Source organism: Eublepharis macularius, chromosome 4 (assembly GCF_028583425.1).
Source record: "Eublepharis macularius isolate TG4126 chromosome 4, MPM_Emac_v1.0, whole genome shotgun sequence".
Classification (NCBI taxonomy): Eukaryota; Metazoa; Chordata; class Lepidosauria; order Squamata; family Eublepharidae; genus Eublepharis; species Eublepharis macularius.
In genome coordinates this window covers 69,425,324-69,569,502 of record NC_072793.1, presented here as the reverse complement: position 1 = coordinate 69,569,502, position 144,179 = coordinate 69,425,324, and the positions used below count along the sequence as shown (strand labels likewise).

Genomic DNA, 144,179 nt, shown 5'->3' with positions numbered 1-144,179 from the left:
TTGTATTTGTCCTAACTTGATGGTTACCTTTTAAAATGCCAGTTAAGTACAGGCTGTTAAATATCTTTCAGTCAATCATAAGTCAAGAATGAAACATTTTGATGAAGGAGTTAATGTGTATGGAACATTTATTTTTAATAGTTAGTTTCTAATTCGAGTTTTGATCACCTTTGAATCCAGCTTTGAGCACACATTCATTTAACTGCCCAAGGGCAAAGAAATGTGAAGTTTCCTTTTAATGACTCAAAGCTTTGGTTTCTCTAGTCTGAGATTATCAACTGTGTCTACTGTCAGCTCTCCAGAGTTCTGACCCAGCCCTGATATGACTAACTAAACACTATGCTTTGCCTGGTGCATACATGTATAGCTCCCAATGGGACAAATGTTGGCTCCTCAAGGCTTTTTCAGTTTGGGGAAATGACACAGGGGAGAATTAAACTTCCTTTCCCCACTCACTGTGGTCCCAGTCCAAGCTGGGCTGCTTATGCCTGGGAATCATGAAGATCCCATTTATCAAACCAAACCAAAGATGAACCCAGGAGAAACTGGTCCCTGAGGCTGAACTAGAGACCTTTTACACACAAAGAATACATTCCATTATTGAGCTACCCCCTCACAAAGTGAATCTTTTTAAAAATGTACTTTTTTTTATTCTCAGGAAGAGATCTTGCAGTTGCTTGTTTTTATTTCTTTGCATATTTTGAGTGCCATCCTATTATATGGGAACTTTATTTATATAGAGAGAATTAATGTGCATAATTTGTGTACTGCTTTGCAACCCTTCTGCAAATGGAACCCTGAAGGAGGCTGGGAGCATGACCAGCAGGTGTAATGGGGTCTGGAGATCTCCTGGAATCACAGCTGATTTCCAGATGGACTCTGCAGCATTATAGGCTGAGACTCCTCCACCTAAATGCCACTCTCCCCAGTCTCCACTCCCAAATCTCCAGGAATTTCCAAACCCAGAGTTGGCACCCTATGTGATCCTGATGCTCTCCTCCCCCCTCTCCTCCCCCACATACACACAGAGACTCATATCTGCATTGAATGACTGATTGCCCGAGGCTATTATGAATAACTCTGTATGTGAATATTCATCTTTCTAGGAACATATTCATGTCTGTGACTATAAAAAACAAGTAAGTAATTAGGCATAATATGACAAGTCAAATGATTGATTGTAAGACCATAAGTATGTAATTAATTTTGCAAATGAAAGCAAAGCCAGCTTTTCTTTTCAGCCAAAGTATTTGCATTTAATTTTTATAGGCTTTCATTTGCAAAATTAAGATGACTGAACATAGGCGGTATCCTCAGCTAACATTCTAGCCTTATGATTTTAAAATTACTCAGTCAAGGAGTAATATCTATTTGTTTATTTGTGCGGCAGTTGTAACTGCCTACAGTCTGTTTTAAAAGATTGTCATAATTATGTGTTGTTGTATTGTGTAAACTTTTGAGGAGCGTAAAATGTTTCATCAGACTGAAACGTTCCTAAGACAACTCTTAATTATTCATTGTTTTGTGTAACAATTCTGTGTAGCTGGAAAGGTTAAAAGACTAGATCAAGAATAATTTATTGTTTAAGCTGCAGTCATAGCAACTAAAACTGGCTGCATATTAAAAGGAAATACATGACAGAAAAATGTGCCTGTGATCATAAACTAAGTACATCTGTACTCATACGCTTCCTATCCAAGTTTCTGCTATTACACAGTAATACACAGTATTAGTATAACTTTTATTGTCTAGTCACAGCTGTAACAATGCAAATTATTAAAATTGTCTACTCATTGAAGTAGAAACTAACTGTAAAACAAAAAGAAAAATCTTGCGTTCACGAACATAAGATAATAGTTTAAGGGGGGGAAATCCATTTTGCCTTACTGAGGCATGACTCATGTCTCCTGTATCGTTCCTGAGTAAGCCAGAGAAAAGAAAACCCTTTTAAAATCCAGCTCATCAGGGAAGCTGCAGAGTGGCAGCAGAGGGGGCACCCATGCAGATGCTCTGCCTCCAGCCAACCTGAGAAAGAGGTAGCGCTAAACGCTACCTTCAAAAGAGCAGGGCTCAGCTCTGCATTTCTTCTGCCAACCGCGTTCAGTCCTTTAGCAGGCTTTTCTTCTTTTACAGCAAAGCCAGTATGCAGAGTTACACCATGGTTCCACTAGGAAGGGAGAAAGGGGGGGGGGTGGCCTGGCACAGCTGTTGTTTCTGTGTTGCTTTGCCAGTGTAATAAAGAGAAAGGGCGAGGGGCATCAAGGAAACAATTACGCATGCAAGATTTTATTTGAATTAAATATTTACTCTCATAAATCTACCCAAGAAAATTTGACAAATTTGGTAGAATAGTTTAATCACAATAGGGAAAACTGCCTCCTGGCTGTATAGTCATTTTGAAACTGGCGAAATGATTTTGGAGTAGTATTTAAATGGTATTAATTGCAATGACATTTTGGCATGTACTTCTGACGCCACAGAATTATAAAAAGATGGCTGCAAAGACCAAAGGAAGTAAGGACTTCGGTTTTAAAAATAAAGACACTCAGCTCTTCCTAAATCTTTATATTCATACACAATATTTTTTAAAAAATGAAATAATTTTCATGTATGCATGATTTAAATGTTAGAGGAAGAAAGCTCATATTTAAAAGTTCTCCGTACTACACTTCTGTTCCATAACTTCATGACTATAGTATTTCCTGTTTCTCTGTTATCTGTGTAATAGGTTATACAAAATGTGAAAAAAAAACACCAGCCCTAGCTTGGGAAGACAATTCTAAGCAAAGCTGTATCCTTCTAAGCCCTTTGAATTCAATAGACTTAGAAGGATGTCATTTAGGGTTTGGGGTTCCTGTGACAGATCAATGTGGACATTTCCACATGGTGCCTGTTCATGATACACTCTGTCCACATATAGAGATGTGGTATTCAAACACAAGTTCCTCAGAAAATTAATAGAGATTCTTCATTGTGAAGATCAGCAGTGGCAGGCAAGCTTGTCTGAAAAATAGCTTGTTCCATACTAGGGACGTGTATACATTTATTAACTGATTTGAAAAATCAAACAAAAGGCCCTATTTGAGCCTGGCATTATTATAATTAAAATGAATGGGAAAACTTACTGTATTTAATAACTCTTCAGAGCCACTGCAGTGTAGTGTCTGGAATGCCAGTGTAGGTTCCAGGAGAGCCTGGTTGAAATCCCCACTCAGCCATGGAAGTTTGCTGTGTGGAGCAAAGCCTCCACTGGGGGCCAGGTGATCCCCTGCCCTGAACACCCGTTGCCTGCTGCAGCAAATCCAAGCAGCAGCAGGGAAATCTTTTTTAAAATCAGAATCTGTGATAACATCACTTCCATGGAGAACCTGAAAATGATTATGATAGCTCTGGAAATCTCCAGTTTGGCTGGACAACTCTGGCTGAATGTCCCTGGGCCAATCTCTCCCACACTTTAGAGTTACCATCCTCGTGGTGGGGCCTGAGCTCCCTCATCACCCCAGCTTCTGCCCTCCACAGGCACTACTCCCAAATCTCTAAGAATTCCTGTATCTGGAGCTCGCATCACTATTCCTTTACACTGTTGTCTGGCTGGGTAGCAGCCTGTACAGGCAAGAGCCAAGGTGCTGCTGGTAGAAAGAATCTCTCCCTCTCTCACCTCCTCTGATGCCTTGAGTGGTCTTTCTGATGTGTCCAAGGCTCACAGACTACAGTAATCTTGAAAATGTTATCCCCAGGTTCCTCATATAATTAATGTTGGGCATTTCTCACAATTAGAGATGGGCACGAACCAAAATACAAACCAAAATTAAACATGAACCAGGCTGGTTCGTGGTTTGCGAACCACAGTTTGTCAGATCCCATTTCTGACGAACCTCCATGAACTTTAGGCTGGTTCGTTTGGGTTCATTTTTGGTTCATCACTGCAGACAGCCTGGTGCCAATCAATCAGTTTCCTAGACAACAGGGGATGGACTTCCTGCAGACCTTCTGCTGACCTGGAAGTGAACTTCTGCTGGCTCGGAAGTGAGCTCCTGCTGACTCAGAAGTAATGATTTTCTGACCTGGATGTGACGTTTTCATGAACCAAATGATCTGGTTCATGAACCGGGGGGGGCAGGTTTGTGAAAGTTCGTGGTTTGTGAAATTTGATGAACCACATGGTTCGGGTTTTTTCCGGTTCATGCCTATCTCTATTCACAATACCATGATGTGTACCTTTCCTTTCATTGGCTTATCAATCAATTTCCAGTATGGGCCAGGCCTGCAACCCCCTTAGGCTTGCCAGCCTCCAGGTGGTAGCTGGAGATCTCATGGAATTACAACTGATCTCCAGGCAACAGAGATCATTTCCCCTGGAGAAAATGGCTACTTTGAAGGTGAACTCTATGGAATTATACCCTACTGAGTCCCCTCCCCTCCCTAAACCCCACCCTCTTCAGGATCCACCCCCCAAAATCTCCAGGAATTTCCCAACCTGGACCTGGCAACCCTAAACCTCCTAGCCTTGATCATACCATACAGCATTGTAAATGGGAAGGGGAAAATGAAACTGAAAACAAAGCGGTGCAATAACTAACATGAATGATTTTTTTGAAAAAAAAAATGCAAGCTCTTCCTTTGAGCTAGCTATCAAGTGATTGCAAGATAGTTTTGAATTGTTCTACGGCATGCGTTCAGTTTATGTGGAGAATTGGTATGACCAAGCCGCCTGGTCAGTGCTATAAGTGAACTAGATAGAACATGGTCCAGGCTTCTCTGCAATCTTCTAGAGTTTCATGGCAAATGCAAATGTGTCTTCAGTAAAGAAATATATGACAACAAGAGTTCCCAGAAACATGATAAAGGACCAAACTAGATGTGATAGGAGGATTCACAAGAGTGGGAAAGTGAAGCAAACCCCGTCTTTGACTTTTTTTTAACAGTCCATTGCTTTTGAGTGTACTCTTGCAGCTTGGTTCACTTCTTTGGAGGAAAAAAATTCTCAAAGGGACATAACTTAGTGAGATAAGAGGAGAGGGGAGGAATTCTCTCTCCTTGCCTACACACACTGTTTTTGTTTAAAAAGTAAACCCTATCTATCCCATGTTTTATGAGTGTGGCAGGGAATTGACTTTTTTTTTTTAAAGGGTTACACTAGTATTTGTGAAATTCTCACCCCCACCCTGTCACTCACAATTACTGGGAGAAGATGTAAGATTAAGATAGGAGGAGTGGATGCCAATGTAAGATCCGCAGTCAGTATTCAAAAGCAAATTATCATTTTGATTTAAATGCACTCTTCAAAAATGAAGTTTAAAGAATACAGGTTAAAAGTTGCCACTTCAGCTGTAATTGACTCTTCTTGTTCAAACTGATTGGTCATCTTTTTTTGGTCTCTAAGGTTTCTCTGGACTCAAGTCCTGCTGTTTCAAGATAAGAGTTTTCCTTGACCTTATTCTTGCATATCAGATTTGACTTGCTGTGTTTAAACAGTCGGTAGGGTATCAAATTCCTGCTGTGATAGCCCTGAAGCATGATTTTAGAGAGACTCATTTTCTGAGTGGGAACTCACTAATAAAGCGATCATTTGGCATGTCACTTTTGCTTATTTTTTTAAAAGCTTTTACATTAAAGTTCTAGATTTTTTACACAAACTTAAAGTCAGTGTGGTGTAGAATATTGGACTAAGATTTGGGAGGCCCACTTTGCAATAGAAGCTTCCTGGGAGATCTTGGACCAGTCACATATTCTCAGCCAAGCCTACCTCACAGGGTTGTTGTAAGGATAAATGGAGGAGAGGAGAATGAAGTAAGCCACTCTGGGTCTACCTTGGAGAGAATGGCGAGATATAAATGAAGTAAATAAATCAACAAATAATTTGTGTGAAAACAGTAAACCATGTATTCACCTAGTGTAAGTGACAGCAGAATACATGTCAACTCATATGTTGGCACAAAGACCATTATTTATTTTTGTGTTGGTAGATTTACTAATAATGGACTTGGTAGATGCAGCCCACTGAGTTCCTTGAAATTTTGTTCCTGAGAAAACATGAAAGATCACTCCTCCCTGTCACAAATGAAAATATTTAGCTGTTGGAGGAATTATATAACTGGATGCATCTACAACTTTTTTAGGTGGGGGCTAACGTTATAGTGGGCTTTGTGTTATACAGAGAACTGCAGAATATTGGGGCTGTTCTAATACTGTTGGTATTTTAAATAAAACAACTACCTAGATCATTAAAGGGAGAGCAATTACATGAGTCCAAGAAAGTAGCTTACCAAAAGAGAAGGTTACAAGCAAGGAACCTCTTCTATTCAGCTTGTCATATTTATAAGGTTTTAGAATCCTTACAATTGCTATCTGTCCTCCTTCAAAGGGGACTCACATTCTTGGCTAACTTATTATCTTATTACTTAAAACACCAGATAAATTTATCCATATTTGAAACATTTTCTTAAAATATATAAAAATAGTTAATTCTTGCTATCTCTTATCTTAAACAAGGCTATGTAAAATTAGTGACTACAGGTTTCTCATACATATGAATATCTTTTGACCCTCAACCAATATATCTATCCCTGGGTAATATCTTGAATTTCTATGAAGTTAGATACTCCTGCCATTCTCAGACACTCTCTGCACCTGGGTCTTAATACATTGAATATATTGATACAAGTCATATAGCTCTTCTAATCTACACAAGGCCATACAACCGTGTTACTCAATTGTTTCATGCTCCTCTCCAAGGTTATTCTATTCTAGGCCTCTAGACTCCTTAGAGGAAGACCTAAAACGAGATGGCTTGACTCAGTAAAAGAAGCCAGGTGCTCCGGTTTGCAGGATCTGAGTGAACGGACAGTACTTTATTTGGACTATTGGATCCCCCTCATTTGTATGAATTGAGATGGTGCTGACTTTTGATATGGAATGTTGTTGAATCAATATATTGTCTGAGTTTATATGAAATATTGTTGATATGTGTAGTTGAGATTCTTGTACCTTTTCTCTATGAATATTTATATTATAGCATGGTAGCACTTTAAGATATTTGATATTCATTGCTTCATTTTGTGTTTGAGAGAGCTTTTTTCTACCCCTTAGCTACATCCATAACAAGCTTCTGGGAGCAGATTCCCTTGATGGCAAGTCTTCCTTCCAACCATGGAGCTGCAAAGTGGTTACAACTTGGGAGAAGACACCCGGGGGAGGGGGGTGTTCTGTAGCCATGGGCACTCCAATCTCATCCCTGCAAACCCTGATAGGCAGCTCTGACGGCCAACCACAGACCTCCTGTGTTGGTCTATGGGACCTGTGCTTATAAATAGCAGTGGGCTCCCAGGCTGGGTTTCACTTTCAGCGAGCAGTGGAGTGTGACAGAGCTGTTGCTTGCTACTTGCTAGCCTTTGGGGAGAGAGAGAGAGTATAATTGAGCTTGGATTTTTGGGATAGGGATCTATCTCCTCTGGTTCCAGTGCTGCTGCCAGGCGCTGGGGCCAAGCTCAGTGGGCATCTTGTCTGAGGGCTCACATTATTATCACAGCCTGATCTGGTCAGTGGTGGCTCTAATTGTATCGAGAGTTGCCTGGAGGCCTCGGATTGGAGAGGGTATAACTCCCAAGATCCATATTGCGATCTTGACCAAACTTGGGTGCTGGCTGGAGGAGAGCCTGCTAAACACTCCCTGTGAATATGGGCTCTCTAAGTCCAACAGGGGCCATTTGGAGCCCCAACGAACCACAAACAGGTTCGTCAACAGGAAAAGTTCATCACGGTTCGTTAGTTTGGGTTCGTTGGCGGCACCAAACCACGAGTTCGTTATTTTTTTTTGGCTTGTGCCCATGTCTAGGTAAGAATGCCAATCCTGAACCAGTTTCAGGCTATGCAGCCATTATTGCAGACAACTACACTGGTATCAGATTTTGCATGAGGGAAAAGTAGATTCATCAGTATATATCCTACCTTTTAGCTGATGAAAGTTCCCCCAACCAAAGAGCTTTCCTCCAACTTAAGTGACTCTTCTGTAAGAGGAAGAGCCTTCTAATTCAAAGCAAGTTTCCTTGGGCTAGAGGAAGACTGTAATATTTGCTTAGCAGAGTGGCAAGTTGTCATATTATCAGTTTGATGTTGCAATATGTACTGTGGTATCTCAGATGTTTTATTGGGCCAGAATAGAGGGCCGCTTTCCTGGCAGGTAGAGGAACTGCACATACATTGGCAGTAGGGGTTTCAGTAGATACCATCTCTCTTCAGTTTAAAAGAGAATGTCAAAACAAAGTCTGCAGAAATTACATTCCCCGAGTCATCAAAAACAGATTTATTAAGGCCTTCCTGAGCCACCATAAATGGCTAGTGAGCTGCATTTCATTTGATGGACACAAGTTGTGCAGGCTCAAAATATTTCTTATCTGTTTTGAGCATCACTAACACAAAATGTAACATGAAACAAAATATATAAAATCTTTATTAAAATAATTGCACGAACTTTTATATACAAACACATATGTACAAGGAAAACTAGGGTTGCAGCTCTGTGAATTGATAGTTTGTTAAAGCCAACACCTTGCATTTCACTATTGTAACTGGGTCAGTAACTATTATTTGCAACTAAATGAATACATACTGCTAGGAATTCTATGGACTTGCAACACAATCCAGGAAGATGGCTCTTGTTAGTGGTGTGACATAAATAAAGTGTAAATCACACCATTCAGCATGGAAAGAACTCCAAACCTATTACTTACCTGAAAAAATGGTATGACAATTACATGGAAAAGGTTACTTATAATGAAACCAGAAGCCTGTCCTATGAGTAAATGTCCTGACTATCTAACATATGAAAGCAAAGTTGGTATCTGATTTTTCACATTCAAATGAGCTAAACCTATGTACAAGACTGGGGTCCTGAGAGGTGGCTGAGATGTGCTACTGAAATTAAAAGGTGGGAAACATTTGGTTGAATGGAAAAACACATAACTGAACTGCCATTAACTTAACAAGTACTTTCACAACCTGGCAATAATGGCAACTGTATGCTGTGATTAGGATGAAAATGTATGTCCATTTGTTTCAGGCACAAAACACCTTTTCACTTTGTGGTAATGTGTGAACAATTTGAGGAGGGAAGCAGCAAAGATGACTGAATTTGCTCCTGATGTAGTCAAGTAAGCTGAAGTGCGCACAGTTCTACCAGAGTAGTTTGTTTTGAAACTCGAATGACATTTTGTTGGCTAGGACTTCTCAGTTCCAAACATCCAGAGAAGCACTTCCAACTTGCTTCTGTTTCATAGAAGGTATCATGGAGAAAAATAGAGCAACTGTCATGGTGAAGAAAGGGAATTTAATTGCTGCAAGTTATTGGGTGCAAAGTTGTCACTCGTAGGGACTCCAACAAAGAGAAGTCCAGACTGGTTCTTGCATCAATTTGAATAGTTTCTGCAGAAACAAGGGGAAATTGCATACATTTTAATGATGGTATGATTACTCTAGAATACTCCCATGTTTTTGAATATATCACAGGATTTTAAAAACAACAATAACCCCATGTATCTGTCCTCTAGCAAAACCAGAGTCATGTATAAAGGATTAGGCATACATAATGAGATATCTGAAGTATGTTTTTGGGCAAAAGCATCATTAAACCAACACACCAGTCCAAAATTGCCCCCTCTTGCTCTTCTACCAGTGAAGATGCCACTGTTGTAAAATATATCGCTATGCACGAGCAAGGAAGGGGTGATTTTCTCAAGACCCCCTCCTTACTGAAGTACCCTGGCCCACGTGGCTTCTTGCCCATATTGGTCCTGCAATCCTTATCACCAGCATTTTGGCTAAATCATAAGTTGCTGTGGAAATAGGAAGGTGGGAAAGAGCTGCAACCATTTCTGCTTGGTCTTGGCTGGATCCAATTCAATGGTATGTGTGTACCATACAATTGTATGTGTGTACCCTCCAAAATCATTCTGCTAGAAGTCTGGTGGTTTCAAAAATGAATTTACAGGCATTTCTCATTGAAAATCTGCAGACTCTGTGGTATGCTGTACACTGCAAGTCCATTCTATATAAAGTACCACCTGAGTGCACTCAGATATCATGGGCCCTCCTCCATCCAGATTCCATCACAGAGATGGCTGGAAGCAGCCAGACATCGTTCCTGGATCCAGCTCCCACCGAGCCATCTTCTTGCAAACTTCTAACTGCCTCTGATGGATGCAACATTCAGGCATTCTCCCACCATGCCTGAATCTGGCAAAGCTGATAATCTCCTTCCTGAGGAACATTTCTCTTGAACAGTAATTGCTATTTATATTGGCTGCATCCAAACATTCTACTCCGCTAATGGCAGAGCCTTCTTCTAACATAAGGACTGTATGGTGCAAGGATCCTTCTTCTGGCAAAAGAGGAGCATTCCATCAGTGGAAGGCCCCTTGCCCTGGAGGAAAGGTTCACCCTTAGAAGAGTGGAACCTTCCGGTCCAGCCCACTGCATTCTCATTCCAGTAGCAGCCAAATTTTGGTTGAATACTGGAATAAAAATAAAAGTAGATAAATAAACATCTGAAACATTCTGTCACTGAACGCAACAAGAGCTATTATTAAGTTGTTTGGAAAATAAAATGGAATGAGGAAATCCTTTTCCACCCCTGCTGTATGGTGCCAGTTAGCTGCAACTTGTCCTAAGCCTTTTAAATAAGATAGGCAAGAAATGCAAACAAATAAAAGGTATGGGTTGTGATCCTTTGCACTCAGGGATTGCACAGACATTTTTGAACTCTTAACTGTATTCTGAATACAGAAGTGTAAAGGCTTTCATACCTGAGCTTGTTGTATCAATGGCTGCATCCTGCTCCTGGAAGCCAATATCAAAGCTACTTTGTGTGCCAGCCTCATTGCTGAGATAGCCTTTTCCACCCACACAGGTCTGTTGCCAGTCAGAGTTGCTTAACAGCTGTCAGAAACAAAGAGGAGAAAAGGCATTCAACCAGCTGTGTTGTTTATATAGTTGCATTTAACAGCCGCTCACTCATTCACCTTTCAAATGTACAAGATACAAAATGGGCAAGGTGTAATTTGTGATTGAACAAATGTTTGTTGGTGTAAGAAGATGTAAACTTCAGAGACAGAGCTCTTCATCAGGAACTACAGAGAAATTTGAAGAAATTTAGGGGAAAATGTGGACATCTATAGACTCTAAGTCATCTGTTCTTTTAATGCTGTTATCCGCCCTGAGCCTGCTTGTGGGGAGGGCAAAATATAAATACGATAAAATAAAAATAAAAATAAATAATAATAAAATTTCAAACTTTTAAGATCCTTACTCGATGGTATTATACCCCTAAAATGCTTTCAAACCTAGATAACAATGTAAGTCCATATTGTTGGAAACAATGTGGACACATCGGATCGTACATGCATTGCTGGTTAAATTGCCCTAAAATAAAACAATTTTGGGAAATGATTATACAAAGAATATCTTCTATCACAGGGTACACTCTTGAAATAACTCCTGAATCTCTTTTTTTTAAACTATAAATTAGATAGAATCCAACCATATTCACATAGGGTAACAATTGTTACTTTATTAACTATAGCAAAAACTACTATTGCTCACTATGGAAAAATCCAGCAGCCTGCCCCCGCTCCCCATTGTCTCTATGGCATAAAAAAATCTGGGAATATTATGCGATTGTTGTGTATTGCGTTGAGTTAGGCCAAGCAAGGCCTCTAAAGTATTTACTGTATTGAATGTTATGCACTGTGCTTAGCTTCAGGTTATGTCAATGTTCCTAATGCCTGCATTCTCACTGGTTACATTTGCCTGCACTTCATGGGTTACATTCCATAGGCAGCAGCCAATGTATATAGTTCATGCAAATGATGGCATTCAAAAGTACATGTTCCTATTGGTTAATGCCTATTCTTGGGGCGGGGTTTAAGTGTATACATTGAGGGCTTCTGTTCTGCTTAACAGAGAGGGTCTGTAGTGTGTTAGTGTCTGCTGTTGGCTGTCTGTTCTGGTTGGCAATAAAGGACCCTGTTTTGGCTGAAATTACTCTGGGCTACAATCATTCTGAGCTCCAGGCTCAGTACCTATTACTGGCGACGAGGATGGGATGTTAGGTAGGTAAGCAGCCCCGCAGCCAAGAGCTGAGTCACGCCCGGCAGGTAGGTAGCCCCATGGCACTTAGCGGAATCACTTAACGGGGAGGAATTGTTGCCTCTGCTGCCATAAAGCTGAATCACATCCCGGCGAGGAACTGTCGCCTCCGCCACCCTCAAGCACCAGAACAACAGACAGTATGGCCGCCAAGGGCCGCTTCAAGCCATTCGATGCCGCCATGGAGGACTGGGACTCCTACGTCTCACACTTTCAATTTTACCTCACGGCCAATGAAATCACCAGTGCAGCATGGGAAAAGGCAGCCTTCCTCAGCACCTGCAGCTGCCCCGCATTTGAAGTTGCCCAAGCTCTCATCGCACCAGAGACGCTACAAGCCGCGTCCCTCAGCAGCATACAAGAGAAGCTAAGAGCACTTCTCACCGCAACCTTCCAGGATTGCCAGCCGCCACGCCTTCTACAAGCGGGACCAGGCGCTGGGTGAAACCATCGCTACTTTTATTGTGGCCTTACGGAAGCTGGCCCGGCTGTGCAAGTTAACTGACCTGGAAGACACCCTATATGATAGCCTGGTGTGAGGCCTTTGTGATGAGAAGCTACAGCGCCAGCTCTTCACAAGGAAGAGCCTCGACTTCCAAACAACATTCAAAGAAGCACTAGCGGCAGAAGCAGCAGACCAGTCCACCAGGGAGGTGCGACAACTGCAGAGTCCAGACCCACCTATGGACGAGGAGCCGGCCCACCATGAGGACTTCGAGAGTTGCTCCATGAATGACATCATGGTGCACCGATCCCAAGTGGCACGGGCCAAACACTTTGAGCAGCAGTCATTTGGCGGAGCCCCATGCGCCAGCTGTGGGGGAGACCATGAATGCAGACAGTGCAGATTCCGCAACACCAACTGTCAGGCGTATGGAAAGAAGGGCTACATCACTTGGGCCAACAAAGGAGACTCTCCACAGCAGTCTCCGCGCCTCGCACTGCGCTACCGTAGGCCAGCGGTGAGAGACCAGTACCAGCCTGATGAATGCCATGCCATGACCGTCATCATGCACATTCAAGCAGGCAACAAAGACAAGATCCACGTCACAGTGTGTGTGGAGGGAACACCGTGCGAGATGGAGGTTGACTCCAGGTCAGTGGTCTCTATAGTCTCTAGAGACACCTACGACCGCCTGTGCTACTAGTGCAAGAACTGGCAGCTAGAGCCCTGCGACATCGTCCTGACTGACTTCCAGGGTTGTCGGGTTCTGGTGGCAGGAGTTGGCCGAGTCGCAGTCACCTATAAGGACTTTCACAGCCCCCTTCGCCTCATCATTGTTGAAGGGCCCCACACGTCCTTATTGGGGCTTGATTGGTTTGAGGCATTGGGCATCTATGTTGCTGGGCTCCAGCGGGTCAGCCCATCCTCAAAGAAAGCCATGCACGTCAAGTTCCCCACTGAGCGCTAGGATTTGTCAGGGTGCCACATAGGGCCACCTATCTACAACCCAGCAGCAAAGTCAAGCCGCTGGAAGATGCGTCATGTCCACTCCATGTCTCAGACCAGTCGACCAGGAGCAACAGCAGTCTACTCATGGCCTCAGTGGCTCCGAAGCTCCCACAAGAGACTCTGTAAAGCAGAGCCAGCAATGGACACTGGGCCATCAGCCTCAAAGGACTCTGGCGCAACAACATCGTGCAGGTTACAGAAGGCTCACCTTTCCCCAGCCTACCTACAGGACAATGTTGGCAACAGGTTGATCCAAGCTAAGGGGGGAGGGGTGTTGTGTATTGGGTTGAGTTAGGCTGAGCAAGTCCTCTAAAGTATTTACTGTATTGAACGTTATGCACTGTGCTTAGCTTCAGGTTATGTCAAGGTTCCTAATGCCTGTATTCTCATTGGTTACATTTGCCTGCACTTCACGGGTTACATTCCATAGGCAGCAGCCAATTGGTCCTGAGTAATAAAGACCAATCACTGGCCTGCCTAGTTTTCAGAGGAAAAATGCTGGTCTAGTATACTATATTTTCTAGTGTTGTAATTTTATATTTTTAATGTATATACACTTTCAGATTTCTTAGAATTGTATTATGGATATGGGTAGTTGTTTTTGTATATTTGAATACATTTTTTAAAAAAGGAACTACAGAGAGGGTGATTAAATGTGAAGTGTTTTCTTATATGTATCTGTAATGTTATGGACCCTGCCTGGATGGCCCAGGCTCACTCAATCTCAGATATTATGGGAGCTAAGCAGGATCAGCCGTAGTGAGACTGCCAAGGATGGGAGTCTACCATGGACATCCAAGGCTGCTATGCAGAGGCAGCCCATGGCAAACCTCCTCTGTTCATGTCTTGCCTTGAAACCCTCTGGGGTCACCATGAGTCAGCTACAACTTGATAGCACCTTACACACACCATTCTAACAGTGCCTGTGCCAAGTTAAAGCTTAAATTACAAAACTATAGATGCATATGAAGCTGCCTTGTACTGAGTCAGACCCTTGGGTCCACTATGGTCAATACTGTCTAGTCAAACTGGCAGCAGCTTTCCAGGGGCTCACGTCATCTGCTACCTGATCTTTTTTAAATGGAGATACCAGGGAATGAACCTGAACTTTCTGCATACAAAGCAGATGCTGTACCGTTGAAGTGTGGACCCACCCTACCACAGTTCCTCCCTGTGACAACTATGATGACAGTTAATGGGATCTCTTGTTACTTATTTGTATCCCCAGCTCTTTCCTCACAGAAGACAATTGCAGCAGAGCCACTGCTGCTATTTCAGGTCCCCAACCACTGTGACCTCATTCATTCTAGGAAGGCCCCTCTCTTTCTAGGGCTATCCCCTGGCCTGAGAAAGCAGGAATCAGATGCTTATTTATTATTGCTGAACGCTCCAATATGCATGCTTAGCCAAGATTCACAGATCAGGTGGTCCGGAGCCAGTTTTTTTTATTTCACAGTTTTTGGATTATTTAACTCAAATTGGAGTAAGGCATTTTTCTCAGCTGGTTGCTTGAGGCCTGCATAGCAGTCTGTGAAACAGTGTTGCATGGAGTGTAACTCAGCATTATCCACTCTGACTGGCAGCAACTCTCCAAGGGCTAAAGTTTTCCCCATACTGTTGCCTGAGATCAGTTAATTGGACAGTCTGGTTGTTGAACCTGGAACCTCGTACATGCAAGCCATGCATGCTGCTGCTGAATTGTGGGGTTGTCCCTGTCTTGACAACATGGACTAGCGGAGTTAGCACTGTAGCCCTTGGGTGGAACACCATTCAAGAGACTCGGCGTAGTTTGAATATGCCGCCAAACTGCATTTTAAACCAAGAGGGGAAGAGGTGATAAAACAGAAACCCTCCAATTTAACCGTGCTTTGATCATGCTCTTAAGTTATTCTGAATGGAGAAATAGTCTTACCTGGCAAAAGATGGTCAAATTTTCATCATCTTCATCTGTTGCTGTGATATTAAATGAAGGGCAGTGGGGAGAGAAACACAGTTTAGTTTATAGTTCCAGCCGATCAGTCATTATTTAATTTTCCACAGCCAACGATACAATGGGATTGGCTTCACTATGGCTGAATGAGGCCCAACGTTTTCAGAATTCAGCCTGGGTTTTGCTACTGTGGACAGCAGATGCCAGTTAACTGGACAGCTAGCCTAGCTGAGACCACAGTGCCTGACATCTGCCTCCTGCATACTACAAGAGAGGTGAGGGTAACTGAACACAATTAAACAGCATCTCAATCATATACTAGAATATGAAGATTTGTGGTGGCAGTTGTGAGCTGGATGCCTTTATACCTTTCCGTTGTGAAGCAATTAGAACAACAGTTCCCTTGCCAGTTGATTTAAATACACAGTGGAACAGTAAATATAGACACAATGCCTTTCCAGTATGAAAAATGCATTGCTAACCATCATCTTTATCTTGTCTTTACCCATGCTAGACCCAGCTTAACTAAAAAAAAAAAAAAAGTAATTACGCAAAAAAAAAAAGGCAGCTCTGTTTTTATAAGAGGCAAACAGGACTCTGCTGTGTTGGAAGGAATCTTGTGTGCAAATGCTTTATTCACAAGTAGACTGGACCAAGCCCCATGCTTCTAGTCCTTGTGGCTATACACATGTGCTTCAAAGTACATGGGCAACACCTATTGGCACCCTAGAGGGGTGGCAGAAAACCATTTCCAGTGATTAGGAGCATAGCTTCCATATCCCCTTGCCTGTTCCCATAGCTTAATTATATAACTAAAACCAGTGCGCTTTTTTCTAAAAAAATAAAAAAACCTCATGATGTTCACTGACTTGGGGTCCCAAACCTGCTGGCCAAAAGAGCTTCCAGTACTGTGGCAAGTGGGGCTAGTCCTGTACACCGCCACTGGAGGGAAAAGCCCCGACTAAAATAAGCTGAAAAATAAATTATGTGAAATAAGAAAATCAAGCACTTCCGCTGGATTTGAATGATTTCATTTTCCTTGATGGGAATTTTGATTGCTTTCATTTTAGTCCTCTCAAACATCACAATACTTTTTAAAAGAGAGAAAAAAGTGCTAGAAAAACTGGTCCATTCTATTTGCTATCCTAACTCTAAGGTTGGCTAAATATGGGTCTGTTTCCTTACTCAGATGGCGAACCTCCATATTCCCACATAGGTGGATGATGATGAGCTGATGAACACTCCACGTCTTCACAGCTCTTGTACTTCAAAAAGTAGTTAGGGCATGGAGTAGTTGTTTAGTATTAAGCTGCAATTCTATGCAGAATTACTTGGACTGAAGTCCCATTCAACAAAATGGAACCAAGTAAACATACACAGGGTCCAGCAATACGCTTAGATAAGATTTATATTTTTATAGGAGATTCCTGGCAGCCTAATTTACCTAAGCCCTGCTGCCCTTTAGTCCTAGTAATGATATGTCACCCAAACGGTACAAGGAATGAAATACCAACCATTAGAAGAGGAAGCGAGAGGTGACACTTGAAATGAGTAAGAGTCATTTGTGCTGTCAGGCAGGTGCATTTCAATTGTTGGTCTCCAATCAGACAGGGAATTGCCTAAGTCACACGTGGAGAGTTCATCAGAATCTACAAGAGGGGGGAAGTCAGAATTGTTATTTAAAAATTATTCTCTTGGATAGCGAGAGATCAGTTTCATTACAAACAAACCTTCAATTAAGTTTTGTTCCGCTGCCCAAACAGGTAATTGATTTTCAAACTGTACTTCAAACAAACCAAGAATTTCCCAAAAGCTTATCTGAAGTGAGCTGTGGCTCATAAAAGCTCACACCCTACCACAAATTTTGTTAGTCTTATAGGTGCTGCTTGATTCTTGCTCTTTTCTACTCCAAAAGCATATGACAGTTTCTCCATAAGGAAATCAACAACAGCCAGGTTCTTTTTAAAAAAAAACAAAACAAAACAAGCTCCTCCTGATCTCCCCTTGCAATGCACAGCCTTAAGGGAATGTTGGGTGTGATCCAAGGTTCCCTTTTTTCCTTCCAGGGTGACAGGAAGACCTAAAAGTCTGATCAGCAAACACCACGTGAACTGAATACCCCACTCTGAATGTACAATGTGCAGAGCTGCTGTTCCTTAGCAAACAAGTTGATATGGGCAGGATTCTCTGTCTGAAGGTCAAAAGTCTGAAAACACCACTGAAAGAGATGGCTAATATTGTTTCTCACCTAATGTGATGGACGTGCTCTCTGGCTCCATTTCCTCTGGTAGGTAACTGTGACGAGAGTAACCTCTGTGGTCATCTGGTAGCTGAATGCTCTTTGTTGCTTCGACTGTCTCCTCTACCTTGATATCTTCCACTGACTGCAAAGAACAAAAGACTTTGTATCAAAATGTTTACTTATATAATACATCGAGCTATATCAGGGTTGAAACTGAGTAATCAGTTCATTAACCACACATGGATATTCCATTGCATTTTAACTGGTTTGTGTCCTCAGCGATGGACTTTCAGTACAGAGAGCTTTGCTGTAAACAAACTCTTGATGCCTCTAGTTCAATAAACAGACCATTCTCAGTTTAATTAATTATCTGTTTTGTTTTGTAGAAGCTTAGCCCGCAACCCTAGACAACAATTGATATGAGTGCATAGTTGTGCTCAGCCAGAGGTTTTTTAGAAGTGTTTACCAGCAGTCTCTCACCTTGCCAAACGGGCATGCTATTTTCTGTTTCAAAACCAGCATTCTTATTTAGCCAGAGAGCTGCAAAAATACTTCTAAGTGTTCCTGCACTCCTTTCTCACCACATTATAGATGTCTAGGCCTGCAGCCATGAATTTAACTAGAGATTTTTAAATTACAACATGCATCAGGGTACTACACTAGTTTAATAAGAAAATGAATTGGTTAATAGGTGAAGAGCAAGACAAGCTGCTAAAAATGTTGAATCATTTGAAAGCTCTAATGTATATCCACAAGACTGCTTGTGTCAAATGCTCCATGTGATAGTTTTATTTCCTTGACCACCAAGGGTGAATACATACCTTTCTCCCAGTCTTGATTTTTGAGGACTTTGGCTTCTTTTCTGTTTTAAAAAAAACCCAAAGCATAGTCTTAATGAAAACAAATGTAGTTATGCAAAGAAAAAAATGATTACAGATAATAGGTACAACACTGGATAATTTGGACATCACCAATCTTACATTTGTGCAGTTGGTCTCTCAGTCCAATGCAATACTGACAGCACTCTTACATGACTTTCTTGGCTAGCCTTACTAATTTCAATAGAAATCAGCAGCTTATAAAAGTAGGCACCCCAAACAAACCACTATGGACTGACTGTGTTAAATTGTTCTTCCTTGGGACCATCAATATAAGGCAAACTATTCACATCTTGAAAAGACTGTCAATGTTTTGACAGGCTGCCAAATGGCAGAGTAATTTTGGGTGCTACACTGAAAAGTAACTTTTTGCCTCAGTCAATGGCTTACCACATGTAAGTAGCTTACATTGGGAGCTATTTAAAACAGCCACCGCATGGACTTCTGATTTTGGGTAGCCACCCTAAGTCACCTGAACAATGGCAGGGACCGCTGATTTTTCAGGGGACACTGGGACAATGTTTTAAAATCTATTTTTTGAAAAATCTTCACACCAATGACCAAGAAGTAAATCCTCCTCCTTTCCATACCTTTCCTCTGTAACTTTGCTGAAGGAGGCAGCATCCTGTAGACCCGGACTGCACTAGAACCTTTGCTAATGCTTTTGTCTTTCACTTCTTCAATATCGGGTAATGAATTCATAGCACAGCGGAAATTCGCCTTCCAAGTTTTAGGATCAGGCTGTATTTCACCCTTTTTATATCTTCCTGTAAAACAAAAAGAGTAAATATAGGTTAAACAAGTAATTTAAGGGCTGGTTATAGGTATCAATCCACTACTCAAAACCTGACCATGAACTGTTCCACCCAGGGCCTCCAAACAAACAAAGAGCATAGCCACCTGCTTTAGAGATCTTTTATTCTAGGCATTAAGAACTCGCACATGCAGGCACAGTATTGTGTGCGCTTCCTTTGGTTCATAGTCAGTTGATGATTCTGACTCATGTGTGGCTATGCCTGTACTTTGACCCTATTGTGTCAACACAGGGGAGGTGGATACATTGTCAAGGCCTTCATTGCACCAGCGCAATTCTTCTGGACCAGAAATAAAAGAAGTGGCATTGTCTGTTGGTCTCATATGAACAGGGGCAATAACATAAATCACAGTATTTATTCCAGAATGATCTTTTGTAAGTCAGAGCTCTCCTCTACAGATGTCATGAAAAGGAAATAATTTTCCATATTTTTATAAGGAAAATTGCAGAATGGGAGGGAGGAAAAAGAGGAAAGCTGGGGGCATAGAAAGGCTTGGTATGGATCTCGACATAAATCTTTCTGGTGTGATTCTCTGCATAAGGGACTGGAAGGATTAGGTTGGTGATGAGAAGTCAAAGGTGCATTCCACCACTCTTATCTTTTTAATTTTGTAGCATCCAACCTGATGAAGAATTCTGATGAACTCAAAAGCTTGCACAATTTTTTGTGTCAATTTGGTTGTTCCTAATGAAGGGCATTACATGAATTTTATTCCAGTTTTCAGGGGGTCCACACTCTGTTTCAACTAAATGAAGAAGCAGCAGTTTGATATTAGTAGCACAGATGTACTGGAGAGAGAGCACTGTACAGTTTCAAGTGTGACTGGATTTGGGAAATAAAAGTTTGGATCTATAAAGCTAACTATGGGCTGCTCACACACTATGATATCTTTAATGCAAAATCACTAAAAATGTATTGTTTAACTTAAAATGTAATGTATGAATGAGAAAAACACACGAATCATAACTGGCTCCAGCTCCTTGCCAGTTTTATATTTGGCAGCACAGTGCAGTGTGCCAGAGCTGGAGTGATGTATCTAAGACTGGGAGACTTGGGAACAAGTTTCTATCAGTTTTGGGCCAGTCACTCTCTCTAAGCCTAGCCTGTCCCACAGAGTTGCTGGAGAAGTGGGGAGCGAGGTATACAGAAAGAATGGGATGAAAATATAATAGACCGAGCAGCTTTGGGCAAGGCGGTCTCTCATAGTTGGTTCTGATGGTATGACCGGCAGCTGATATTTGATTTCTCTCATCACAAAAGAAAAGTGGCAATCTTGTGATAATTCATGGATCTGTCATTCAAGCAAGCTGCTCTGACAAGCCACAGGGCAGATAGTCAGAACTGATAATCAGAACTTAACCTGGCATAAACTCCTTGGAGGAAGGCTGCTTTATAAACATCATAAATGGATAAGCCCGTTAGCCAAGTAGCTTGCTGTCTATTCAACACAAGAGTATTTGTTCATGTGATCTGGGCAGAAAGAGGTGAGATGCAAACAAGTTATTCCCCACCCACCTTCCCAGTGTAAGTATGCTGATGGCACTCGGAATAATCATGTGATGGTACAAAAGGCAGCCATAGAAAAACTGTGCCCTAAGTTGTCAGTGAAACCACCACGTACCAGTGTGGACAGCCCAGTTTCTGAAAAGGCATGCATCTTTTTCAAGCTCCCAGCCATGCTTGGCTGCATGTTTCCACGGGATCTGGAACAACTGTTCTTCCTGCAATTCAATAATATCATTGCACATCATTTAGCTGTGTATGACAAACAGCTCAAGAAACCAAAGCTGTTTTGCATGAAGTACTGCAACGTGCAGAGAATTTCTATGTTTTTTTCTATGCAGTTTCTACTACACATTTGTTCTACCACACTATGGCAGCAATATAGAGTATAGCGTAGTATTGTATAGTACTGTACAGGTTAAATATATTTTTCCAGGTATAGAATTCTCAGAAAAATTAAGACTGCTATATTTGTCACAAATTACTGGGTCTTTACTATTTTTACAACCACACACAACCTCCCATAATGCAGATAAATGTGTGTGTGCGTTTACACACATACAAATATATTTATACTTATATTTATAATTTGTGTTTCTAATGTTAAATAGAAGAATAAAAAGTAGGATAGTGTTTTAAAATTAAAGGCAACAGAATCCATACCTTGTTGAGCCATACAAGTCCTGGAATCTTATTAGAATTAATCTGCAGCTCCAGCCAGGGCCTCATGCGCATTCTTGCTTGTGGCATTTTGGCTCTGAAAAAAGAATAATTTGAGTTTGTAAATAGAAATATTCTGTGTTTTGAGACTATCATAGGGCTAAATGCACAGTGGTTACTAGGAGTTCTCTTATAATGGTAAGGTGAAGGTAAAGGTAGTCCCCTGTGCAAGCACTGAGTCATTACTGACCCATGGGGGACGTCACATATATATAATGGTGTTTTCATAAATGCCAATTTATTATTTGATTGTCACATATATGTCATACACAGTTTGCCCCAGGAAATCAGGCCCTTACGTGGACAGAAACAGCTAGTGGTTGTCTATTAAGAATTAATCCAAGATTTGAAAACACCTATCAGGTGTTGCCTTGAGGTTCTAAAGCAATGAATTCCATACTTCCTGTCTTCAGGAAACCTGTTCCCCATTGACCTGCCTGCTACGGAAATCATGCCACAAAATTCCAGTGTGTTGCAGAGTGTTGTGAGGTATTTCTGCTGCTTCTGGGGGGGAGCCCCATCAAGCCCTATAGCATGTTCCTACTCAAGGACCAAATGGACTACTACTTCTAAAATGACCTCTACCAGTTAGAGAAAGGAATTTTACACTCTGCCAGCCCAGGCTCTGTTTATGTTTCTCAAAACATGGGGGGAAAGGACCTGAAATCCATTTATCTGACTGACTCACTATAATTTAGAGGCAAGGCTAAAGACCTTGCATACCCCTTGATGCCCATTGGCGCCAATTAACTTAGTGTCCTCCTCCCTCTTCCCAGAAAGTGAAACTCCCGCTAGCCTTGAGAGGGGGGGGAGGTGCAGAAACAAAAGTTAGAGGCCTCCACTGCGGCTTTTGGGAGCTTCTTCACAGAGAGAATTCATGTTACTAATGGCCTTGTCTCAGAACCAAACTTCAAAATTCCTACCACACACAGAATTCTGGGATATGCTCTAGAGACACAATACTGGATATGTTCAGGTTCACTTTTGCTTTTTTGAAATAAGAGTGTGACCACATGCAGCTCCATACCAAAGGGGGAGATTGGTAGTAGCAAGCAAACTGTCTTTCAACTAAGGTTTTCTGCCATTACTAAAGTTCCTGTTGAGGAACCCTGATTACCTTACAAGGAACCTCAGGATTCCCTGAAGCACAATATGAAAATAAATTCTCTAGCAACTGGATTTAACCCTATTAAAACACATCTTAAGGCCATAAGCCTGACATCTGAGGTCACATTCACATCAAATATTAATTCTAGTGGGATAGTCATGTTAATTTATTGTAGCAAAGCAGTAGTTGGTTTTCCACAAACCGTTCTCTTACATAAATGGACCATCAAACAAGCAGTGTTATGTATTATACTCTAAAGCACAATCTAAAATCTTCCCCCCTGTACTTGTTTTAATTCTTTTGATTGTTGCTGGTAACAGTAATTAGCACAAAAAGTATCTCAAAGAACAAGGAAGAATTTCAATTTAGGAGTATGTGCCTCCTAGCACAGGAGCAGCACTTGTGTCTAGTGGGATCCTTTAACAGGGCAGTGTTTCCTTCTCTACATGAGCAGTAAAACATAAGAATAATGTGTTCCATAAGGGATTTGTATCACTGTTAAATGAAGAAACTGTTAAAATTCTGGACTGTTTCCTTGTTGAGCACGGAAAGGTTCAAAATTTACCCACTATAAGGGTGAGTTCGTCACATGATCAACAAGTAGAAGAGAGAGATAAAAATTATCAGATCTACCTGGATACTTGAACAAGATTGAGGCAATATATATTTTCTGAATATTCTTGTAAATGGACAGTGCAAAAGGACATGGTTGACTGTTCGTCGACTGTGCCCAATTGACGAGGCAGCTACACTGGGAATACAGAGCATGAGAGTATCTCACTTTAGGAGGAGCTGATAGAAATATAGTGAAGTGGGCCAACTGGTAAATGTTCTACAGTATTTAGGGAATTCTAATATATAGAGGTTGTCTGCCAGGGCAAACATTTGGCCACAATTCCCAGCCTCTGGAGCAAACTGGGATCATGTTCTATCAACTTGAAGGGCTTTATGCCATATTCATTGTATACTTATTCATTTAGCTTCTAAGAACCAAACAAAGGTGCTGTAATTTGTCCTCAACAGTCTTCACTCACACTGGACAGTAACTATTTAGGAGAATTAATGAGGTTAATTCAGGATGCCGGGGGTGATTGTTAACTTGAGTCAGAAACATATTGTTTGAAACTAGCCATGTGATTCAAGTCCAACCAACCCTAATGTTACTCTGAGAAGGGCATTGGGTACAGTGTGGAATCCCAAATATTGATCTGAGGAATTTGGATTGGATTGCTTATAATTTGCAATAATATTTATATATGCATAACTTTCAACTATATATAAGGAGGGATAACATCTTGCCCTGAAAAACTTTAATTGCACAGGATATATGAGAACCTCCTTTCAAAAAGATTTTCAAAGTTGCTGAGACTGCTCTTTCAGCATACTTGATAAGCTGAACTCTCCATGAGCCAGACGACTGAAAAACTACCCCCTGATATTTAAACATTTTAACATGTCTCATGACCGTAGGTCTACCATCTGTGCCTGATAACTCTTTTAGTGAAGACAAGCACATGGTCTTTAAGAAATTTATTGCTAACTCTTCCTCTGAGCCCTACTTCAGAATAAGATAAAATGACCATGTCATCTGCTTATAATAATGTGGAGACTGGTGTATTCGCTAAGCTGGTCAGATTGGCTAAGGCTTATACCATAGAATTTATGTAAAAATGAAATAACAAGAAGGGTGGTAAACATAATCTATCAGCAGTGAGATAGATCAAACAAAAGAAAGTACTTCTTCACATACTCTCACAGATGGCAACGCTACAGAAAGCAACGGCTGTTACTAGGCCTTTTAAAACCAAACAACTTCCTGGAGGATAGGCCTACTGATGTCTATATGCCATGACCCTAAAAATGGAGCCTCCGTATTTAGAAACAACATGGCTCCAATTGTCCTGTGCTAGGGACAAGCAGGCTGTCATGTCACCACTGCACCTTTTCCTGCCTTTCTCCTGTGGAAAAAGATCCAGCCTTTCTACCTTCAAAGAACATTGATTTGTTTCCATAGAACCTCTCTGCATTGCAGAGCATTCTGGAGCGTGCTCTTCTTGAGACAGTGGGGCTAAGCTTGTTCATCTCACTGATGAACTGAAACGTATCCTGGCCCAAGCAACCCAGACAATCCAAGAGCTTCACATTTTAGGGGAAGATCAGTAGTGGCATGCAAGCTGTCCTTTAGAGAAGCTTGTCTTTGCAGCACAAGCGAATGCAATTCATCTAATCTCAGTTCAGACACTGCACGGTGAAACCATGGTTGAATTTAGTCATGGTTAGTGTGATTGTCTGAACTGAGCCAAAATGTGGAATGTCCGTGTCACCATTTTGGTTAAAGGCAGCCATTAGGAGGAAACATCCTCAACAAGAAGCCTGTTAAACTCAGCATAATCCTGACGTATGACTGGCAAGTTATATCTTGGAACAGAGAAGACATAAACAACCAAAGGAGAATTCATGTCAGATGGAAGTGCAAAAGAGCAAGACAAAATAACTTGCATCATGGACATCTCTCTGCCCTCAACAAAGGACAGCGTACAGCACGATCCAAAGCAGAGGGACACCCTTCTAGGCCCATTGACTCCAATGAATCTGGAAAGTTTGTAATTTTGTTTAAGAATGCACCAATAGTCACTTACTGTATAGAATTAGTATATGTGTGGGGGAAACGGAGAACAAAAGATGAATTGTAAAGCACTCTGCATTCAAGTAACATCTAACTGGGAGAAAGTCCTATTCATTTCAGTGACACTTTGCTTTCCATGATTAGAGGCTTACAGTCTGAAGTATAAAATGTATAGAAACTGCCTGAATTCCCTTGACCTCAATGGGACTTAAGCATGCTCAAGTTCATTAGGTAGAAGGGATTTATTTATTAAAAGTATTATGCCTTACATATTACATTCCCCCCTTCTCTGTAGGAAAGGCACATACATGCATGTTTATGGCTGAAGTGCACTGTAATAATGGCGTTATACAGAGCTGTATTATATATATGCTGAGAAATTAATGTTCTAGGGAAAACATAATGTGCAAAAACTCCAGATAAAATTAAGCATCCCTAAATCCCAGTGAAGTCAATGGGATACAGGCCTCCTACCAACTGTTAGCGCCCTGATCTGAAGTCAGTTATCCGGAAGTAAATTAAATGGAAATGACTGGAACTCATTTCCAAATATTGTTATGTTAGGTCTGAACTACAAGTCCTTGCATGTGACTTAATGTTGATTCATTTTCTCTGGAATGCCCACAATGAGTCCTTCCTTGGGCATGCATGTGTGCAGTAAGACACAATATTGCCAAGTGGCTTCTTGAACCTGTGGGGTGTTTATAAAGCATTATGAGAAGCAGTGGAAAGTGCAGCTGTTCGGTGCAGGGGAGCACAAGCAGATGTAATAATATCATCCTCCTCAATAGAGATCTGCTCGTGCTTCTCTGGATCGGGCCCACAGTGCCTGGGGTTGCTGATGGGCACTGAGGGGGAAATCACTCCCAGTAATAATACTAAATAAGAATCCTGCCTTTTAGCATTTTAATCCCTGAACAAGAATGTCGATGAAGAGACTTTTTCCCTGGCCAGAAGTTTTTATTATTCCCTCAAGACAGAGTACAGGCCAAACACATTGTGTAACAGGAAGAAGGATTAGAGATTTGACCCCACACAAGTCTGTCCATTTGGGCTAGAAGTGACTCTTTGGGGCTTAGAGAAGCATCGCACTGAAGTGAAGACAAAAGGCCCAAACTCTGCCCATACAACAGACATTGCCACCCTAAGCAAAGTTATCCCCTGGAACGCTGAATGACACCTCTGAAGGGTGTGACTCTGTTTAGGAGGGCACTGTCAAGTGTCCTGGTGTTGTCTTACTCTGGAGAAGTTTTGCCCTGGCTGGCTTCCTGATTACTCGGAGCCAAGCATAATATATGAGCTGCACTGATCTCTATGACTCCTGTGCAAAAGACATTCCACAAGGTGAGACTAAACTGCTTGTATTGCTAAAGGAGGCCGAATTGCACACAGCCCCTATTTTAATAGTATCTCCTGGCCAGCTTTTCAATTCATTGGTCTAAGAGAGGGACCCAAGTCTAGGCCTATCTACATTTACTCATGTGTAATCCCATTCAACTCACTAGAACATTGTTGAATAGACATACAGAGAATAGAGCTCTTTTATACTGAGAAGGAGACAGCAAAAATGATTCAATTTTTTTAAAAATCCGGATCTGCTCCCCGCAGAGGGAAAGGAGAAGTTGATCTCGCCCAGGACTGCAATACATTCTGTTCTCTCTGTCATTCTGTTCTTTACTCGTTGCTGCCTTTGCAGGGATGCTGAAGCCCCAAAGCCTCGCTCTCTGTTCCTTCCAAGAATCGGCTGCCCTTTTCTGGTTTGCTACTGATCTTCCAGACACCGAAGCTAAAGCTTAAGGTAGGCGGCTGTGTCTCCCTCCCTCCCTGTTCTCTCTCTTTCCCCTCCCTCCTTTTTAACAAGCTTAACTTCCTGGTCAGCAGCAAAATAAACATTTCTCATTGTTATAAAAATTCCCCTTTGCCAACACTCTATTTCTTTTTTTTTTAATTGAATGAGCAAGGTTGTGAACTTTTTGCACCCTTCCTAACTAAAAATACTTTCCTGCCCGAGCAAGAAGTATCTTATTCACGAAGCAGTCAGTCGCACACACGCTCCGTGGCACACCGACTGGATCTAGTGCTTGAACTCTTGTCCTCAGATGGCGCGACATCAAAATACATAAATAGCATTTCCTCTCCTCGCCCTTTCCGGCTGAGTGGCCCGACCGCTTCATGCACCTGATGAGGCGAGCTCAGAATTACGAGCGCTTTTGACCCAAGAAATCTTATCCTTTGTTGCTTGCCAAAGTAACAGGTCTCCTCGACAAAGAGTAAATTCTGTGTCCAGAATACGCCCCGCTCCTAGCAACCTGCAGACTGTCTCCTGACTGATAACAAGGAGCCGCACATACTTTTACAAGGATCGCAGGGCGAAAAGTTACTGATTAAACTTTCCACTTGCCTTGCTAAGTTCACTGCGACTTGCAGGCTGGAGCCTTTGATGGCGTGGGAAATCGGCACGCGCCGTTCCGAGAAAGCGGCTCGCGGCCACATCAAACCTCCAGCAAGAGAGCGCCGACCTGCGCCGGAGGGGAGCGCCCCTCGCCCCCGTCCCCGTCCCCAATTGCCCGCTGTCGATCCTTAACCCCTAACGCGCTCGACGCGCTACAAGCAACCCGCAGGGCGCTAACACGAGCCACGTCGCCGCGACCGTCCCAGAGACAAACCTCTGTTTGCAAAGGCGACGCACGGGGCGAGCTGTCTTGTGCCGGCGAGATCCTTCCCCGCAGAAAACCCCGCTCCGTCTGCAGGCGCTTGACCGGGAGCCGCTGTATATTCTACGGGTCACTGGGATTCCCCCAGCAAGAGACAGCGGGGCCGCCGCCGCGTCCAATCAGCGCTCCAGGCTGCGCTCCAGCCAGACATTGGCTGCCGAGGGAAGCATCATTTCGGAGAAATCAGCCTGTTGTAGCACCAGCGGCTGCAGGGGAAGTCCGACTTCCCTCCCCCCCCGCCCCTTTCTCAGGCTCCTGCGAAGGGCTTGTTATTCTACACCGATTAAGCGGGGAAAGGCCACAGGAGTGCGAGCCAGAAGGGGGAAAGTGAGCTCAAGCAGGGCGATCGTTCTTTGGGCTCTGTGGCTCTGAGAGCCCAAGAAAGCCCCCCCCCCTCCAACACACACAGACACACCCCTTTCCGGTGATAAAAGAGGGATTCGCTGGCACCGAAAAGAGGGATTTGGTGAGTCAGCGCTCACTTCATCAGATGCAAAGCAGCGTCCCTGTATTACGGCCGGTGCTGTCAAATTCACAACAGAAAGAGGGAGGGAGATGTTAGAAAGAGAGGCCGGTTTAAAACTGTCCCGGACTGCTGTCAGATGAGATGCCCTTTCGGCGTCACAGCAGAGGGATGGAAGCCACTTTTGTGTGGGCTGATAACAGCTGAAGGCCTGCGACTGCCTGGGTGAGCTAGAGCAAGATTCGGGTCCAGTAGCACTTTAAGGACCAACTAGATTTGCAGGGTTCATGAGGCTCCAAGAGTCAAAGTTCCCTTGGATGCCTTGGTTCTTGCCATCCGATTGATTGCCCTGCTCTTAGCCAGATGAGAACTGCATGTTCAAGACCCATCAGCAGACCCTGTGTGTGTTGTGTGCCATCAAGTCTCATTTATGGCAACCCTATGAATTAGTGACCCAGATCTGGATAGCCAAGGCAAGCCCGATCTCATCAGATGTCAGAAGCTAAGCAGGGTCTGCCTTGGTTAGAAATTGGGTGGGAGACCCCCTAAGGAAGACCAGGGCCTCTGTGCAGAGGCAGAATCTCTTGCCTTGAAAACCCCAGCAGGTTACTGTAAGTTAGTATGACTTGAAGGCACTTTCCACCACCACATGAATTAATGACCTCACATAACATACAGGGAGGGTCTTTCTGATGCCGGCCAGAGGCCTCACATGTACATGGTGTTTCTATTTAAAGCAGGATGCTACCCATACAGGCCAGCTACATGTCCCTAGTTAGTACACCAGTATAATATCCACAGGGGCCACAGATGTCCAGTGTGCAAACTACGCACACTCAGTTGCAGTGCAGTTTAAATGAAATACTGAGCCAGTGCAATGTTGCATGTGAATTGTCTTTGCCTCACCAGCTTCGTTTTGGAATCAGGCTGAAATTTCACAGCAGTATCCTAGGACAAATCCCATGTTGTTGCTCAGACGTCTAAAAGGCATACGGAGCATCCTTATTTCTGGATCGAAACTGGAGGCACACTTCATGCTTATACCCAATTTTTTTTTCAGTTTGACTAGGAGCAGCACTTACTGGATCCCAGAGGGATACCTGGTCACAGGTATGTTTGTTTGGAGCAGGACTTCCTGAATGGAAGGAGTGGGGGGCGGGATCCCAGAGCAGTGACACTCATTGAGCGTCCAAATATACAGCCTCCTCAACAGTGAAGGAATTCTGCTGTCTGTATCAGTAGTGACTGAATGACACTGATCACACCTGATGCAAAGATATGACAGAAATACCACCCACCACCACCAGCAGCTGATAGGAAAGTGATGAGCAAGATGCCTCGTGTGGCAGTGGGCAGAGGGACACCTGTGCTGGGGAAAGGGGCTTTGGCATCAGAGGACTGCCAGCCTCCAGCTAGGGGCTGGAGATCTCCCAAAATTACAAGTGATCTGTAGACAACTGAGCTCAGTTCTCCTGACAAAACCAGCTGTTTGGGAGGATGGACTCTGGCATTAGGCCCCATCAAAGAGGTCCCTCTCTTTCCCAAACTCTGTCCTTCCCAGGTTCCATCCCTAAATCTCCAAGAATTTCCCAACTCAGACTTGGCAACTCTACTTCTTTAGTAAGGGGGTGTGGCATCAGGGCTGCTTCCATGGCCTGGTTGTTGAGTAGACAGCAGTACCTGCTATGAGAGCACTGGCCAGCACTGGGGACTGCTGTTTCTTCAGCAATTATGCACCTGTGACAAACTCGGCATCTGTTTACTACAGTGTGGTGAAGTGGTTAGCGTGTCAGACCAGGTTCTGGGAGACCCAGCTTTGAATTCCCATTCTGCCATAGAAGCTTGCTGGGTGACCTTGAGCCAATCACACGGCCTCAGCCTAACATACCTCACAGGTTTGTTGTGAGAATAACAGAGAGAACAGAACAATGCAAGCCCCATTGGGGAGAAAGGTACATAAATTTACAGTAATATGAATTACTCCAGTCTAAACCCATTGAAATAAATGAGCTTAGACTGGGATAGCTCTGCTTAGGGTTGCAGCTAGCCTACCTTGCATGACAAAAGGGATGGGAATGCTTGGGAATGTGTCGCAATGACTGTGAATGTTCTACTTCAATATGCCTTAATGGTGCCAGCCAAGTGACCATCAGGACTAGAGTTGATGCCCTTAACTGAACAGAGGAGCCGTATTTGTGCAGGCCTTTTGTACTGCAGAAAAGTACGTTTAGTTTGCCATTGTCCAAACCATTCAATGATTGTTCCTGTTGACTCTGAGTTGACAGGATACAGTGGTATATAAATCAAATTAATCAATAAAAACAGTTATTTCACAAGATGGCACCAGAATGCTGGCTGCAAAGGGTGGACTGGAAATAAATCAAGAAATAAATGTAAGATACTGAAAGAGAGCCAGTGTGGCGGAGTGGTTAGATTGCCAGAGTAGGCTCTGGGAGACCTGGGTTCAAATCCCCACTCTGCCATGGAAGCTCACTGGGTGACCTTGGGCCAGTCATGCACTGTCAGCCTAATGTACCTCACAGGGTTGTGGTGAGGATAAAACGAGGGAGAATGATGTAAGCTCCTTTGGGTATTCCCAGAGTAGAACAGTGGGGTAAAAAAGAAATAAATAAAACAAACAAATGCGGGAAGAAAAAAAATTGTGATGCAGCGTTAGAGAGGCCTGGGCATGGCTAAAGATGTACTTCTGTGCTTGACGTGGCCCTGGGCAAGACTCACACACACACAGACCGCCACAATTCCCCAGCCCTCTCAAAATAAACAGCTCCAAAGATATAGGGAGGGAGGACAACACGTTAACCACACCTCTACAGCAGTGTGTTTTTTCAGCCTCAGGCTATGAGTGCAGTTAGCTGGGTGAGAGGGAAACCTTTATTGAAGCCCATCAGTCACCGAGCATGTGTATTATGCCTTTTATAAGATTAATCTTGAATGTGTAAAAGCATGATCTTGTCCACGTTTCACAGATTCCTTATGATGAGAAGCATATTTGTATCCTCCTAGTTGAAATCAGTAGGGCTTAACATTGACGAGTTGCATCCATAGCGATCAGGGTGATCCAAAGAATTGCATAAGGCAAGACTCCATTCTTCAAGGGCAGCTCCATTAAGATTACATTAAATTGGCCAGCCCTTGGCATTATCAAGACATAGGTGGCAGTTGCCAGATTGCCGCTATCCAGAAAGTCCTTCAGCTGACAACCCAGCTGAAGGGGGGTGGGGAGAGGCGTTCTTGGCCACTCCTACAGCCCACAGTGAACACGGTTTCATGACATTGTTTAATATACAAATACAGGAAAAGCTTGTACAGAAACAGAGCAGGACAACCATACCCATTTTACAACAATACCAGAGCGTGTATCAAGCAGCCCCACAGCCAGATTACCTAGAGCAGTGATAGGCTTATGTCCTTGGAGGAAATGTAGTATTTTGCAGAAATGGTCCAGCCCTCCTCAAAAGCGAACAGGGCAGGCTCCCAGGCTGGGGACTTCAGTGGGGCGGCTCAGTTCAGATCATCTAAGCAACTGGATAGTGACATTTCATTTGTAGTTTACAGGAAGGGAGCAGTTTGCTTTGTTTTGCTTTGCTTTGCTTTGTTTCCTTCCTTCCTTCCTTCCTCCAACCCATTAGAGATCTTCTGTTGGCTGCAAGGTGCTTTTCTTTGAGGGCACTTGAGACATGGCTCTTCTTGCACCATATCTTGCACCAGCAGCACCAAAAAACTTCGTGTAACACAATCAAACAAGTATAGTCTCACTGATCATTTCCAGTGTGATTTGATTGTCTGAACACAGTCAGTATTCCCATTGATATACTACTTAAAAGCAGTTCATTAAAAGGGTATAACATTAAATTTGTTAAACAAATTTCTATATTTGGGTCAGGAAGCTGTTTCACCAAAGTCACTTCATGACATGGAACCTCTGCATTTTGCCCTTGTGTTGAAGCACATTGCATAGGCTCACTACTTCTTCTCTAGTGCTCTGACTGCAGGAATTTTAGCTTACTTAATACTTACGGTTTTGGAGAGAGAGATGATGAATAGTCTTTGCCACCATGACTATTCTGAATCCCTACTGAGATTTCACTGAGATTTGAGAAGTCATAGTGTGAGGAATGTTAAACTAGACTTCCATAAACCATATTCTATATTTATATGTATATCACTAGGTAGTGCTCAACAGTTTGTTACTTTGTCTGAGGACTTTGATTGTATTTTTGCTTCCCACATTTTATGGGGTACAGTTGACCCTTGCTAACTCAGAGCCAAGCTACAAGTAATGCCTGACACAGGTTGGACCCTTGTCAGCTTCCCTCAAGTTTTGATGGGAAATGTAGGCAGCTTGGTGGAATGTTGGACAAGGGACAGTTGAAAAGTCCATTGGACAGCAGTCAGAGAGCCAAGCTGCAAGACCAGGACGCCTACATTTCCCATCAAAACTTGAGGGAAGCTGACAAATGTCCAACCTGTGTCAGGCGTCACTTGTAGCTTGGCTCTCAGTTAAGAGCCTAGTGGGTATACGGGACCCAGCTGTGTCTGAAGAAGGGAGCTCTGATTCTCGAAAGCTTACACTCTGAAAATCTTGCTGGTCTGAGTTGGCAACCTTATTAATGCAGCTACAAAAATGCTTTCTTCCATGTTCATGTAGCCTGGAAGATGGTTCCCTAGCTTGACTCAGAGCGGAACTACAAGTGACAAAAGGCACAGATTGGACACTTGTCCGCTTCCCTCAAGTTTTGATGGGAAATGTAGGCATCCTGGTCTCGCAGCTTCGCTCTCTGACTGCTGTCCAATGGACTTTTCAACTGTCACTTGTCCAACATTCCGCCAAGCTGCCTACATTTCCCATCAAAACTTGAGGGAAGCTGACAAGTGTCCAATCTGTGCCTTTTGTCACTTGTGGTTCTGCTCTCAGTTGATCTGGCCATGTGGATGTATTAAGGTTACCAGGTGCCCGCCGATGGCGGGCAAACTCCCAGGGATTTGCCCCCTTATTGGCCAATCACTGAGCGATTGGCGGGAGGGGGCAAACTCCCAGAGCATGCCTGCCACTGGCACGCACCTCAGGAGCACACACCATGCACGCGCTCCCACCCCTTGCGCTGCCTGCAGGAGCATTCCTGCACTCCAATTTGGCCCCAAACTGGCCAAATCGGAGCGCCAGAGTGCTCATGCAGCTGGTGCAATGATGTCACTTACAGAAGTGACATCACCACACACTTGGTGTGATGACATCACTTCCGGAAGTGATGTCATCATGCCACCGCCGAAGCGCACACACTGATGCGTGTGCGCGAGGGAAAGTTCCAGGCCCCTATCCTCCCACTGAGAGGATAGAGGGACCTGGCAACCCTAGGATGTATGCCATAGTGACCTCAAAACTGGACTATTGTAAAGCACTCTGGTTATCACCTGCAATGCCTTTAATGGCCTTTGAGCCACACATTTGCCAAACTTCCTCTATTGCTATGCTTTGCTACAACAGCTTCACTCATTGGAGCAAATCCTTCTGAATACATTTTCCTGCAAATGGGAAAGATCAACAACTGCCGTACACTTGATTCTTCTGTGCTGGCCCTCTCTTTGTGGAGTGGCCTGCCTAAGGAGGCCAGGAAGGCTCCCAGACTTCTGTCATTCCACAAACTGTGTAAAACAGACTTGTTCGGAAAGATATTTCTATAAAGGGAATAAAACTATAGTATAATGGAATGGTTTAGGAGGATGCTTTTACTAAGGGCTGTAGACTTTTCCAATTTTTCCTTCATGTAATATTTTGCTCTCACTACATTGGTTCTACTTTGCTGCATTGCTTCTACATTGTTTCTACCATTTTTTGCATTGTTTATGACACGTCTTGTCCAATACTTTTTTTTTTTTGCACTGGTTCTAATTTTTGTGATCCTGATCTTATTGCATTGTTTATTGGATGTCTCGTGATGTTTGATTGCATTTAGAAGTGTGTAATTCTGCTTAGGAGGCACTGTCAGTGTTGAAAGTATGTAAATTCCATCAGGACCTCTTCCCCAAACAGTGTGGGTATTTTTCTGGATTACTGGTAATGTGCAGTTTACAGCAGGGGAATAAAAACATAGGGTATTGGAGATACCAAACTGATTGATATATAGTCATCAGATTTTGCTACTCAGGGATTTTCCCCTCTTAGTTACATTGGACTGGGTGTTTATAAATTAGTCCGTGCAAAGCGATCACAGCAACTTTGGGGACACAGGCACTAGAAGGCAATAAGGAACGACATAGGTATATTTGGAAGTTGCCACTGTCTGAGGAGGCTTTCGGTGGCTGAAAATGTTACACTTTGACCAATCATTGCTAGGGCAATGCAGCTCCACCTGGGGAAATGTTGGGTTTGAATTTGCTGCCTGGACCAACTGGTCTAGTCCATGTAAAGAAAATTTTAAAATATCTGAGTCAGGAGTACAGTGAATGCTACTCCACAGCAGGCTCTCTGCTCAGATTATATACATCAGGATGCATTCTACATTGCTGGGGGATGTGGCTAAGGGTGAAGGCATGATGGTGTTTGTTCCAAGTCTTCTGAAATGTGCATAAAGCAGAGCAGCATTACATTTACCCAACATTTGTCCCATAACTCTGATGTGTGTGTATTGCAGGAGGCGGGGTCTGCAGAGGGTATTTAAACAATTACTGTTGCTTATAATTACATCCACATGGGAGAAATCTGTTCTGATTTTCAGCAAAACCAGATGTGCAAGGTGCCTATTGTCTGGGACCCGGTGACATCATGAGGCCTTTCCTTTCCAGAGTGTTTCACAAACTGTGACAGCATTCATTCTATTGATTTTAAACACTGTATTTTTAAAATAAGATAAATTGAAATATATGTACTAATTTTTTAATGCTGAAGTTACGGGGGCATCTCAGTTTCCCTTTCCCCTTCCTCTTCCCTTCCCCGAAAGCCTTTGTAGCACCTAACCTTTCCCTGCTCCCTTCTTTCCTTCCCACCCACCAGCCAACCTACATTTATCTGCCCCTCTCCTTTAGCTTTCCCTGCTTCCCTCCCTGGCACCGTCCCTGGCAGCTTCTGCACAATTCCAGGCATTGGCTCAGGCTGGGCCCAGCGGGGTGCTGGTCACTAGGTGGGGCCCAGTTGTGTACTGCCAGCAGGCCAGGCCCAGATGCACAGAAGAGAATCTTAAAGGATTTTCAAGGAGGACCTCATTTCCCCTGAATCCTTCTCCCCACACTATTCCCTCTTTCCTTTCTCCTGGCAACCCCATATCCTCAGCTTTCCTTTACTCCTTCCTTCCCCCTCACCATCTTCTACTATATTTAATATTTACAAAATGTATAGCCCTCCTTTTTCCACAGTGGGAACCCAAATCACCTTACATTATTCCAGGGCTTTTTTTCTGGGAAAAGAGGTGGTGGAACTCAGTGGGTTGCCAGCACAGGGGGCAACTCTTGGCGGGAGGTAGTGCCCCTGGTACCGCATGCACGTGCACAAAGTGTGCGCACGCTCACAGGACCACACAATGACATCACTTTCGGTCAGCTGGAACAAGGGGGGAGTTTTTTAAAATTTGAATCACCCTAATTGAAAATGGTCACATGACTGGTGGCCCCGCCCCCTGCCCTCCAGACAGAAGGGAATTTAGATTGTAGTCTGCACTGCTCCAGCTGCACAGAGGGCAATCTAAACTCCCCTCTGTCCGGAGATCAGGGGGTGGGGCCACCAGCCATGTGACCATTTTCAAGAGGTTCCGGAACTCTGTTCCACTGCGTTCCAGCTGGAAAAAAGCCCTGCATTATTTCCCTCTCCTCCATTTTATCTTTGCAATAACCCTGTGAGGTAGGTTAGACTGAGAAAGCGTAACTGGCTCAGTGTCACTCAATGAAACTCCATGGCAGAATGGGAATTCAGACCTGAGTCTCCCAGATCCTAGTACAAAACTCTAACCACAGTACCACACTGGCTTTTGTGGGGTGGCTGCCATTGAACAGTAGCAAGTGTGTGGGCTTGGGTGAGTCATGCAAGTCATGTGGTAGCAAGTCGCCTCATGTTTGCTGCCAAGCCTGGTTCCAATGGGTTGCCAGGTCTTCCTGGCAACCAGCAGGAAGACAGGTGTGTGGGCACTTAACTGTTGTTGCTCTTTGCACACCATTTGATAATGTCACTTCTGGTGTGACTGGAACCAATGGCATCAAACTGGAGCTGATTCTTTAGGGATTGGCTCAAAACATTGGCTCTTATGTTTGGGGCCAATACCTAACGAATCAGCCTCTATGCAACAGCATCATTTCCAGTCATGCACCAGAAATGATGTACTCAGTTGGGGATATGTTCACATCCATTCCCCTGGTCTTCTCTCCAGATGCTTGCCTCTTCCTGCCGATTGTCCACAGTCAGCGGGCAGAGGCAGGAAATGGCAGGAAATTCACTGCCACTGCCACTGGTGGTTCAAAGACCGGAAGTGTATATTTCTGCAATTTTATGCATATTTCTGCAGTTTTATGTAGGGTTGCCAGGTCCCCTCACCCTTCTGGCAGGAGGGGTGGACCTGACACTCCTGTGGGCTGTGTGATGATGTCACTTCCAGGAAGTGATGTCATTGTGCAGGGCCCGGGAGCATTCCTGCGCTTTGGAGTGGGCTGGTTTGGGCCCCAAAGAGGTCCAGCCCAAATTGGCTAGCTACAAAACCAAATCGGACCTATTTTGGGCCCAAATTGGCCCACTGTGAAGTGTGCACATGTTCGCAGTGCATGCTTCTGGTCTGGAATTTCACTTGCAATCAGATCATTAGCTCCTGCTCCAAAATTAATTGCAACTAAAATCTTCCCTTGTGTCAGTTCAGAGCAAGTTCTTACTAAAATTATCCACAGAAATAATTTATGGCATCCACCTGCACTTTGGGCACAGTTTCACAACAGGCTTCCCCGCAGGCCTCTTACATATTGCAGCCCCTACCACCCGCAAAAGGTCACATAAGGGAGCCCGGATCTAACAATTGCAAGCAAGCTCATTACCTGGCATAAGGGAAGATCTGAAGCCAAATTTTCCTCTGCATTAATGGGGAATATTGTGAAATTTACTGGACCCAATCAGAAGCAGGGTGCACGACAAGCAACACTCCATATTCTCCAATAACATCTTTTTCCACGGACAGGCACTATTTTTTGTTTCCCATCCCTGTTTTGGTATTATCCAGGCCAATCAAATTGGCCTGGATAATATACAATTTTTATTAATGTGGATTGCTGGAATTGGGAGTTTGACAGGATCTACCAAAACGGAATCTCTGAGCAGTGCTGAATGCATCTAGGGCTAATGCACACATAAGTTACATGAGCAAGATTTGAGTCCAATAGCACCTTAGAGACCAACAAGATTTCCAGGATATAAGCTTTGGAGATTCAAAGCTCACTTCATCAGATCAAGCAGAAACAGAGTCTCCAGGATGCTGCAAAGAAGGGAGTCAGGATGCAAAGGTACAATGCAAAATGTAACCAGCTCAATTAGAGCAGGGGAGGAAGTGCAGAGATTAGCATTTATAGTGAGATAAGAAATTCACCCCTGGAGTGGGCATTATTCTAAATCTGTGAATTTCAGCAATCTCATGTTGTTATCTCCCCTTGCTCTGTTTGAGGACTGCCACTCTTATTTTAGCAATGGAATGTCCTGGAAGATTAATATGTTTTTCTCATGTTTTTGAGAGTTGTGGTTATTAAAGTCAGATTTATGACCATTTATTCTTTTGAATAGGGCCTGACCTGCTTGTCCAATGTACAGAGTGGAGTGGCATTGCTGATGCTTGATGGCTTGGTGGAAGATGAACAAATGAATTAACCTTCTGATTGGGATATAAGGGCTCAGAGATCTCCATTCCTACTTGTATATGATGAAAGGAGCGTGACAAAGGCTTATACTTTGGAAATCTTGTTGGTTTTTAAAGGGCTACTGGACTTGAATCTTGCTCTTTTTTAATGCAGACCAACATGGCTATCTACCTGAAACTACCTTCAAAAGTCATGTGCACAGTCTGCCATTTCACACACTAGTGAGGCTCAGTTTGAAACTATTGTTATTACAAGTACATCTCTAAATATAAATATGAAATGTGGGAACTGGGAAGTTATATGACATTCTGATTAGTGAACATTGTTGTTGCTGTTGCTGTTGCTGTTTCTTCTTCTTCTTCTGCTGCTGCTGCTGCTGCTGTAAGAGAGATGCTCACCTAACAGCCTGGGACTGCTGTCCTAACCAGGAATGGTCTCACAGAGATTTCTATCCTGGACCCTTTCTTAGCCTACTAGGTGTGGTAGAGCTCCCTAATGTCCATGCAAGAAATACAAATATTTTACTGAAGTGTCTCCTAGAGAGGCATTTGTACCTTCCATTGGTACAAAATGCAGCCATCAGAATCCTTTCTGGTTCTGCCACTTGGAACATACATCTCCAGTGCAACCGTACTGGTTACCTACTTGCTTCTGGATTCAATTCCATGTTGGTTATTACCAACATGGGCCATGTAATAGGCGCCATTACCTATTAATGGCCCAGGCCCCTCATATTTATTGAACTGCATCTCCTGGTATGCCAACTGCACTCTTCAGACACCCTTCTCTTCGTGTTGCCCTCTCTTAGGATTATCTGCCCGGAAACAAGTCAAGGGGTTTTTTTCTGTGCCAGGATCAGTCCTTCAGAGCAGTATTCTAGAAGAGGAATGGAGGGTCTCTTCACTTCCTGCTGTCAAGAAGTTACGTAAAATGGGGTCATTTCAAAGGGCATTTGGTGGAAAATAATTTGTTTTTGCACGTCTGGCTGCATTTTTATCTCGTGTGTTGTTTTTATCTTGCTGATTGATTGTTTTATTATGCTTTATGTGTTTACAACTTCTTGTTGCTTTGGAAACTGCCTTGAGTCTAAAGAGATAAGGTGGGATATAAATATTTTAAATAAATACATATTATACCCCTGTATAAAACATACCCAAGTTTCTCTGCATCCTTTGCTAATTCCGAAAGGGGACAGGTAGTGGCTCAGTGGTAAAGCATCTACTTTGCATGCAGACTGTCCTAGGTTCAGTCCATAGTGTCTCCATTTTAAAAAGGGATCAGGTAGTACGTGATGGGAAAGACCTTTGCCTGAGAACCTACAGATCCCATGCCAGTGGGAGTAGACAATGCTGACCTTGATGGACCAATGGTCTGATTCAGTATAAGGTAGCTTCTTGTGTTCCATCCTTTTGAATACATCATGTGTGTGCAAGTGCCCCACCTATCATTGCTGTACACTCTCACCTGCTCACCCTATTCCTCTGTTCATTTTTAAACCTTGTAACTTTTCACCTGATGTGCCCATTTATCCTCTCCATAGTCCTCCATTCTACTGCACAATAGGAAGCAGCAGATATGAGGAATGAGTAGGGTTGCCAACCTCCAGATGGAGCCTGGAGATCTCCTGGAACTACAACTGATCTCCAAAATGGCAAAGACTTGTACCCTGCAGAAAATGGCTGCTTTGGAAGATGGACTCTATAGCATTATATCCTGCTGAGGTCCCTCCCTTTCCCAGACCATGCCCTCCCCAGGCTCCACTTCCAAATGTCCAGGAATTTCCCAACCCTCAGTTGGCAAAACTAGCCGGATGACTATTCTGGCCCTTCTGATGGATGTAGATGCAGTGGGTGCCCTGAAGCAAAACAGAATTTCTTGGAAATGAATATAAAAATGATGCCTGAGACAGAGAAATACAGGTGGAGAAGGAAGAGATGCAGCAGGAATGGCTGAAGAACATCATCCGCATTGGCTTCCATACTCTCCTAACAAACTAGTTTCTTTCCTGTAAATATGAGAGGGAAGGAGATATGTAGCTGTTCTCTACTAGGCATCTGCAAACCAGCCTACAGATGACTCAGCATGAATATATCTTGTGGCTGGCTCCAGCAAAGAGAGGCTGGAGGGAGGGGGGAATCCTTTATGCTCCTCCCTCCCCACTCCTTCAGCAGAGTCAGTTTTGAGCTGTTTCTGTTTCTTCTAAATGGCCCTGCTACAAAGAAGCTAGAAGGAAGGCACTTGGCTGCAGCATATAAGGGAAATAACTGATGCAAACAAGTTCTGCCCAGCTGGCACCAGATAATACAGTGGCCTGATAGAGAGAGTCAAACGGAAGTAAATATGCCATGGGATGGGTAGGCCAGTTACAATTTCCCAGAATCTAAATTTCCCAGATAGGATCTGATCCTGCAAAGTATAACAAAGAATGAGTTCTTTATGGTGATTTCAATGAGGGTTTTAAAAGAGATGTACTCTTTTCAGGTATTGATGTTTAGAGCTTAATTAGCACTGGGGCAATTTTAGTGTGTATTCTATCACAGAACTCCCTGGCTTAATTGCCATGCAATTGCAGAGAAAAGGCAAGTGAGTTTTTCCGATGTTGGTGTGTGCTATGTGGCCTCATGCTCTGTGGCAAATGCCATCAGAGAGCGTTTTCATAGTAGATTTTCAGCTTTGCAGAAGTGGGGCTGGATTTCCAAACTTGTCCAAGGAGGGCTGTACTGACAGTGTCAACCTCCAGGTGGCAGCTGGAGGTCTCCCGGAAAAGAAATTCCATTCTGGTGCAAGTTGTAGCCCTGCATTCCAGTCCTTAGAAACATGAAACCCCTGGAGCACAAGTATGGCTCTTAATTTAGACTGCCCCATTTATTTAAACTGGCCAGAGCATTTATTTATTTATTTATTTATTTACTTACTTACTTACTTACTTACTTACTTATTTCTGTTCTTCGCCCCAATAGGCATCCAAAGTGGTTTACAGTACAAAAAGTAAAATAAAATAGAAATCCATAGAGAATAGGAAAGGCTTCTGAATACAGATAAGTCTTCGCTGTTCTCTCTCTCTCTCAGCGGATATTCATCCATTTCTAGATTACAACCCTTTGTCTCACATCTCTGGGGAAACCCAGGCCTTCAGGATCTATATGACCATGAACAGAAAGAAAGTTAGTGAGATGTTCCTCAGCTGCTGCTAGGACTAGCAGACACATGTGTGCGCGATGTGTACATGGGCCTGCTCTTGCCACTTTAAATGAAGGGGGACTCCCAACTGAGGAGCAATTGAAATAACTAGGTGGCTAGCACATGCAAGAATATTGGAATGCACATGAGACTTGGGCTGAAACTAGACATGACAGCGTTCTCATGGCAGCCACAAGGATGCTGCCACCATTTTGTAATGGTGATCCTGATTAGGCCTGCAGTGCAGAGGGCTGAGTCACTTTCGTACCCCCCCCATACCTTAGCCAGTGCTGAAACACACACCTGATGGCTGTTTCTGCACTTGAAAAGGAAGGGGGGGGCGCTAAACAAGAGACCTGTGCTGTGGGCCCAATAGGGCCTTTGCAACATTTTAAAATGGCGGCAGTATCCTTGTGGCGACCACGAGGACGTTATCACATCTTGTTTGGACCTTGGGATCAGAGAAATTTATTAATTATTATCTTCCTGTTATTTGTAGCAGGTGCACTGCTGGCTTCTACTTCCTAAAGGCTGACATTCTGCAGAAGGGGCACCTTGCTACATTTTAAAAGAGAGTCAAGATTAATGGTGCTGGCCTGTGGAACCATATGTCTGTTTTGAACTCATAGCCATCTGCTGGCACCCTCTGGGAGATGGGGAAAGGGTATAGGAACTTAACAGAATGGCACTCCACAATATTGCAATATAATCCAGCTGCATAACTGCAAATTATGTCACTGTGTCTTGGGACAGTCTATGATTTCCCCAAAATTCAATGGTAAAACAATAATTTCTGGGAATCCCAGGGCATTCTATGATGCAATTACATAGCCAGAAATAATACTGCAATGTGATGGAATGCTGTTCCAGCCCTTACATTTCCCTCCCACTGCTTGCTGGAATGAGGGAAGTTCCCCCACCCTCAGTCCATAAGTGGAAACCCTAAGTATAGGTCACATGTTCTAGAAGCATAGTTTGAATTAGCATGCATCACTTAAAGTGTTTTCCTTTCCCCATTGCTGGTATGCCTGTGTGAAAAAACAGAAAGCAATGTTACTTGTACTAGTTTTCTGAATTCTTTGGTGGCATGTAGGAAGGTTGTTTTACAATCACGTGACAATGCACGTGTGAGTTTGGCCTTAATTTGTTGCAGCAAAAGCACCAGGAGTCCAGTGGCATCTTCAAGATCAGATACATAGAATAAATTCTGGTGACTGTGAGATCACAATACATTAATTAGATGTTGGGGTGCCAGAGATTCTTTGCTTTTTTTATCTTGCTGTGACTTACAGACCCCACACCCACAAAAGGTTAGAGTAATTAACAAAACTTTGCACAAATACTATTACTATTACCAAAGTTTAGTTGTTCTGTACAGCCTGATTTCATGCTTCCTTACTTAGAAGTCCTAATTAAACATAGTAGAACTTACTTCTAAGTAGAGTTACCAACTCTGACTTGGAAAACTCTTAAGAGATTTGGGGACAGTGGAGCATGAGATAGGAGCTCAGTGGAGATGTGATACTATAGACCCTACCCTCTGGAGCTGCCACTTCCTCCAGGGGAACAGATCTCTGTAGTCTGGAGATCAGTTGTAATTCTGAGAGAACTCCAGGTCTCACCTGAAGTTGCTGACCCTACTTCTAAGTAAGGATGTCTTACATTGATCCACGAAGCTCTCATTACATAAAGGGAAATGGTGGCCAGGACAAAGAAAACAGAGCTGATGTGAGTGGGACGTACAAAAGTTTGTAGCTCCCTATCCACATAGCATGCTAACTCACTTTGACTCTTACTTTTCCTACTAGTTTCAGGTGGGCAGCTGTGTTGGTCTGTAGTAGAAGAGCAAGATTTGAGTCCTGTAGCACCTTAGAGTCCAACTAGATTTTCAGCGTGTGAGCTTCCAAGAGTCAAAGCTCTGTTCATCACACCCATGGAGTGGAAAAAGGTAGGAGTCTTTAAAGTCCAGGCAGAGGGTGGGGAGGGTATTGCAAATTAGATAGGCAGGAAGCGGGATATAATACAGGTTGTAATTAGTTTGATGGAACATGGGTGCGAAGTGTGTAAAATTAGCATCTGTAATGCAAGAAAAATCCTATGTCCCAATTCAACCCCGGGGGTTCCATTGTTCCAAATTTGCAAATAAACTCAATTTTAGCAATCCTGTTGTGTAATTTTCCTTTGAAGTTTCTCTGCTTGAGAAGGGTTACTCTTAGGTCGGTGACGGAGTGGCTTGGCAGATTAAAATGTTCTCTAACAGCTTTTCGAATGTTGTGATTTTTGCTATCAGAGTTATGTCCATTTATTCTTTTGCCAAGGGTCTCACCTCTTTGTCCGTATAGAGTTGAAGGCATTGCTGACACTTGATGGCATTATAGAACACTGGAAGATAAACAGGTGAATGTGCCTGAGATGCTGTAGCTGGTATTGTTAGATCCAGTGATGGTGTTGTTGGAATGGATATGTGGGCAGAGTTGGCAGCTTGGTTTGCTGCAGGCCCTGGTCCCAGTGTTCATGTTCATGTTAGGATGTGCATTGTTGTGAGTGAGGAACTGTTTGAGGTTGGGGGGGGGGACTGTCTGTGGGCAAGAAAAAGTTTGCCTCCCAATGCCTGTGAGAGAGCAGTATCATTGTCCAGCATAGGCTGCAAGTCATTAATGATGTGTTGAATTGGTTTGAGCCGGGAACTATACCTGACCACCAGTGGTGTTCTGTTGTTTCATTTGGGTTTATCTTGTAGTAGGTCATCTCTTGGTATCATTCTGGCTTTGCTGATTTGTTTTCTTACTACATCCAGTGGCTATTGTCAGTCCAGAAATCTCTGTTATAGAGCACAAGGTGAGAATCTCTGTCAGAGGAACTGGAGCAGATGTGACTGTAGTGTAGAGCATGGCTGTAGACAATGGATTGTATGGTGTGTTTGGGATGATGACTGGAGGCATCTCCAGTGTTATCTGGAAGATTGACAATAGATTGTATTTTTCTTAGAAAGTCTGTGGTGTCACGTACATAACTGGGGGCACTGATGGCACAGGGTCTGAGAATGGAGTCCATGTACTCAGACACTCCTTCAGTCATGGTGCCTAGAGACAATAGGATGTCCTGGGTTGCCAGGCATGTGAATTTTGGGCACAAGAGAGAAAGTGCATGTGCATGAGTAATTCCTTTATAATCCTGATTAGTTCTTTTTAATATTCCTGAGCGGGGTCTGAGGATAGTTGTTTGTAGATAGTAGTATTGGAGTGCTGCCCCTCAGTTTTCTGAATGTAGTCAGATTTCTCCATGATGACAACTGCTCTGCCCTTATAAAATCAGGTTTGGGAAAAACAGGAGTAAAGATGGGGGTAGTGGAAGCAATCCTAGCCAACTAACTGAAGTTTCATTGTGCCGTAAATCCCACTCAATTCAGTTTTAGGCTCAGAACTATTTACTGGTGAAGTCAATAGATCTTAATCCCAAGTAAGTGTGTATGCATTTGCCATGATGAACTTTTGCTGGATTGCACTTGAAGATTTTAAGACATCAGGGGATTAAAATACAATTAAATATATCTTAATTAAATCTTAATTTTTATCTTAATATTTATCTTAATTAAATATATCTTATTTATGACATAAAACCTTGTTTATCCCCAACCACTAAATGTTTTCCTAGAATCTTACATCATCTCTGGAAGATGGTTAGGCATGAGCCTTGGTGAGCCCAGAGCCGGATCTAGGGGTGCGGGCACCTGGTGCAACCCTTGCCTGGGTCTCTGTGCCCGCACATAGCGCGGGCATGCTCCCAGTGCTGCGTAATGGCGTCACTTTCATGATGTCATCACGCAGGGTGGGAGGCGTGCCTGCCCGCGCAGTAAGCTGGCTGCCCCAGCGCCTAGTGAGCCATGGAGCTGGCGGCAGCAGTGGTGCAGGCATGTGCTGGGGCGGCTGGCTGGCTTGACGTGTGCTCAGGACCTCCCAGCCCTGCACTCAGCCACCAGTGCAGCAAGCCGCTGCCCTAGCACACGCCCTCACCGCCGCCGCCAGCTCCGCAGCACACCATGTGCTGGGGCAGCCAGCTTGCCACGCGGCCAGCTGAGCACAGGGCTGGGAGGCCCTCTGCGTGGTTCGCATGCCCTGCTGCCCTGTGTCACCCGCATGGCAAGTCGCCTGCCTCAGCGCATGGTGCACCACAGAGCTGGTGGAGGCTGCAGTGGTGGTGAGGGCGTGCGCTGGGGCAGCTGGCTTGCCACGTGGGTGGCTGAGTGCAGGGCTGGGAGGTCCTGCGCGCACGGCAAGCCAGCCGCCCAATCGGCAGGGCTGGCAAGGGCCTCCCAGCCCTGCGCTCAGCCTCCCGCGCGGCAAGCCACAGCGTGCTCCCAGGTGGCTGGCAGCCATGCCTGGTGCCCCCTTTTCGGTGGCACCGGGGGCAGGCTACCCCCTGCCCCCCCTCAATCCATCCCTGGGTGAACCTCAAAAAGAAGAGTAAAATTGAAGAGAGTCCAGTAGCACCTTTAAGACTAACCAACTTTACTGTAGCATAAGCTTTTGAGAATCACAGTTCTCTTCATCAGATGCTGACAAAGAGAACTGTGATTCTCAAGCTGCTACACCTATCAACAATGCTAGAGCATTATAGGGCTCATTTATATATGTTTTTTTTAAAAAAAGAACATGCTGGAATTGGGAGGGAAAACAAAAAAGATAGTGCTGTAGGAAGTGCTACAGATATTTCAAATAGTACTCTGCTCCAAATGGAAAGCTTGATAATGTAAAAAACAGGTTTTTGTTTTTTTAAACTCAATCCTGCATTGTAAACTGAACACAACAGGCTTCGTCTGAAAAGGTTTTAAAAAATCTGTTAGCAACCAGCTGCCAAATCAGTGGTGCCTGAAATGGCACAAAAAGTCCACTAGTTACCAGCAGCCCAAATGATTTTCGAAGGCTGTGTGAAAAGAGCCTCAGTCTTCTTCAGTGTTGGTTATCTCTCCCAGCTTCTTCAGCTACCATGAGGTTGAACGTAGCTTTGCCAGGTGCCCATCAATGGTGGACAATCTCTTGGTAATTCATACCTCTGCCTGCTGAGGAGATGGTGTGTGCAGGAGGAGGCAGGCTGGGGAAAGGGGCACTTGGATGCCTACATCCCCAGCTGATGACATCACTTTCGAGATGACCGGGAAAATGTGTGCCGGGACTATGTTTTGGGCCAATTGTTAAAGAATTGGCCTTTGTACAGAGCTGTTGCTTCTAGGTCATGCCACAAGTGACATCATCAACCAGGGACGTTGGTGTGCACTAGTTAGAGATCCCAGGTGCTCACCAGCAGCAGGCAGTCTCCCAGTGGTTTACCTATTTGCCCACCGGTCATTTGCAACTGATGGAAGGTTTTGGGTCGCCCTGAGATTGCCCACCACTGGTAGGCACCCCGGGAACACAAGTGGTGTGTGCTCCTGGCAGACACGTCACTTTTGGAAGTGATGTCATTGCGCTGTTTGTGTCGTTGCCCCTGTGCTTCTTTGGGAACAATTTTGGTCCCAAACAGGCTAATTCTTAAAGAATTGGCTCTGTGTGGAACACAGGAGTGTTCCCGTGGCTGGCGTGGTGATGTCACTTCTAGAAGAAACGCCATCATGTTGTCACCCACCCACCCACCCCCGCTGGGGAAGTATAGGGACCTGGGAACCTAGCACTAGTGCATGCACATATCAGGGAGACGTGTAAGTACATGTTACTCTCCACTGCCTCCTGAAGCTTGCCAAGGGGACCTGGCAAACGTAGTTGACTCCCAGCAAATTTTTCTGTTATTAGAAGGCAGGGGACAGCAACTTCTCCACTGTCACAAGCCCCCATGACCTTAGACTGGATCCCTGACCCCTGTGCTTAGATGGGTTCCCACCAGTTTCTCCTCAGCAACTGAACAGGGTTCCTTTCCCCTCATTGCCTCTTTCTTTTACAGGATGTTCTGCCCTGTGTATCCATCACAATGTGGTGTGCTCTACCCTTGTACCACCCTGCTCCCAGGTAAGCACCACAGCCTCTTGAGTGGCTTCTTCCTATGTCATCCCCTCCCCCCAAGTTCTCTTTTTGCTCCCAGGGCTCTCAGCCTTTCCAGTCCACCCTGGCTCCCAGGTCTTCTGGAGTTCCTCCAAGTTAGTTTCCTGCGAGGGCCAGTCTTCAGCTCCACTGGGCCCTACCAGCCCATCTGCTGCTAGTTTATTTTTTTATTTTTTATTCATTTATTTTTAACCTGCCCTCCCCGCAAGCGGGCTCAGGGCGAGGTACAACATTGATTAAAATACAACTTAAAATCAATCTTAAAACAGCAACAGATAAAATACTGTACCGCTTTCGGGGCAGCCAGCGTGAGTGGACTCTCCATACCCTTTGTAGAGGGAGACCGGTGGAAAGCTTGGCAACGATGGGCTAAAATTAGCCTCCACCATATGCCTGGCGGAACATCTCTGTCTTACAGGCCTGCCTAAATGATACAAGGTCCTGGTGGGCCCGAGTGTCCTCAGACAGAGTTTCACCAGGTTGGGGCCAGGACCGAAAAGGCCCTGGTCCTGGTAGAGGCCAGCCAAGCCTCCTTAGGGCCAGGGACCACCAGTAGATGTTTTTCGGTTGAACGAAGTGCTCTCCGGGGTACATACAGGGAGAGAAGGTCACTTAGGTATGCTGGTCCCAGTCCATTTAGGGCTTTATAGGTCAAAACCAACACCTTGAACCAGATCTGGAATTCTACTGGGAGCCAGTGAAGCTGCTGCAAGATAGGCGTAATGTGTGTCCTACACAAAGCTCGTTAGGATATGTGCAGCAGCATTCTGGACCTGTTGAAGTGGTTCCTACCACCCTAGGTAGGGTTGCCAGGTCCCTCTACCCTCCCAGCAAGAGGGGGGGCAATTAGCACTTATCACTTGCCTCCTGCATGTCTGCAATCACACACAATGATGACATTTCCGGAAGTGACAGGTATTGTCTGGTGCAGGATTCTCCACTCATCTTTATTTTTTCTTTTTGTTTGAGGAGCATGGGTAATGCAGTACTGCATAAACAAACACAATGCCTTTTTAAAAAATCTCTTTACAGCGCTTCTCTGTCTAAAAGGTAGAAGATTCTCTTATGTTATGCAAATTGTTGCCAGGATCTGGCCTCTTGAGATCAACAATAAATGAGTGATTGATAAGTAATTAACTAGCTCTTCACAAAGTCCTGTAATTGCTGTTTCCCCTTTAGATAAAAGAAACTATTGCACAGCATCCTGCCCAAGAAATACAGTGTGTGTTTTATAGTGTGTGTGTGTGTGTGTGTGAGAGAGAGAGAGAGAGAGAGAGAGAGAGAGAGAGAGAGAGAGAGAGAGAGAGAGAGAGTACGTACACAGAATGGGCTGTTCATGAGCTGTGTACAAATGTAAGATGACATCACATGGAAATGGAAAAAAGCCACACCAGTTGAATGGCTGAAACATGGGAAATCCTTGGAATGGAAGCAATCCTTGAAAGTGGATGATTAGAGGACAATGTCCTGGGGGGGTGCTCCAAATAGGACTCCAGAGCACTATTTCCAGAACCAAAGATCCATGTGGAAGAATCAGGCATTTCCTTCCAGGTACAAGTGGAAGAAGAAATGTAGTTGTTTATCATGGGTGACAGTCCATTTTGAAAATGAAATTACCTGATTTCACCTGATTTTATTTATTTATGTTATTTATAGTCCACCTTTCTCACTGACACTCAAGGAGGATTACTCAATAGTTCAATACAATCAATGGCTGGGACATTCAATAAACAATACAATAGTGTTAGGGAATTTTGAGGTACCCTGCTGTATCTTTTGTATCTTTTCCTTCTGAGAAGTATAAAAGTGGGTGCTACCAAATTCTGGTATGCACTTTTTCTATCTGCCTTGTGCATCAGTTTTATTGGAAAATAAACTTTACTTCTGAAATCACTAGATTTGAAGCCTTGGTCGATTACTCGTATTGGTAAACTGAGGACTAAAAGAATTTCCCCAACACATAGACTGCAAAAATTCAAGAACAAGTAGAAATCTGATACAGAGCTGAAATAATGATGAAACAAAACATAAGCAACCTGGCACGTAACAAATTACAATAACAGACAGCATACAACAGTGTAGTCTAAGGTCCCTATCCCTTTATCAAAGCATCTCTGAACTGTTTCCTTACAGCACAGTGTTATTAGCCGTGTAAAAAAGACCTCCTGAATAATTCCGTTTTGCACAGTTTGCAGAAAGCTGTAAGAGCTTTTCTGACTGCTTCAGGCAGGCCATTCCAGAAGGTAGGGGCCACCACAGAAAATGCGCGAAATAATAACTGATCACTAAAGAATCAGTTCTGTTGCCCTATGTTCTTTGCAGGAAGCGTGGGATAAAAAATGCAGTAGTAGATCATTCAGCTATTCTGCCCACTTCTGCAATTTAGCGGGTATTATCCACACACTTCCAAGTACATTTTCACAGCCACAGGAGTTAGTAAGTGCTTTAAAAAAAATCCAAGATTTTGTATAAACTAAATTGCATTGTTCCGCATGTTGATACAAGGCCAATAGGCATTAAACTTAGGGGAGAATATGATGTTTGAAACTGCGTTGAGCAGCAGAAGGGATGGTAGACATCAGTCTTCATAAGAACGAACTTGTGTGTAAGGGGAGGATGTGCCATACATTCGGGTGACCCTATCAAAATGTTTTCAAGGCAAGAGAGAAGCAGATGTGGTTTGCCATTGCCTTCCTGCACATAGCAACCCTGGTCTTCTTTGATGGTCTCCCATCCAAGTACTAACTATGGCTGACCCCACTTAGCTTCCAAGCTAGCCTGGGTTACATAGGCTGTTACTTTCATATGAACAACCTTATTACCATGTTTGAATTGCCCACCTGCCAGAAAACAACCATTTTGGATTTAACCTAGCACCTCAATGGTTTTGTGACCCGTTATCAAGATTCTTGTATTCCTCAGCTAAACTCTTAGGGAAATGCAATTACACTCAAAGAAAAAAATGCCACTACTCCTTGGTTACTGCCTTACAGGAGGGTTTATTTACAAGTGTGGAACAACAGTAGCTTTCAGGGCAGGGCCTAAAATATTTCCTGCCTGAATAAAAGTCAGTTGTAGTTCCACAGAACTCACAGTTATAAAAAAATCTGTCTTTGGAGACCAAAAGCATATTTTCAGAAAGAGGAAATAATCTTAAATCTTGTCTGGATCAAAACAACAAAAAAAACCCTGCAAAGCTTTAAGTAAAATAAAATTGATTATTTTGCATTTAATGGAATGTTCCATTACAGCCGTTCACTTCTAAGGTTAGCTCTGTATCCATGGCAAAATTCCCTCAGGTTGGGTACTTGGCAGCAGAGAAGGAACTTGGAAGACCAGCTTAACCCATTCCATGCCAGTGCTATCCTCCATGTTGTTTTTATTCCTGTCAGGATTTCAGACCTGTGTTTAACTTGCAAACACAGGTCCAGAACCCTTTGAGGAGGAAAGGAGCTTTGGAAGACATTTCAGTGGGAAAGCAGTTAACAGAGGAATGTAGTTAAAGCTTAAGAACCTACTTTTTCCTTCACTGAGCCATCTCTAGTTCAAGGGCTATTAGAAAAGATCTTGCCAGACCAACCTGGTTTCCTTCTTTGATCGAGTGACCAGCTTACTGGATCGGGGGAACTCTGTTGACGTGATTTATCTGGATTTCAGTAAAGCTTTTGATAAGGTCCCCCATGACATTCTGATGGGCAAACTGGAAGGATGTGGAGTGGACTATAGGACAGTTCGGTGGATAGGGGACTGGTTGGAGGACCGCACTCAGAGTGGTGGTCAACGGCGTTTCATCAGATTGGAGGGCGGTGTCCAGTGGGGTGCCGCAGGGCTCGGTTTTAGGCCCGGTACTTTTCAATATTTTTATCAATGATCTGGATGAAGGAGTGGAAGGGCTGCTCATTAAATTTGCTGATGATACCAAATTGGGAGCGGTAGCAAACACTCAAGAAGATAGAATTAAAATTCAACAAGACCTGAATACTCTGGAGAAGTGGGCAGCTGTGAATAGGATGCAATTCAACAAAGACAAGTGCACAGTATTACATCTGGGCCACAAAAATGGGAAGCACAAATACTGGATGGGGGATACACTTCTGGGCAGTAGTATATGTGAAAGGGATCTTGGGGTAAGAGTGGACTGTAAACTGAATATGAGCAGTCAGTGTGATGTGGTGGCAAAAAAGGCCAATTCAATCCTGGGTTGTATCAAAGGGGCCATAGCGTCGAAATCGCAGGAGGTCATAGCCCCTCTCTATACTGCCTTGGTTAGGCCACACCCTGGAGTATTGTGTGCAGTTCTGGAGGCCTCACTTCAAAAAGGATGTGGACAAAATCGAGAGGGTGCAGAGGAGAGCTACGAGGATGATCAGGGGTCTGGAGACTGAGCCCTATGAGGAAAGGCTGAGGGCCTTGGGAATGTTTAGTTTGGAGAAGAGGAGGTTGAGGGGGGACATGATTGGTCTCTTTAAATATTTGAAAGGCTGTCATTTGGAGGAGGGCAAAGAGCTGTTCCAGTTGGCAGCAGCGGGTAGGACGCGAAACAATGGGCTAAAACTACATGCACAAAGGTACCGGCTGGATATTAGGAAAAACTTTTTCATGGTCAGAGTAGTTCAAAAGTGGAATCAGCTGCCTAGGGAGGTGGTGAGCTCCCCCTCACTGACAGTTTTCAAGAAGAGGCTGGATAAATACTTGTCAGAGATGCTTTAGGCTGATCCTGCACTGGGCAGGGGGTTGGATTAGATGGTCTGTATGGCCCCTTCCAACTCGTTGATTCTATGAAAAGGAGAAGGCTGATGGTATGGTTGCCAATAGGCCTAAAAAAATCTCCTGGACAGTGTAATGTGTGGAAATGAAAAGGCCTGCTGAAGCTTTTCATGGCATGGAAGTAAATAATATCATATGGTAAATAACAGTCCATTGATCCTTTACTATTTATTTATTAAATTTAAAATAGTTGTATGCCAAATAAAGTCCCCAAGGCAGTAAACGTTAAACATTTTAAAACATTTTAAACAATTGTAAATTTAAAACATTTAAAATAGTATTAAAATAATTCAATAAAAACACTTGTACAAACAGAACAGGGAGGAGTAGGGTTGCCAGATGGAAACCGGAATACTGGACCTGGAAAACAGCAGCACTCACCTTTCTTTTTTAACAATCATGTGCTCATACATAGTGTGCACACACTCCCACCATGATGATGTCACTACAGGAAGTGACATCATTGCACCAATCCGACTTCCATGTGCCCAGTCTGGCTGGCCACTCCCACTTATGCAACACAAACACAGGAGGTCATCTGAATACCGAGGCCAGCAGGCCACTCCTGGGTGGTGCAGCACAGCTGCAGGAGGTTGCCCAGACAGTCCACTCTTGCCAGAGTGGAGCTTCAGGAGGCCGGCCAGATACCTGGGCTAGCTGGCCACTCCCACCAGCCACAGGAGACTGGGCAGCCTACTCCTTCCAGCAATGCACAGGTGCCTGGGCACAGGTGCCTGGGCTGGGTGACAGAGCTGTCACTAGAGGGAGCTGTTGGGGAAAAGTGGGTTAAAAACAGTTTAAAAATTCAGAGTTGCAATGGATCTTGATTAATAGTTAGGCACTTGTTTGTTTTAAAGAAAACATTTACTCTAAAGGAAAAAGGTACACGGGATTCCTACAAAACACTCTGTTCCCTACATCTTTACACTACAATATGGAGTACAAACTAGACAGCATGAGTAATGGAGATTCTGTGAGCCAAGCTACAAGTGATGAATGACACTTGAATGGCAAGTGAACAGACTCATGTGTATTCCTCTGTTCACTTGCGCTCCACTCGATCACTACGTGAACAGGGAGGAATAAGCATGAGTCTGTTCACTTGACGGTCAAGTGTCATTCATCACTTGTAGCTTGGCCCTTTTTCTTCTTGACCCTTAGAGAGGAAGTCACCAGAGTTATTAACCAATAGTAGTTTCTCAGTTTCCCAGGCTTTCAGATAGATAAAGCTATTGGCTGTCAGGTTTCCTTCCAGGTCATTACAAACAGGGAGTACACCCATAATGACTGAATGTCAGACCTTGCAGCCTATATTCCAATAGGAGCAGCCAGATGTATGCTATTTATGGGATGTTTTCCCTGGACAGCCTTCCAAAATACTGAACTGTCTGGGTGAAAACAGAAAACCTGGCAAACCTAGGGAGGGCAGCCAGTAACATTGGGGGTGTGTCAAACTAAATTTAAAAAGGAGCAGGAAATTTTTCTTTCCAGGTAGTTGGCAACCCTCGATAATGGTTGTTTCAAAAAGAAGTTTGATATGAGTCAGCAGTTTTTAGCTGTTTTAAGTGATGACTGCATCTTTCACTTCTCCTCTCAATGATAGCTGGTCTATTTAATTCTGTCTCCTGTGATAGCACTCTGTTTGCCATCCCTAAACAGTTTCTTCATTCAAAACCAGGCTTGACTGGAAACAATACATTCTGATCTGACATATATTTAGCCAGTAATAAATCCATTTTACTTCAGTGGAACTTACCACCTACAAAGCACGCAAGCATTGGGATGTTTAAGTGGGAAGTTGTTCAGCAAATGTCTGTTCTGTTTACCAGGGATGCTTTTCTTAAATTGTTTTATTTCCTATTTATCCTTTGATTCTCCCCCACCCCTGCCCATTTAGCACTTGTATGGTTCTCACACAAAAGGTCTCTCTTCCCATTAACAGTGACAAAAATATGTTTCTTTAAAATAATCACACACAGATTTTGGGTGTCTTTACTAAGATCAATAGTTTTGGTATGAGGAGAAAAAGGATGGATACTTCCACTGTATAGTTGAGAGCATGATGCTTATATCCATGTTTTGGCCTTCATCAGGAACTAGCTTTTCAAATCATTTTCCCCTTCACCACCTAATCCCCACACCAACAATCTTGTGGGGGCAGGTTAGGATGAGCCATTGTGATGGGCCCAAGGTCACCTGGAAGGCTTCCATGGTCCTGTGAGGGATTTGAACCTGGTCATCCCAGGTCCTAGTCCAGCGCTTTAACCTCTACACCGTGCTGGCCGTAAGTAATGAGGCATCAAATTTTTATGTGAAGATTCAGGGCCAAACTAGATGTGATGGTATTTTTGTGGTTGCCGCAAGACTACTGTTAAAAGAAATTTAAATATGCCACAAGGATTTGATCCTGATAGGGTTTGTAGTGCACAGCTCTTGTTCCCCCCTGCATGCAAAAAGAGCTAGGAGGTATGGAACCATTGCTCACAGCAGGTCTTTCCAAAAAGCAGCAAAAGACGGAGGCTGACCCAGAAGGTAGGACTCCTGACCCAGAATAGTCTGACTCCTGACCCATGAACATCACTGACCATAACTGGCTTAGACTTTCCTTTTGCCACCATGCCCACTGCTGGGGATACTCTAATAAACCAACTTAAATCAATTGCTTGAAGTGCAACTTATATGCTTAGCTTGATCCTACACTCTGCAGTACAAAGGGAGCAGTTTGTAAGATCTGGTGCTAGGTCTCAAGTGCAGTTTGCCCCCCCCCTTTGCTATGACACTATGAGCTGGCCCCAGTCCATGCAGAGAGATCTTTGCCAACAATTGCCCTTTTGCCCAATCCAAATGCCTCTGTGGCTTGTGTGCTAGACGAGTCAAATCTAGCAACTGTAGTTGGGAGGCAGAAATTGAGGGCTCCAAAGTGGAGGGAGGAGAGGGAAAGGAGTTTGTTTTCCGAATGCAATGCATATTCCCAGAAACGGAAGGAGAGTACAGAATCTTTTGTACACAAGCCACCTGCACCACTCCCTCTATTCTGGTCAAACCTCAACATTAAATAGAGTAAAGAGGTGGGGCAAGGGTGTCATTTGTTCCTGAGAAGTATAAAACACTTGCTAGTCCCCCCCCCCCCAGTAATCCTCTACTCCAGACATTTTCCCCAGAGACCTAACATATATCTGGATCCCATTTGGGAGGGAAACCAGATCAAGAGAGGTTGTTGTGGCTGAAAAGCAATCAGCATGAACACTCCCCTCCTTTTCTCTCTGTGACAAATTCCATCAAAATACATACACACATGTCAAATTTTATTTATTTAGGAATTTATATCCCACTTTTTCATAGTACAAAGCAGTGAACAATGTTAAAATATATCCAACTACAAGGATCCTAAATTATCCAACAAAAATACAAGTCATAAAATTAGTAACAGTACTGTATTTACCAACCTTCAAGGCTAAGGCAATAAATTAGCCCAATTTAAGCCCAAACATTTTCTGCCATTCAAATCACAGCTTCAGAGGGCTGGGCACTAATCTCAACTCTTGAAAAATCCAATAGGTGTAACAGAGCGATCCTATGAATCTTTTATCAGAAGTAAGTCCAACTGAATTCAGTAGGATTCTGACCCTGCAAACTTCAACAAATTTAGGTCCAAAGGCTTGCAGGAACAGGGTGGACTTGCACAATTTTGTAGTTCTCACAGAGAAGGCACTCTACGTGCTTCCTCTGGCAGACCATTCCATCTACAAAGAATGCTCTAATAGAAGATAACTGTATCTCATGAAAAGAAAGAATCACCAGTAGATAAGACTATGCTAGCCCAAACTGGTGTATGGACACATATTGGGAGAGCCAGTACTTCAGATATGTGGGTGTCAAGTAATGAAGGGCTTTATACATTAAAGCCAGCACCTTGAATTGCATTCAGAAACTCACCATCAAGCAGCGCAGTTGCTTTAAAATTGGTGTCTCATGTACAAAATACATGTAAAGATTGATTGCAACAATCTTGTAAGGTAGGTAAGTAGATATTATTATACCTGTTTTGTTGGGGGCGGGGGTGGCTGGGGCTGAGAGAGAGGCTTGCCCAAGGCCGCATAGCGAGACCATGGCAGAGGCAAAAGTCAGAGCAGGGACTTCCTAACTCAAAGCTCAGTCACTATAATGGCTCTCAGTCAATCCAGTGGTAAAATGTTCTATTAGGAGGATTCAGTGCATAGGTTACCAGCACAACTGTAGGTGCTGCCTTCTAAAGACTACCACCCTAGTGACATTAGAATGGCAATAACCCTAGTAACATTGGTTTGGATGGGGAAAATGCTAAAACGTGATATTGGAAACGTATTCTAATATTACCTTTGGCAATGAATGAATTGGTATGAGGTTAAAGTCCAGTCCTATGCAGAGTTATACCCTTCTAAGTCCATTGAAGGCAATGTGCTTAGAAGAGTATAACTCTGTTTAGGACTGCATTATTAATATGGTGGGTTAAAGAGCTAAACAGACAAAATGCCATTCTGGTGATTTGAAACTATGTGCAGAAACCACATCCTCTTTATACTTCCACAGGACTAGTGAGGTTAGTCTGTTGCAGCAAAAATAAATTAGACTTGTGGCGCCTTAGTGACTAACCGCTTTTTATTCTAGCATTAGCTTTCATGGACTTCCTCAGATGCATGTCCACCCAAACTTATGCTGCAATAAAAACATGTTAGATTGCTTCCATACAGGGATGATTCTCCATGTAGCTCTCATAGCTGAAGTGAATGCAGAACATTTTTTAAAAAAAGAAAGTTGGAAACTAGTAGATTGTGGCAATAGACCATTATCTTATATACTAAAAGCCATGTGGTCCTGATCTGAAGATACTTAAATCTGGAGACTGCAGCCATGAAAAGGCACGACAGATCTTCCTGCACAATGTCCCAGGGCTGCAGAAAAATTTGAAATCTCAAAAAAAAATACATTGAGGGTTAAATAAAACTCAAAATGATAAAAGGAGCTCCCATAGCTTTAACCAGAGGTCCTCTGTGGCTGTCACTAGGCAACCACAGCAGTTTAGCCAAAATTCCAGGCTTGGTTTCTGTCAATAAGAGGCAGGGAAGAGGAGCAGGGGCAGAGTCCTTTCCAGGGCTGTTTGGGCCTTTGTGAGAGGACTCACTGGAGCCAGGCCTAGAATCAACCACTGGGCAACATGATACCATGTGACTTGCATGAATCACCTAGGCCAAGCTGCTTGCTACAGTTCAATAGTGGCAGCTCCCCACCAAAAGACAGTGTACTGCAGTGGTTAGCATTTCAGAGTACGATTTGGGAAAACCAGGTGACTTTGATCCAATTACACATTCTCAGCCTAACCTACCTCTCAGGGTTGTTTTAAGCATAATATGGAGGCATGGAGAATGATATAAGCTGCTTAAGAGTCCCAATTGTGGAGGAAGGCAGTGTATAAATGAAGTAAATTAAGAAATATAGGTGAAGATGGGTGGCAGATAAAAGGTAAGTTTAGTGAGTTTGAAGGAGAGAAGGAGACAAAGTTAAGGTTGCCAGGTCCCCTAGAGCCCAACCCAGGGGATGGGGAGGATCGAGGGGGAACTTTAATCAAATCAGCCCCCCCAAGGGCCTTCCCTTCCACGTAATGCTGGGAATGACTTTTCTGGCATGACAAGGAAGAGCTCCAGAGCATGCAGGAGTGCTCTCCAGAGCTCCTGGATCCATGCTTTCCTCTCCGCCGACCAGGTGAATGGTGGTGGGAGGTCGAGACCAGGAACAGGAGATTCCCCACTTCCACGGGGGACTGCGTATGGAGACTGCCAGAAAGAGGGAAAGAGGGAATATAATGGGGAAGGGGAGACAGGGGGAAGTGAAGGACCCCAGCAAGTCTTTGCAGATTCCCCACCATTCAACTGGAAGAGGCTGCCACGCAAGGGAGAGGGGAAAGGTGAAGACAGGAAGGCAGACAACGCTGAGTGGGAAGGAGAGAAGGCAGCAGGAAAAGGAGGAGGAGATCTGGTAAGCAGGGAAGTGGGGAGGGGGAAATGAGATGCCTCCTGCACGTCCTTGTGGGTCCCCACTTGTTTTATATCTACTTCTGAACCACACTACAGAAGATATCAAGAGATCTGCAAAATGGAGCTAAGAAAAGAAGGGGAGGGTGGATTTCTCTACAAACTTGAAAGTAGTCCCAAGTTTGCAGAAAAATATGAATTACAAAAGAAACCAGGGGATTAGAACTCACCCAAATAATAGAAACAACTCCTGTAGCTTTAAGAAAAGAATGTCCACTGAACCCTCAGTGGCCATGTTGACCTTCTTAGTCTGGTTTCCATAGCTTGGAGGCCAAAATAGCTCCAGAAAACATCCTGTCCCCTTCCCCTATCATGTCCCCTGATCAAGAAGGGCTCTGGGGCCAGGCCTGGCAGCGACCACCAGAGACTCATTATTTATACAACTCGGCCTGGTCCAGCACCAGCAGCCACTGTGCAACTGGGCTCAACCTGGCAGTGGCCACAGCACAACTGGGCCTACACTTGCAGCAGCCATCACAAAACCGCACCCAGGAACTGACAACTGTAATGTTATAACTACACCTGTAGATAGTTGCAAGGCAATTTGCAGAACAACCTATCTGAGGAAGTCAATAAATGTTAGTTGTCTCTCCCCCCTCTTTTTCGCTTGATTCCTGTAAGTCCTAGGATGTGTGAGGCATTTGTAAAATATAGCTCAAGCAGTACAAGAGGGAAGAACTCAAACACCATCATAACTGTAACAGGCAACAACAGTAAACAAACTGTGGAATTTTCCCTCATGTTTCTCTCATGTTAAGAGCATTTAGAAGCCACTTGGAGTCAGTCTGTCAGATGACCACAGGGGCCAAACTTCATATCATGATACCTCTACTCTAATGCTATTTAAAAACCTGAACTTCATAGGAGGGAGGTTATGGGGGCTGTCAGAGAAGGAAAAGAGGAAATAGTGGGGAAGGGGAAAATGAGATTTCCCCACAAGTCATTGCAAGTTCCTATTTATGAAATATCTAATTCAGAACCTGGCCCCTGTGCAGATTTTTTAAAAAGTGAATGGAGCTAGGCACAGACAGGGGGGATTTCTTTATAGACCCCAGTTTGGCGTAGTGGTTAAGAGTGCGGGACTCTAATCTGGAGAACTGGGTTTGATTCCCTACTCCTCCACTTGAAGCCAGCTGGGTGACCTTGGATCAGTCACAGCTTCTAGGAGCTCTCTCAGCCCCACCCACCTCACAGGGTGTTTTGTTGTGGGGATAATAATAACATGCTTTGTAAACTGCTCTGAGTGGGCATTAAGTTGTCCTGAAGGGTGGTATATAAATCTAAAGTTGTTGTTGTTATTCCAGAAAAATACAAGGAAAAAATAAATTTTTAATTTTTGAACAAAATGACTGAGTTCTTGCAACACTATGTCGCACGCCCTTGGCAGTCATTTTGAGAAAGGTGGGCAGGGGTAGGGGAGCAAAAGCTTGTACCGCTATGTGAGCCAGGCAGGTCAGGATGGTGCTGCAGGCAGGTAGGCAGGAGGAGGGCACACTGCAAGTGGGGGGGGGCAGAAGAGTGAGAAAGGCCACTCCCTGCTGCTGAATGAGGCAGGCAGGAGAGGGCAGCAGTATTGCAAGTGGGGGTGGACAAAGGCAGTTCCGCTATACACAGGAGAAAGAGCAGGACCACTATTCCCACACTGCCGTATGAACCCTGCAAGCAGAGGTAGTAGCACTGCAAGCAGCCAAGTGGGAGGAGCAAGAGCTAACAACTGGGAGGGGAGGATGCAGGCTTGTCCATTTCCTGCCAGGACAGGGAATCCCTCTCCCCCAGCTCCTGTTTCCTGCCTCTACTCTTGCAGCAGGAGGAAGAAAAATAATATAACATAATAAAAATTGATGGCGCTTGACAGAACCCCCCATGTCCCCACCTCTCTTGGACTTTTGCCAGTTGGCAGCCACTAACTGGTCACCCTAAAAGGACAGTATCCACCCCCCCCCCCGCAAGCCTTGTTGTTACAATGCTATTGTATAACACTATAGCAATCTAGCAATTACATTTTTTTTAAATCTAAAAATGCTCTTTGGGGTGAGTGTATTGGAAATGATCATGTGCCTGAGGCAATGAAAATGGTGCCAGTGTGTGCAGGGCATACAAAAATGCACACCTACCTATCCACATGGCATCCAGAGGCACTTTGACTAGATTCCAGCAAAGTGGGGTTAACTTCAGCAGCCGAGTGAATACAGAATGATATTGTATGGATGCTCCCCAAAAGGGCACTGCAGTAAGGAAGCCAAGTAGGAACAAAACATCTAAAGAAAAACATCCTTAGGTCCCTTTCTTACAGACTTTTTCAACTCACTGTGACTTTTGAAGACAAACATATTTTCACACACCATAAAGATAAAGCACAACAACAAAAATGTGGATCAATACAGGTTTTGGAAAACCTGGATTAAAGTTTCATTGGCTATTTCTACACAGGCTATCTGCCCTGTGTTCAATGCTTTTGAGGAGCACATTTTTCCTGCTTTCACACAGCATTGTGGTACATTCATGTACCTCCTGCGTAGGGTTGCCAGATTTCCCCAACAACCATCAGGAGGAATGGGCCTAGTACTTACTGGGTTTCAATCTTTGCACACATGCAAAGTGTGCACTCCTGGCAGGCATGCAATGATGTCACTTCTGAAAGTGATGTTATTGCGCTGGGCATTGGAGTGCTGCTGCTGAGCTTCACACAGGGCCAATTTCTACTTGTGAAGCGAGGGAAAACTCATGCAGCCAGCACAATACGCCACTTCTGGAAGTGCCATCATTGTGCGCTGGCTGGGAGCACGCGTGCCACCTGTTTCTCCACATTGCCTGCTGGTGGTGGGCAATTGGCAGGCAGAGGAGTAAACCACCAGTTTGCCTGCCACAGCAAGCACCTGGAAAGCCTACTCTGGGGGCCAAGCTACAAGTGACGAATGACACTTGAACGGCAAGTGTATTTCTCCCTGTTCACTTGCCCTCCACTCAATCCACTTGCTGTTCAAGTGTCATTTGTCACTTGTAGCTTGGCCCTGAGATGTCTTTAACTTTTCTCTGATCATTCTCAAACCTGTTTTGAAATGTTGGGAAAGATCACAGTAAAGCCTAGATGGCTACTGTGTAGGACAGAAAATTTAGCTTTTCCCACAGAGATGGCAGCCATTTTTCACAGTGACCATTTCCTCCCCCTGCCTCCTGAAAACTTTTTAATTTTGTAAAAATGTGTACTAGAATATCCTTACAGTGATACTATGTTCTCTTAGTTCCCACTTTCATTTTTTAAAAAAAAGAGTAAGTCTCCTTCTATTGCAGAAATGTAAGTGGAAAGGCATCTCTCTGCAATGTTTTTTTCAGTTTTAATATATAGTATTTATTGCTGTAAATTGCTTTGGGCCTCGTTCAAGGGAGATAAAATGGAAAGAGGCTAGATACATTTTAAAAAATGAAAGCTAGGAATTCTGAAAACCTGGTACACCTATTGGTATTATATTATAGCTGTATAACAATATTCCAGTGCTTTTTTTAACAAGTAAGCCCTGGTGGTCCAGTGGTGGCAGCAGTTTGGGGGCTGGGGCAGGGAAACTGTGAGGAGCCTGCTATGTACCTGTTGCATTGTAAGAGAAATAGGCTTTATCCTTCAGATGCGTGCAAACTTTAAAAAAAAGCCATTTGCCTTCAGAAGCCAAAGTGGGTTAAACAGCCGGTACGAAAGCGGCCCTGGCCTTGTTTATCTTTACGGTGATTTGCCACCTGCCTTTTGACCCTCTCCAGATCATTGCATCTCTTTCCTCCTCTCTCCTTCCTTTGCTTTCCTTCTCCCTAATCAACACTAAACATCCATATGGTCCCACAGACTTTCTGAGCCAAAGTAAACAGCGAGAGGGTCACCCTGCCCCAGCCATGGGCCTCCACTCCGGACTCCCTCGCCGTCGCAGGCCTTCGTTTGCTGTTTACCTCGCGCTGCTCTCTGCCTCTTCCCCCCTCCCTCTCTCCGGCCCCCGCGCTCTGCCTTGGCAGGAAATCTGGTGATTTACAAAACTGTGCAACGAGTCAGGGCACAAGAGCGGCTGTTCGTATTTCGGTTAAAGGCAGTCTCCACACACACACACACACACACACACACACCTCGTTCGTGAGCTTCCCTCCCTTTCTCGGCGAGGCTCCCGCAACTCACGGACGTTAAGTTTCGGTTTCTTGCAAGGGGAGCGCTTTGAAGGAAGCCGAGGTTAATTCCAGGAATTGGAAATAACAGATGAGGGGTCGGCAGAGGGCGCCAGAGGCGAAAAACAAAGAAAATGCTGCAAAAGGAACAGACGGCCAAGGGTGGGAAATTTCCCGGGAGAGTCCCGACGGGACAGAGAGGGCTACGAATGGGAGAAGACGCCTACAGAATTCTTTTTCGTATATTGGTATGGCAAGGGGAGGAGGTTTCGAATCCCTTCCCAGCTTCTGTGAGGCCAGTTGACATATTCCTCATTAAAGAGATCCGAGCGAAAGGATTACTGTCAATGAATGCCGACGCGCACGCTTCGTGGTGCTCTCACGTCACGGGCGGGTCTGGATTCCTTCCTAGCATTCCTGTAATTACGGCGTGATCTTTGATGCCAGGTGTAAAACTCCCAATACAGAGGTTCAAAGTCTTCATCGTAAAACCTTGGCTGCGGGACCAAGGCGAGCTATGCTTTCTCAGCGGTGAGAAAACGGCTATGCCCATGCTCTGAGACACTCGATATTCTAGAGGTTAATATCCTCAAATCACCCAATCTTTTGCCCCCCCCCCGCCCCAAACCCCCTCCGGCATAGTCAGGTGTCCAGACAGCACTGTGGGAGCGTGTGGTGTATGTATTTGAGAGACACAACCGAGCTGTAATGTTTGCAGTGAGTCAATCGCGGGCACGAATCCAGTGGGGAAAGATCTTGGAACTTCCAGATCGTGACCGGGGAAATCCACCCGCTCTGGAAAAGTCCTCCCGAAAAGCACCTGAATTTCGTTTATTTGCTCCCTTGTTCGTCCTTCTAAAGACAGCCAGCAAAAAGCAAGTGAGATCATCTTTAAAATGCAAACAAAACGTAACATTAAGCGTTCAGTATAGTCTATAATAGTTGGACTCGCTAGAGAACATCCCCCTTTGGCACGGGTCAAGCCAGAAAGATTTGAACAGCACGCCATCTAGAGGAAGCCATGAGAGTTCACACGCGTCCAGCGCTATTCTCCACGGCTTCATTCGGAAGTCCATCGCCCCACCCTAAATGATAGCTCGTTATCGTCCCACAGGCATAAGTGAATGGGAAGGTACCATATCGGCTTAGTCAGCATTATGAATACTCGCACCCTGCAGATGAGGAGCCTCGGTCGGGTTCTCCGAGTTTCATCCTTTTTTTTCCAAGACGAGTCCTTCAAGCGAAGATCTGGGAAATCCCCTGCTATTGCTAAACGTGGGAAGGAAAGTCGTAGCTGCTGGGGCGCTTCTGCCTTCCTGAGTCATTGGCGAAACTATGCTCTGACAGAGCACTTTTAAAATTAAAGAGATCACTTAATTGAGGGACTTTCAGCACTTTCTGAGTGTATTGGTAATGCCTTACTTAACAACAGGCTGCAGTTCGCTTCCTAATTTAATCCACAGGGTCAAAAATTAGCACTGATCCAGTTCAATAAACTTGAATTGTATGTGCTTTAATTAATTAATTGAGGCTACTTCCACCTGGAAGTGCAGCTCCGTGTTTCCCCCTGCCTCCAAACTGCAGTGGTTTTAAATTGAGCTTCCACCACAATATTGCAGGGCAGCCTCCCTGCCCTCCAGATTTTCTCAGACTTCACTGTGTGGGCTCACAAGTGAGGCCTTTTTTGCATGGGCATTTTTTTGCCACATTTGGACGCTTAACTGCCCCTTCAGATTTCAATGCGGTGTTTCAGGGGTTCTCTTCTGAATTTTCTGTCTGTGCACAAAGAGAACCTTTGCAACGCCACATTGAAATCTGAAGGGGCAGTTAAGTGTCCGGAATTCAGAAGAAAACCTGAAGAGGTAGGGGGCCAAAAGCGGCAAAAAATCATCCATGCAAAAAGGACGTTCTTTGGTAAAAGATTGTGCCAAAAGTGGGTTTAGAAGAGTGTGGCTGAGAAGTAGTGGGTTAGTGCACCTCTTTGTCTACATTCAGCATTACATCCAGCACCATTTCCCATTGCACCCACAATTCCTCCCCATCGTTGCCAAGTTTGTCTTTTTTTCCTTTTGGCAGAGATACATAAATCGCTGGAGTGTCGTAACAAAACTGGCAAAAAGCTTGCCAGTGTGTGTAGGGGTGGGGATGGCAGGTGTGAGAGGAAAGCATGGAGCAAAACCCCATACAAAAACTCCTTTGCTAAGTGTGACAATCTCAGTAAAACGGCATCACCCACATGGGGAAGCACTCTAGATCTGTATGTGGATAACAGGGTATCATGGCTATAGCTAGAACTGTAGGGGAACAGTTGCTGGATATGACAAAGGAAACAATAAAAAATGTCTTTGCAGACAGAAACGGGGCCAGTCCAGTTCCATAACTAGACAGCCACAAAGGGAGTCTAGAGGCCTAGAACACAATAACCTGGAAGACAATGGAGTAACACAGTTGTATGGCCTTGTGTGGATTAGAAGAGCTGTCTGACTCGTATCGATATATACGATGTACCAATGCCCAGGTGCAGGGAGTGTCTGAGAACAGCAGGAATCTCTAACTTCACAGAGGATGGCAACATTATTCAAGGATAGATGTATTGGGGGAGGGCCAAAAGCTATTCAGATGTATTAGAAACTTGTAATTGCTAAATTTTACATAGCTTTTTTAAGATAAGAGGTAGCAAGAATGAACTCACTTTTTATATATTTTAAGAAGATGTTTCAAATAGGAATAACTTTATCTGGAGTTTGAAGTTATAAGATCGTAGGGTTGCCAAGAATGTTCACCCCTTTAAAGCGGGACAGACACAGCTATTGTTAAGAGAAGGTTTTAAAACCCTATAAATATGACAAGCTAAATTGATAGGTAACTTCTTCCTAGACGAGGATCCTTACCTGTGACCTTCTTATCTTTGGGTAAGATACTTTTTTTGGACTCGTGATTGCTCTCCTTAATGGTCTTTGTAGTCGTTATAATGGACAATATGATTTCTGTTGATCAAGAGGTTATTAAGAATGCTAAATAATCATGTTGTAATAATAGAGGCTTAGAATGGAAACAGAGATTCTGTGATGGTATTACTTGTGTACTATACCCAGTAACGAACCTAAAATATTATCTGTGGTGTACCTCTTGCCAGGAGTTAAATAATTTGATATAGGAAAGCTATCTAGACGCTTAGGGTTTATTAAGTTTATTAACCCTATACCTAAATCAGATCTGAGCTGGTCATCCAAAATAATGAAAGCCTAGTTGGGTTCACCACCAGTGTTGGAAATAAGGTGGGCATTTGGGACATAAAATCAGTGAAATCCAATTGATTTCAATGGGCTTAGAAGAAGTAATTCTGCATAGTATTGCACTGAACATTATCTTAAAAAACGCAGAGACCTGACAACATTTGAGAGAGTAGAAAGAATATTATCTTTTGAACAGGTAATGTATAAGATGGAAGGAATAAGACCAAAGTTTGATCAATTCCTTCAGATAAGACATGCTATAATGGGACTTCATAATAAATACCACCAGCATTGATTAAAAACCCCTTATGAAAAAATCATATTAGAAGTGACACCTGGAAAGATTTCCAATTAGTATTCATTAATTTTAAACCAGTTACCACTACTGAATAATTATTTGTCAAAATGAGAAAAGATATTGGGAGAAGAAATTTTGATTGATGAGTGTGTTTGGGAAACTACCCAAGAAGTTAATTTTGATAGATTGTAAACAACGTTTTTTCAAGATATTATTCAGCTGGTATCTAACTCCATGCAAACTGTATAGGGTTTATGATATACCAGCTGATACATGTTGGAGGAGTCAGTCTGCTTGTGCTGATTTATATCATATTTTGGGGGGCTGTGTTGAGATTCAGAGGTTCTGGGGTTCAGTACTGAATCTAATATATGATATCATTGGCTGTAATATTCCTAAAAAATCCAAAAAAAGAGGCATAGCTTTAAAGTACAGACTATCTCTATCTCTTGGTGGTGGTGGAGAGTGCTGCAAGTCATAGCTGCCTTATGGTGATCCTTTACTGGGTTTTCAAGGCAAGAGACCAACAGAGGTGGTTTGCTATTGTCTACCTCTGCAACCCTGGTCTTTGTTGCAGATCTCCCATTCAATTACTAACCAAGGCAAATCCTGCTTAGCTTCCAAGATCTGGCTTAATTGGGCTACTGTAATGGGACTTTTACTAGTGACTGAAACTGTCAGCAAACTTTCACAATATTGTTGGTAGAGCCTCCAAGAGCCTCCTGATAAAATTACCCTATTCGCAGATTACCAGTTTGCGATATTATCTCCAAAGTGTAGGACTTTGATATTAGATTGCTATTATATTATTAAATTGATATTATATCATTAGTGGTTATGTGAATAGAGAACAGACACATTGAAGGCATTGCAAAGAGAAAACATAGCTGTGAGTCTTCTGGGGTTTCACTAGCAGCAATTCTGTTTTTAATATGGGATTGCCCTCTGCTGGTTTCAAAATGTAATGGTCCTGAATGACCGTCCTCTACTGTTGTTTAATATTATTACAACCATGCAGGCTTATTGTACAAAAGAAGAGTCAGCCAGGGAATCTTCCAGACCAACTGTGAAAATGACTCAACCACGAGTACAATCAAATTCTTAAAGTGCACAGTACAACAATATACAAAAGTATGTCACTTTAATACAAAAATCAAAGAGCTTAACATCTACTCTCTCTTAAGGTGCACTATGCAATCTTTATCAATGGTTTTGTAGATTACCCGGTTACAATCATCGGTATCCACTCCATACACGTTTTTTCATTAAGAGTTTGAAATTGACAAAGTCCGTGTCAATGAAGTTATAATGAAGAAAGTGATCACACTGCTTTCCTTGTACAATTCAAAGCCGAGGCTGGGAAAATTAAATTCTATAGTGAATTGCTCAGTCTCTTTACCAGGAGAATCCCTGCAATGGAAGCCATCCAGAACCTCTCAACAGGACACCAGCACCTCCCATTTTGTGTTCCCTTTATCAAGAGGGTTCTTTTAGCAGATGTCTCCAAGTACTCCATATGCTTATGGAACTTCTCTCAATCCAATTGGAATCACAGGGTACAAGTGACGAATGACACTTGCCTGGCAAGTGAACCGACTCGTGTATTCCTCCCTGTTCACTTGCCATTCACTTGCGCTCCACTCGATCAAGTGGAGAGCAAGTGAATGGCAAGTGAACAGGGAGGAATACACGTGAGTCTGTTCACTTGCCAGGCAAGTGTCATTTGTCACTTGTAGTGCGACCCAGAGATCTGGCATCCTATTGAGAGGTTCAGGATGGCTGTGAATTCTATTCGAGACTGGGTACCTCGATGTTTCTCCTGCCTGGGAGACAGCATCCATGTGAGCCAGTTCCATTGCAGGGATTCTCCTGGTAAAGAGACTGAGCAATTCACTATAGAATTTAATTTTCCTAGCCTCGGCTTTGAATTGTACAAGGAAAAGAAATCGGTGTGATCACTTTCTTCATTATAACTTCATTGACACGGACTTTGTCAATTTCAAACTCTTAATGAAAAAAGTGTATGGAGTGGATACTGATGTTTGTATCCGTGTAATCTACAAAACCATTGATAAAGATTGCATAGCGCACCTTAAGAGAGAGTAGATGTTAAGTTCTTTGATTTTTGTATTAAAGTGACATACTTTTGTATATTGTTGTACTGTGCACTTTAAGAATTTTTTTTTAAAGAATTTTTATTGGATGGGTTTACAAACATAAACATAATAATCATTATCATTTTCCATCCCATTACATTTCCCCCCTCCCTTTTCTAGTGACTCCCAACAGTTTTCCATACCCAACTTAACCTAAAGAGTATATACTATAAATTCTTAAAGTCTATAATAGTATATATAATATATAACTATATAATATATACTAATCTAATCTATATAGTTGTATTAACTATCTTAATATAATACTTATCTAAATTAAGAGTATAAAAATATATAAGTGTATAATAGGTATATATACTAACTAAAAGACTTCTACTACTTCTATTACATCACTAAAATATCATTACCTATAGAACCTTATTATTCAACCTTACTACTTCCCATATCTTACTCTTAACTTTATAATACTATAATACTATAACTCTATACTAATCCAATAAAATATAGTAAAATATACCCCCTTTTAACCTTAAGTAAGTTTCTATCTCCCCCTTAACAACTATCCAAAGACCACAATTTCCCCTTCATGTCCCACTTTTTCTCCACATATTTCTTGAATTTTTCCCAACTTAAATGTATATTCCAATACTTCATGCTCTTTCAGTTTCCTCGTTAATTTGTCCATTTCTGCCATGTTCAAAACTTTCAAAATCCAGTCTTCCATAGATGGTATCTCCTGAGTCTTCCACAACTGTGCATAACACATTCTGGCCGCCGTAATCATATAAAATACCATAATTCTGTCCATTTTATCAAAGTCTTCTAGATTCATACATAATAACAACAATTCCGGGGTTTTAATTATATTCCTTTGTAAAATATCCGACATAACCTTTACTATATCCCCCCAGAACAGTTTTGCCTTTTCACAGGACCACCACATATGATAAAATGAACCTTCATGTTGTTTACATTTCCAACATTTATCAGACATCTGACTATTACCATTGGCCAGCTTCTTTGGTGTTAAATACCATCTATACATCATCTTATAAACATTTTCACGCACTGTGATACATGCTGAAATTTTAACTGTATTTTTCCATACTTTTTCCCAAGCTTCCATTGAGATTTCCCTATTACAGTTTATTGCCCATTTAACCATTGTGCACTTTAAGAATTTGATTGTATTCATGGTTGAGCCATTTTCACAGTTGGTTTGCTAGCACAACTGCAATCCCTTTGCAGATATAAGAACTACTTATTAAGGAAAATTGAGAAAAGCTCCACCTTCAGCTCTTATTCTCTTAAAGGCCAAGAGTTACTTTACCTCTCCTGCACGTGGGTTACTCTATTCTACTTGCTAAAATGCGGACCTTCTTTCACTCATAAACATACGTTAGGAGATGGGGGCGGGGGTAGAAGTCACAGGGGGAAGATGCATTGGGATAAGACTGAGCAGGCAGTAGCCAACTGCAAAATTGCAGCCAGCCTGCATGGTGTAGTGGTTAGAGGACCCAGGTTCAAATCTCCACTCTGCCATGGGTGACTTTGGGCCAGTCACACACACTCAGTCTAACCTACCTTAGAGGGTTGTTGTAAAGATAAAATGGAGGAGGGGAGAATAATGTAAGTTGTGTTGGGTCTCCATTGGGGAGGAAGGCAGGGTATAAATGAGGTAAATAAAATAAGTAATGACAATCTGGCTTGAATATGGACCCAAAGAAGCCTGCACTCTGTATAAAAAGAGGGCCTGAGCTCTGATAGTGCAATCTGGACGTGGGGGGGGGAGTGAAAAGCTAGGTCATATGCCAGCATGTCTCCAAGATATGCTGGCATAAGCAGGCATTACACCAACACAGCCTCCAATGCCACCACACCAGTCCGGGTCACCACTGCAGCTCCACTGTGGCTGTCTACTGGTGGGATACCAGTGTAAGGTCCTGTGCTGGCATCAGGGACATGTCTGGAGTTATCTGGCTCTCTGAGCCACAGCAGCCTGAGAACACCCCTCCCTCTCCCCACCTCCAGTGGATGCTTATGTCTTCAAGAAATATGGCATAGCCCATAGGCACCCATGCAGTGGGAAAGGCCAACTGCCCCCCCAGTTATGATCGCACCCCAAAGCCCCAGCAGAACAAAGGGTGCCAACTATAGCTGAAATTGATGACCTCCCTCCCCAGCAGCAGACAACCCCTCAGTCCCCCTAGCACTACATGAACTTCAGCCAGGATAGCCCACAGGACCTGTAGGTAGGGTGTGCTGCACAGACTCCATCTCACAGCTCTTTGCTGTGCGGATTAAGAGCACGTAACATTGGACCTTGGCGGTAGAAAGCCAAAGGGGTGACCACTCACTGCCAGGTAAGCAGGGGCAGGGAATCCCCACCTGCCTTCTCCATTCATCTTGCATGAGGCTGGGTGCTGCTCCAGTAATGCAGGCTCCCACATCCAAGGGCAGTGTTGTGTTCATGTTGAGATGGCCTGAGGTAGCTCTTCCCAGCACAACGCCCCATATCATGCAATGGGGCATACCCCCAGGGAAGTGTCCCTGGGAGACCTGCCTATGGGTGGCAAGGATGCTTGCAGCCCTACACTGCGCTGTCAACATACTGTCTTGCCAGGGACTCCCTTCCCCTCAGGGACAGGGCACTGCTGTAGTTTTGGGATGCCTGGTAGCTGCCCTACTGTGGTCTGTGGATCAACTGGCCAAGAAGCCCTGGGACCCATTTGCAAGCCCTATGCAGCAGTTGCAGCAGCAATGGATCAATGGCTGCAGTAGCAGAGCACTTCCCCACAGTTTGGGTTTGCACAGGCATCCCTTTTGAAGAGGCCTGGCCACTCACAAATTAGGATGGCTATGTTGTATAGCTACTCAGTTACCTAAGGTAGCCAGCCTTTTGCCCACCAAAAAGGGGGAGAATTCTCAATGAGAATTAGGTCTCCATTAAGAAATTAAAAGAGGTATTGAAGCAATGCTTCCTTTTTATAATATTTATCATAAAAATAAAGTAAAATAGCAAAATATGAAACGGCATATACAAACATGGTTAAGTCAGAGCAGTCTCTTTGGCATCATTTGTAAGGAGTTTTAGACCCTCATTCCTCCTTTTGTAATCAGGAATCAGTAAAAGTTTTCAAAACATTCCACAGTTTACATCTTGCAATACAACAATGAGATCGTTAGGTATTCACCTGTCATACCCAACAAGACCCTATGTAATGTTTGTTTGTGCTCTGATGCTATGGGTATAACTAAAGGCTGAAGCTATTTCTTGACTGTGAGGTGAAAGTATGCAAGGGAGGGGCTTTCTCTACTGTTATCTGTATGTTCTCCTATACTCCTCTTGCCTGAGCCTGGGACACCCACAACTGTGAGACTTTTCCTACATCAGCTCCGCTTTTTCCTACCTAGATGCTTCCTCTTGAACTTAGCTGACTGTTACCTCAAGGGGGTGGGGATTTGGGAATTCACCCATGTTTAGAATCCTATATATGCTTTATGCCTGTAGAGAAACACCATTCCTGTCAAAGATGGAGTAAGAGCTGAAACTGGCAGCTTATCAATAAAGTTCTTTAACTCATGCAGTGTTTTTGAGAGTTACCTGGCAGATCCTTACACACAGACAGCAATGGGGTATGTGTGTGATCCTACAAGAGCGCTCAGAGGGAAAACTTCACTCCTGTGCCTATGTCTCTCGGAAATTTTCAGAGGGTGAGAGGCCTTTGTCTATGTGGGACAAAGAAGCAGTGGGTGCAGCCATCAAACTAGCACTCTCCACCTGGCGGCACTGGCTAGAAGGGGCAAAGGTACCTTTTGAGGTGTGGACCAATCATAAAAATTTAGAAGCCCTCTGATTCCCCCCCTGACGATTGGGAGTGAAGCAACTCCGGTGGGTGGAGTTCTTTTCCAAGTTTTAATTCACACTCAAGCACCTTCCAAGGAAATCAAACTTCCCGGCAGATGCCCTGTCCTGTCTTCCACAACACAAAAGCCAGAGATAGGAGGTTACTGACACTATGTTCACACCAGCCCAACTGGGAGGGGCAGTAAAGATGCGACAACAAGCATGTAAACTCCTCTCTGCCCTGCCCAACCCTAGCTGGAGAAAGTTAAAGCAGAACTGGAAAAGGATAGGGAAGAGACTTTGCAAGAACCGCTTGTGAAGGGGGAGGATAGGTGCTGGTATAGGAATGGTAAACTGTATGTTTCAGAAGCCCTTCGTGGGGAAGTGTTGAAAAAATGCCATGATAACAAGTTGGTAGGGCACTTTGGGGTTGTAAAAACTTTGCCCTTAGCCTAGAGGCAATTTTGGTGGTGAGGGATAGGAAAGACATTTCCCAATATGTGACCACTTGTCAAATTTGCTTAATGGGGAAGAAAGAGGGGGGCCTCCAGGACTGCCACAACTGCTGGAACCCCCTCCCCCAAGACCCTGGTCTACAATCTCTATGGATTTCATCACTGACCTTCCCCCTAGTAAAGGGGAGACTGTGATTCTAGTGATGGTAGATTTGTTTTCAAAACAAGCTCACTTTGTACCCCGTTCTAAGCTCCCCACTGCAAAAAATCTGGCTACCTTGTTTATGCAGAATGTGGTGTGTTTACACTCTTTTCCCAGCAAGGTGATCTCTGATCATGAAAGCCAGTTCGTGGCCAAATTCTGGCAGGAGCTTATGAAAGTAGCAGGAATTGAGCAGGGGCTTACCTCGTCACATCACCCCGAAACTGATGGACAAACAGAACGGACTAACCAAATACTAGAACAGTTCCTGAGGTGTTATATTAATTATCAACAAGACAGTTGGGTTGTTTTCCTGTCCTATGCAGAATACTGTTACAATAACAGTGTACATAGCTCCATTGGAGCCTCCCCCTTTCAAGTGACCCAGGGGTTCGAGGGGAAACCGATGCCATTGCTGGAAACAGATACCAAGGGACAGTGGGGAGACCTTAGAGACTGGTGGAATAAAATAATAATCCAGTGGAACCAGGTAAAGCAAACTCTGGCAAAAGCTAAACTTGATTACAACAACAAAATTTCCCGTGCAATAACAATGTCTCCCTATTTTATTTACAGTAATTGCATAATTTAACAGAACTATACCACATGTAACCAGTTCTAGGAAAAATTATTTTGCAGGCGTCATATATGCTCCAAAGTCCATACATAAAGTGTCCAGTGCTTCAAGTGCTCTATTAATATTGCAACAGGTATTAAAGTGCAAATGCTTCCTAGCACCATGTACACATTAATTATTTCATACAAGCTCGCCTTATATTCCAACTGGAGTTGGGTATAGTCCAAGATTTGGTTCCAATAAACTGTGTAGTTCACAGATTACAAGTAGACCTTTGCGTGTATTCTTTAGGTGTACATTGATAATTCTGTGACATCATTATTCTAACGGAAGGTCCAGATCACCATTGTATCCGTTTCCAAACTCTTTCTCAAAGAACACAGTTTCTGGAAAAACATGCAATAACACATATTACACACCATCTTACAATAATTTACATTTACAATACAGCAATAAATATTGCATATACAATCAATATCACATGTACTCACTCAAAGTTTCATGCAGCTACCACTCCATATTAGTCATCAGTTTTCCAATTTTCACCATTTGCAATCCATTATCTCATAATCATCTTATCTACAACAGCCCTTCCACGCCCAATTAGTATACTATCCTTTCTTAAAGTGATCTACAATCTGAGGGTCACTAGCCCAAAAAACAGGTAAAGTCATTAGCTATATTCAAACCATTAGGTATGAGACTATTCAGTTTATAAATCCAAAGGGTCTCTTTTTGACGAAGCTCTCTTATTGCTGCCTCATGACCCCTTTTATGGGTCTTAAACAGCACAGTGAAGCTCATATCCATCTCACTGTGCTTCTTTTCCTGATAATGTGGAACCAATGGGGCTTCTAATACGTTGTTCTTTATTCTAGATTGATGCTCACTAAGTCTGATTCTGACAGAACGTATGGTGCTACCCACGTACATTAATCCACATGGACATTTTATTAGGTACACAACTCCCTCAGTATTACAATTAACAAACTCACGTATAGTATGTATCCCCATCTGTCTCATATCATCTAAGCTCATAATCAAGGAACACTGTTTACACCTCCCACATTTGTATAAGCCTTTTGGCAGCCCAGTATCCACCTTGTTAACGTTATGACTTAAATCGGAATGAATAATAAGGTCTTTGATGTTCCGTGTTCTTCTAAATGCTACTAGTGGAGGAGTTTCACAGCCAGGAATCTCATTAACAAGTGGCCAGTACTTCAAAATTGCCCGTCTAATGGCATTAGCCCTGCTGCTGTAGTCAAAGACTCCAACTAGACGTTCCACTTTTGCACGTTCCTTTAATTTTAATAAATCTTTCCTATTTACCTCCTTAGCACGTTGTCTGGCTATAAGCAATACCCTCTCTGGATAGCCCCGTTGTTTGAGATTCTCCTGTAATCTATTACTCTCAATGTTATAATCAAAATCCCTAGTGGAATTTCTTTTTATCCTTAAGAATTGTCCAAAGGGTAAATTAGCCTTCAAATGGCCAGGGTGAAAAGATTTATAGTGCAATAATGAATTTTTATCAGTTTTTTTCTTGAATGGTCGTACTGCTAGAGTATCATTCTCCCCCTTATACACGGTCACATCCAAGTAGTCCACAGACTCCTTGCTTGCATGCCAAGAGAGCTTGATATTCAGATGTACCCCATTCATCCACTCTCCCAACTTCTGGGTATCAACATTCCCATTTGTCACCAAAAAGAGGTCATCAATAAAACGGACAAATATAATGATGTCCTTCCAAAAGGGGTTGCAAGCAGGGTTGCAAAAGAAATTACGTTCCAGTTTACCCATAAAGAGGTTCGCCACGCAAGGTGCCGCAGAGCAACCCATCGCGACGCCTCGAATCTGAACAAAAAAATTATCTTCCACTCTGAAATAATTGTTCTCCAATATTATTTCCAGGAGAGATATAAGGAAAAACGTAGGTGGTCTTTGATTCTCCCTCAGATCCAGAGTCTCCATTACTACTAGGCGTGCCTCCTCATGTGGGATATTAGTGTATAATGAGGCAACATCAAGAGTAATCAATATTGCCCCAGGTGGTAACTTAAATCCCTCAAACTTCCTTACAAAATCGCCCGTATCCAACAAGAAAGTTGGTAAATTTCTCACGAAGCCCTGCAAAAAATGATCCAAATATCTTGACAGGGGTTCCAATACTGAATTACTTCCAGATATTATTGGACGCCCCGGCGGTGGGAATCCTTCCTTGTGGATTTTTGGTAGGATATATAGCACCGGTGTTCTGGGGGAAGGATTAATTAACCCCCTATACTCTGGTTCTGTAATATATCCTAATGCCAGTGCCTCATCCAATGTTACCTTAATCAAAAAACTGATCTTCTTTACTGGATCAGTGGGAATAGCCCTATAGTCTAATTCATTGCTGAGTTGTCTATTTATCTCTGTCATGTAATCCTTTTTGTCCATAACAACTATGGCACCCCCCTTGTCCGCCTCTTTTATTATGATAGAGTTATCCGATGTTAAATTTCTCAGGGCCATCCTCTCCCCTCTTGGTAAGTTATTATATTCAGTGTTCACTCTAGATTCTATGTTGCTAATTTCCCTCAATAACATTCTCTCAAAAGTCTGGATATGGGCATTATTAACAGTGGGGTTAAATGTGGAACGTGTATATATACCTGTCTCTGTTTGTGTTGTCATTGTCCCATCAAAGAAGGCTTTTAACTTGATTTGTCGTATCAATTTAAAGACATCTATCCTGGTCTGAAAATCATTGTAATGTGGGGTTGGTACAAACCCAAGCCCTTTATTAAGAGCTCTTACTTCCATATCTGAAAGGGTCCTACTGGAGAGATTGACCACTAGGTCTGATTGCCCACACTCCACATTCCCTAATGTCAAGTCCGTCTCCCCCTGTTGGGCCGGCCCCCTCGTAAAAAACGGCCCCTATTTTCATAATTCCGTGTATTCCTAATTGGTCGTGTGGTCATAGATCTAGTGGACATCCCTTCCTCTAGTGATGTATCAGTATCCTCCCCTTCGGTAGTCTCCAAATCAGAAGAAAAGGTTAAGGGGTGAGACCAGGACACCTTCTTTTTCTTGGTAGTATCCTCATTCCACCAACTATAAACACGTCCCATAGCATAGTCCCTGTTGTCCCTCTGATATTTTTTCATTTTGACTTCCTTCATCTTGTTTTCAAAGTCATTAACCTGTTTTTCAATATCTCTGAACTTATTCTTAAATTGTTCCTCATCAAAGCTATTCTTGAGCTTAGTCTCTAGGGCTTCAATGTCCTTACCTATGCTTTTAACCTCAACCTGTGCTGTCTCCACCAATAGTAGCATCAAATCCATAGAACACTTGTTCAATACTGCAGCCCATCTATTTTTAAATTCCTCCTGGTCTCGAAAGAGGCCAGGTGGTTTATGTATACGGAGACCCCTCGGAATTTTATTAATTTTACAATATTCAATCAGTGACCCCGCATGCAATTGGTACCGTTTCTGTTTTTTCTTTAAAAACTGCAAATTGTTCCAATCAGTATCCATAGTATTAGTACTATCTTCAAAAGAAAAGGGCGTGGAGGACATTTCTGAGATGATGCGTGTCTTATCCTCCTCAGTATACATAAGCAATCCCTCATAGTTGGACATGGCTCCAAAATTAAGTAATTAGCACAAAATATGGAGCAACACGGTAAGTATGGCAGCAACAAAACACAATTTCCCGTGCAATAACAATGTCTCCCTATTTTATTTACAGTAATTGCATAATTTAACAGAACTATACCACATGTAACCAGTTCTAGGAAAAATTATTATTAACTTGATTACAAGGCACAGGCAGATTAAAAACGCTCCCCCCCACATGGAACTTAAAGCCAGGAGATGCAGTTTATGTGTCAACAAAGAACTTAAAGGGGGCACAACTGAGCAAAAAACTGGGCTAGAAGTACCTGGGACTTGCACGAATGCATTTGAGAAATTGCTCTTGCCCTGACACGAGACTTGACTTGTTGGAGATACTCTGCTGAACAAAATTGTTGAATAGGTTTAACCATTTATTATTTGAAAATAAGCAAGCAGAATGTTAATATTCTTAAGTTTCAGCACTTCCAAGAGTCAACTTGTAGGTCATCTTTCCTTCCTTCATCTCCTTGGCTGTACACAGCAATCCTACGTAAGCCTATTCAGAATCCTATTTGGGCCTATTTAATGGGGCTATTTAATGGGGCTTGCTCCCAGGAAAGTGTTCTTAGGATTGCACCAGTAGTTTATTTATTGTATGTTGTGACATTAGAAGAACAACAAATATGCACCTATACCTTGGCCATTATAACAGAAAGCCTTTTTCTTTCAAGACCAGCAGAGGGAGAAATAGTTCTGGGGAAAATATGATCTTCTACTGCTTCATTTCTGAAATGGCTCCTCCTCCTCTGAATACTCAAGTCTTATAAAAATGGACTGTGGTCTTTTTCTCTTGCACATATTTCCTGCAAAAACAAAGGCAAACTTTAGACTATCCAGAAAATAGGGTGGGAACATGCTACTAACTGTAGCTTCCTAGTGTGTGTTTGTGCACTGAAAAAGACTGGGCGATCTCCAAGCATGCCAGTCTACATGGATGTTTACTTTTTTCCTGCTATGACAAAATGTTATGAGCGAAGCAGTCACTGTTTAAAAGGAAAATGTAGAAGAACTGGTCTAGACACTCTAGTACTGATTTTCCTTCTATGGTTTGTTGAGCATCTTTGTTCTGGTATTTCCTTAATGCGGACAGGAAAGAAGATAAAGATGATAATCTGAAAATACTGAGAATTTTATGAGAATTTTCCAGAACAGCTCAGAAAGATTCAGCCCACTCCAAACCAAGATGACGGGTTTCAAGAATCTCTGAATATGGGTTGTTTGAGTAGTCCAAACTGCATGCTGACCCATGATCTGAACTCATTCACCAACTGAGCTTATCATATCATTTTAAAGTTTAATTTCTGGCAGTGATAGCAATGAAGAAACAGTAGTTCTCTGCTACTGTCGTGTCTGCACAGCATAGGCTGAACTCCTCTGAGTGTAGGCTTCTTCAAATATGAACTTATAACCCCACTCTCTCAAAATCAGTGGATGGTTACAATATGTCATCAGCCAGCTTTCTCTGCTGTTCTCCTCCCAACTCCAAAACCTGCTCTCCCCTTTCACTAACTGCTTTAATGAATCTTCCAACTATCACTAGTCCCAGCATTCCACCAGCTGTCATTGGCTGTTCTCTGGGAGAGGCAGAGCCAGAACTAGTCATGTCCATCACCCTCTTTTACTGTTCCCCTCCCACCTTTACACGCAACTATGACCACCCCAACCATTTCCATGTTTTCCCCTTCTGCCTTTTACTGCTGCTTCTCCTCCCACTACAGTGCTGCTCCCAGGGCTGGGACACCACTGCCCCAACTTCCTCTAGGACCACTCGCCCTTGCATCCTCCTTCCAGTCATCCTCTCTGCCCATGGCGCTGAGTGTTTTGTTGCTGCAGCTGGTGATCCTCTTCCTTGCTGTCATTGCTCCAACATGCTCTTTGTCCCTTCCCTGGGCAGATTCTGCTCTGAAATGTTCTCCTGAGTTCTGGCACATGTGAACCCAACGCCATCTTTGCTGCCTCAGCAGGGGCAGCAGTTTCCTTCAAAATGGCAGCTTTTGTGCAGGCATTAAGAGTGGTATCATATTTTTTAAAAACTCCCCTTTTCCCCCTCTCAATGTTTTTTAGATTTTTCTGAATGGCTGGAGTTATTCCCAAGTGTGTAGGGAAATGTTATTCACGTGTAAGTGGCCCCAATTCTTGGATATAAGTATCTGCACATTGGGACCACATGGCTATTAGTATTTAAGATGATGATGAAGATGATGATGATGGAGGACAAGTAATGTTATTTAAGGTTTCTCTCTTCAGCTCTTGCATGGCTCTACCCGCCGCCCCCCATTCCTAGTTTTGTTACCACATGATTTCAAATAGATGCTTTCCCATGGCTAAAAGGGTAATTTGACCACAGTTACAGTTGTGTGTGATGTACAGTTTAGTTCTCAAGCCCTTTGAAAGAAATCATGGATCTTAATTGCATCTAAATCATCCCACTGATTTCAATGGGCAGTTTAGACACTGGCAGAGTCAGAGAGGGGGACAGAAAGACCCATGAATTGGTTGAAATGCCTTGAGAGTGTGGGATCTCCCTCTCTTTCTGAGGATTTGATGTGGGTAAGCAGATTTGCTGCTCTGGTTTTGCCTCTCTACCTGTGATCTGCTTACATGTTTGTAAGTAAAGCAAGTGCCACACAAATGGCCCGAGTCTTCAGTGGTTTCTCCTCCAAAGGGAATCAGCCTAGGAATGTGCTTCCTTCTTATTGCTTAGAGACATGGGGCATGCATAACAAACTTAATTAGGAAGCCATCCTGTCCTTTCTCTCCCAGGGTTGCAGAGGCAGGCCATGGCAAACCACCTCTGTTAGTCTCTTGCCATGAAAACCCCACCAGGGGTCGCCATAAGTCAACTCTGACTTGAGGGCACTCTTCACACTCCACACTACTCATGCTTGGCTCCTAACTTGACCCACCAACCAGGACATTTTCATCTGTGGATCCATCTGTAATGGAACAACTGATCGAAGCAGCAGTCTAGGCTCTCCTGCTATCTGCATTCTCATGTGCACCCCTTTCTAAACCCGTTTCTATACCCAGACACAGAATCCTCAGCAAGAAATAGCTTCTGGTGATTTCAGTGAGATGTATGCCTGAGTCCAGTTGGGCTAGTTTGTAGCATATATGGAGTTTTGTTTTTGTTTTAACTTGAGGGAGCATTGAAACATTTGATCACAATGGTGCCAGAAATGGGATAAAAGGAAAAAATTAGTACAGTCTTGTTTCTTTAGGCCAGAATCAGTTCAGCACACGGTTTGTCCATCCTGTCCTGTGTAACAAAGTATGATGGTGTTACACCTATTGATGACACCTGGGATGATTTAGATCCACGTAACATCCCACCCCATCTTGCTCCATTTTGAGAACTGGATCCTAGGCTAGCAACTATTATATGTCTAGCCACAGACACATCATGTGAGACTGATGACTGAATTTTCTTCCTATCTCTGTTCAGGGATAATAAAGTAATAAAGTGACTAGTTGTGCCAGAATTATAGCCATGGAGTGGGGGGAAGCCCACATCCTGCCCTGGATGAGCATCTGATTTATGTCTGTGGCTCCTGCTTCAGCACATGATACACATGCAGAAGACTTTTTATGTGGATTGGCACATTTTCCTCTTGGCACTGAGCTTTTAGTTAATTTTATGCTGTATCTTTCTTAATCAGCATAGCAGCAGATAATAAAATAATTGCCCTTATATAATTTAGATTTTTAAACACTATGTAAAACTTTACTGCTGCCTGTTGGATTTTAGCTCTCTTCTGTGTCATTTATTTAAATTAGTATTTGCTGAGTTTTAAACATGTAACTAGTTATTGGTCTATTTGTCATTTTAGTGGTAAGCCACCTTAAGCTAAGCAGGGTATGATAAAAAAATTAATAAGCACATAAGAAAGTGAAATTTTCTTAACAGGAATAAGATGAATGACTTACAATGATCCATATCAAGGTACCTTCCCACCTTTACAAAGAGGCCATCAATCAACTTCATTACTGGAATAAAGTGCAAATATCATTCAAAAGTCACTGATAATCTCTCATAGTGTTACTCATATTCTGCCAAACCATATTCATAATGAAGAAATGTTAGGTAATATGTATTAAATCAGATACTGAGTTAGTTGATAGCAAAGTGATACAGGGATGCAAACTTTTTAAGAAAACGTTAGTGTGTTGACCTCTGCTTCCTAAAAAGTGCTATGAAAGAACCTTGTAGATACCTCTGAACTGAGCAATCTTATACATTAGGAAATCAAATTTTAAATGCTGTGCTTTAAAAATATTTACTCTATTAAAACAAGATTATTTGGATTCTGATACAGAAGAAGCAGTAGTAAGGAAAAAAACCACATTAATTCTAAGGGGATTAATTATTTAAACAGAGGCGGATAAGATAAAGACTTAGGAATTAGGGTCTTTAAAACTGCTAATTTTAAGTTACTACAGCAGAGGATAGTAGATTGTAAAAGAAAAGAAAGAAGGAACAGAAATGAAAATTATTTTTCACCTCTTTAGCTTTATTTCTTAGCTGAACAATTAAATTTAATTTACACTTAGTATAGTGAATGGACTGCATAGCCCTTTTAAAAGGTGAGGATGACAAAGAACAGCTCAGAAAAAAATACCCCACAAATTTTGTACCTTCAAGAGATGCATATTCAACAAGGCCAGAAAAAATCCTTGCAAAGGATTTCAGGGGGTCTAATCCATGCATGAGCCTCATATCCAGAGATATTATTAACATATTACAGTTGGGGGTGGGGGTGGTGCTGGCTGAAGTTTGACAACCCTGCCATGTACTCTACTATTATTATCTCATATTGCAAGCTGGACCTGGAACAGCCCTGAGATGTAGTCCAGTTGGGGGTTAGGACATAGAGAGATAATTCTTACAATAACTTCAGTAGTGTTATATTCACCCAACTTCTCTGAGCAAGTGTCAGGAGGTGGGCACAGACTGAAATACAAACCAAAATTCATCACAAACTGGGCCGGCTCGTGGTTCGCGAACTGGTGGTTCATCAGAGCCCATTTCTGACGAGCTGCCATGAATATTAAGCCAGTTCATTTGGTTCATTTTTTGGTTCATCACTGCAGACAGCCTGGCGCCAATCAATCAGTTTCCTAGGCAAAGGGGGGTGGAATGAACTTTCTGCAGCCCCAAAAGTGACCTTCTGCTGCCCCGGAAGTGATGTTTTCACAAATCAAACAAACCGGTTTGCGAACCAGGGCCAGTTTATGAAAGTTCGTGGTTCGTGAAACGCGATGAACCACGAACTGCACAGTTCAGTATTTTCCCAGTTCATGCCCACCTCTAGTCAGGAGTTTGGAACACCCCCCCCCCCCCCGGAGGAACAGTTGAAGAACGGTGGTACTTCTGTGCTTTTCAATGACAAAGCAGCACACAGGCACAGCAGTGTCTTCCTTGCCTGTCTAGCTGGATCCAATCTACTCTGATTGTTCCAGGCCAGCCTGCTTTGTGTGACAGTCAAGGCTTCTCCTCAGGCCCAAGAAAGGGTACTCAGATAGGGTTGCCAACATCCAGGTGGGGCTTGGACTTGTCCTCCATTTACAATTTATCTCCAAACTGCAACAATCAGTAGCCCTGGAGGAAATGGCATATTTGCAAAGTGGCCGGTATGACACTGTATCCCTGCAGAGCTCCCTCCCCTTCCCAAACTCTGCCCTCCCCAGGTTCTGTCCCCATATCTCCAGCATTTCCCCAAGTCACTGTTGGCAATCCTAGGGTTCAGGAGAAGGAGCCAAAATAACTGGGACTGAGCTGAAGCTGGAGAAGATTGATTTTATGACAATTGTGCAATGTTATCCAGTGCCTACAGTACACAATTTATATACAAGCGTTGCTATAAATAATTTTTTCTCCCTTCCTACCTGCAATATTAGCAGCATATTACATTGCCGGGCTGCCATAAACACTGCCTCTCAGCTTTCCCCTGGCTGTAGTATGGGGATAAGGACAACACTGAGCTATCCCAAACCCTCAGTTGCAGCCTCCCTCCCTGCAATAGAGGGATAATACTTCTCAATTGTATTTTCATTTGCAGCTATAGATAGAATGTATAATAATTGTGTTTCTAAGCTCAAAACTTTTGACTTGCAGTAGGAAGGGTGTGTGAAGACCGTCCCTTTAAGAGCGTGTGGAAACGGCCCTGGTCGGCAACGCTTCAACTCGATACCGGAAGTGTCGACAAGGACAGCGCCGGACGGCGTTATGACCCTCAGCCCCTTGGAGCGCATCCTTCTCCAACCGACGGAGGGGGGAGGGTGCTAACGGCCATTTCCTGGGAAGAAAAACGGCCTGATTGGTTGTTTCCGTCTTAGGGCCTTGTGGCGCTTACGCGGTTTCTGGAGGCGCGAAAGGCTCCGTAGTCTCCGCGGCCTGGGGTAGCCACGGAAGGGTCACTCAGCCGCCTTCCGGGTACCGTTCTGCTGTGGGAAGTGCCGCTTCCAGGTACTCTGAGGCGACGCCCCCGCCTGGCCGAGTCACCCCAGCTCCCCCCCACCCACTCCCCGCCAGGGAACTCTCTCGGAGCCTGACGAAGCGCCTCCCTCGCCCGTTCTTAGAAAACACCCTTCTTGTCGGGCGCATCTCGATCACTCGAGAGCCGGGCAGGAGGTTCCGGGGTTCGTTCTCCGCAAATCGGCCCCTTATCTCCCCCGCCCCAGCCTCGTGGGCTGCCCTGTGGCGGCTGACTCACGGCGAGGGGGAACCTCTCGTGGAGGCGCGCGGGGCCCTTCGTTTGGCAGAAATGACGCTTGGTTGGGGAGGGGGGCGGTGAAAGAGCGCATCCGCCCCTGAGCAATATAGAAACAGCGCTTCTTCCGCGCTCCTGACGGTGGGATTTGAACGATGCGGGGCGATTGGAACTCTTTGGGGAGTCAGCAGGGGTTTCAGCCTCAGCTTCTTGCCTGTTTGGGGCTATAGACAGGCTGTGGGCGTCGTGCTGTCGTATTATCATTTATTTAGGGGGGGGGGGGAAGAAGAGTTCCAGTTCTTCTGTAAATGATAATAGGCAGGCAGTTTCCCATCGAGAAGTATATTCTGCTATCATGTTAACTGCCACAGAATATAAACTCAGTGCCATGATGCGTTATAGCATAATGAAAAGATAGATCCCTGCCCATGGAACTTAACTGTCTAAGGTAGTCAAGCATTTTACAATAATTTTTTATTTAAAAAAATATTTTAGCGAATGTTACGTTTATCAAGTAACATTAAAATATTAGACTAGCCATATTTATGTTTTGTGCTTCCCTCCACTCCCAGTTGTGGTTGTCATCTGCATAGACACCCAACGATCATGTGCCTAGTGAATAGTAGTGGCAAAACATTGAATCTCTCTACACAAGACATCTTACACAGGGTAAATCAAGTGATTTACTTTCTGTGTGGCCTCTTATTCCAGTGTACTCTGTCTCCCTAGCAGTGCATGTGAGAACAAGTGTAAGATCTTTCACCTGAGCATCGCTGTGTAAGATGTCTTGCATAGAGAGATCCATTGTCTGTGTCTTTTATTCCGTGGCCTACTAGTTTTTTCATCAAACATCCCTGTCTGTTTGCCTTTGTTTTGTCAAACGTCAGATATGTTGGTGTCAGTATGAGTTTTCTCAACACTGATGTTCACCCCTTGTAGAGTAACCTTGTAGAGTAATTCTAAAATATATAAACCAAGATCAGCTTTGTAAACAAGTCCACAAAAGTTGTGTGTCAACAAATATTCTTGTGAGCCAGTATACTGATACATGCTTTTTTAACACACACTGTTTTGAAAACTTAGAATAAACAGGACAAAAGCTACGTGGTTCTGATATTACAGAATTAAGAAGAAGAAAAAACCTAGAAACGTTTTATTTTTATCTATTTGAAAACACCACAAAGGAATGCACAGAAACATCACGGTTGTTCATTGTTGGTGGTTTTTCACAGGTTCTAATTTACCAAAGATAAAATTTTTTGTTCAAATAGGCACCTGTTTGCAACATATTGTGTAGCGTTTGCAACTTGTTTGTATTTCTTCTCTGGCTGCTTAATTTAAATCCGCATCTGTTAGATTTCAGGCAAAATGAGATTTTAGTGCTGTGGTTTATTCCAAGAACATGGGTTGCATAAGTCACATGCCTTTTAAATTAATCAGATAGCCATAAGAAGTCTTGCATAGTGCTAAGGTCCATGCAAAAGTATTTTTCCAGGTTTAAGCAGCTTCTGCAAAAATCTGATTAGATTTCAGTTCACATCTTTTTTTATGCTACAAAAGAACTTTTCTGTGGTTTCAAAAACTTTTCAGGGAGTAAACTCTGTATTCATAGTACATCCTGAACCTACCACTCCCATCATGCTAAGGAATCCACCATATCTTTGGAAATATTCAAAATGTGTCATGTTTACTCTCACCACTACAGATTTTTTCTTAATCCCAGTCTTATTTTATTTAATTAGCCTATATTTTAGACCACCTTCCTATTCAACAGTCCTTAAAGCAGTTCACAAGTTAAAACACAGTTGCATTGTAAAGTCCAATATAGAATAAAAAAGGGCAATGAACCACAGTAAGCATCCAACAATATCAATCAGTTTCAAAGGCATTCTAGAAAATAAGTTTAATCAGGAAGGCCTACATGAGCAGCGTCTTTCAGAGGGAGGGAGTTCTGCAGTCTGTTGGTGGTTAAAAAGGCCTAGCCAACCTCAGTTAATGTATATTTATTTATTTAAGATATCACATGGAATTGAAATATTGTTTGGATTCTCTACAGTACTTTCTCAGTCAGGTTTTGGCTAGCCGTACCTGTATAGAATTTACAGCATTCTAAGGTCATATCTGCACTTATATTAGCAAGTCACTTTCTTGAATCAGTGAACATTGAAAATGGTGCATAAAAGCCTACTCTCAGTACCACAGTGGCGTAGAAGGACTCTGGTGTTTTTTTCTGCCATTCTTCTTTACAATGTGGATTTAACCCATGTTTTCACTGCAGATGTACATATGTACATAGCACAGGGTTTCTAGAATATACTGTGGTAAAAGCAGCCTGCTATGCCAATGATTGTGTGGGTATGTTTTCATATTTATTCAGCACCATTTATGTATATGGCACTTTTCAGTCTTTTCCCCAAGTGGCTTACAGTTTATCAGGAAAAGCGGGAGGGAGGAATGGAAAAGGAAAAGATAATGAGAGCATCTGAGGTTGGGAAAGGGAAGCAAGTTACAAGTGCAAGCAGATTTAGTTTCATGTTCTTTTGGAATGAGGTGTGGAGTAAGGAAAGTCTTCATAGAAACATAGGATTTGAGAGGATAGTGTTTGAGTTCCACATATAGGGCACAAAGGAAGGATTGGACGAATCACTTCAAGGAAGAGAAGAGACCTAGCAATTAATAACTTAGAGACACCTCTTTGAAATGTTATTTTCTGCTCTGTTGTATAATTTCTCCCCTGTTAATGGCAGAGGGTGCTGTGAAGTCATAGCTGACATACCAGCCAGGGCCTCTATTTATGTACGTGGAGGGAGTTGTAAATTTGCTGAAAGGCAGTATTGTGCCCATCTGCTGAGCAAAGTGGAACCTATGGAGCCTTCTTCCAACAAGTGTAACCTGGGGTCAGCATGATTCTTCTTCCTCAAAGCAAAGAACCGGTCTGGATTTTCTGTCTCATTGGAGCAGGAGAACCCAGAAACAGCTGACTGCATAGTTTAGGAGAATGCTTGGCTTGCAAATTCCCAGCATTTTCTGATTGCCTTCAGTATCCCATGACAGCTGTTTTGTGGTGACAGTTCTTCCTGTTCTTGAAATTCTAAAAATGCCCACAGGCTCAACAAGACTGGGGACCCTGACACCACTTAATTTGGCAAAAGGCTCCAAAGGTTGAAGGAACTTCAGTCTAAAGTAGGATGTTTGCTGATATATAGAGCAAGAGCTCTCTCTGGCATTTTTAATCATCTCTAGACCAGTAACCATAGGTAATAACAACTTTGTTGTGTTTTCATAAATTATGCACTTCAAAATATTTGCCTCTTTCTGGGGGAAAGTAGTAATACTTGATTTTTTTCCTTTTATATTCTGTTCCTTTATAGGCAATTTAAAATAATATCAGTGCTTAAAAAAGGTGGAGTATTCAGCAAAAATGTCTAGGATTGATAAAATGAGCATCCTTGGCGTAAGGAGTTTTGGGGTCGAGGACAAAGACAAGCAAGTGATCACTTTCTTGAATCCTTTAACAATCTTGGTGGGGCCGAATGGTGCTGGAAAAACGGTGAGGCTCAAGTTTGTTCTATTTCATTTAAATAGGCTGTATTTTAATACTCTTGGATTAGTATGAGCATGTGACCCCAAGATAGTTTTCAGGAAGGATGCAATTCTGCAGCACTCTATATGGGTACATTTATAGTGCAATCCTAAGCAGCATTACTCCAGTCTAAGCCCATTGAAATTTTGCCCTGTATTGAGTTGAGGATCAGTTACTTAGTAGTCAACCTGTATAACTTGCTCAGTTATAATAGGCCAAAAAGCATATTTACATACCTATGAAACAATTGAGTGTCTAAAATTATAAAATGTAGCTGTGGAAGATACTGAGCCGCCGGTCCATGGCAGTGTCGGACTGAACATGACTTCTAATTTCATTTATTTAAAATGTATCTGCCACTTCTACACTTTCAAAAGTATCCAAAATAGTGTTCGATAAAATCAAGGTTAAAACAGATAAAATTTTCTTTTTACCAATTAATGCTAGCAATTATAAACTCAGATGAAAAACAAGATACAACAGCAGAAATAGAACTGGTACTGAAATGTAAGTTACGTTGGTGCTGCGCAATCTACCTGTGAAAAAACATTCCCTAAACAGGGCACCACTTCTCTCCCGCATGCCAGCTGCTTGATCTTTGTAAGTGAGTTGTTTGATGCAGATCTGAAAATCAAAGCAGGTTCAAATGCGAGGAGACAGCCCTTTGGCTGCAGTGTCCTCAAGCCATGTAGAGATTTAAAGATTAATAGGAGCACCTTTGCTTGGATCCAGCACAGAATTTCTGTGGGTGAAAGGATTTCCACCCATGGTGCATGACCTTCTCTCTCCCCCACCCCCATTGCTGGATAAAATGCCACTGCCAGAAGAATCTACATTTTGTATGGATTGAGTTTGAGTTCATTAAGCCCAACCCATTCTTTATATGTATATCCTACCTTTTGTTTTACCTCAATGCAGTTTAAAGTTAATTTAATTAAAACACAATACAGGTCTATATTCAACTACACAATTCTGAAGAGTAAGGGCACTTAAGTTTTCTTAAGAGAAGGCTGTAATTTCCACTGCTTTCCCTCTTCTCACTCCCCCATCTGAGGGTCCACTGGCTATTACTAAGGGTCCACTGGTATCCAGCAGTATTTTTGGGGATCAGTGGGGAAAATCAGTAGAACATCTGGTTTCTAAAGAATTAAGGACAGTTAAGTTTTCTTAAGGGTGTTGTGTGGTTTGGTACAGGTCACAGTATATAAAAACCATTTTAAAAACTCACAAAATGTCTGTATCTATGTTAACAAATGCCTGTGCAAATGAAGCAGTCTTATGATACCTTTAAATAGGGGTGTCCCCCACCAAAAAATCCAGTAAATCCTTTTTTTTTTTTTTACCGAATCTGAGAAAATTTAGAATTCCCTGAATTCCTAATTGATTCTCTAATTCAGTTTGGGTAATTACAAAAAATTGGCCATTGTTTTCTATGGGAAAATCACTCTGGGGCTATCCAGTTGGGCTGGAGGGGTTATTTTTCAATCAAACTTCACCAAATTTGGCGGGAACCTACTCCTTATTGTCCTCTAAGGATCCCTCAGGTTTCATGAAGATGGATCCCGGGAGCCAGTTTTATGGGCCTCCAAATAAGTCAAAGCTGACTCTCATTGCAGAGACACACTAGAGCAAGGCTGCCATGGCCAAGGTATACTCCCAAATGCAAGCTGAACTCATCCTAGAGAAAGCTCAACAGAAGCAAAGTGAAGCACAGGAATGGAATGCCCCCAGAGCCAAAATGAAGGAAGGGAACCAACATTACATCAGAGAATCACATCCATTCCACCCAAACCAAACTGAAGCATTGGACGTTGTTGAAACTTTTCCCCATAGGAAACAATGGAGTGACTGGGTGCACCTTATTCAGGGGCTCATAGAATTGGCCCCCATCCTCCTGAAATTGGGGAGGGGCATGATCTTCAGAGAACAGTCAGAAGTAGGTCCTCTGAATGTTTGGTGGAGTTTGCATGAATAATGGAGAGAGGGGGGCACCTTTGGGGGCCCATAAAATTGGCCTCCAGGGTTCAGTGTTCATGAAACTTGGGCAGTCTTTAGTCAGGAATAGGTTCCCTCCAAATGTGGTGAAGTTTAGTTGAAAAATGATCCCTCTAGCCCACTGCAAAGCTCCCGGAATGATTCTCCCATAGAAAACATTTTTTTTCTGAAAATTCAGTAAAAATTTGGGATATTTGGGATACCTGGTTTTATATTTGTTACCAAATCAGCCAAAACTTGGTATTTTAATCTGAATTCCGAACCAAACTGCATACCCCTACCTTTGAAACACCTCCATAGTTAAGCTGATAGAAATGAATGAATAAGAATAGAACACCTATAACTTTGTACATTCTCTTTTGTTCATTTTTGATTTGTAAACTGGGCATGTTGTTTGCTCTGTATACTGGTTCTGATTATGTATTTTTAATACAATTTTAATTTTAATACTTACGTTTTCAAAAAGAAACCTCTCCTTAGGTGCTTGGTCACCAAGGCCATTCCATATAGTAGTTACTCATACAGAAAAGGAAAGGCTCTTGTGAATGCCCTGTGAGTGGCCTTGGATGGAGGAATGGTCAGAAGGAAATAACCAGAAGAGTGTAACTGGCACACAGGGACTTAAGAGGAAAACTATATGAGTGTCAGGCTATGAAGGACTTTAAAGTTTATAATCAAGAAGCAAACTGCAGCCAATATTGTAGTTTTAACATAGGGAAGATATACTGCTGTTAGCAGTCCCTGATAATAAGCTGACTGTAGCATTCTGAACTAGTTTATGTTTATGGATTGTATTTTAGGGAAGCCCCACATAACATGCATTACAGTACTCTAGTTGCAAAGTAAAAAAAAAAAGCTTGATCAGGTTGACTTAGTCTACAATGTGAAAGCTGGTGAACCAAACGATAGCAGATAGAAGGCATGTTTGGCTGTGACACCAACCTTCTTTTCATACAGCAAAGCTAGATCCATAAGTACACCCAAGCTCTCCATGTTGTATGGAAAAACAAAGTCTATTGCATCCAGAGCAAGTGTGTCCATTTGCTCCAAACCATCAACCTTTCCAGCGAGCATCACTATTGTCTTGCCTGGATTAAGATTTGGCTTGTTCTGCATTAGCCACTTGACCACATCTTCAAAGCATTGGTTTAGAAATGAGACACTGCATCTGGAGGCTCAAATAATGAAATTTAGAGCTGTGTGTCATCAGCTTATTAGTGACACTCAACTCAAAGCTCTGGATGATTATATTAGTGGCTTCACAGAAATATTAGAGAACATAGGTGACAAAATTGAACCTTGAGACACTCCATACCAGATCACAATGTTCCTCTCAGGAGGAAACTCTTGTATCTGCTCAGAGAAAAAGTATGACAGTCCCATTTGCAATTTTAAACAGAGATTGTCTCCAGTGCAACTAAACCTGCCTCAGTTTTAAACCCAGGCCTGAAACTAGATTAAAATAATTTGAGGGCAGCTGTGTTATCCAGGAACTCTTGGAGTTGCTCCATCACCACATGCTCTGGCATCTTCTCCAAAAAAGAAAACTGTAGTTGGCCATGCTATCCTTAAAAATCTAAGGAATGATTCTTAAGCATAATTCTTACAACCTTCAGAGGTTTAGGATCCCTGCTCCCAACGTTATGAGGCATTAACAGTCTTCCCCAAAGGCTCCAATTTCTTTTCCTGGCATTGTCAAGAAACTCACTTTGTTTGTTTCTTGTTTAGATCAAAACTTGAGTTCAGGCTTATGGCCTAGCTAAGATGCAGCTAGATTTATTGTCCGTTTTGTTTTTGGAAAGAGACAGTTATTCTTTTGAAGACGGGGGCCAGGATGGCACTGCTGATTCTCAGCCTGATCAGAGAGAGCCTGGTGCCACAGATGTGAACTTCTCAAGGACTGGACGATTAGGGAGGCTAGCTCTGGCGTTCCATCTAGTTAGCACATGGCATCATCAGAGTGGAGTGATGAGTTCTTTCCCTCCTCCCTTACCTGTGAAGACAAATCACAGCAGGGCTTGTTGCCAGAGGTTTTTGGCCCATTCTGATTGACTAAGCACTCGGGCTTGCTGGTCTTTAAAAGTTGTTGTTTAATTTAGCCTTTTGTCCTTTTGGGTCCACCTCTGTCTGAAGGATCAATCCCTTATTCTGAGGCCTATGCTGTGGGTAGAGTCCCATAGCTAATATACGTTTCAACTTTTCTCTTGGATTTCTGAATTCAACATTTTAAAACCCTGTTAGATTTTCGGAACTGCCTGAAAAGTAACTTCTAGATTAAGTTTGTATGTTTCAGGTGTCTCTTAGCTTAGCTATCTAGTCTTTGTTATTTGCTTCTCCTGTTTGCATACTTCTATAAATTCTTATAATTGGCATATTGCACTTCCTTTAATAAATGCTTTTATTTGCATGGAGTTAATGAGTGTTACAGCTTCAATCTGAATCTAGTACATTGGCCAATTTTTCATAAGCTACCCAAGTAACTTGTTTTCTGGACTCAGCCTGCTGGGTGCCCACTTTGCAGGGCTGTCTTCTGTTTGATTATTGTCCAGAGGGCTTGAGGCTTGCCTCTCAGTCTCAAGCTGTGGGTTAGTCTGAGAGTCTGGTGGTGGCATGCTACTCTGGAAAGTGAGGATTCACTTCTCAGTTTTTGTACTTTGTTTTGTGTCACCACTGGGATGAGATGGCAGCTTTTCTAGAGTATCCTAGACTGAGCTGCCCCTCTTCCCTTACAAGCATGATTTTATAAGCCAGGGCAGGCACAAGTGGTAGCTCTGACCACCCCAAGAGCCAGTATCCATTGTTAAGATCCACCGGAAACTATCTGTTAAAAAAGGGGGTTTCTGGCATCATAGGTATCAGATTTACTCTGAATTTGGGCTCCACTTTTTGTTACTTTTTTCTATGTGAGAGGAAGTTACTCCAGCCACAAACATATACCATATTCTGCATTCATTTCTCTCCTTGTTAGATATCATCAATTTTTAAAAGTCAAGCTGATTGGTGGTAGAGCACACCTCCAAACAATTTGACCACATCTCTGGGTAGTAGTCATTGAATAATAATCTTCCAGACAGATTGGTGCCAGAAAGTCAGTATTATTACCTCCACAATACCGCTGGTGCTGAGAGGAGCAGTTTGCCCAAGGCCACCTATTAAGCTCATGCAGTAGTAGGATTCAAACCAGCAGAGTACTAATTCATACAAGTGAATACGATTAGATGTTTGTGGTATCCAAATTAGACTAGATGCAGCAACTTTTATCAGTGAGATGTTTTACTAACAGCTGTCTGTTGACAGCTGTCTGTTGACAGTTATTAGTTCTCTTTATTTAAAATATTTATATCCTATGTTATAATCCACATCGTTTACAATAATAAATTACAATAAATTACAATTATAAAAATGTAATAAACCAATAAAATATACAATAAAAACTAGCTAAGGAAAAATTAGTATAGGAGCAGACATAAGACAAATTTATTACCACCCACAGCTGGGGTAAATAATGTATTTTCACCTGCATTTCTAAAATGTTTTAGCAACTCACTTGAGGGATAAGCATAGAAGCAATGCTGTGTTGTTGGCAAGTGATTTGCATAACTCTGAGATTAGTCCCTGTGACTTTGTTGAACTCTGAAGCAGAAGCTGATCTGAAAAGATCTATAGGACCTGTTCACAGTTGTTTATGCTATTTATGAAAATAAGCCCTCATATGAGCTATTAAATGTGCAATAAAGTCAGTGAAAGTACAGTACAAACTGCCTCTAGGATATGGTTATACCTTATTCTGTAGAAAAGAACAAAGCAGCTACTGCTATATTTACTATTACTGAAACTTATTTCTGTTTTCATTAGACTATTATAGAATGTCTCAAGTATATTTGTACTGGGGATTTTCCACCTGGCACCCAAGGAAAATCATTTGTTCATGATCCTAAGGTAAGAAAGGAGATTGGAATGTACAGGTGTGTGTGGGGGGGCAGTCACATCCAGAGTAAAGATGTATCTCAGCAGATGAGAGGGGAGTCATTCTTCCTCCTCCTCCTCCCCCTCCCCCTTCCAAGGGTACTGTAATCACTACCAGCTTTGCAAGAGAGGGAAGAAAAAAAAACAGGTGCCACAACACCAGGGAGATGGGACCCCCCCCCTCCGCTGCACCACAGATTGCCCTTTTTTCTCTAGTCCAGTTCAGGGTGATTAACATTTTCTTCCTCTGGTAGGCAGTGTTAAATTTGCTCTTTTCTCCCTTCTCCACTCCACAGCCACAGGGCTCTGCTTCACTGAGCAGAGCGGGGAAGCCCTTTTCTCTTCCCTGGGATCTCAGGCTATGGACATCGCCTTGCAGGAGCTCAACTGTTTGGTTAGCAGTGGGCTGCATGTGCATTTCCTCCCCTCTCCCCTCCCCTCTGTTGCGAAAAGGGTTTGGATTTTTCCTGACCCTCCCAAACACCAGAGAGCTCTTTGAATGAAGCAATTGAGGTCTCCCCCCCTCCCCTCCTCTTGTGCACCCTGTAATCGATCACCTGACAGAGATCAGGCCATAGAGGTGTTACTCCATAGGACAGATACTAAGGAGTCCATTTTTTTTTCATAGTGCCAAAAATGAATGGGGACTGGAGGGGCTTTTTGGATTTCAAGTTTCTCAGTATGATGACATGGGTGGAAACCAACCTGATCTCCTTGAGGACAGCGTACATTTGGGGTCCTTCAATGTGCAGGCAAACTGGCTGAGTCACAGTTTCCTGAACCAAGGGGAATAGGACCTCAGTGACTCACTGTTCCAGCTTCTAATTCCTTGATTGACTCAACCACCAGTAGACATCTTTGCTACTCCCCAGAACTCTAAACTTAGGAGATTCCCTGTCAGGAGGTCCCTGAGGTCCCTCTCATACAGAGGGAATGGATGCCCTAACAGCACCATGGCCGTCAAGCCTTGTCTCCTATTTGTTTAGTTCCAAAAGTTATAAACAAAATCAAGTGGGAAAAGTCCAAATTAATTTATATAGCTCCTATTTGGCCTTAGAGACCCTGGTTCTCATGTCTTCAGGCTGCATTGATGCAACTTCTGTGGAGACTGCCTGTCTCCCCAGATATGCAGATTCAATGTCCGATAACTCATTCAAATCCCAAATGGCTCAGTCTAACAGCATGGACATTGTGTGGAAAACTCTGATGGAGAAAGGATTTTCTGAAAAGGTGGCTTCTACTAAACTAGCATCCAGGAAGAAATCTGCCTCTAGGATGTATGAATGCTCCTGGAAAACATAGGTTAGGTGGTGTAGATGCAGGGGCTGTGACCTAGTGGAGTCAAATTTACCACAGGTAATATCCTTCCTTCAGAATGGACTATCCAAGAGTCTAAGACCTAATACACTATGCAAACAAGTAGCAGCTCTAGCATCCAGTGTCGATACCCTAAAATCAAATGGTTTCTAAAGGAAGCTGTCTTATCCTCCTATCTCATCATGAGACTACATATAGAGTGAAATCCTTAAGCAGAGTTACTCCAGTCTAGGCCTGTTGATTTCAATGGATTTAGATTGGAATAACTCAGCTTAGAATTTCACTGATAATCTACAAGGCCTGACTCAAGCACTATTTCAGCCTCTGAAGGAGGTTTTCACAAAATTCCTTATTCTCAAGATGCCTTTCCTAATAGCTGTAGCTTCAGCCAGAAGAATGTTAGAATTGGGAGCATTGCACATAGCCAAAGGATTCTGTATTTTCCACAAGGACAAACTTCTGCATACTGATCCCACCTTTATGCCAAAAGCCAGTTTGGTGTTGCGTCATTCATAAGAGATCAGTCTTCCATCTTTCTGCCCTAAATTTTCTTACCCAAGGGAAAACAACTGAGATGGGTGCTGCACCTCTACATTAGACGCACCAGTCCTTTGAGGAAATTGGATAGCCTTTTTGTGGTTTAACATCTGGTAGTGAGGAGGAAAAACAGGTCTAAGACAACGTAAGCAGGTGAATTATTTATTTATTCATCTTATTTATAGTCCACCTTTCTCACTAGGACTCGGGGCAGATTACACAAAGTAAGTTGTTACAATAATCAGGATGGAACCTCAATAAACAGTGCAGTAGGATTTTTAGTGTAGAAATCTGGAATCAACCAGAAATCTCAAACAGAATTGAAGCAAAGCATAAGTATTAACATCATGCATTAAACAATGCAAAAATTTCATACTAGGATCCTACATATAGCAAGAGGCAGTATGAGCTATATATGGTAGTATAGACCGTAGGTCTTAAGTCTTTAGTCAAGTAGCTTTCTAAACCATTGTATACAGTACAACCTTATTATCTGTGCATAATAATAACATTTGATTTATATACCGCCCTTCAGGACAACTTAACACCCACTCAGAGTGGTTTACAAAGTATGTCATTATTATCCCCACAACAATCCCCCTGTGAGGTAGGTGGGGCTGTGAGAGCTCCGGAGAGCTGTGACTGACCCAAGGTCACCCAGCTGGCTTCAAGCGGAGGAGTGAGGAATCTCTAGATGAGAATCCCGCTGCTCTTAACCACTACACCAAACTGGCTCTGCACCAAACTGCAGAAAAGCCTTGAATAATTCAGTTTTACATATTGTGGAAAACCAGGAGAGTGGAAGTCTTCCTCCTGACCTCAGCAGGCAGGCCATTCCATAAGGTGGGGGCCACAACACAGGAAGCATGTGTGCAAGCAGCTGTTGATTTTGCTGTTGATTTTGTGCTGCTTGGCACCTGCAGAAGGCCCTGCTCAGATGAGTGAAGTTGCTGTGTTAGAGCATGGAGGGGGAGGGAGTCTTGCAGATATGAGGTATCAAGGCCATGAAGAGCCTTGAATGTAATAGCCAATACCTTAAATTGAACCAGTAACTGAGGAGCAGCCAGTAGAGTAACGGCAGAATGGAAGTAATAGGTATACTCCAGTTTGCTCCCAATAATAGGTGAGCTGTGGCATTTTGCACCAGCTGCGGTTTCTGAGTGGATTTTGAAGGGAGACTGATGAAAAGTACATTATAGTAGTTGAATCTTGATGTTACTGTGATGTGGATCCAGATGGCCAGATTGGATGTGTTGTGTTAGGGCTAGACTGAGTTGGAAGAAAGCTGTTTTTGCAACTGCATTAACTTGCTTCTTCAGCAGTAATGTGGGATCGATCCAGTGCTGTGTGCTGGAGGACAAGAAAATGGCATTAGCATTTGTGAATTTTTAAAAATAATATTACCTTTTTGTTGCTAAAGGTTGCCAATGAAACAGATGTGAGGGCTCAAATTCGACTTCAGTTTCGTGATGTTAATGGAGAGCTTGTAGCTGTCCAGCGATCCATGGTATGCACTCAGAAAGGAAAGAAAACAGAATTTAAAACTCTTGAAGGAGTCATAACAAGAACAAAGTGAGTAATGAGAAGATCTTAACATGTTTTGTATGCATGCATATATGAAAATTCACTGAAGCTGCACTCCCTTTCAGACATCATTATACTGTCAGTGACAAGTAATTAAAAGCAAAAGGAAGTGTTGGGATTTCTGTTGAATTATTTGTTAATGAAAGTGGTTGTGGTCTTGAGCTCTTACTGGATTTCAGTACAGTTCTGTAGAAGAGGCTGATACAAACATGATTGCTAAATCTGACTTCCATGTTTCATTGGAGTGATAGAGTTGTAATCAGTTCATTGTAAATATCTGAATCGTTGTTTGAAATCATATTCTTGCTAGTGCAGTCTGAGTTGTTTTAATTTATTCTTTTAGTCTTTTAGTAATAGATTACCTGTTTGAAAGTATGTGTTCAGTTTTTGTCTTATTACATTGAAGTCAGATAATTTAGAATACATAATATAGTACATGGAGCCTTGGGGAGGAATGGGAAAATAATAGTAAATGTTTTATCCTTATGTACCATTCAACTGCATGTAAAAGCAAGACACTTTTATGAATCACTCTTTCAAAGAAATGGGAGCCTATGGTCTGACCATGTACAGTAGTCTTTCTTTTTTATTAGGACTGTAATGAGTTGTCAAGCATATATGCTTTCCTTGTTTGTTCATACAGACATGGAGAGAAGGTCAGTCTGAGCTCTAAATGTGCAGAAATTGACCGAGAGATGATCAGCGCCCTTGGTGTTTCCAAGTCTGTGATTAATAATGTCATCTTCTGCCATCAAGAAGAATCCAACTGGCCATTAAGTGAAGGAAAGGCTCTGAAACAAAAATTCGATGAAATCTTTTCAGCAACCAGGTTAACCTTTATCCAAAGCTTCTTAAATAGAAATAACACATTTGATTCTTTTTTTAGTCATGTCAATTAAAAAATGCTCATTAAGCCTATTATAATAAAATCCCATACAGCAAAAATATACATATTGTTTGGATTGAAAACATGCAACTGTTTTTATTTTTAAAAGGTACATTAAAGCACTGGAAACACTTCGTCAAGTTCGCTTAAAGCAAGGTCAACAAGTTAAAGTGTGCCTGGAGACACTGAAGTTTCTAAAACAGAATAAAGAAAAGGCTCATGAAATTCAGAGTCATCTTACTAATAGGGAAACTCAACTGGCAGCATCAAGGGAAAATGTTAGATCTATTGAGAACCAACTTGAACCTCTAAAGGTAATTCTCTAATCTCTAAAGGTAGTTGTATAGCTAACTATTTTGAGGTAATGGTGCACTCATAACAAAAAAACTTTTAAAAGGGGAAATTTTGACCCTAGAATGATGAATCACTCAATCTGTTCCCTTGTTAATACAAATATTTTTAAAACCAGTTTGATTAGCACAAAATCAGGCTAGTCTGTAGGGGGAATCTCCCCTTTCCTACACCTCTCTCTTGCTTCATGTAAGGATAGTAGATTCAACAAGATCCCAGCTGCAGTTAAACATGGTTGCCCTGGATCATACGGCACTTTACCTGTGGATGAATTGTCAGCGTTGTATGATTCCGAGATGGGTAGCCATGTTAGTTTATCTGTAGCAGTAGAAAAGAGCAAGAGTCCAGTAGCATCTATAAGCTTTCATGAGTCGCAGCTCACTTCTATATGAATCCAAGGCTTGCCTCTGGTTTCAGTTGGGAAGGAAAATGTTTTGCAAAAATATTCTTAGTTTTATTAGTAGGATTTTCCCCAGTATTTGAATGCTACAAGTGAACAACCCACTTGGACTTTTGGGGGTGAAGGATTTAATTTTTCTCTTCCCTGGTATTTCATCTTTCCCTTTCCTGAAAGCCTCCATAGTCTTTCTCCTTTTTTTGTTTCTTTCTCTCCTTCCCATCCACCACCCAACCTTCCTTTAGCTATCCCCTCTCTTCAGCTTTTCTTTTTTCCTCCCACTGGCAGCCTCTACCTGGGAAAACTATGGCCCAGATGCGCAATGCTGGCTGCCAGGCCAGGTTAAGTTGCACGGTAGGGAATCCTCAATGACTTGACTTCATTTTCCCCTATATCCTCTTCCTCACAATATTTTTTTCTTTCCGTCCTTCTGGAAACCTCTTTATTCTCATCTTTCCTTTCTTCCTGCTCTCCTTTTCTCTCTACCTACCCACCAACCCAGGTTTTATCTGCCCCCCCATCTTCATTTATATTTATTTATTTGTTTATTTATACTATGCCTTTCTCCACAACCAAAGTAGCTTTCACCATTCTCCTCTCAGTTTTATCCTCACAACAATCCTGTAAAGTAGGTTATGTTGAGAGAGAGAGAGGCTGATTCCGCACATGTTGGATAATGCACTTTATCAATCGTTCGAGGTGGATTTTTTGTTCCGCACACAAAAAGATCCGTTCCAAATGATCTATAAAGAGGATTGGAAGTGCGTTATCCAACATGTGCAGAACCACTCAGAAAGAGAGAGTGCGTGTGATTGGCCAAGGTCATCCAGTGAGCATCCACGGCAGAGTGGTGATTCAAACCTGGGTTTTCCAGGTCCTAGTCCAAAACATTAACCACTACAAACTGGCTTTTGTGAGGTGGCTGCTGTTAACAGCAGTGAGCAGTTAGGCTGGGTAAGTCATGCAGATTGTGTGATAGCAAATCACTTGGTGGTTACTGTCAGGCCTGGCCATGTTACCTTCTTCCAGGGATGGATTGGCCATTCTGGGCACAAAGTGCTTCTCTGTAGGCTGATGGCCTCTCTTCCCCACTTGGGCCAGCCCTGTGGCAGGAGAGCTGTGTCCAGCCTGCCTGATCTCTGCATGGTGGGGGAGAGGTGATACCCAAGCCCTGAGGCAAGAGAGGTGGTGCCCAGCCCACACAAACCCCACTGTGCCAATTAGCTCCTGGAGGTCACCGCTTTTGTTATATATTGTGACAGCATGGCTTTGACTGCTAGTGACTCTGTGGCATAGCCCAGATTCAACAGGGGAAGGAAAAGATGGAAGGGTTGAGAGGGAGACCTCTGAGGTAAAGGCTCACTGAACTGAATGCTGTCCTATTATCTTGCACACTTGCCTCTACCTTCCTTCTGTTTAAATCTCAGCCACCACAGTATTAGTAAAAAGTAGGGACACGAGCTTTAGTTAACTGGATGGTAGTGGGTAATTTTGTGTTCCCTAAAAGGCTTTTATTTGTGACCCTGATAATGTGGTACTTAACAATGAGGTGATTAGAAACCCCTTTCCCACAGTTGTTTTGACTTGACACAGCACACAAATGGAACAGAATAACCACCAAAGTTTTATGTACAGAAAATAAATTGTAGAAACAGTTAAAAGGTTTTATATGGAATAAATACTAAGAACAAATGTACAACTGGCTTGCACTCCACTCTCCACTGGCTGACCGTTCTCTAGGGCTTGCTTGAGGGCAGAATCCCCAAGATTGTTTCAGAGCTCTGGAAGATAGGTGGAATTTTAGGGTTGATTGCCACACCACTCAAGGTGAGGGATATATCATCTGGCTAAGCGAGGTGGGTGGGGAAGGGGCAGACTGACTGCTTCTTCCTCTCTCCCTCCCTACATTAGGGGGTGGGGTCAGGGTGGGCTAGGGGTGCAGCCCATTTCCAGGGCCATTTTTCACTCCCAGTTTGCCCTTGCCTTCTCTCTCAAAGGCCACAATAGCCCTGGAAAAGGGACCTGCTCCTCCCCTCCCTGTTACTGACAGAAGCCAAGACTGGCTGACAGTACTGTGTGGTTTCCTAGCAATAGCCACTGAAGGAATTTGTTTTTTAACTCTATGGTTGTTGCGTCTATTCTTTTTCTTTAGATTTCTGATTTGTCTGCAAACCTGGTACAGTTTTCAGGCTCATTGAAAGATCCATCTTGTCTGTTCACAGACATGTTGAGAATTAGATATATTGATTAGAGCAGAATTAAGATTGTTGTTAAGGAAATTACATAAACAGAGTTAATGATATATAGCACATTGCAGAAATAGTCTGTTTTTTTATTTTAACACAATTTCAAATCAATTTCTCATTCAGCTTATGCTTCCGTAGAAGTAAGTAGAGACCAAGTCAAAAGTTCAGAAATTTTTCAACACAAAATTAGGCCATGGAGTGTGTTTGGGTCAGTTTTATCATCATTTTCTTTTCTCTTTTTGTTGAAAAAGAGGGCTAATTATTTTCAACTGCAGTAGAAAGCACAGTAGTGAAAAGCTTCATAGCTTCAACCACCCATCCCAAATGATCAGGAATAGGGTCCCTGTATACAGGCTACGAAGAGGGTGTTGGCATATATGGAGGCCCCATTTTGGCTTCTGTTACTGAATCCTACTGGATTCAGCATGCTGTACAGGTAAGTATACAAAGGAGTGTAACGTTATTCTGTGGTGCTCAGACTCAGAAAGGCAGTTCACTTCAGATGGCCTGCTCTGAAGACCTTGCTTTAAGGACTGTATTCCTGTTTTAGGCTATAGCTGGTACTGCCTGGTGAATGGAAGAGAGCCAGTTAACTTTGCCTTGCTTTGCAATTGATGGCACGTACCTTAGCCATGATAAAGGCTGGAGCTGACACAAAGAGGGTGAGGCTTATTTCGTTGTAAATCGAATGGATAGATATCAGTTAGTCTCTGTGGTCAGATATTATCTGTCCTGTGAGAGATTTCAGAATTCCTTATCCCCATGCTATCTCAAATAAATCTTTATTGAAATACTCTGCTTTAGTACAGTTCAATACTTTGTTTTATATACCCCATAATTATAACTATGTTCATTTTCTTCTATCATTCTCTTCTTTTCAGAATCGTCTCACAGAAATAGAACGTAATCTTGTAAAAGTAATGAGACTTGATAATGAAATTAAAGCTCTGGAAAGCAGGAAAAAACAGATGGAAAAGGATAATCAAGATTTGCAACAAAAGATGGAGAAGGTTTGCTTGATAATATGTTGTTGTTTGACTTTTTTTAAATTGAAGCAGAGGGAAAATTTTAGAGTAAAATCTATGTTGGCTTGGTAATAAACTTTGATTTCCAGCCTACTCTCTATTTAAGTTCATTGGTTAGTGACCCACAGTGCATTAGCAACTGTAACTGTATTTATTTCTTTTCCTGTTAGTTGCTTTATTTTAAAATTCTTCCACTGATTGTTTAATGTATCTGTTTGGGTAAATTTATTCATTATGAGTGCTGTGCTTGAGTTTTCTCTTATTTAGATTTTTCTGCTTAAAAGTAATGCTTTCAGCAGGGCAAACATAATTCCTGGGGGAAAGACACTAAAGGGTGTCAATGTTAATTTTTTGTTCATTCTGGTTTACTGATGTTTCTTGGATCTGCAGTTGATTCTGTGCCAGTTTTTCCCCTTGTAATTAGTAGGTTGTCATCTTTTTGAAAATGCTCACATGGTGGTCTATCCCAGCCAATCAGAGCTTAGTAGTTAATAACCTGATTTCATGATACTACATAGATCATTAAACATGGCTGCATACCAATGTCATGAAGGACAAAGAAAGTTCATTTGGGGATAGGCATTACATTCTACGTTGGTGGATGCTACTGATCCCCTTTGTATAGTCACTGAAAAATTTCCAACATTGTGGATGCATTTATTGTTCTTGTTATTCCTAATAGTGAAAATGTTTGCAAAAGAGCTTTTTTCCATCCCACCCTTTAAGTCAGTCTCACTGAAGTATCTGCCATGTTTTTACAGAAGAAAAATGAGCATGGGGAGTACCCTGAGAAATCACCCTATAAAGTCTATTTCATGCACATGCATAGTCACACCAGATTAGACATCCTTAGATCAGTTTACAACTTAGATTAACCTCTTGTTTAAATCTATACATTTCCTTTCAAGTTTTCTCTTCATGTACTCCTCAGGCAGATGCAACTTGATTATTAATTCATTTGCATACTTGGGATCTATTGGCTTGATTCTTTCTTTGAAAAGTGCATAAACTGAAGCATGAGAAAGTATTTCAAAAAAATTTTCTCCCCCCTGTAATGTAACTTCAGGTTTTTCAAGGAACTGATGAACAGCTTAGAGATATGTATCAAAACCACCAGAAAACTGTGAGAGAAAAAGAGAAGAGATTAACAGAATGTCAGAGAGAACTGGAGAGGGCAAATAAAGAATGCCAAAGATTCAACAGAGAAAAATCAGAACTATTAATTGAACAAGGTATTGAGGCCTGTTTGAAACAAAGAAAAAAACATTTCTCACATACCACGAAGATATAAGACATGTATTTACATATATTATTGGCTAGTAAAAACAAATCAGTTCATGCATTAGGGTTCTCTGAATGGTTATGTAGGTATTTTACACCAATTCTTACTTGGCAGTTCTTAATGAATATTTTTATTCTGTCCCCCCCGCCCCCCCTTACGGAACAGCACAAATTATCTAATGGTGGCCCTTGATTGGGTCTTTTCTCCAAAATTATGTTTGGTCCCACCAAATTTTAATAAAGGTATGGTTTAAAACAGACAAACCAACTTGCTCACCATTCCAGTTGCAGGAAACAAGACATAAACATTTGTATCCTTCCGCTCCCCTTGGAAAAGTTTGGAACCTTCCTGTGATAGTGGATGTTCTATCAGAGGAAGTTTTCTTATGCTGGAGGAAGGCTTTAAACTTTTCTGAATGGATTGGTAGGGTACAAGCCAATATTGTCAAGTTGCAAGAACATGGATGCAGACTGTCCCTGAGTTATGGGAAAGTTAGGAGATGCTATTATTTCTCAAATTGATTACATGAACTGTATCCCATTAAGTATAGGATATTGAGTGCAAAAGAGGGAAACCTTTGAACTGCATTATAATGTTGGGCATTTGAATATGTTCAGATGTGTTTACATAAGTTGAAAGAACATTGCCATTGAAATATCACAACAGTTTGATGAAAGTATCAATAATTTGGAGATAATCTGGGTATTTCTCTCTGATACTACTGCTTGTAAAATGGGCAGCATAGTTGTTAGGTACAGGGGTGTACAATTCAGGATTCCAATTTGGGGGAAAAAACTGGAATCGGGCCCAAATCGGAAAGATTCAGGATTCCCAAATCAGGCCTAGCATTACTGGCCTGATTCGGAAGTACTGAATCAAAGCTTTCTGAAGCGATTCCCTCCTCAACGTCCCATGGTGGGGGGGGGAGCAATGGAGCAGGAAGTTTGAAAGCGGTCGGAGAAGGGCGCGTTGACTCTGTCTTTTTAACCTAGGCTTCCTGGCTAACATTGCATCTCCCTGCACTTGAGTGTCCTCATGTAAGAGGTCTCATGTAGAGAGATTCAAAGTAGAGTTGTAAACTCTGGTTTCCCAGGTTTAGTCCAACAGTGCTTTAATCACTGTATCACTATTTAAAGTGGAAATTTCTCTTTTAGATTACTTGGAATATTTTGTAACTTTTAGCATCTAAATTCTTGTCATTTTTTGAATGCTGAAAATGTATCTAAACCTCTTTCTTGTATTGTGAAGGTCGTCTTCAGCTGCAAGCAGATCGTCACCAGCAGCATATTAGAACCAGGGATTCGTTAATTCAGTCCTTGGCTGTTCAGCTGGAACTGGAAGGATTTGAAAGAGCACCTTTTAATGAAAGACAGATAAACAGTTTTCACAGGCTTGTCAAGGAGAGACAGGACAAAGACACTGATGCAGCTAATCAGCTGATGGTAAATATTTATGTAACCATGTTCTAGAAAAACTCTGTTAATATAGAACAACAAAAGTAATCACTTTCCAAATCATTAGCAACGTTATGATGCTAACTTAAGTTCAGTTACTTCGAAGTTGCCTTGAAATAAACTGGACTTCTAAGTAAATTTAGATTTGGGATATTAGCAGAAAATCCAAGGTATGCTGCCTTGTTTTTGTTTCTGCCTTGTTCCATTCCACCCAATCACCTAATGGGCTCATGCTTGAGCATGGAGAGCCCCCACCCCACCCAAAAGATCAGTGGGTACAAGGTCTCTGGTGAGGCAGCAGAAAAATCTCCTTTAAAAAAGGATTCTTAGGTAGAGAGGGCTCATTGCTGAAAGCATGTGCATTGAATGTTGAATGATGTGTGGCCAGGTGAGGAGATGGCAGAGGACAGCATATGCAGTGTGTGGGGAATTTCTGAATCTGTCTGTGCTAAGACTGAGTCTTCACTATTAAGTGTCCAGTTTGCCTTGACATCTTGCTGCCTTCTCAGAATATATGTAAAGGGAGACAAGAAGTTTGGCATCCTTGCTCTCTATTTATGCACAATAGAAAAGCAGCAAAAATAAATGCTGTCTCTGTCAAGGTTTGCAACCCACTATGCGTAGGCATGTGACCAGTGGGTTGTAGACCACAGTTTTAATGAACACCTGTATATTCTCAAATGTCTATCATATATATCTTTAGTTAGGAAATCTAACTTTGCTTAACAAAGTAAAATACTTGGGTCTGGATCCTGCTAGCTGTTGGCAGAAGAGGGAGACAGGACCCCTTTTGACCTATGAGGCTATAATTGGGAGTGGGACTATAATTGGGACTGTGGGAGCTGTGTGGACAGAAGTTGCAGGGCAGGAGCTGCAGAGAAGAGGAGGATAAGGCAACATTAAATGGAAGAGTAGGTAGGAGCCAACTCTTTATTTCTTTTAGAAGGACATGAAGATTGGAACTTTTCTGGTTTCTTAGGGTTTAAAAGGTGTTTCCCCCTAATACTTAGTTAACCGTTAAGAGAGAGAATAGCTCAGGGTTAGGGAGGCTGAAGATGCCTCTGCATAAGTTTCTGTGCATTTTATGTGTAGATTTGGTGAGTTACCAAAGAATAGGGATGAACTTGCTTGTTTATCATCCTGTTCTGTGTACGTAGATGTGGGTCATATTAATTTCTGTGGGATTAACTGCCAAATAAATAGGTTTAAGATCTTTTTCAGAGAGAATTTGGAGAGAAGGAAATGATGAAGCAAACGCAATTAGATGAAATAAGGGATAAAAAGACTGGACTTGAAAGAACTATTGACCTCAAAACAGACATTCAAAATAAGAAGCAACTTGAAGTGAAGAACTTGAAACATGAACTGCGCCAGCTTGAAGGGTCCTCAGATAGGCTTCTGGAACTGGATCAGGAACTTGCCAAAGCAGTAAGGTTTTTGTGCCACTTAATTATTGTGAATGTATAAAGCAACATCTATTTATCTTATTACTAAATATAAAGTGCGGCAGACAACATTCCCTTTCAGCTACTGGATATCTTTAGCCCTGTGCTGTTAAGGCTTACTCTTTAAAGTTTGTTTAAAGGAAAAGGGAAACTATATGCCTGGTTGAGAATTATTAGCTGGATGTGTAAGTTGGGCAATGAAGAAAACTGACAGGAGGAAATGTGAAATTGTCCTTGATACTGACTGTACTAATCTCACACTGTGTAATCCGCCTTGAGTCTCAGTGTGAAAGGCGGACCGTAAATGACATAAATAAATAAATATTGCAGATACCAGGGATAGCCAAAAAGACAAATAAGTGGGTTCTAGATAAAATCAAGCCTGAATTCTCCCTAGAAGCTTAAAGTGACAAAACTGAGGCTGTTTTATTTTGACCACATCATGAGAAGACAAGACTCTCAACAAGAGAGTCTGTTAATGATAGGATGTTTTGAAAGTCTTTCATTTATAGGGTCACCATAGGTTGGAGGCGACTTGACAGCACATAACACACACACATTGCATAGCTGTGGGGTATGTTGGCCCCTCCTAGTCTTGTTGCTTTGCAGTTCAACTGCACTCATATATTATGAGAAGCATCTTTTATAAATAGTTCAGATTTTGTATTTTTATTATTTTTTTAATGCAGAGGAGTTGGAGAGGAACTTGTAAATTTATCTTTTGAGACAATCAACAAACACAGCTTTTAGAGAAGCAAGTGCAAAATAACAATTGTCACAGATGCTTAGCAGCTTCTGACGGTCTCTCTGAGTAAATTATTTAGTCAAGAGACTGGATTGGTTATTCATTACCACTATATAAACTCTTTGATATGACAAGCTCATAAAACTGTAAAAAAAAATGACTAGAACATATAAGAAATAGCCAGGTTATTCTTATGGTAGTTAGGAACAAGTGAGAAAGTCTATTCCAATAAAAGTTTAAAAACTTCACTGGATCCATTGAGGCATAATGTGATGCTGCGGTATAACTGAACAAATCATATTTAATTAATTGTCCAAACTTGCATCAACACATTAACCATAGTTTGTGTTTGCCTCCAAACAGGATATAAAGCAGATTCTGAAGCTGTTTAGATTGATTGATGTAGAAATTATATGCTAATTTCTTCCTCAATAGAGATCCAAAGCAGCTTACACTGTTCTCCCCTCCTGCATTTTTTCCTTACATCACTTTGGCCCTGTGTTTAATTAACCAGGGTTAGACAACTATGGTTTTGCATTACTTACAAACATGGTATCCTGGCTTAATCCTGGTTTATTCTCTGTCTGTAGAGTTACCTGGTAACAGAAGCTCAAAATGAAACTGCTCTGGCCTTTCAGGTTTCTCTTGTGCCAAGTGTCTCCCTGTCCTTGGCTCAGAGTCTGCCTTGCAAGAGGCTGCTCCACCTCACCTCTTAAAGACACGGCAAAGCTCCTTCCATGCATCCCCAAAGGAGAAAAACCAATGCCATTGGAGCCCAAGATATTTTAATGACCTTTGTTCCAAATACAAAGTGGTTTATATAGTTCATTTCATATTCAGATTATGTGAGAGCCTGCAAGCTTCATTCTGGTAGCCTCTGAGCAGGGAGGGCATGGCTCTGTGGCAGAATCTGAGATCTGCACTCACCTTCCCGGTGGCCAATCATGCTGGTGGTGCATTGAGGCTTTGGGTGTTGTAAGGCAGGCTGGAGTAGCAGCTGGATCATTGGCAGAGGGGAGAGGGAGGGCGTGACTGTGCTAAAGCCAGGATTTGCTGAGACAATAAGACATGGTCTCATTTTCTCTCTCTCGATATTGTCTAAACCAGCCCACTAAGTCATAGGATAGTTCTTTCCACAGTTGAAAAGGACAAGTGGTAAGGGACATTATTTCATACTTGTTAAAGTCATAACTTAATACCTTGACGTCAACCATGTCTTAGATTCTTTTGTTTCTGACTAAGGTCTAGTGTTCACTGAGACTGTGTTGGGTGTACCACTTCAGACTGCAGTTGAGATGCACATGATTCAATATTATTTTGTTCAACAAAAATTCCTTGACTAGCACATCAGAGTGGTTCCAGTACCTTTTCCTTGGATTGCTATTTTCTAAGTTCAGAGAATTTTTTTTGTTATCTGGAGGGACATTTAAATCATGTGAGTCTGTAGTCTGAAGTAGTTACACCCAGGCAAATTTACCACATCAGTGAGAATTAAGCCTAAGGATTAGGCGAGATCGAGATTCCGTCAACACTTTTTGTTCAGTGAATACCATTTCAGTCTTGCCCTTTTGAGTCTGTTTCTATCGAATAAACATGTATAAAATGCATTCAGTCTCCTGGCTTTTATATTTCTGTTTAGAAACGTGAATTAGAAGAAGCTGAAAAGAATAGCAATGTAGAAGGCCTGGAAATGGAAATACAAGAGTTACAAAGAGAGAAGGCAAATTTAGACAGCATTCTTCGGAAACTGGATAAAGAAATGGAGCAGTTGAACTTGAATACTGCAATAATAACCCAAATGGACATGCTGAAGAAAGATAAAGTAGTGTATTTTCTCCTCTGAGTAGTCTCTTTGGGCTACTCTTATACATAGAATGTTCTATTAAAATGACATCTTTGTAATTAAAGTGGACTTAATTGCTTATCAAGTATTTTGAAATTAATTTTATAGCTGCTAATCAAAACTTTACTTGGTATGTCATGTGTTGGTGCTTTTTTAAAAGGCTGACAAGGAGGAACAGATTAGAAAAATCAAATCAAGACACAGTGAAGAGTTAATCTCCTTACTGGGATATTTTCCAAATAAAAGACAGCTTGAAGATTGGCTTCACTCTAAAGTGAGAGAGATTAATCAGACAAGAGACAAACTTGCCAAGCTTAAGTGAGTAGAAGATGTAAAATTCACATAAAACATGATGCATGGGTGTGTGTGTGTGTATTTGAGTCAGGAGGTGACTTTTTCAGTTTTTTATTCACATTGTATAATGTACTGCTGCTGAACAAGCTGCTTATGGTAGGGCGTTCCATTTAAATGGCTGCATGGTGGATTGTGCCCCAGAATCAGTAATGATGTCAGAGGCTAGTGTCTGCCATAACCGTGGAGGAGGGGGTCAGGGATGGAGATTCCCATGAACTGACTGTTTTCACTAAACTGCTCCTAGCACTGGGAAAGGTGTCTCTGTGGCCTTGGAAACCTCAAGACCCTGTACACATCGTTCCCAGCAGGAAGGTGGGGACGAATGGTAGCCTGGGAGGGATTTTTGTGTCTATGCTGTTGTAGTGCCTTATTCTGAACAAAGACCATCGTAGGATGAATATCGTAAGATTATGATACCAGATTTGTCAATAAAGCTTTACAAATCCTGTGGAGACTTTTGGGAATATGTTTTGGAATGATCCTTACAAATATGGTGTCTGTTTTAATTAATTTGTAGTTATTAGCAAATAATACTGATTACAGATTGTAGTGTGTTTGTGGCAGTGGGATCTTGCTGCAAGCAGAGCGTGCATCAGGAGCAAAGGAAATGGAAGACAGAGAGATAAGGGAGGGGGGAAGTGGTATGATGGAGAAAGAGACAGGCAAAGGGAATAGGGAGGAAGATAAGTAAGAGATTGTCCACATGGGTCCCCCCCTCTCTCTTTATATTTATGAATCAAAGTGTGATATTGTTGGGTTTCAAGAGGGTTTGCAAATCATAGCTTGGAAGATAGTGCTAACTGTATGTCAGGCTTGGACTCCCTTGGGTCAGAATCCAGGGCTGCCTTGCCCTCCAGTGCCCTTTCGAGGTGAGCCATGGGAGTTACCTCAGTCCATGGGGAGGAGGGGGATTCCAGATCTCCCATGCCTCTCTTCCCTGTTCCACTGGGAGAGGTCCCATGCCAGTGAGGTTCCAGATCTCCCATGCCTCTCTTCCCTGGCCACTGGGAGAGGTCTGGCCTGTCTTCCTTGGCTTCCTTCGGTCCAGCCTTTTAAAGGTTCCCCCTGGGAGCAGGGCAGCCCTCGACTCATCCAGTGCCCTGTGAAATGGGGAATGGCTCTGCAGCGCATGGCCTCATCCCCTTGCATTCTGCCGTCCCCCAGTACTCACGTGGACTTGAGGAGAAGGGATGTTGCCAGCCTCAACTGTGGGAACTCTGGCAGGTATGGCTCAGCAGCAGAACCCTGCCTCCCTGCTGCATTGTGTGGCTGGCTCTGGGAACAGCTTGGTTGTGCCTCATTGCTGCTTGCATGGCTCTCCCTCTCTCTCTCCTGGTTGAGGCTTGGATCCTGGGGAGGTTGGGGCTGCCCTGGCTGTTGGAGGAGCCTGTGTCACCTGGCCAGGAGGCTGCAGGGGCAGGGCCCCTGACTGATCACTGTAGTTGCCTGATTGTCATAGCAAACTGATCAGTATGTCCTTCAAAATGGAAAAAGGAATCAGGGTGTGAAAGTGGAATGCATGATTCTATGACCTGATTGTCCAAATTATGGTTTAGAAGATTTTTTTCTGAATTTGTCAGAGTCCAGTAAATGTGCCTTAAAGACTTTCATGCATCCACACAGGGCTCTAAGTGACAAGGAAACAGGATGTTTTAAATTGGTGAATATTATCTGACCAGCAGTCTTTCCCTGCTCCAGTATGGCAAATTTATAGTTAAGTTTTTATTTATTATGTTTAACAAACAATAGCATTTTAAAATGGGCAGATGAAGACTAAAAAAGTACTTGAAACAGCAAGAATAACTTTGTCTCATTTCTGATCATAATCATACTTTGTTTCAGCAAAGAACTTGTTTCAGCTGAACAAAACAAAAGTCATATTAGCAATGAACTCAGAAAAAAAGAGGAACAGTTAACCAACTATGAAGAAAAGCTCTTTAATGTTTGTGGAAGTCAGGATTTTGAAAGTGATCTCCACAAGCTTGAAGAGGAAATCGAAAAAACCTCCAAGCAACGAGGTAAATTTATATGGCATGAACAATTTCATCCAAGTCTTTATTTCAGATTTATATTATCTTGGATTATGACAGATGTGTTCTACTATTTTGTTAAACAAACATTAGTGAAAATTCTTAATTGAGTCTCAGTCTTGCCTGCCCAATTTTTAAACTATTAAGATTTTCTCAAGTTGTATTTTTGTTTTTCTTTGAAACAACCACCACTAAATTCATTTCCTACTTTATTTTATTCTTCTCATACTCGACATGGTAGGTTCCATATTGATTATAGATCAACATTACTGAACGTTTGTCTTGATCAGAGTTGTATTCAGATTTAATGCTTATCTGTTATGACTTACGCAAAGAATTTAATAAGCAAGTTTATTTTTTACAAAAGTATTGCAAAATTTTCCACTTTACTTAAAATTGACTGCAACCCATCAGCCACTTGTTCTGAAATGATATCCATGAAGACATTTTGGATTTTTCCACTATAAATTATTTGAAGGTCAAAGCCTAATTATGGTTAGAATTTAGTTGCCAGGCACGAAGTGTAGCTTGTGGCTAAAGCAAGATGCTACATATGACAAATAAGTCAGATATGTCAAGCTGTTACTCATAGTTCCATCCTCTTATTTCCTTTCATTTCAAAAAAACATTGATGCACAATGTGATGCTTTGCAATTTTCAGTTCCAGTGCTAATAAATGGATAAAATAAAATATAATGGCTTAAGCCACATAAGTGAGAGTTTGTGCGCTTGCGCCAGCACTGGATCTTCAGCACAGACTTCAAAGGATCAGACTGTAATTGACAAATTTAATAAATTTCTACCTACCCCAAAATCTGTTTTGATACTGTTTATTCTTCAAAACAGCCATGCTTGCAGGAGCCACAGCAGTTTATTCGCAGTTCATTACCCAGTTAACAGATGAGAATCAGTCATGTTGTCCAGTCTGTCGGAGAGTCTTTCAAACAGAGGCTGATCTGCAGGATGTGATAAGTGACCTTCAGTCTAAGCTGCGCCTTGCCCCAGACAAACTGAAGTCAACAGAGTCTGAGCTTAAGAGGAGAGAGAAGAGACGTGATGAAATGATTGGGCTTAAACCTGTCAGGTGAGGCAGAAAGTGTAGTAAAATTTAGCTATTTCTTATAGGAGTAATATTTTATAGGACAGGTGAACAACATTTTCAGAGACTAAAACTATTTTATTGTACGCTCTTTTCTCTGAAATCTTTTGGAAATAAGTTTTGTTCACTGTACATAAGAGATTTAGCATGAGCCAAACAGCACCAGCAGCAGTACTGGTAATGCTTTGGCTTCTTACCATGACTTTCATCAAGATGGGTAGCTGTGTTAGTCTGTCTGAGGCAGTAGAAAAGAGCAAGAGGCCAGTAGCACCTAAAAGACTAACAAAATTTGTGATAGGGTATGAGCTTTCATGTGTCACTGTATCTGAAGAAGTGAGCTGTGACTCATGAAAGCTCATATGCTACCACAAATTTTGTTAGTCAGATAGGTGCTACTGGACTCTTGCTCTTTTCTACTACCATGACTTTGCTAAGAGCTCTCTTTTTTAGGAGTGAGCACTGTGGATATTCAGTGTGTCATTTCTTAGAAAACGAATGCATTTTTTTTTTGGCAAACTAGGAATGACTGTGCCAGGATTTGCCCAGCATTAATAATACATTACTGAGATAAATTTATACAGTGATTTTTTTTAAAAAAAAATGCTTTTGACGCAAGGATGATTTTAGTTTTCAGAGTGTGTCATGTGACTGTATAACTTCTTTTTTTAAAGATCTGATCAATTAAGACAGTTTGAGATATTTACTGTAAACTGGTTTTGTATGTTTAGCATGTGAATATGAATACAATTTCCAATTTATTGAACTGATTCTGTTGCTGTTACAGTTAAGAAAAACTTGTAACGGATTTGTATTTCTTGCTAAGGCAAACAGTAGATGATCTCAAAGAAAAGGATATACCTGACTTAAGAAACAGATTGCAGACTGTCAACAGAGATATTCAACGCCTTAAAGGTGATCTAGAAGAACAGGAAACCCTCTTGGGTACTATTATGCCTGAGGAAGAAAGTGCCAAAGCATGTCTCCAAGATATTACGCTTATGGAAAGGTACCAGGTAAGGATAATAAATTAAGAAAGTACAATAAATGACTTATCTTCAAAATTTAATCTCGGAGAAAAGGCTGGTATTTTAGTTGGGTGAAGATGTTATTGTACATAAGATTATTTTTTAAATAATACAATTCTTTGGATTGTAGCACAACAATCACCATGCTGGTGGGATTTCATTACCTTTTTAGGGTGTTGTTTTTGTACAGCAGCATGTACTGGGAACAGTTGTCATACCTTGTTATGACTACATGCTGTTACACAGAACAGAAATGGGGACGGACTGGGACTTAGCCACTTTTCTCACAACTTCTTAGCCACTTGGAGACCAGCTGCGTTAAAGCAAAGGCTCTGGTTCAGATTGGGAAGGATGGTTTTATCTCCCACTGCCACAATTTTACCTATCTCATAAAGGTTCCCTGAAGCTAATGTTTCTCCTGATGGAGGAATCATACATGCAGCCTGCATATTTTCCTTAATAGGTCATAGCAGCTCCAGGGGGAGACCCTTTGAGGAAAATATATATGGGGAAAACGGTTAACCAGCTTCTCATCATAGCCATCTCAGTCTAAATTGGTGACTCCCACAGTTTTAACAATAGAAAACATGTTTAAAAGCCAGAAACAGACCTACATCTCATAGTTTGGTGCTATATTTAGGATATGTTGTTTGCCTAGCTGTGATAGTGACCATATTTTTAGGATATATTAATTACATGCTAAACTGTCAGATATTAATGTATTCCATTTGAAAGAAAACATTAACTTATGGAAACCTGAATTTGAAGAAATAGGTTCACTCAATCCACGTTTAAAAATATAAAGGTCCTATCCTGAGTGCAGAGCTTCTGTGTGGAGAAATCCCCTGTAACATAACACAACTTTGTCTCCACCCCGCCCTCCTCACTTGTGCCAGGCAGTCAATGCCTCGGGTGATTATAGGGAATAGCTAGCCGTGAGCCAAGCTACAAGTGATGCCTGACACAGGTTGGACACTTGTCAGCTTCCCTCAAGTTTTGATGGGAAATGTAGGCATCCTGGTCTTGCAGCTGTAATGGAGAGCCAAGCTGTAAAATCAGGATGCCTACATTTCCCATCAAAACCTGAGGGAAGCTGACAAGTGTCCAACCTGTGTCAGGCGTCACTTGTAGCTTGGCTCCGTGTATACTTCCTGAATCACCATTTAGCTCTTCTCTCTTCTTTATGTAAAGTGAAAGAGGGCTTGACAGAGAAGTGGGAGGCATGAACAGAGCTCCCGTTCCCTATAATGGCTGCCTTGTAGTATTTTAGTGCTTGTTAGTGAATGCTGTGGGTAAAGGGGCTGGATGATAGGGCTCTGTTAGGCCTTGAGCACATAGGTGCCTGCATTGGACTGGGTGTACCTCCAAAAGTGATATTGATTTCAGTATTTTATTGCTATTTTCAGACTGATTTAAGGGATGTTGAACGAAAAATTGCTCAGCAAGCTACTAAGTTACAGGGAATCGATTTAGGCCGAACTCTGCTACAAGTAAGCCAGGAAAAGCAAGAGAAAAAGCATCAGTGGGATACAGGTAACCGTATACAAAAAGCACTAGGCTATTTGTCATGTTGAAATATAGTAGATTAATTTCCCCACATTCGTAATGTTCCAATCCCTATTAAGCCATCCAGAATTTTTTCTCCCATAGGTTCACAGCCTTAATCTTTGACAAATGTAATAGCACTGCAAGAAGCTCTGGCTCATAAGATACTGTACATTTAGTCATACAAATGATATTTGGAACCTTTTTGTTGCAAGACTGCCAGGCAAGTTTATAGCTGTTTCTTTCATGACTACAGCAGATACTTCCTTTATTTCATTTAAATATGGCCATATGTTAAATTACAGCCCGTGAAACTTATAGTACTTTAGAGCAGATTTCCTCTTTTTAAGTTGTACTTTTAAACATAACTGCAGTTACTGGCAAAATTGAACTGAAGCAGAATCTTAAGCAAGACCAACAAAATCAAGTCCAGCATCTAAAGAGTACAGTGAATGAGCTCAAAGCAGAGAAACTTCAAATTTCCAGTTGTATGCAACGTCGACAACAGCTGGAGGAGCAGACTGTGGAGTTGACCACTGAGGTTCAGTCCTTGAACAGAGAGATCAAAGTAAGACAAATGCAAACTTGAGTGGTGGTTCTTCCATTTTTCTCTGTAATTCAAGATTTGTTTTGGTTTTACAAAATAAAGCACACTAATAAAGCTTCTAGTGGGCAAGCACGATGAAGGTAAAGACAGACTTCTAAGCAAAATGGACACCTTGGTGTTTTCTCTTTCAGGAAGCAAAGGAACAGATATTTCCTTTGGGAGCAACTTTAAAAAAATTACAGGAAGAAAAAGAAGAGTTAATGAACAAAAAGAACACAAGTTATAAAATGATGCAGGAGAAGGTTAGAAGCACATCTTCCAAGAATTTTCAGCTGGGGAACCCAAGAAGTCTCTTGGGTGGTGGAGGTGGAATCTCATTTCCTATGTAGCTACTTCCCCACACCTTCTGCTTTTCCTCCTGTTCTCTGCCTGCAACCCCTACAGCCTCTCCTCTTCCCCTGCTTCCATCCCACTTACTACCTTTTTGCTGCCCACCACCACCAAGCTGTGGAATACATCCTGTGTGCATGCAGTGTCTAGTAATGCATGCATTGTCACATCCGCAGATATTATGGAGAACAAATTGTTTTGTGAGTAGCATTTGGACACAGGCTTGAGCATGTTGCTAAAATGCCATAGTTCAGTAGGTGCATTAAAACCTCTTTTTACAATAATGGCAAAATGTTAGGATTTTTGCACAAATGATTCCCCTCATAAATATATTTCCAAGCAAATAATAATTAGACTCAGCATAAGGTAGATTGCCTATGAAATGAATTATTTATGAGGTTTATTTGATGTACATTGGATGGAGCCATAGATTTCAATGGAAGAAGGGATATCCCTGTCTAGGGTCCTTGGGGGTGTAATGTTGGGAAGCAAAGGGAAATTGATTCTGGGTTACAAATTTAAAGAAAGCAGTTGAGCAGATCAGATTTACATAGAACTATATTGTACATTAGTTGTCCAGTTGACTTAAGGAGTAGTGAATATGATTGGTTAATTTCAGTAAAATGCTATGGAATTCAGGTAAAAAAGACAATAAAGATCAGCATGAAGCTTAAACAGCATTCTATCTGGCTATTATTTTATAGATAGTATCTTTTTGAGAAAGGCACACCCTTTCTTAGAACAATCACAGCCTTTCAAGTAGTTCTAGTCTAATTAAATTAAGATGTTATGATTAGCATTATTTAAAGTGTTCTTTTGTTGAGCAGTATGTTGTTATCTATAAATGTCTATGCATTTCTTTGAAGCAACTCCACATTTCTTTATATATTTTCCAACAGATAAATGATGTTAAAGAAAAAGTTAAAAATATCCATAACTTTGTAAAAGAAGTTGAGAATTACATTCAGGAAGGGAAAGAAGAATACAAACAGGTAATCAGTAAATCAAGATGACATTTAATAATAATAATAGTTTCAAAGTAGCAAGGTTTTAACTAAAGATATTTTTTCTTTTATAGCAAAAGGAATCTGAACTTGATGAAGTTAAAGATCAGCTAGTCGAATGTGAGAAAAAGAAAGAGAAGATAAATAAAGAAATGGGAACTATTAGGCAAGATATTGATACTCAAAAGGTAGATTTGTCGTTTTAGACATTATTCCTAAATATTAGACTGACACCTGCTACTTTTTGTATGATTCCAAATTACTGACAGCAGACCAAATTCTAAGAAAGGGATCACCTGTACGAAAATTACCAAGAGGATTTTATAATAAGAAAAAATGCCTTTGAATTATCTTAGTAATCTTGGAACTGCCAAGCTATTTCAGTCAAGAACTGTTTTGAGTTTTGGGTTTATCCTGGTATATTGTAGCATGGCTTTTGCTAAGCATTGCATAAGATGATAATTTAACTGTGTCTGACCAGTTAACGTTATTTAACTTGAGATCAACTAGAGCAATTAAATCATGGCCATTTGTGTAGTTATGTCATGGCAAAACCACAAAGTACTTTGTATCTGGAAAATAAATGAAACATAGTTGGACAGCTCAGCCTTGCTTATATACAGCTGTCTGACATGCAACTGCTATACACTAGCAACCTCAAACAAACAGTACCGCAGTTCACTTCAGATTACAGTTAAAACCAGAAGTACCCTCTCCCCAAAGATTAGCCGAGGAGCTGCCGAGGAGCCTCTGAAAAACGCCGAGGAGCTCTGGAGGGAGCTGAGTAGTGTCGGACAGCCTAAGGAGGTCGAAGAACACCAGAGACCCAGAGGCACCCAGACGTGGATTAAGTGACTAGCGTGGGGGGAGTGTGCTGAGCTGACCCAGCGGAACAAGACTTTAATGACCAAGAAGGAGTATAAATCCCCCAGAAATGGAATTATTATCAATAGTTTGTTGTAGCCTAATTAAAATAGAGAACCTTTAAGAGTTCTCCTGAAATAAATGGGGGGGAGGGGATCTTGCTGCAAATTGGAATAGTTAAGCTAAATAACATATACTGGAACTAGAATTGATATGTGAAACCAGGTTGGGGGGCAGGGTGGAATACATTATGGATTGAATTGAATTGGAGTGTTGAAATTGATTTGGCCGTGGTTTCATTGGATAGTATTGGTCTAGGAAGAAACTGCTTGGCTGACCCATAGGAATCTGTTGATTTAGAACTGGTGCTACTTTCTGCACTGCTAGAGTTGGTGCTGTCTCTTGCTGCTAAAAGATACTGGGTATTGTGATATGATGATGATGGATGCAGGGAGGGCAGCTGAGATAGGGCTGGGGATCCCAGTCCTCTGGGGACGAGGGAGGTATAGCGGTGGGACTCGGTTAAAAGAGAGAAGGTCACGGAGATATGGGGAGGCTTGGTGCCCTTCTAACCTACGTCCCATCCCGAGACACGCTGATGCTGGAGCTAGGAAAAAAATTCCCCTTCGACACTGATGTTGTGTAATGCCAGGTCCATAAATAATAAGACCAGAACACTGTGTGACATCTTTGTGGCAGCTAATATGGACCTGGTATGCATGACCAAGATTTGGGTCAGGGATGGCGAAGTGGTCGCCTTAGGTGAACTGACCCCTTTGGGATACTCGGTCCTTCATCAGTCATGAACAGGGTGTCGGGGGGGAGGGGTGGCAAGTCTCACCCGAGAGGGTTTCTCTTTCAGGCCACTTCTCATCCCAAAGATCCCTGGCATTGACTGTGTGGGACTGGTGTGGAGTGCTGAGGAAAGTTTGGTTGTCTGTCTGGTGTACCTACTGCCTAGTGCACCGGCAGACGCCTTGCCGCGCCTATTGGAGGTGGTTGCGGGGTGGGCCTTGGTGTACCCCAGGTTGATGGTACTGGGGACTTCAACGTCCATGCTAATGATGCCACCTCTGTGCAGGCTGCGGACCTGGTGTCAGCCATGACAACACTGGGACTTTCCCAGTTTGTATCGTCACCCACACATGCGGGCCACATGCTGGATTTGATTTTTGGGATGGGACTGGATGTGGTTTTGGATAAAATAGAGTTAGTGCCGTGGTCAGACCACACGGTTCTGGAGGCTCGGCTGGGTGTGCCACACACACACACACACACACACACACACCCGCAAGAGCAGTGAGCAAGTTTATGCTCGCCTGCAGAAACTTATGGATCCAATTGGTTTCCAGAATGCTCTGCGGGAGCCGACGCTCCATGGCAGTTCATTGGATGAGCTGGTGGAGGACTGGCAGGTCTGGCTCTCCGAGGCCATCGATGAAATCGCCCCCTGTCGTCCTCTTCGTTGCTGAAACCACCGAGCTCCTTGGTATACGGAGGAGCTCTGGCGACAAAAACAGGAACTAAGACGACTTGAGTGCATGTGGCAGCGAACTCATGACGAGGAGGCAGGAACATCTTACAGGTTGTTTATGAGATCCTATGAGATGGCAGTGAAGGCTGTGAAGAATAATAATAATAACATTCGATTTATATACCGCCCTTCAGGACAACTTAATGCCCACTCAGAGCGGTTTACAAAGTGTTATTATTACCCCACAACAATCACCCTGTGAGGTGGGTGGGGCTAAGAGAGCTCAAGAGAACTGTGACTCGCCCAAGGTCACCCAGCTGGCTTTGTGGAGGAGTGGGGAATCAAACCCGGCTCTCCAGATTAGAGTCCCGTGCTCTTAACCACTACACCAAACTGGCTACACCAAGAAGGAATACTGTGTAGCTTCCATTGCATCATCTAGCTCACACCCAGCTAAATTGTTTAATGTGGTGCGTTTATTGGTCTCCCAATCAAGTGGAGACCATCAAAATTTGGATTTGGATATAAGTTGTGAGGATTTTGCAAGCTTTTTTGCTGATAAAATCTTGTCTCTCCGCCACGACCTACCATCCACAGTTGATACGGTATGCGAACTAGAGGCCCTTTGGCCGTCTTCAGGGTAGATATTTGACCGTTTCAGCCCTCTTTTCAGGGAGGAGGTGGACAGGATACTGCAGGTGGTGCGGCCTACCACATGCCCCCTGGACCCATGTCCGTCGTGGCTGATAAAAGCCAGTGTCGACGGACTATGGGATTCCTTGGAAGTGATTGTGAACTTGTCCTTAAGCTCTGGAGTTTTTCCTAGGGCGTTAAAGGAGGCTGTGGTACAGCCTCTCCTGAAGAAACCATCATTGGATCCCACCGATTTGCTCAGCTACCGCCTGGTCTCGAACCTCCCGTTTCTGGGTAAGGTGGTTGAGTGAGTGGTGGAGAAACAACTGCAGAATTTCCTGAAGGAGACTTTGACCCTAGATCCCTTCCAGTCTGGCTTCCGCCCAGGACATGAGGTGGAGACACTGCTGGTCACCCTCACAGACGATCTCCGCAGGCAGCTGGATCGGGGTGGGGCGTCGCTGCTGATTTTACTGGATTTGTCAGCAGCATTCGATACAGTCGACCACGATCTTCTGACCCACTGCTTCGCCAATGTGAGGATTCAGGGGACAGCGCTGCAGTGGCTAGTCTCCTTTCTCCATGATCGGGGACAGAGGGTGGCGCTAGGGGAGAGGTTATCGTCTCATAGGCCACTAGTGTGTGGTGTGCCGCAGGGAGCGATACTCTCCCCTTTATTATTTAACATTTATATGCGCCCCCTCACCCAGTTGGTGCGGAGTTTCGGGCTTGGGTGTCACCAATATGCGGATGACACCCAGCTTTATCTGTTGATGGACGACCGGCCTGGATCAGCCCCGGATGTCCTGGAGTGTGCTTTTGAAGCTGTGGCTGGATGGTTGAGACAAAGCTGGCTGAAACTGAACCCTACGAAGACGGAGGTCATGTACTTGAGTCGTGGAAATGTGGATTTGGGACCCCAGCTTCCTGTACTCGATCGGGCAGTGCTTACTCTGGTCCCGAGAGTTAGGAGCCTGGGTGTGATTCTTGATCCCTCCTTGACAATGGTGGATCAGGTCTCTGTGGTTGCCAGGTCTTCCTTTTATTATCTTCGTCAGGCCAGGCAACTTGCTCCCTATCTATCATCCCGCGACTTAACTACAGTGGTCCAAGCAATGGTCACCTCTAGACTGGACTACTGTAACGCACTCTACGCTAGGCTTCCCTTGAGCCTGATCCGGCGATTACAGCTGGTGCAGAATGCGGCGGCACGGGTTATCACTAGAACGCCAATATGGAAACACATAACACCAGTGTTATGCCAGCTGCATTGGTTGCCGGTGGAGTACTGAATCAGGTTCAAGGTTCTGGTATTAACCTATAAAGCTCTAAGTGGACTGGGACCGTCATATCTGCGGGACCGCCTCTCCCCATATAAGCCCCAGAGGACTCTTCGCTCAAGCGCTAAACATCTGTTAAAGATCCGTGGCCCTAGGGAGGCCCGCCTGCCGTCAGCCAGGGCCAGGGCTTTTTCGGCCCTGGCCCCAGCCTCGTGGAACACTCTGTCTTGTGAGATCAGGGCCCGGCAGGACTTGCTGGCATTTCGCTGGGCCTGCAAGACGGAGCTGTTCCGCCAGGCATATGGTTGATGCTAGGCAGTGCCCCTCCTTGGTGGGGGGGGGGTTAAAATCTTATGCACTCCTGCCCAATGTTGCCTCTTGTCCTTCACATAGTTGCTGTAAAATGCTTACGTGCTGCCATGTTCTTTGTTTTTATATTTGTTTTTATATAGTTGTAGTATACATTTTAACTGAATGACATATATTATTTATGCTTTTAATGGTGATGTGTTTAGTTGTGTGGTGTATTTTAAGTCTGTTGTGATCCGCCCTGAGCCCACTTGTGTGGGGAGGGCAGACTATAAATTGAAGAAATTAAATTAAATTAATGGCAAAATTTGCTAGGGTTTTATTTAGTAAATATGTAGCATGTTAACTAGAACCAGTGCTTATGTTTATCAGAAAATATCTATACAAAAATATATAGAAAACCCACTAATATTATATTGTTTGAATTTAGATCCAGGAGCGATGGTTAGAAGATAATCTTACATTAAGAAAAAGAAATGAAGATCTAAAAGAAGTTGAAGATAACATAAAGCAGTATTTGAAAGAGATGGGAGAATTGCAAGTCCCGCAACTGAAAAAGTATCGTCTGATCTTCCATTTTAAACAAAAATCATTTTAATTGCAAAACAACGGGTCTCAAGTATTTGCATATTATTCACCACATCTTGATAGGGGTAGTGCTATTAGACCACACAATTTTCCTTTGTTCAGATAATCTCTTATTGTAATTCTGTATGCATGGCAATCCTTGTGGCAATTACAGAACATGCAATTTGACTGTACTGAAAAAAGTAGTTTTGAAATAATGTATAGTTAAGTACATTTGAAGAGGTGCTGGTGAGAGTAGTTCTGAATGGGGGTCAGCCTTGTCTCAATATATACAGGAATACAGCTGACCTTTTGAGATCTCTCCTATCTGATTATCTCCATTATCACTAGATCTGTCTGTCCATCAAGATTTTATCTTTACCTTTGGCAGCTTGCTGAACTCTAGTTAGCTGCAAGCATGTTTGTTTCTAATGCTTTATCATTCATATGACTGTAAAGTCAAACTTTGTAATTTTTTATATCCCTCTCATAAGAATCATCTTGCTATCTTAGAAAAATAAAACAGAAGTGCAGCGGCATCTCAACGACCAACAAAATATATTTCATTATGAGCTTTCCTGACTCAGAGCTCCCTTCTTCCAATAAATAGGAGTGTACATCAGGCCTGAGTTATACACACACAACCCATGTAATCTGAAGAAGTGAGCGCTGACTCATGAACGCTCATGCTTGAATGCATTTGCCTTTAAGATGCCAATGGATTCCTCCTTTATTTTGCTACTACAGACCAACATAGCAACTTGTCTGGAATTTTCATAACTGGGTCAGAGAAATCCATAAAATCCAGCATCCTGTTTCCTAAGGTAGCCATTCTCTGGGATGCTCACTAATCTTTGGAGAAAAACAGGATATACTTTACTTAAATAAATAAATAAAAGCAAGAGCCATCCTTTGAATTCTGAGCTCTCATGTCAATGGCCTTTGATGAATGTATTCTCCATGAATCTCTCTATTCCTTATTTACAGCCATCAGAAGCCATCATTGTATCTTGTTTACAATGGGGTGGATTGAATCCCAAACACAACCATTTTTGCAGATTGTTGTAAGCTTTGGAGCAAACGTATCTCCCTTATAAGTTACCTTAAGTACTTCCTCCTAATTATCTTTGTGATTGCAAGATTAATTATTAATCCGGGTGTTGCTCACAATATGTAGTCCTAAAGTATAGTTATCTGGACACGTAACATCAGACAGGTGGCATAAGAATATTCATTTTAATCATTAGTAGCAGAAGAGGTTCATCATAATGATGGTAGGTGGCTTTGTTTAAATGATACTGTTTAGGATTGAAGCACAGATATTTTCATTTTAAAGACACATCTCCTCCTCTCCCCTGCCTGTTTCTTTGGTTCAGTTCAGATATTCATCTGAAAATTTTTGGTAAATTTTGGGCATTGTTTTCTATGGAAAAAATCACTCTGGGAGGTATCCAGTGGGCTGGAGGGGTCATTTTTCAACCGATCTTCACCAAATTTGGAGGATACCTACTCCTGACTGTCCTCTAAAGACCTCCAGGTTTCATGAAAATTGGACCCCGGGGCCCCATTTTTGGGCCATCAAAGATGGTGCCCCCTCACTCTCCATTATTCCCTATGGAAAAAATATCTGAGAGCTATTCGGGGGCTGGGAGTGACATTTTTCATGAAAACTGTTCCACATTTTCAGGGTACTTACTCCTGACTGTCCTCTAAAGGCCCCCTAAGTTTGGGAAGATTGGATCCCGGGGGCCAATTCTATGAACCCTTTGAACAAGTTGCCTCTAGCCACTCCATTGTTTCTTATGAACAAGTTGCCTCTAGCCACTCCATTGTTTCTTATGGGGAAAAAGTCAAAGCTGACTCCCATTGCAGAAACACACTGGGGCAAGGCTGCCATGGCCAAGGCACACTTGCAAATGCAAGCCGAGTTTATCTCAGAGAAAACTCAACAGAAGCAAACTGAAGCACAGGAATGGAATCCCCCCAGAACCAAAATGAAGGGGACCAGCACCACATCAGAGGATCACATCCATTCCACCCAAACCAAACTGAAGCAAGTGACACTATTGCAACTTAGCTCAACAGAACCTGTATCATTCCCAGCAGCCAGGCACTGTGTTCAGCCAGTGAGGAAACACCAACTGAACCAAGAAGTACCCACCCACAAGCACAAGACATTCCCTTGCTTAAGTTTGCTTCTTTTGGAGGTTCCCTCCAAATCTGAAGTTTGGTTGAAAAAAAATAACATTCCATTTATATACCACCCTTAAGGACAACTTAATGCCCACTCAGAACGGTTTACCATGTATTTTATTATTATCCCCACAACAGTCACCCTGTGAGGAGGGCAAGACTGAGAGAGCTCCGAGAGAGCTGTGACTGGTCTAAGGTCACCCAGCTGGCTTCAAGTGGAAGAGAGGGGAATCAAACCCGGTTCTCCAGATTAGAGTCCTGCAGCTCTTAACCACTACAGCAAAATGACCCTATCAGCCCACTGGATAGCTCCCAGAGTGATTTTCCCATAGAAAACAATGGCTGAATTTTTAAGAAATACCCAGACCAAATTAGAGAATCAATTAGGGAATCAATTTGGTATTTGGGGAATTCTAATTTTTTTTCTCAGATTCAGTAAAAAAAATCAGATTTACTGGTTTTTGTGTGTGTGCACATCCCTACTGTAGACCAATGTTCTATGTAATGAATCTTCCTAGGGGAGCCATTTTGATTCAGACATCTAACTGCTAAGCTACACTTTGAGTAGGAGCTGCCTCTTGGGCTCACATGCCTTCCCCATACACTCTGGTTTACTGTGAAATTTGAAAAGGGTGATCTGTGGGTACCCCTAACCACAGTTCACCTCCAAGCCAGGGGTTGAAATCCACTTCAGATTATTTCAGTCCCTGATTTATGGTAAATAGTAAACTGTAGTTTGCCTAGTTCATGTCAAAGTAAAACGGGATTTACTCAGTCTATGGAAAATAGAAAGAAGTCCATAATTCTTGTGGAGGCGGAAGAAATGGAAGGAGTCCTCCCTGAGAATTCCTGATCACCACATCATGGTTGGTTGATCAGATCAGGGACAGCTGAATTGAGCCAGTGTCTGTCCTTCTATGAATCATATTCACTTCTATGTCTCTAAACTATTTGTCTCCATTTTAACTTTAAATTTGTGTTACTAACTTTTCCATTACATTTATTCTTTATGTAAACCCAAACTGTCTGTTTCTCATCTGCACTGCTAAGAGTTGGAGTGCTGCTCTTGCTTCCTTATTTCTTTAGCTTATATGACTAACTGGTTGCTTTATAGGGACCAACAGCATTTGGAGGAGAAAATAGAAGATTTGAAAAGAAACCACAGCTTGGCACTGGGTCGACAGCATGGATTTGAGGAAGAGATCCTTAGGTTTAAGAAAGAACTGAGAGACCCACAGTTCAAGGATGCAGAGGAGGAATACAGGAAAAAGATGATAGTTATGAGAACAACAGAGCTGGCAAACAAGGATCTTGACATTTACTACAAAGCACTAGATCAGTGAGTAACGCTGCATGATTGCTATCGTTCCATTACAAAGTAACACAGTGTTTGCTTTCTTTTTCCCAACTCAGTAACATACTTTCAAATAGCAACATTTCTGATGGCATCTTAAAGAATATCAAATATATTATGGCACAAACTTTCATGAGTCAGAACTTACTTCATCAGATGTATTAAGTGTTGCATTCATTCAGCAGAAAGACTTATACCCAAACCACAGAAAGGTGGCTGGTGGAGAGGTCAGAAAAACCCTACATACTTGCATTTCTAAATGTATCTGAAGAAGGGAGCTTTGGCTCTCAAACCCTGGAAATCTAGTTGGTCTTTAAGGTGCTACTGGACCTGAACCTTGCTTTTCTACTGCAGACCAACATGGCTACCCACTTCAAATTAGTTACAAGCTTTAGGTGGCAACCAGAGGCATTCTATTATTTTCACTGCTTGGCGTGTCTGACCCTTCAAATCTACCTCCTCATACTTAGTGTTAGGAATGCTTGGTGTAAATTCTGCTGGTGTGTTTTTTCCTGAAGAAATGGTACAGTTGTATTTCTGGGCTTGGCTCTAGACACTAGACAATTAATCGTGTGGTGTGGTGTGGTGCGGTTTGGAATGATAGCTAGAAACATGTAAATAAGTGTTGTCATTGTTAGATTTCTGTTATAAAGTAATGTGTATATGTCTGTCATGTAGTTGCACAGCGTGTCCAGGAATGGATCTGATGCATGGATTGATCTACATTCATACTGATGCTGGTTGGGGTGGAAGATCTTAAAGTTCCATCAGAATTTCTCAAGGAGCTCTTGGAAAGAAGTCTTTTGGGAAACATAAATAAAAGTGAATTTTTAAAAAGATTTTAATCTCTTAGGATATATCAATGCAGTATAAATCCATCCATTTACATTGTGGAATTTTAAAACCAAAACAGAACTTTTATCCTCTGCCATACTTTCAAAATTCCTGGCACAAATAGTTAATGGAACACATGGAAATATGTGTATGCTAGATAGTAAATAGGCTGCTGAATCTGGGCAATCTGTGTCCATAGGGTAAATAATCCTATATCCATTATGATCAGTTGTGGTCAACAATTTCTTAGTTTAGAACTAACCACAGTTGGTCATGATGCTTGAATTGCAGTTTGTTTCTTCCTTGCAAACTAATATTCTATTCTTACTCTTGGTTTAGTTGGTAGGCAAGAAATAACCTGCAGTTTGTTCAAGAACGTGCTTAGATAGTGCAACAAAATGTGACTAGTTCAAACCAGGAAAGTGTCAGTCTTACAGTGTAATCCTAAACAATGGTCTTAGACTGGAGTAACTCTGTTTAGGATTGCACTGTGAGTGTAGCAAGTGATAAAAAGAGGGTGAGCAAGAAACCTGAGGACGTTGCAGCTTGTTTTCATCATAAATAAGTCATGGCTTGTTAGTGGCATCTGAATACCATCAGTGTATATATGTAGTGATAATTGTAGTGCTACTGAGGCAGGGGTGTGTGCTTGGGGCCTAATCTAGCTAGAGTTTTGTTAATCCCATCATTCTGGGAATGCAGAACATTGGATAGATTTAGTATCACATTTTCTGAAGCTGTAACTGAATTTGAACACAATATTTTACTTAGTTTTTTTAGTCTGTTATTGGCCTTGAACATTCAGGATGAGATTTAAAAATGAGTACAGATTGCATTTGTTTTTTTAGAAAATGTTGATTGTTTTGTTTTGTTTTGCAAAACAGATTATTATCTGTGAATTTAGACTTTAATTTTCTTTTTGAATTTCAAGAGTCACTTGTATATTAGACGGTCTTGTAATAAGAAAAAAATGCTTAGGATCATTTGTGAGCAAATTAGTGAGGAGAGATTACTTTCTGTAATCACAGTTTAAGTGCACATTCTGCACCACTCACTAGGAAGATTATGTTCACTTGTATGCTGTTAGTGAGTTGTATCCTATGAACCGTGAATGGATGGATTTCTTGTTACTGGAGCCCTTTAAACCTGGTCCTAAAGATTGGAACAGAGTCGGATGAGGTGTGGGCTCCTGAAGCTTAAGAGGGAATGGACAAATCCTCTCTCCCTTGTCAAGCTCTTGTTCTGTTCACAAAAGAGCTTGCACAAGAAAGGAGGCAATAAAATCAGCCAATTCCCCCCAAGCTACGGTCTCCTCACACTGAATCGTACTCTACTGATGAGGATCTCACAGCTTCAGGAGCAGCTTTTGGGGAGCATAGATGCCTGCAAAGGAAAGGGGAGGTGTCTATTCCATTTTCTTCTGTTCATGGTTCATAGGATCCAACCCAATGTTTATAATCAAGTAGGTCTCTCTTAGGAAGATTACCATTGAGTCTCAAGCCATAGCTTTGAAAAACTCCATGAAGTCCACCATACAAGAGTTTTTTAGAAACTGAACTTTTGAAGCTTGTCTCTACAAACACTCTGTAATAGTTAACACTGCTTTTAAAAATTGTAGCCATATTTTCTGTTAATTTTGTTTTGTCCTGAGACGGGTAGCTGTTGTATTTCTAATTAGGGTGCAGAATAAGAGCTGTCAGCTCCCATGAGCACTTCTGAACCTGTCAGTGTGGGACAGCTCTTGTGGGTTTTGGCCCTAGATACAGGTCTTGGGACACTGACAGCTCCTATTAATGCATCTCCTGAATCCATGTAATTTCTCATTCCCCAGCCTGTTGCAATTTGCTACCTGGTAAAAACTGCCCGGTAGTAATTTATTGTGGAACAGAAATTGTACCTAATAAAATGTGAAGTTTAGTAATTTGTGGAAGCCCTGGCAAGACTAGATTCATGGTTACAGCATAAGTGTGGAGGCATTTGAAACAACTCCATATGAGATTGCTGCAAACTGGGTAGATTGGTTACACAAATGTCTAAAAAGAGATGTTTGGGCAACTTTCAGAATACTACTGCAATCTACAATTTTAAAACAATTTAAATTTCACTTGGTAACCATAACACACATACTCAGAATATTTTAAAAACCCTTGTTCTTATACTCTAGCAATAAGTTTTACATAGCCTAGATTGGGCGCGGGGCGGGATCGTTATTTTGAGAAAGAACTGTAATAGCATATTCTTAAAAACCGCTTATGTTATTACTAGGTTTTTTTTCTTTTTTCAAACATGAACGAAGGTAGCATTTACTTCTATTTCTGAATTCTTATCTGATGCAACAAAAATATGCAACTTGGTTCACCAGCAAAAATAACCATGACTCAACATTAAACATGTTTGATGTTATCAAATGGAGAGCTGCTGTGAAAGGCTTTATTATAATGGAAGTTATGACTATATATAGGTAACAGGAATAACAAATCATATTTCTGGGTAGAATGGAGACTGAAGGTGTTTCATGCTGAGTTTTCATTTTCCATTAATACCTCTTCCATCTTTAATGCTGTTGTTAACAAATGAGGTGGCACCTAGATTTTCCAGGTGTAATGGCTTCTCATGTGGTAAATTACATAAACATTTTGCAAGCTGAGCCTGATCCAGCTCCCAGATGCAAGAGATTCCATATGGACTTTATTTTAGGGAGTACTTCTGCATGTACAATACACATATGTGTATGCAAGTTGTCCCTTGAGCTGAAGTTCATAGGAAAGCCAGCCCCTATGTGAAAACATAGATCTGTAGTTTAATGTCTAGTGCCAGAATCAAAAATGTGCCAAAAATTAATTAACATTATTATAGATTTTTGTGTGTGTTAGCTTCAACAAAAAGTTTCTTGTGTACTCATTGTCCTGTTTAGGAATAGAATGATTTGACTCCACTTTTAAACTTTAGGTTTGTATTTGTGAATTACTTTTTACTCCATGCTTTGGATGGCTTATATTGGCAGCATAATATCATGACTGCAGAAACATTTTATTTTGAAGGAACAAAAAGAACTTGTCTGAAGCTCAGAATCTTTAGGACATTAAAAAGGCTTGTGAAAACATGTTGGCTTTCGGGGGGGAGGTTGTTGTGTTATGCCCTTAATTTGGGCTCGTCCTAAACACTTAGGTCCCAGTCTAGTGCAGAGATGGCACATTTAAGCCCTCTGAACCTAGTGGCCTTTGGCACACCTTAGCAACCCTAATTATTATCACAGGGTTCATGGGATTTGTTATACTTCATTCCAGAAGAAATTTGTTGTGGTCTAAACTTTCATGCAGACCAGAGACCACTGCATCTGACACTGTAGGCTCATAAATTTCATTAGTCTTTAAGGTGCCACAAAACTCTTATAAAGTGTACTTAATTTTGTTTATATTCCATATATGGTTTTTATTTTTGCCATATGGGTGACCCCATAGTGTTTTCAAGGCAAGAGATGTTCAGTGGTGGTTTGCCATTGCCTACCTCTGTGTAGCAACCCTAGACTTCCTTGGTGGTCTCCCATCCAAATACTAACCAGGGCTGACCCTTCTTAGCTTTCGAGATCTGATGAGCTACCCAAGTCAGTGCAAAGTGGCTTGCAAAATTAAAAATACAAAATAATGAGACTGCCTTCTATAAGCCTACTGAGCTTTTGGCCAGAACAGAACAAAAATGTTAACATGTTTTAAAAATGTTAACATGTTTTAAAAGTCCTCACTTCAACCAGGGCCAGGGCCTTTCAGTCCTGGCCCCAGCCTGGTGGAACACTCTGTCAATGGAGACCCGGGCCCAGCGGGACATATTATCATTCTGCCGGGCCTGTAAGACAGAGCTGTTCCGCCAGGCGTTCGGTGGTTGAAGGGGGCGGTGCCATGTTGGCCTCCCACCTTTGGGGTGGGGGAGGGTTCTCCCCACCACTGCACTTCGTTAATTTGTTTCATTGTTTGTATATTGATTTTAGTTTTGTTGTTTTCTTGTTTTTATCTATTTTAACTGTTCACCGCCCAGAGCCCCTGGGGATGGGCAGTATATAAATTGAAATATAAATAAAAAGTAAATTATGAAAGGATCTCTAGATTCAACTGTTGATTAGAGATGGGCACGAACAGCAATATGAACTTTAAAAAGCCACAAACAGCCCAATCAGCTGTTCACGAACAAGCTGTTTGTGAGGCCCCATTCTAAACGAACAGGTGGTCATTGCAAGCCTCGTTCGTTGCTGTTTGTTGCTGTTCATCAAGCCAGATAGTCTGGCACCTGCAATCAATTCCCTTGGCAACCGGAGGCAGGGACTACCTGAACTCTGTCTGAACTCCTGCTGTTGCCCTGGAAACACCAATCTAAGCCCAATTTAGCTTGATAGGCAGGTCTTCCTTTCAAGTGTGGAGCTCCAAATTTGTTACAAGGAGTTGCTGTTGGCATTTTGAGAGAGAGAGACAGGGAGAGCGCATTGGAGCTTCAATTTTCTTTGTGTGTGGTGGGATAGGGATCAACTTCTTCAAGTTCCAGGGCTGCTGCCAGGCTCTGGGCCAAGCTATTATTTATTACTGGTACCTTTCCTGCTGCCTGCTCAGGTAAGGTTTCTGTGAGTGGCGCAGTAGGGATCTACCCCTTCAGGTTCCAGGGCTGCTGCCAGGCTCTGGGGCCAAGCTATTATTTATTATTGGTACATTTCCTGCTGCCTGCTCAGGTAGGGGCTCCGGGAGTGGTGTGGTAGGGATCTTGATGGCTGGAGGAGAGCCTGCTGGCCCCCACGAACGACGAACATGTTCGTGAACAGGTCATGTTCGTCAATGTTCGTTGTTCATTGTTCCTGTATGGCAACGAACAACGAACACCATGTTCGGGTTTTTTTTTCTGTTCGTGCCCATGTCTATTGTTGATGCTTCTGGCATGCTTTTCTAAAATATTTTAGAACAAATTGGTATACTTAAAGAAGATTATGTCTGATGGAAAGAGTTTAATGAGCAGAAGTTTGGCTTTCTCCTTTTTCTTTAGTGCAATAATGACGTTTCACAGCATGAAAATGGAAGAAATTAACAAGATAATTCGTGACCTTTGGCGAAGCACCTACAGGGGGCAAGGTACAGAGAAAATACTTTGGTATCCCTATTTTTTATTTGTATTGTGATTTGTTTTAAGAGAGAGAGCTGGGGAATCTAAGCAGAATTTTCCCTATGGGTAGCAGAAACAGTGAATTATTTTTTAAATGTGGGCATGTCTATTGTTAACACAGAATATTCTTTCTTTTCTAGCTGTATACTCTGAAAATTGTAACGTACTAGTATTATTGGTTAATTATACAAGAATTTTTAGGCATTGATACAGACGGTTGACGGTTATCAGATTGCTTTCAAGCTTGAACATGTATTACTTGCTTCCAGTTGTGTACAGCTATATTTTCTTCTTGCTGTAGACATTGAATATATTGAAATTCGTTCTGACGCAGATGAGAATGCATCTGCTTCAGTGAAGAGAAGGAGTTACAATTACAGAGTAGTAATGATTAAAGGGGACACTGCTTTAGATATGAGAGGCAGATGCAGTGCGGGCCAAAAGGTGCGTAACAATATATTGAATTTTTTTTCTTTTTTATGTGTTCAATATTGTTGTAGCACATTGGCTTTGTTGCTAGTTCATGGGATGTGTTGTGGTAGTTGTAAAACAGTAAAAAAAAACAGCATTTGTAGATTGTAAACTTATGAGGAATTAAGCTTCCATGGACTGGAACAAAGGTCATTTCACGAGTGTTTGTCATGTGGAAGACTTATGGATAGCCATCTTATAGCAGACTTTTTTCCTATAAACCACTTTACAACAAACACAACACAACTGGCTTTGGGCCTGAAAAGTTTGGTTTTTTTTTTTTTTAAAGGAGAACAGTAGTGTGAAACAACTTGTTCTCTGTAATAATATTATTTGTAATGAGTTCTAGCACATTTTCCCAAGACAATCCTTTATCTTGTTCACCTAATAATAACAACAACAACCGTACTGCTCTTCTGGACAGATTAGTGCCACACTCAGAGCAGTTAACAAAGTCATTGTTATTATCCCCACAATACAGCTGGGGCTAGGAGGGGATTACCCAAGACCACGTGCCGAGTTCATGGCAGTAGTGGGGGTTAAACCAGCAGGGTGCTGGCTCAGAGCCCAGCCACTGAACCACTATGCTACAGCAGCAATCTTGAGATTGATCCCATATACCCAGGGAAAGATGAGGTAAGAGAAAGTATTTGGCCCATGGCTGAACAAGTGCTTGATTAAAGGTCCAAATCCCAGTGTAGCGTGTTAGTTCCCTGGTACTAGTGCAATAAACTAAGTTCTCCTTATTAATAATCTCAATCACCATGTTATTTAATATAAATCTTGTTCCTTAAATTTAAAGGATTAACTTTAGCCACAGCAGTTTAATTTTTAAGAAGATATTACAGCAAAGAACAGATGAAACATGGCCTCTATGTGTGCATGGAATGTTACAACCAGTTCATTTAATTGATTTGGCGATATATATTATAGTAGTCAGTTTGATGTACTTCAGTAAATATCAGTATAAACTGTTCATAGCAAAAATGTTGCTGAATTGTATAGTATCAAATTGATCTGCAGATGTACTTTTCTTGTACTTGTGCTCCAAGTTATTGTTTAAGAATAATTGCATTGCAGATTTTAAATTGAATTAACAGTCATTAAGTTTCCTCAGAAAATCTTGGGAAAAGTAGTTCAGCAAGGGGCCTAGGCATCTTTTAACAGAGTTTCAGAACCTTTACTGTCCATTCCCAGGATTCTTTAGGAGGGTTCATAATTCTAAAATGGACAAGCGTGCGACCCCAGTGACTCATGATAGGACATCTAATTTTCCTCCTGTACCCTCCCCCACACTTTCATCTTTTTCTCTCCCCAGCAGCCTCTATACCACCTCCCCTTTCCCTGCTTCCTTCTTTCCTCCCACCCCCTCAAGCAGCATACTTTTATCTGCACCCCACTATCTTCAACCATCTTCCTGTTCTTTTCTCCCACATTTTCCTGCTCTCCTCCCTTCTTTAGCTTCTCCAGTTCTGTTTCCTAGCTTTCCCGCCTTCCATCTTTTACCTTTTCCAGTCCTTCCACACATACTTTTGACTGACCAAAACCAGTGGCCACCAAGATCTCAGAATGTAGTATTAGAGCATCTCATTGGGCATTCATCTGTTGCAGCTACAGATATTGCTTCTATTATTTTTGGCATTTTTAACACCCCAAAGTACTTTTTAATTTTTTTAGATTTCATTTTTTTCTGCAAGACTGTAGGCTCCCTTATGCTTGTAGTTGATATAACGATTATTTGAAACCAGTATAAGATTCTGTTGTGGATAGATGCTTAGTTCCTTTCCAGTGATTGTGGTATGATCATTTCACAACACTGCAATGTGAAACTCACCTGATCCAATAAGTAAGTGTGACCAGCATATACATAGTACAGAGTTAAGATTATAGGAATAATTTAAGTAGGGTGTTTTTTTTTAACTTGTTTAACTTGACTTGAGTTGTGACATCCTTTTTTAACATTATATTTTGGAATGACTATTTTAAAAATTAAGCTGTTCTTTACATATCTTTTCAGCAAAGCAATCTAATGCGATTGTGGTTTTCTCTACTTGTATGCCTAGTTTTCACTGGGATAGCAACAATGGATGTGAGCAGTAGCCGACTGTATATGGGGGCTCAAACAGTATTTATTTATTCATACCAAAGAATTTTTCCAGTTGGAAAATCAGCATGAGTAGTGGGAGCTTTACTCTGGCATTTTTTTAATACAGAGGAAATTCCTTTTGGTGTAGGAGAGCATTTAGTTATCAGTCTGCACCTGCCATTTGAAGTTGTACAGGTTGCTATATCAATGGTAAAAAAGCCGTAGAAATAATTGTGTTTCGACTAATTAACTGAGCTATGGGATCCTGTTTTGGTTTTAGGTTCTTGCTTCTCTCATTATTCGTCTGGCACTAGCAGAATCCTTTTGCCTCAACTGTGGAATTCTTGCCCTGGATGAGCCTACCACCAACCTTGATCGGGAGAACATTGAATCTCTTGCACATGCCTTAGTGGAGTAAGTATTTTCAACTTTCATTGAGAAGGCTAAGGAGCCAACTCCATCTGGTGATGTTGGGGTTAGGGCTAGAGGATCTGTGGTGTGGGTGGAGCTGTCCTTCAGCACAACTTTATTTACAATATATTTATTTATTTACTAGAAGATATTGGATAATTTAGTCAATTGTAATATATAATTATCCTGTTTTAAAAATCTAAAAATCATTCTAAAAATCAGCAGTAAGACACCAGTAAAAACATATATTATAGAAGCAGCACAAATAACTAAATCATCTACGTATTTACTAAGGTCTTGACTGTCTTACTGAAATGTACAACTATAATAGCTAGTGGACTTGCCCAAGAAATCTATTCTGTAGATCTAGCCAGCATGCTGACTTTTCTAGTACCATTTCTGATTAATTCAGAACCAGGCCTAGCCTTAACATTGGCAATTAGTGTTACTGGAAGACCATTGTAAAGAATGTGACAACCAATCCTGCAGGAAATCTCAGTATGACAACTTGGGGTGGAGCAGTATTGTCTACTCCACTGGCAGCAGCTCTCCAGGTTCTCAAGCAGAAATCTTTCCCATCACTTCCTTCCTGGTCCTTTTAATTGGAAATGCCATGGATGGAACCTGGGACCCTCTACATGGAAACCAGATAACGTACCACAGAGCCATGGTCCCTCCCCAGAAACATACACAACACAGCAAATGTTTTTTCCATCCTTTTAATTAATACTGGCCAATAGTAATTTATTCTGTTTCTGCTTAAGAACACAAAATTTAAATCTATTCCAATAAAGGTTTATTTTCCTCTGCAATATAATTTTGTCTCTCAAGATTTACAGTGAACTGGAAGAGTAGTACTTGTTTCTTGCAACATGAAATAAAATAATTAACAATAGATGACTAGATTTTGTTATTTTGTCAGCTGGTAGGTATCACAAGCTAGAATGCAAGTTTTATTTGCATGTTCTAACTATTTTAAAATATTTTTCACAGGATAATTAAAAATAGATCCCAACAGAGTAACTTTCAGCTTCTTGTGATAACACATGATGAAGATTTTGTGGAACTTTTGGGTCGTTCTGAGTATGTGGAGAAATTTTACAGAATTAAGAAAAACCTTGATCAGTGTTCAGAGATTGTGAAATGTAGCGTCACCTCCTTAGGATCGTATGTTCATTAGAGTTTGAAAAATACTTCGTTATAGAATTGCTCAGAAGTATTATGGGGGAGGGGTGATATTCTTTAAGTGGGAGCTTTCTTGTATTGAAAGAAATGTTTGTTGTTGACTACATATCTTGTTGAATACTATCAAACAAATACATTGTTGATCTCCATTTGTCTTTTAATTAAATAAAAAATGGAAACAAAGAAATATGTCATTCTAAACAAATTTACTGCTATCTTGAGAAAGTTTGTCAAGACTGTGCCCTTTCCTCACTGTTCTGAAATGTACAGTATAAGATGGGGTGAAAAGAATTAAAACATACGTTGCAAACTATCAGCACAAACTGAAATGCCTCTCTTAACAATCATCAGCTTGAAGAGCAATAGGCAAGCAAGGCAGGTCCATTTTGCTGGATTACATGCTGCCATTGAGGATAACCTGTAGTGCAAGTACAGAAAACACTTTTAGGCATATGGAACAATCAAGATACACAGCCAAACCACTAAACATCAAGCAAGGAAAGGAGAGCTGAACTATTTACCATCTGGTCCTCTTTCTCTTCCTTGTTTGTGAACTGAGCTACCCTGGCAGTGCCTAATGCTGCTTCGAGGAAGACCTGCTACTGGACAGAAATCTGCTCACATTTGGAAACCTATGATTGGACTGTGAGAATGACTTCTTAACTGGGATGGCAGAGACTGTATTTGATCTGTTGAGTATGCTTATTACCAGTATGCTTGGAGAGACACTTACAGTTGGTCCAGCATTGACTTCTGTAGTCTGGAGATAGTTGGTTTCCAGCTTGTCCAGGGGAATTTTGAAAGCCTGGATGGTGACGGGAATGCAGGTTTAACCCAAAGAACTATTGACAAGGTAGCTCCCTAGTGTTCATGCTCACCTCTGAGAAGGGCTGTGGCTCCTTGGTTTACCTAGAGCATGGTTAGCTAAACACATGTGCCAAGTCAGACAGAATAAGCTATAGAATCCATTTTAAGGCCTGTGAGTTAGAGATGGTGGTAGCAAAGGTGGCATTCTTTTCTACTACTGTTGCACTGACTGCGTCTCATCCAGCAAAATTATTTAGGATGGTTCAAAGCCTAATGTCATCTGAGCCTAACACGCTTGTTGAGTTTGATTTGAATATTAACTGTGACTATTTTGCTCTGTTTTTTTGCTTGATAATGTCTCTTATCTGATCTGATTTGGATGCCCATTTGAGCATAGATCCTGTGTTGGGGGTGTAAGGTTTCCCACCTGGCATCTGTCAGGTTGCTCTCCCTCCAAGCTTGTGCAACCAGCCAGCAAGCAGGTGAGCAAAGAAAAAACCTGCCTAGAGGCCAGAGGGATTTGTTCTGTCTGAAGGAAATCCAGCCTTCCCCGTGGGGATCCCTCACCACTTCCAATCTCTCTTAAGAGTTTTATGGGGCCTTCCCGTTGGAAGCTGCCACCACCTCCTGGGAACTCACCACTCACCCCAGTTTGATGCCCAGAGAGCCAAATATGGGCATGGCAAGGTTCACAGGTAGAAATCAAGACAGTCGCTTGATCTGTTAAATAGTACAAAGCTTTAGGATCTGATTATGTGTTAACTTATCTTCATAGTAGTGTGAGTGTTCCAATCTGTCTTCTATATTTACAATTCCTAGCGTCTGACTGCTGTGACCATGGTTAGAGTGCCTGAGAGTCAGTAAAATTGTTTTCACAAGTACTTAAGAATGATTAAATAATTTTGACAAACTTAAATTGAAGTGTTTCCTTGTGTTAATGAGAGACTGCCTGATAAGATAAAAATCTTTCTTCTTCGTAAAAGAAAAAGTTCAAATCCATTTTCTCTTAATTAGCATCTTCATTAAAAAGTAATACTGTGCACAAAAGAGGATTATATGGCTATTGCTTTAACATTATTATAAGAAATCATCTGAAATTCACAGAAGGTCCTCCTTGTAAAAAAGGAAGGAAGGAAGAAACTCAGAGAGAAATGGAAATTTGAAGTGGAAATGAAAGGTATGCCTGACTGCCAAAGACAGGAGTTTATGGTTCTTTGTTTACAAGGAGGTGTGAATTATACAGGGAGAGAAAGTAAACACAAATTTGTAAAAAAAACCACGCCCAGATTACACAAGTATTTTGTCATGTCTAACTAGGCCCTCGTTCAACTATCAACATGTGGGAGGTATACAGGGTAGAGAATGAGGGTGAAGGTTTTAAGAAAGAAAATAAAAACAATTTATCAACCTAACTGGGAAAACTACAGTTACCTGATATTTGCTTCCCTCACATTGGGCTGGAGCAAATGGGTGTATGCATAGATTATGCTCTCCAGCTGTCACAGTTGGACACACACACAAAGGGAGAAAAGCTCTTTTCCAACAACTGCCTCCCATGCAGTGATGGTCCTGGCCAGTTTGAGTTCTGATACCTGACTGCTGGAGTCTGCCAGAATGCAGCAGCCAATGGTGAGGTGGTATTCAGATTGGACAGGATCTTCCATGGAGGGGGGAGGGGGGTTGGAATGGTGTTGTTCTCCCTTTGTATGTGCACATCTGTGAGTGACATATGGACACCATCATCTACACATCCATTTGCTCTAGCTCTGCATGGCAAGGGCGAAGCAAGAAAGCAAATTCCAGGTAACTAGTTTTCCAAGTTAGAATTTTAAGATTTTTTAACCTACAGTTTCAGTCTGGTGTGTCTGCTCAATCTTGACATAGTGCTTGGGGTTGTGAAGGTCACTTATGTTGGATCCTTGCCCATCCTTGCTATTAAAATCATTCTCAGAGAAAATGGAGATTCCTTTGGGGAATGTTATTAAATATTCCCTCTTATAAGGGGTGTTGCTTTCAAAGTGGAAAGAAACTGTTATTAGACCTCTTAGACTGATGCATGGGCAAAAGGCCCATTTTACTTGCAGTGCTCTTTAACCGTTGTATTAAACCTGTGGCTGAAATCATCTGGAGCTGAGGAGTGGATTATGCATACAACACCCATTTTTACATCTCATTAATGTGCTGGAAGTCACTGTGAAGGTATCCCGAGGCCATGGTCAAGTAGCTAAGGGCAAAGAAACTGTAGCCTAATACATCCAAATCAGAGGTGGTGCTGGTTGGCAAGACTGAGTGTTTGACTGTATAGCTGTAACCAGCTTTTGATGGGAGTAAACCTTTTTTAATGCATCAAGGTATGAGCTTGGGAAATACTCTTGGACCTGCCCTTGTTGATGGATAAACAGGTCAGTGCTGTTGCTAGTAACATAGTCTTTCAGTTACATCTGGCTAGTAAGCTGGCCCCTTTAGATTCTACTGACTTAGCACAGCTGATCCATGTTACTGGTGATCCACATTACTAGCTGGTCCAGAGTGGGCCATTTTGACATATTCTAAGTTTGTCCACCTTTAAAGACTTGTCTCAGAAGCTTCAGTTAGTATAAAATGTGGCAGCTGGACGTGTCTCAGGTCAAGCGCTTCCATCATACTGCTCCAGGCCACAGAATGGGTGGAGACGGGCACCTTCACTCTGCATTCTGCAAGGCATGTAAAATAATCTTTTCAAAAGAACATTTAATATGGGGCTGTACTGTTTTTATTCTGAGTGGTGGTTTTTATCTTCCCGATTGATTGGTTTAGTGTGTTTTTTTATGTTTGCAACTTGTTTTTGTTAGCCATCCTGAGTCAAAAGATAAAGTGGTATATAAATATTTTATATAAATAATAAATTCTCCTCAGCGCATTTTCAAGAGATACTTTTGGAAGGGCCACACGGGGAATATGGTGGGAAAGTTCCAGTACATGATCAGCTCTTAGGATCTTCCCCACATACTTAAGGTTTAGATGGGATACAGATGTCATGGTTGAAGAGACTTAAGCTAAAGAAGTCTGTAAAAAAGAATGTACTACTGTCTTTAATAGGAAGGGTTTCTTTGGGGGGAAATATATAGCTTTTTACAGTAATATATATGACAAGTTCATGCTAGTTTTTTCAGTCAATCAAAAATGCAACCACTTGGAGGGGGCGAGTAGAAATTTAAGTATTTGTAGTATTGTATAATTCATTTGCATTGCCTCTTAATATATACTTCATGATAAGATGTGTTTGAATGCCCACATGATTTGCTTATACTTTAAAACTTCCTGTGGTATGTCTAGAGTAAGAATTGAACAAGTGGCTTCAAAAAAGCAGCCACTGATTAAAAGATACTATGAATGCTGACATAAAACATGATACAATTAGCAATCTGTATCTGAGTTCAGTTTTGCATATAAAAGCATTATTTGATTTAACAAAGACTAAGCACTTTTAGTATTTTTAAACTACTACTTACATACTACTTAGCATTGAATAATAGGGAAAGGGAACATGCCTGCTCCCCATATTGCCTTTTCCCTTTGTGAAGCCATATGCTCTGTTTTGTACAAGTGAAATACCTTCTTCTAAGTTATACAGGAAATATATTATCAGGCACATTCAGAAGCACATTTCCAAGTCTCCAGCATAAAGATAGCCTGGCCTTTTTTTACATGATAGGTATCTTTTCTGCCACTTCAGAATGATAGGGTATTTCAAAGCAGCAATATTACTTGTTTGTTTCTGCTATTTGTTGTCTGCCTTTCTCACGGAGACTAAGGGTGGATTACACATTGTAGGTAAATGCAATCAATGACTGGAACATTCAATAAACAATACAATAGGTAAAGATTGCAGAAATTGTAAATTGCTACTTTGAAGTCCCTCAGATCGATCTTTTAGTTTTGGACTTCATTCTGTGACTCTGCTGACAGTTTTATTTTATTTTGAGTGTCTACATAGGAACCAAAGCCCACTTTCATTTGAAACCATTACTGGCTAGATAATAGAAAACAAAATTACCCTGGCCTAAGTAGAGGCCTGGTTAAAATCTTCAATAACAAACTTAGGTTCCAGGTGGCAAAACTGTGGATAATGGAGAAATTAATAAGAGTACTTGCTTGTAAAACCATTAGGGACTAAGGATGACTGAAATAATTCTTCACCTGTTTGCTGGAGATAATACACTGCATGATCACCAACTTTCCAGTTGTTAGTATTGGCAGGAGCTGGCTGTGCACTAGTAGAAAGGGGAGCTGTTTTTAGAATAAAGTCCACACAAAGACTTTAGGAAAGAAATATACAATCTTTATTAGATAGTTTCAGGTGGGTAGCCATGTTTGTCAGTAGCAGAAGAGCAATATTCAGGTCCAGTAGCACCTTAAAGACCAACTAAATTTCTAAGAGTATGAACTTTCAAAAGTCAGAGCTTCCTTCATCAGATACGAGACATGGAAAAGGAAGGGGTCCTTATAATCCACGCAGTGGGTGGAAGGGGTATTATAAATTAAAGTGGCTGGACTAGAGATGGGCATGAACCGGAAAAAACGAATTGTGCAGTTCGTGGTACATCACATTTCACAAACCACAAACTTTCATGAACCTGCCCTGGTTTGTGAAAACATCACATCCAGGTCAGCAAATTGTCACTTCTGGGTCAGCAGAAGGCCACTTCCGGGTCAGCAGAAGGTCTGCAGGAAGTCCATCCCCTGTTGCCAAGGAAACATTGATCGGCACCAGGTTGTCTGCAGTGACAAACCAAAAATTGAACCAAATGAACCAGACTAAAGTTCGTGGTGGTGCGTCAGAAATGGGCTCTGATGAATTTCCAGTTTGCGAACCACAAACCGGCCTGGTTCGTCATGAACTTTGGTTCATATTTTGGTTCATGCCCATCTCTAGTCTGGACTGGGGGGAGAGGCATTCTAGCTATATAACTATAAGATGGAGAGCATACGTCAGAGAAAGCATGACAGGAAGAGAAGGAAGGCAGCCGGAAGGAAGTCCCTAAGATGAGCATTCTAGGCAAACAAAAACAAGAGGAAGAATACAAAGGAATCTGATGTATCCAACTTACTAGTGTGTGCTTAATGCAAAGAGATGTTGCACAGTCCTTCACTTCCGACATTTAGTTCCCTGTCTTTCAGAAAAGCCAGGATGTACTAGATAAAGATTTAGCAGAAGAGAGGTCATGCAATGATTAAATACTTTCCCCCTTGAAAGATAGTTCAACAGAGATAAATAATTAATTACATAAGTTACAGCCATAGGTACGGATGCATGTTTTGAGGCCTTGAATATAGGTCGAGGAAATAAGAAGAGGCCTCTGTGGTGTGAAAGGGGAGGTATTCCATTCCTAGTACATCACCCTCCCCCATGTGCACACCTTACTAACTATAGGTTTTCATGGCAAGGATTAAAGAGTTCATTCATTTCCTCTTACCTGCATTCAACATATCGTACAGTGCCCCCCCACCCCTCGCCCCATGGAGCCCTCTATTTTCTTACCCCTGGAATGGGAACAAGATCCGTCAGAAATAGCAAGTATATTATCAGCCATCACCTGGAGTTCCTTGTGATGATCAATGTGTATTCATTTTCCAAGCAATGTAAACTACATATGTTAGGCTCTAGTTTTCTGTCACATTTTTTCTCTCACCCTTTCTCCAAAGAGTTCAGAGCTGTTGGTGTCTTCCCTTTTCCATTTTTCTCCCATGACAACCTTGTGATTTAAACTGGGATAAGTGAAAGTGACTGGCTCCAAGCTTCATGACTAAGTGGGAATTTGGAGCTGGTCTTGCAGATCCTAGTATTTTAATAATTTCCATAACATAAATATATTTATTGTACAGTCACACAAACATATCAAGGCTGTACTAATCTTTTAATTGCACTTAACACACCATCTATGAACATACATAATGGGGTTCAGGCAGAAGCTTAAAATGAATGTATTGTTTAAAAATGTTTTCTTGCATACACACAAATTACTTTCAGTCAAGCAATTTTTAAAAATCTGCTCAGCCAATCAGATCTCCAATGGCTAATCAGAAACCCTGCTCAGAAAAAAAACACCTAACTCTGCCCACTTTCTAAAACCACTCAGTAGACCCCAAAACCGGTGTCAGTGGGTTTCACATCACCTATGGGTGCCACATTGGGGTCCTCTGAACTAGGGATCAAATATCTACTTAGACATGAAACTCACCGGGTGATTTTGAGCTAGTCACTCCCTCTCGGTCTAACTTACCTCACAAAGTTGATGAAATGGAAGGATGAAGATAAAGAATGATATAGATCATACTGAACTCCTTCAAAGATAGGAGGGGTTAAACAGCACTAAGTAAATAATGCCACAATCATATAATTTAAGTTTATATGCCTGTATTTTTGCCTCTGTTGGTGGCTGAATAGATCATCAGTGGTGAATAAAAAGCAAAAAAGGAATATTATAAAAAGAACATCATAATAAAAGACAGGAATATCTAATAGCAAAAGGATCTAAACCATCAAGAAGACCCTTAAATGGGAGGGGCAGTGGCAGAACACATTCTTTGCTTGTAGAACATTCCAGATACACACATTAGTTAAAGATTTTAAAATAGACAATAAAGAACTAGATATACGGACCAGTGATCTTGCCCCAGTAGTGCTGCCAGGTCTACCAGTTTTGTGGGAGCCCTCTTCCCCTGCTGCTGCTTGCTGGGACAGCAGAGTTTGGGGTGAACACTAGAGCATTGCCCCAGTGTGATGATGTCACTTTCAGATCATGCTGAAAGTGGTGTCAGCACATAATTGTTAATAGTCAGTATGCTCCCCACCCCATAAATCTGCTGGTTACTCACCCCATGCCCCACCTTGCACATTCACAGGTTTATTATTGTACTCCGAAGTAATGTATGTAGGGGGCTTTGATCATACACTTAACTGGGGTAAACTTTGTTCGGATACTTCTACATAAAATAGAAATCTGAAGTGTATTTCTTCTTTAAAATATTTATAATCTTGCTTTTCTCCCAACAACTGGGATCCAATGTAGGTAACAACGTTAAAATACCACAGTATCAATTAAAATTTTATTTACCAATAAAACTCATGTTGGAGAGTTCAGTTTTACAGCCTGTTTGGAATGGTATCAGGGTAAAGAGCCTTCCTCAATGGAGGAAGCCATTCCATAAAACAAGTCCAACCACTGAGAAAGCCTGTGAGTGACGACACCTGTGTGTGGCGGGTTGGGGTGGGGAAGAACAGCCAAAAGGTCAAATGAACTTGCCGTATGAGTTTCAAATTAAGAGAAAGAGACCTTCAGCTACTTGGTCCTAGACTGTGAAGGGCTGGAAAAAGTAAGCACTAACACCTTGAATTGACAACCAACAACAGGAGTGCAAAAAGAGAGAGTGATGCACTCTTGTGGTTATTTTTCAGAAATAGGATTGGGGGGTGCTCTGCAGGCAGAAGTGCCTCCATCTGTGGAAACACTCTATTGGATCCAAGCAAATGGTTGAATTGAACCTATACAAATGCATCTTTTCCCCAGTAGGCTAAGCATGATGCAGTGAATAAAGTACTGAACTTGAAAACAGCAATCAAGAGTTCAGTTCTCAATTCAACCATGATTCACCATGTGAATCTAAGAAACAGTAAACTTCCAAGGCAGAGCTTGAACCTGAGTTTCCTATATCCTAGTCCAACACTCTAACCGCTACACCACACTGGCTCTTTGGTAATCATCAAAGGAACAAAAATCCTGTTCTGTAACATATCTAATTGTTCCCCCATCTGTTGGGTCGACAGAGGTCTAGCTAACAATATTGCCTAACCTTCCAAGCTTTGGTTTCTGTAAAGAAAACTATGGGAGGGGGAGCAGGGGTAGGCTTGAAGTCCAAGAGGAAAAAGGTCTTGTGTCCTCCCTTGTCATGTCCCCTGATGGAGAACTCTCCAGGGACAGGCCTTGAAGCACCCTTTGAATACTCAAAACTCTGCCAGACCCAGAAGCAGCAGCCACCATGCAACTAGGCCTCCATCCAGCTGGGGCTGGCCCAGGGCCAGGTGGCAGTGGATACCACAAAACTCTGCCAGACTTTTCTCAGGGAGAGTCTGCTAGGAGGAGGGAAAGGTGAAGACGGGGTGGCAAGTAAAGGTGGATTGGGTGATGATGGATAGGAAGGAGAGAAGC

The 144,179-nt window shown here is 42.2% G+C and overlaps 2 protein-coding genes across 2 annotated transcripts; one reads left to right on the top strand and one right to left on the bottom strand.

Moving 5' to 3' along the window:
* Window positions 1-8,421: 8,421 nt before the first annotated feature.
* On the bottom strand, window positions 8,422-28,292 carry IRF1 (interferon regulatory factor 1). Its single transcript, XM_054977449.1, has 10 exons — window positions 28,083-28,292; window positions 21,626-21,719; window positions 21,081-21,180; window positions 19,235-19,411; window positions 18,588-18,628; window positions 17,773-17,908; window positions 17,039-17,173; window positions 15,507-15,547; window positions 10,800-10,932; window positions 8,422-9,420 (listed from the first exon to the last, which is right to left on the bottom strand). The coding sequence occupies exons 2-10, from the start codon at window positions 21,710-21,712 to the stop codon at window positions 9,326-9,328; spliced, it is 945 nt and encodes a 314-aa protein (XP_054833424.1). The 5' UTR covers window positions 21,713-21,719; window positions 28,083-28,292; the 3' UTR covers window positions 8,422-9,325.
* A 55,049-nt stretch (window positions 28,293-83,341) lies between these two features.
* Window positions 83,342-136,906, top strand: RAD50 (RAD50 double strand break repair protein). Its single transcript, XM_054975965.1, has 26 exons — window positions 83,342-83,489; window positions 87,105-87,283; window positions 93,167-93,250; window positions 96,552-96,703; window positions 97,359-97,544; window positions 97,711-97,915; window positions 101,477-101,605; window positions 102,687-102,852; window positions 104,151-104,344; window positions 105,578-105,784; window positions 108,186-108,368; window positions 108,550-108,707; window positions 110,586-110,761; window positions 111,620-111,857; window positions 112,696-112,885; window positions 114,304-114,430; window positions 114,817-115,010; window positions 115,181-115,291; window positions 116,279-116,371; window positions 116,458-116,571; window positions 121,374-121,501; window positions 124,818-125,042; window positions 130,914-130,999; window positions 131,332-131,474; window positions 133,868-134,001; window positions 134,992-136,906. The coding sequence occupies exons 2-26, from the start codon at window positions 87,155-87,157 to the stop codon at window positions 135,176-135,178; spliced, it is 3,939 nt and encodes a 1,312-aa protein (XP_054831940.1). The 5' UTR covers window positions 83,342-83,489; window positions 87,105-87,154; the 3' UTR covers window positions 135,179-136,906.
* The last annotated feature ends 7,273 nt before the right edge of the window (window positions 136,907-144,179 follow it).

Bases quoted from the DNA above. Each gene is read 5' to 3' on its own strand.
- IRF1 (XM_054977449.1), bottom strand. From the start codon at position 21,712: ATGCCACAAGCAAGAATGCGCATGAGGCCCTGGCTGGAGCTGCAGATT. The intron at 17,174-17,772 runs GTGAGAAACAAT...CCCCTCTTGTAG, and splicing joins GAGCACGTCCATCACATTAG to ATTCTGATGAACTCTCCACG. The intron at 10,933-15,506 runs GTAAGACTATTT...TGTTTCTGACAG, and splicing joins ATTTGACCATCTTTTGCCAG to CTGTTAAGCAACTCTGACTG.
- RAD50 (XM_054975965.1), top strand. From the start codon at position 87,155: ATGTCTAGGATTGATAAAATGAGCATCCTTGGCGTAAGGAGTTTTGGG. The intron at 96,704-97,358 runs GTGAGTAATGAG...TTGTTCATACAG, and splicing joins GGAGTCATAACAAGAACAAA to ACATGGAGAGAAGGTCAGTC. The intron at 110,762-111,619 runs GTAAATTTATAT...TCTTCAAAACAG, and splicing joins AAAAACCTCCAAGCAACGAG to CCATGCTTGCAGGAGCCACA.